We start from the raw sequence: 121,896 nt of genomic DNA, 5'->3' as shown, positions 1-121,896 counted from the left end.
CAGTCAAGAAACAACAGCACCGTTACATGTTACAAAGTCCTACAATGCTCTGTAGAAATAGTTGCATTGTTCTTCATTAAAACTCGTGTAAATTGAAACCCGGAATGCAAATGAAGCCAGCATTCCTGGTCAGTAACAGTCCTACTACTTTCAAGTAGCCACACCGAGACTGAACATCGGAACAAATGAAACCGGAGGGTAACAAAAGCACAAATTAAACTGAGATCACCTACTGTCTAGGGATAATGAAGGAACAACTGGCGAACACTTTCTCTGGATAGGTTCTAACAGCTGGGTTCAAAGGCATCGACAACCCTGGTGGAATACAGCAGCAAACCCACGGCTGGGTCTTGTAGCAGCGATTGTAGGTGGAATGTAGATTGTCAGAAATCAGCTAAATTCACCTTCTCTCCTAAGTAATGCACCCTTAAGGACTATTTACAGAAACGTAGAAAACTTTGTTGTTAAGATAACTGACTGCCTTTGTAGGGAAGGTGAAAGAAATCCTTTTTCTGCTGTTTGCTCCTCATTTTTTAAGCCACTTGGGCACTTTTTAAAGCCACAGCGGCCAAAACTGTAAGTTGTTGGAAGACCGAGTCACCAGCCTTGTTTTCGCAGGTCCGTACAGACACTCACACTCACAGCGACCGGCTACAACTGCACTGGCAACAGGACACGACAGAAGGATGCTTCACACCACAGACCACGCACACCTACAGCACGCCGCGTCTCGCTCGGGGTGCTCCCGTCCCGCTGCGGCTTCCTCCGCCCCTGCCTCTGCCCGTGGCCGCCTCCGAGAGTCCCTGGGGTATTGCTCGAGGATGTGAGCCGGCCGCGGCGCCGAGCAGCGTTAGCTTTTGCAGCTGGCGCCGTTCACGGGGACCTTGGGCACGGCAGGAAAAGCCTCGAGGTCCTCGGCCGCAGCGGTGGCCTCGGGGACGGCGCTCCCTGGCCCCTGGGGCAGGTGCGTGCCTCGTGGGCCACCCCGGCTGCGCCCGCTCCTGGAGCAGTCGTGGTGCCCGTGGTTGCCCAAGCGGCTGGAAGCCACCACGGCTTTCATGGCAGCCTGTTGGCAAAGGCACAGCAATTGTTAGAGGGGTACAGGTATGCCATTTGCTCCCCCGAGCCAGCAGTGTACCGAGCATTTATTTGCCATGGGATTCCCAAACCCCAGCGGCAGCAGCCCACCCTCAGTGGCCACAAGGTTTGGAGGAGAGCAGGAGACATCCTGGAGCTTAACGGGGCTTTTTCGTGTTACCTTCAGTTTCCTCCTGGCGTTAAATTCCTGCAGTTTCTTCTGCGTGCTATCCATGTGAGCAAATTTAGCGGCCTTCCCAGTGACCCAGGGGTGCTCCAGAGCTTGGTAGACGGTCAGTCTCTTCTGGGGGTCCAAGACGATCAATTTTCTAACCTGCAGCCAATTTCAGGCACACAAAAAAGCGTCATTTGTCAGTGGCCCTGCACCTGCCACCCCGTGTAATGTTTCTAAAGCTGCTTAGAGCTTTCTCGCCTCCTTGATGGGATTTGGCACTGAGAGGCTCTGGCTCCAAAGGCTTCTCATTTGCAAGGAGCACGGACACGTGGGGGTAGGAGTTTTTCTGAATCATGTCCAGAGACAGAAAGCATTTAAGACGCTGCTGTTCTGTTTGGCGAACTCGTGGTTTTGTTATTTTTACAAACGAAGGATTGATCTGAAGGCTTCACGTCTGGCAACCCTGAGCCCTGCTGCGCGGCGCCGAACGCCAGCGCCGGGTCACTCACCAGGTCCTTGGCGTTGAGGGAAACCTCGTCCCACCACGGGGACACGAACTCGTAGTCGCAGGTGAGGATGCGGCTGTACATGTACTGGTCCCCCCGCGGGTCGAAGAAGGGCTCAAACCCGCAGAGCCTGGGAGCAGGAGGCCGAAGAACCCCGCTGGCCCCAGCCCGTGCCGGCCACCCGCGCACAGAGGGTAGGGGGGCGAGGGGCGTCGGGTGCTCGCCCACCCGCGGGGCTACTCACAGGATGTATGTGATGACACCCACGGACCACATATCCACTTCTGGGCCGTACGGGCAGCCGTGGAGGATTTCAGGGGCTGAAAGCAGAGTTTGGGGTCAAAACTGCACCGCGCTCTGTGCAGCCTCAGGCAGGGCGCAGCATCCTCGGGTCCCCCCCGTCTCCAGCATACGAAGCTCCTGAAACCCTGCTGAGGAAAACTGCTGTCCAGGAATTAAATTGGAGGCTAATGGAAAATGTGATTTGCTGGCGATGCAGCAGGACCATGCACAAGACCGATAACAATGACTGGCGACCGGAGCAGAGCCGCGCAGCTCACAGCGGGGCCGGTGACCCACGGCCAGCAGGACTCTGCTGTCACCTGGCTCTGCCCTTGCAATCCCCAATTTTGGGCTCTTTGCAAGGCAGAGGGTGAGCACGACTGCAGGGCAGGAGCCCCCAAGAGCTTCCCTGTTCTTTGCCACCGCGTCCCCGCTGCTCACCGCAGTACCCCGGCGTCCCGCAGACGGTTTTCATGGTGTCCTGTTCATCCACGATCTTGGAGAGCCCAAAGTCACCTGTGGGGACACACGGAGGGGAGAGGCACTGCCAGGAACCCCTCTGGTGCCAGCAAATGGCTCCCAAGGCCCCCGGGCCGTGCTGGGGGGTGCCACCAGGCCGGGAACGCTTTGGGCTGCAGCACCAGCAGTGGCTGCCCGGCAAACCCACCGATTTTCAGGGGAGCGTCGGGGGAAAGGTCTGCGTAGAGCAGGTTCTCTGGCTTCAGGTCACGGTGGACGACTCCGTTTTCATGCAAATACTACGGAGAGAGAAAGCAGGGATGCAGAAAGGAAGGGGAGGGGGCAGATGGACCTTGGGGAGGTGTCCGGGGCTCGCAGGACCCGGTACAGGGGCACAGCCCCGCACGACACCAACGCTGTCTTTGGGACCCCCCCCTTCGTCCTGCCAAAACGTCTGCCAGGCGCTTCAGCGGGGCAGAGGAAGGACATTTTCCTTGCCAAGTTTCCATTTTCAAGCCCTCCGTTGCCATGGAAACCCCATTTCCAGCCGACCCCTGCCGTGGCGCGGCGGTGACCTTCCCGCGACGCCCCCGCTGCAGCCTCCCTTCCTCGCCCCCTCCTCAAGCCTGGGGCAGGGGGGGGTCCGGCTGGCACGGGGGGGACACGGGGACGTTACCGACACGGCCTCCAGGATCTGCTTGACCACGTGCGCCGCATCCCGCTCGCTGTAGAAGCCCCTCTCCACGATCCTGTGGGCACACGGAGGGGTCACCATGCGCCCTCGCCCCCCAGCCCGCGGGGACGTGCTTCGGCCCCGCTCCATCCTCATCCTCCGTGGGGGCCGAGGTTCGCGGGTGCCCTACCTGTCAAAGAGCTCTCCTCCCGTCACCAGCTCCAGCACCAGCGCGATCTCGGAGGGCGTCTCGAAGATCTCCTTCAGCTTGATCTGCAAGGCACGACCGCGGGTCTCAGCGGCGGCCGCCCCACTCAGGGGGCGCCGTCAGCAGGCCCCAAAAACCCCGTTTGCTCCCACATCGGGTGAAATCCTTCCGGAGCCACAGACGGCAGAGATTCGCTGTGTGCAGAGCAGACTGTGGGGCTGTAACAGGTTTATTGGTGCTGGAACAGGTCCGCAGCCAGCACATTTCCCTCCTTCCCTTTTTATTTGTTTGAACTCGATTTTTTTTTTTTTTTTGGTTAAACTGTTTGGAAGAGCCTCGCTCACTTAATCAAGCATTAAAGACGAGGCTGGGAATGAGGAGAGGCTGGCATGCCTTGCGTTTATCCTCTTTATGTCTTCAAGCTCATTAACTGGAAGAGGAGCTCGCCGGAGCCCACGAGAGCTCTTTGATTTCGCAGCCGTGCCAGCACCGCGCTGGCACCTCCGGGGCCCCGGGGCCAAATCCAGCCCTGGGAGCAGCACCGGGGCCCAGCCCCATGCAGGCACGGGGGAAGAGGCCCTGGGATGGTTCTGCGGCTGAAGAAGCATGAAAGAAACTGCCTTTTTCTTCCGATTTTAGTTGCAGATACCACGCAACGCCTGCCCAAGTGCTTTGTGCCAGTGCAGCAAATCTGGAATTAACAGGTCTCTCTTAAAAAATACGTCAAAAATGCAATTTTATTTTATTTTTAATGGAAAACAGAGAATTTCATGCTTCTTAAGACTTTTGTGACACTGTGAATTTCATGGGGCTTTAATCATTACCTTCACAGGCTGGGTGACGAGCCGTGATACCCTGCAGGGCGAGAGACACTATGTGGCAGCTTATTGCATTATAATAATACACAGAAGCACTATAATTTTCCTATTAACTTCAAAAGTTTACAATCCTATGATCATCTGCTGTTGAGGTTGGTGCTGAACGATAGCACACGGGCGGAAGGCACCGCTGTAAATAAGGGCGTGCAGCAGCTCTCCCTCCAAAATCACTTGAACCTGCGAGCGAGCAGAACCCCACCAAAACCCAGCAAGGGCCAGGCAGGAATTTGCGCCCCTCAGACCAATTTTTGGGATGTTTTTGGCTTCCCTTGGCTCTCCCTCTCACAGCAGCGTTTGGAGTGATGGCAGGCAGGGCTCCCCACTGGCTTTTCTCCATCAGATGGGGAGAAGTGAGGAGTTCTTGCTCCGAGGAGCAGGGTGGGACGCAGCCGTGCCAAAGGGCATGAGCTGGAACCACCAGACCCTCTCGGCTCGGTGCCGTTTCCTGGCCCCCCCAGCCACAAAAATCCACCTGGGGGGGCCTCCATCCTGTGGGAACCACACCTCCGCAGCGCCAGCACAGCGAGGGTAGGCTGCCAGGTGGATTGCCACGTTATTTTTTTAACGCTGCTCATCTCCAAGATGCTTCTGCAATTTGGCAGTGGAACTAAGCCGCTGCAAACAAGGAGGAGGGAGCTGGTGAGGAGCCCGGGAGCCCCCGCGATGACAGGGGGGCTACACAACACCCCCGGCCCTGCTGACACCTTGGGGAATTAGCTCTGCTGCCGGGCGTTGCGAATTGCGCCGGGCCAGCCGCCGTTATCCCCCCAGCGCCGTGCCGGAGACACGCGGCTGGCCGCGCCAGGGCGCAGAGCCTGGAGCCGCGGCCCCGTCCTCGCCTTTTATCTCCCCTTGCAGGATTCATTACAGGCGGGCGATTCGCTTTGGTATTCATTTGATCTCCTCGATGGAAATTGCCTACCAAATGGAAATCTCAGGTCAGCGGGGAGGGGGGGCGGGAGGGGCTGCCCCTCGATGGCGGAGCTGGGAAGCTCAAAGGCGCCGCCAGGGCCAAGGTGAGCCCTGTGTGCACCCCTGGCTTCAAAATTCAAAGGGAAAGGAGGAGATTGGCACCGAGCGGGGTGCCATGGGGCATGGAGAGGACCTGGGCACAGGGTTGTGGGGTGGTGGGTTCATCTGGCACCGCAGCAGGACAAAGACATCGCCACCCTGCCCTTGGCACCCAGGGCTGGGACCCCTGCGGGCAGGGAGCTGTGCCATGGCGCTGTACTCACGATGTTGGGGTGCGAGAGGCGCAGCAGGACCCCGATCTCCGTCCTCACGATCTTTTTGTCGATCTGGAAAGCAGAGCCCGCACAGGCATGTCACCTCCACTGCCGGGGCCACCGCGCGGCTCCCCCCGGGGCCATTCCCACCGCAGCAGCGGAACACATCCAAAATGCTCCAAAAACGGAGCCTGCCACGCTCCCAGCCCAAACCCCAGGCCCCAGCAGCCGATGTCCCCGTGCCCATCCCCGTCCCGGTGCCCCGCGTGCTTTTGGAGCGGATCAGAGCCCTGTCACCCCTGCGTCCCCGCGGGCACTCACCGTCTTCTTCAGTATTTTGGCAGCATACGGGGCGCCCGTGCCCTTCTCCTCGCAGCTGTACACCACGGAGGTGGCTCCCCTGGCAGGGCAGAGGGCAGGTGAGGCGGCCTGGGTGCAGCAGGGACTGGGGGGTCCCACTTGTCCCCCAGCCATGTCACAAAATCCTGTCCTTTGCCAGCACCAGGAGCTGAGCTCGCTCCCCCCCGCATCAATTCCAGCTTTCCCGGTAAAGCCGTTTTAATTAAAACTGAATCCTAAAGGCGGTTTAAAGCCTTAAGCGGCTTTTGGGGCAGGAAGGAGCTTCCCTTTCCCTGCTCGCAGCCACAAGGACAACCTCGGCGGGGACCCAGCGGTGCTGGCGGGGCCCCCCCGTCCCTGCCGCATCCCCATGGTGCCTGCACGGCCACAAAACCTCCCCGCCAAGCGAAACCGCTCCAAGTTACAAAGGAGAAATCGTTCCCATCCCAGTCCCCAGCTGTGCCACTCAGCTGCCCGTAATTTTTAGATCTGGTTAATAATGTTTTCTAACCACTGGACAGTGAAATCAACCCATTTCTTCAGGCCATTACGGGGCTAGTTTGCAATTTCATCTTTGATGCCTGGCTCCTCGGAGCAGATTAATTCTCACCCCCCGAGTAATCGACCACATTTTATTGCTCTTTGGCTTCGCCGCCTTCTGGGACCAAGTTCACGTTCTGGCTCGAGGCACACGCCGGCCCTGCCTGCCCACAGCGAGCACCAAGCCGGCAAAGGTCAAAGCCCCAAAGCCACATTTTTTCTGCACCAAAACGTCCCTCGGGAACACGACGACCCCGCGGCCTGGCCGCGAGCGACCCTTCGCTGTAACACCACGCGCCGCTGCTGCCGCCGGGCTCCCTGGGGGCTCTCAGGAAAGCCAGCGATTTGCTCGAAAAACGAGAGCGGATTTTGCAGCTCCTGGGGCCGAGCTCGGGAATCGCATCCCCATGACAACGGCGGTGCTGGGTACCGGGGGGCACGGGGGGGCTCAGCCTGCGGCACCCCCCCGGAGCGAGGCGAACCGGGCAGCCCCAGCCCCTGGGCGCTTCCGAAGCGCTTTTCTTCCTTTTGCACAATGTTTCCTACGATGTTTTGTTTGTGGAAACAAAACACTTGGGAAACAAGCAACAGCTCCAGCTCGGAGTTGGGGGGGGGGGGGTGGCATCACGTCCCCCCCCCACTTCTCCGGCTCTGTGAGACGGGCGGGTGGCTTTGGGCTGAACCCGAGGCACCAGCACCGCTGCTGTGACCGCAACGCGAGTGCCCTTCCCCCGGGGGAAAAAAGCAGCAAGCACCCCCCCAGCCCCACACAACCCTCCTGTGGCTTCCAAGCCCGCCGGGTGCCTGCACAGCACAGCAGCCCCTTGCCCCACGGATGTGTTTGCTGTCCCGATTTCACCACCAGCCGCTCAGCACCCGAGCCCCAGCCCCGCTCCCCTTCGCCCCAGACCCCGCGCCCCCTCGCCGCTCAGCCTGCGCCGCCTGCACGGGGGATTTCAGCCCAATTCCTGCTGCCCTCAGCATCGTTTTAAGCCCAGCAGCCGGGGAGGTGCTCGGCTTTGCTCCGCCGATAAAGCTCAGCCTGCGAACCCCCTGCGCTCCCCATTATGGCTGCAGCCACCCCCAGCCCGCCCGGCTGCTGCTGCTCCAGGCCTCGAGTAAACACCCGCAATCAACCCTGACTGCGGCAGCAGATAATTGTATTTGCTTTGCAGATGAACTGGAAAATGTGGAAACAATGGGATTTGCCAGGAGCCTGCACCCGCTGCTGGCGCGTTTAGAGCTGGATGCTGAATTGCCCGGTGGGCGGATGGAGGGGCCGGGGGCTTGGGATAGCCCCTGTCCCCCCGCCCTACGTCCGGCTGTGCAGGTTAAGCACTGCTGAGCCCCGGTGTTAATGAGAAGCCTGCAACACCTGCTTTAATCAAAACTGCTCCTTTTCAGCCTCAAAGGCTCCTCCGCCAACAGAAACCCCGAGGGGCTCTCGGGTGGGTGCTGGCTGCCCCCGGTTGCTTTCCCTCCTGCTGGGGGCTCATCCACCCAGCCCTGCCGGACCCCCCTTTAAGCAGCGGGGAAGCAGAGGAGCTCGGGCTCTGTCTGACGAGCAGCAGCTCCCCGGCTCGGCAGCCGTGTGGTCTGGTCCGCAGCGCCGTGACGAGCCAGCCCTTTGCTCCGGAAGATAAATGTGGGTGGTTCAAGGGGCAGGAGTCGGTGGGAAGAGAACGGGGCCAGCGTCCGTGGCCATGTCCTGGGGTCCCCGGCCCCTTCCCAGAGCGGGAGGGCGTCTCAGCACCAGCGCTGCCACTCTCCTCCACCACCCTCACGGTGTGGGGCAGTGGACGGGAGCAGGATGTGGCCCAGACCCACGCGACGTCCTGCTCCTGCAGCCAACTCGTGCTTTGCATCCCAGCCTGGCCTGATCCTGACCTGCTGTGAGCTTTTCCAGCGCCCCTGCAGTGGAGAAAACCCCTCTGGAGCCGGGTCTGGGCATCACCAGACTGCATCGTGGCCACTGGGCACCCCGAGCAGGAGGGGAGGATGGCACCACCTCTCCTGGCAGCACCGGGAGATGGCACACAGCGCCCCCGGGACCTGGCAAACCAGCCCTGGCACCAAGCCTGAGCGTCGCCTGCCCGATGATCCACATCAGGGCCTCTAAGGGATAAATCAAAGGAACCTCCACCAAAACGCCCACGTTCACCGAGGTGGCTTCACATGGAGCCTCTGCGGGGCTTTCTGACCCCGGGTGGGACAGATCCAGACCTGAGCGTTATCCATGCAATAACCCCATAAGGGATTTATCTCAGACACGTCCCTTCCCTGGGGCTCAGGATATTTGGTTTTCGCAGGAGGGACACGCCACGGTCCCAGGCTCATCGGAGCCCCAAACCTCAAAGTCAGAGGAGAGGCCGCAGACAAACTCTGCACCCAGGGGACGAGACGCACAGCGCACGGGAACCCAGGCCCCAGCCTGCAAGCCCTCAGCGAGTGCTCCCAAAATCACCGCTGCAGCATCACGACGGACCCTGAACCCCAGTTCACGTGCGAGGACAGGGTCCCCCTCCATCCATACCCCCTCCATCCATCCGTCCCCCCTCCATCCCACAGCCCCCCTGCATGCACCCACGCCTCCCTGTCCTCCAGCAGGATGCGCTCCCACACAAGGAGGATTCCTGCCCCCCCCCCCCCCCCCCGACCCCCCCGGTACCGTCCCAGCTCGGGGCCCACGACGTAGAAGTCCTCCAGCGTGGTCTCGCGGTGGGAGCCGTCGATCCAGTACTCGCTGCCCATCTTGGAGGAGGGCATGGTGGGGCCTGGGGGGCGATCTCCCACCAGCTGCTTGGCAGAGAAGACCCGAGCATCGCCGCGGCCCCCCCTGCTGCGCCCCCCACGCGTGCAGATGGCCCAGCGGCGAGCGCTCCTTGGGATTATCGAGCGCGACGGAGTCGTAGGCACAAATCCCCTTCCCACCAGGCACGTAAGCTGCCTCTTCCGGGATTATACCCCCCCCCACCAGCCCCCACCACCATTGCTTCTCACACCAGGCCCCCGCATCCCCCTTTTACCACCCCATCCCCATCTTTCGGGGGCTGTCTCTGCTTTTTGGAGCCCGGCAGGCCGGATCCTGCACCCGCAGGCCAGGCTGTGCCCTGCATACAGGCACCCTGATCTGCACCCTGGTTCCTGCAGCCCCCTCAAAACACCAACACTCCCCCCCACACCCCACGCAGCCCCGTAATTAATATTTGGGCCGCCCCCGGGGGCCGACACGTACCGTTAGCTGCGGCGTGGCTGCGCAGCGGGGCCGTGATCCCCTCGGCGCTCCCTCATCCCCGGCGCAGGGCGGCTGAGAGCAGGGTGGGTGCTGGGTGCGGTGGCTGCGCGCCCCCCCCCCCCCCCCCCCCACGCCTGGGTGCTGGCTGCTCCTGCTGCTCCTCTCCGGGGGGGGGTAGGGGAAGGTTTTACAGCCCTGGGATGCGGGGATGGAGGGATTCGGGGATGGAGGGATGCAGGGATGGAGGGATGCAGGGATAAATGCAGGGATATGGATGGATGGAGGGATATGGAGGGATGCAGGGAGGGACGCAGGGATATGGAGGGATGGAGGGATGTGGAGGGACGCAGGGATGCTGGTACCCAAGGATAGGGGACCAGGGGGATGCAGGATTATGGGGTCCCGGGGACGCAGGCAGGGCCGTGGCTGCGGGGGCAGAGGGAGGTGGGATCGCGGGGCTGCGGCGCACCGGGACCCTCCCCGGCAGCATCCCCGCCCGGCTCGGCCGTGCCACCCCACGGCACGGCGCCGCCACTGCACCGCCAGCCCCGCGGCCCCCCCGGGGGCTCCGGCCGCTCCCCATCACCCGTGGCCCCCACCCAGCCCCGTGCTTGCCGTGGGACCAGCGGGACCACTCCCTCCCCCCCCCCCCCCGCGGGACCCCCTCCCCGTGCCCGGTGCTGTCCCCGGGGGGCGCAGCCGGCGCCCTGAGGCAGGATGCGGCCCCACCGCCTGCCCCGGAGCGCAGCGGGGCCACGCAGCGGGACCGGGGCTCGGTTTGGGGCCGGGGCCGGTCCGGCCCCTCTCGGGGAGCCCCACAGCTCCCGGGGCCCGATCCTGCCCCGGTCCCGGCGGAGCGGCGCTGCCCGGTGCGGCCGCACGGTGCCGCCGTCGGCCACCGGATGGGAACGGGGAGGGGGAGAGACGGGGAAATAGGGGCGGGAAGGGATTGGGATTGAGATTGGGATTAAGGGGATAGGAAAGGGGATGTGGGAGGAGGATGGGGAGGTGCTGGGGGTGATTGGGGGCAGGATTTGGGGAGGGGGAGTGGGGTTGCAACAAGGCATGGAGTGGGGTTGTTGTGGGACTGGGGTGGGATCGGGGACGGGAAGGGGGATAGGAAGGGATAGCGATAGGAGGGGATGGGGCCGGGAGTAAACTGGGAACAGGGAAAGGATTGGGGTGGGATTGGGGCTGGGGCTGGAAGGGGCCAGGACCCACGGCTGGGGCCATCGCGCTGCCGGGCACCCCGGAGGGCGCAGGCTTTGTGTCTCCCGCACCGAAGGGAGCTGAGCAGGAGGTCGCTCTTGTAGGTACAAGGGAAGGAAATGAGTCCTGGGCCGAGAGCACGGCCGCGGGTCGTGCCACGCGCTGGGACAGTGACACCAGCCCCGTTGCCAAACATGCGAGCGGCACGCGTGGGGATTTCCCTGACACGCTCCAATCCCTCCCCTCGTTAGTGGCTGCACTCACCGCAGGGCAGTGGGGGGCACCTCAGCGAGCCCCCGGTGCCACGTTTTTGTCTTTTACCATAAAATAAGGAAATAGGGAGAGTGTCCTGGGGCCGGCAGAGCCCCGGGGATGATGCTCAGCCCCACCACAGCTCGGCCCGGAGCCCCCACGAAAGGACCCGCCGCAGAGGTCTCGTGGCACGAAATGTTCTCCTTGTAATGGGCTCCCTGAGTATTTATCGGAATATTTTATCATATCTAAGGGAGGCAAGCTCGGCCCTGCTTGATCTAATCTGGTTGCAACTCTCGTTTGAAAGGGATATTCTTAAAGGGAGTGACCTGCTAAGTGAATAAATTGACTCTGCCTCCATTTATCCCCGTCCTGCCTGCGCTCTATTATGTTGCAGTGATAAGGGTGGACTGGAAGAGGCTGGTTGGCATAATTAATATTTATCACTTCACCTAGAACAAGCACAATCCCCCTGTTTATCCACAGTCCCAAAAGGAGCAGTGGGCTGTGTCTGGAGACCAGGGGCAGCCCCTTCCCTTTTTAAACCCCTTGACACCTCGGTTATTGAGGGGGCTGCGAGCCTGCCTGTCCCGCCCCATCCCCTGCGTCCCCCCTACTTGGGCGATGGGTGCGGGCAAGTGGCCACTGCCAGCGGGCTTGGGGGCCGGGCATCCCCCAAGGAGACCCTGCAGCATGGGGCCGCATCCAGCCTGGGCAGTGGGATGGAGATGAGTGCTACGGGGGCTGCTCTCAGCACACCCCATTCCCAGCCCCAACGCCCCCCCGGGGCACAAACCCAGCCCAAGCCCGTGGGAAAGGGCCGGATCCTGCCCTGGCACTGGGCAAGGCGCCACAGGAGCCAGCCCATCCTCACAGCACGGGGAGACGGGGCTGGAGGGAGCCTCCAGCCTTTTGTCTCCGGCAGAGGAATTAATTATTTTGTTCTCTCATTACGCTGGAATAAAACCCATTTTAGAGTAGCATAAATTTTGGTGCCTGAAACCACTTTTTTTTTTTTTTTTTTTTTTAACTTCCTGGGAAACATTTCTCTCCTTCCCTCGCCCTTTTCCAAATCATCTCTGTCTAATTGCGCAGCCATCGGCGTTTCAGATGAACTGCAAGATGGAGGGGGATCGACCAGGGTGCTGCTTGGGGCATGGATCCGGCCCTGGATGGGGTCAAGACTGAAGAGGGGACCCCGAGGTCAGCCCCAGACCCCGCAGCCCCGCACGAAACCAGCGCTGGCAGCACGGCAGCGGCACCCCCGAGAGCGGCCGGCCGCCTCCTCCTGCTGCCGAGCGATGCTCAATTGTTTGGAACATGAACTGGAAATTAATACATATGGTTAACGTCCCCCCGGCACCCCCACCCCTCCCCAGCGCCGCGCGCCTCGTTAATTGAACGGCACCAAGCAAATGAGGTCAGAGCTCACTTAAGCCAGCCAAGGACACAGAAACACACCGACAGCGAGACACAGGCCCGTCTACCTAGTGATGCTTAGCATTCCTGCCAGGAACCGCTCATTAAAAACCTAAAAGACGGCTTTAAGCATCCCATTAGAGGCTCTCGAGGCCTGTAGCAGAGGCTGGTGGTTAGAGGCCGGGTGCGGGCGGCGGGGATCGGAGCAGATCGGAGCACACCGGGGGCATGCGGCGCATCCATCACCAGCAGCTCAGGACCGCGGCGCTTTGGGGGGCAGCGGGCTGGGGCCCCCCAACTGTGCCCGGAGACAGGGAAGGGAGGCTGCGGGCAGCCTGGCCACATCCTCATCCCCCCACCCCATCGCATCCCTCGTGCTCTGCTCTCTCTTTGGGTGCCAGGGCCTCAGGAGCAACTCCCACGCCGTGCCTCAGTTTCCCCAAATCCCTCAGGGCAGCACAGCACCACGCACGCTGAATGCCCCCATTTTCAGGGCATCCCCAGGGGTGCTCTCAGCCCCATTTCAGGCACCATTTCCCATGTCCCTGCCTGCACTCCTGCTGCCCCCCACCCTGTCCCCCCCCGCCAACCCCAGGTGCCAGGGCAGAGCCCCCCGCACCTCCCGCAGCCAGCTCGGGCTCCCCACCTTCACCTCCTCAAACAAAGGAAGCATTTCCTCCACCCCACCTCATCCTCCCACTCCTCCGCTTCCTCTTTGGTTCCTTTTTCTCTTTTTATTTTTTTCCCTCAAAAAATGAGTTGTCTTCCCACAGATGTGACTAAAAGCACTCTGGAAATGTCAGCCACGGCTGGAAAGGGACCCAGATAACATTTAGCTTTAGGTAAGAGAGTAGATTTTCTCTGCACTAATTCATATTTATAAGCTCTCCTGTTCCCAGGGAGAGCGCGGCACTGATAGCACTTGCTGATTGCTAGTGAGCAGTGCAGGGAATTGTTTTCATATCTGAGATTAAAGAGTGGTTTCTGCTCCCAGTGGCACCTGTGTATTTACGCTGGTCATTCTCAATTCATCCTTATAAGATTAAGACTGGAAATGGGAAATGGTTATAGAGTGCCGAGGCTGCGGAGAGGCCAGGGGACGCCGGTGGGGACTGGGCAGGTGCTTGGTGGCCCCCGATGCACAAAAAAAACCAACGGAGGCCCCGAGAGCCCAGCTCCATTGCAGGGGCCCCACAGCAGCTCCGGGGCTTCCCATGGGAGACGGCGTCCAGAGCCGGGACCGCAGCAGCGAGCACGGACACGGGCGGACAACGGATGCCAGAGCGCGCCAGGACAGACGCACGCCTGTGATAGATTAGGTGAAAGATTTATTGCTATTATTATTTTTCAGCGCATCCCGGGGCTTGTGTCAGCTGATTAAAAGCAAACAAGTAAAGCCCTTCTTCGCCGTGGCAGATCAAGGATTTGGGAACTTTTGGAGCTTTAGTTGGCTTGCTTTTTGTTGTTTTGTGGTTTTTTTTTTTTTTTTTTTTTTTTTTGGGAAATCATGTTTGTGAACGGGCTGAGCAGCTCCAGAGAGAATTGCAGCATAAACATGGGGGGAAAAAAGGGAAAAAATATATACTGTGGTGGGGATTTTAGGGCCTGGAATTAGGGGAGGAAGGGGGGAAAAAAAAATGGGGAGGAGGCGGAGGGAGGGGTGTGCGGGGTGGAAAGGGAAAAAGGCAAAAGGAGAAACAAGACAATGGCAGAAGGCACCCCGGGGACTTCCTGAGAGGTTTTAGAAATTCAAAATACGCCTTAGAGCCTCAAAGCTGTGTCAGTCACAGCCCCGGCGCAGGGATCACTAAGGCTGCGGCCAAACAATACCAGATTGTCTGAGGAAGGTGGGAAAATAGGGGGTCTCAGCGGCTCCCGCTCACACCAGCGGTTCCGCTAGTCAAGCACGCGTTCCACATGAATCAATTCTGGACAGTGCCTCGGCATAATCCCCTCCAGCCTCGCTATGACAACTTGAAGGAGAATTCGGCGGCTGAGTGACAGCAGACGGAGAACTGACAAGGCAGAGGCCACAGGACTTTCCTCCCCTTCCCCTTCCCCCTCCTCCTTTCGCCCTCTTTCCCCCCCTCTCTTTTCCCCCCTCCCCGGTAACTTTTTCGGTGACCGCTCGCTCGTGCGCGCTGCCGGCGACACTTTGCTGCCCTCCTGCAGCTGCCCCCAAATCCTGCCCCCAAATCCTGCCTCCTGGGGTCTCCCCAGCCCGGGGATGCTCTGGAGGGGGGGGGGGGGGTGTCCCATAAAGAAGTTCCCAGCTGCCCCCCTGCAGCCCAGCCCCAAGGGCAAGGGGGAGAGGGGAGGTTGGGCAGCAGGGAGGAGCTGAGCCTGAGCAGAGATTTCCCCCAAAGAGCCCAACGGGAACTTTTTGGGAAGGAGCAGGGGGACAGCAGCGTGCCCATGGCAGGCATGGGGTGGGGGGGCTGGGGGCTGCCTGGCTCCAGCTGGGATCCCCCAGCAGCATCGCCCCCTCCCAGCAGCATCGCCCCCTAACAGCTCTGGAGGAAGAGGAGGGCGCGAGGTGCCAGTGCCTCACCTGAGCATCCCGCACATGGCCCAGGAGCACCAACAAAGGCCACACACCTTCCTCCATGGGGTGCTGCAGGGCCCCCTCCAGCCCTGCCCTTAATGCTTTAATAACCCTGGCTCGTTATCAGGGAGGGCATGGTGGGAGGTGGGGCTCTTTTAATTAGTCCTTCGCAGCTGGCACCATCCACGTGTGCCTGCCTTCGAGGGGCTCTGACAGCCCCTGGGTCCGGGATGGGGATGGGGATGGGGATGGGGATGGGGATGGGATGGGATGGGATGGGATGGGATGGGATGGGGAAGGCAGATCGCTGCCAGTTGTGCCGGGGATGTGATCACCAGAGCCGGACTGGTTTGGGGGAGCTTGGCTACAGATGGGACCTTGGGGCAGTGAGCTGCTTTGAGGTCGTACTCAGAGACTTGAAGAGGCTTCTCCAGCCCTGCAGCTTTCAGATCCCGTAATCACTTCCCTGCACGTGCTGCCGCTTGCCCCTGCCCTCCTTGCCCAAGCAGGCCATCTGCCTCGTTAGGTAACCCGCGTGTATTATTAATAATCATATCAAGAATAAAGAGTGGTTTTGTCGTCTCTGGATCCTGTTCCTTTCTTGGGCTCCCCTGTACCAGTTCCACATGCCTGCTCTGGGAGGCAAGAGGTATAAAGGAAACTAATTAAAAATTGCCAGTGTCTTATGTTGGAGCATTTGGGTGCGTTCAGTAGTGAAAGACAAGCGTCGTGTTGCAAGGAAATCAATTTTACAGTTACAGGAGCAGAATAAATAGAGGTGGTGCATTAAGGCAAGAGGACGGAAAGGGGCTCCAAGGATGCTGGTGCAGGGACACGGCCACTGTTGGGACAAGCCACCCTGGGGACACTGCTCCTCGTCACACGTGGGGCTGGGGTGTGGGACGAGGAGGGTGGCGGGTCCCCTCGTGCCGTGGCTGTCCCCTGCTGGTGCTCCCGGCCCTGTCCCCGCAGCCCCTGCCCTGGCCGCCCTCCCCTGGCAGCAGGCTGAGCCCAGATCGCTGCGTTTTCACCCAAAGCAGCCCCGCACAGCAGGCTGAGTGCTGCACACCGTCCCGGCCAGCCTCACAGGAAAGCAAATGTTGGTCCCCAAAAGCCCCCGCTCGCGCTGCGAGCATCGCTCCCATTAGGGATCCATTATCCATCCCCGCCACACGACTCCCTCTCTGTCTTTTATTTATGTCTCCTCTCCCTCTGCGGGCATGCAGCTAAAATCTATTGGTTTCGCGCACAATTTCATTGTCTTTTTGGGGTCAGGGAAATGGTAAACAAGCCAATTATCCTTGACGGAGGGGGTGAAACGCTCGTCACCCCGCACAGCTATCTGCACCCAGCCAGTGGGTTTCGCCCGGCGCTCGAGGAAGTTCTCGGCTGCCTGGAGACGGGAGCGCGGCAGTCGTGGGGGCGGGCGGGCAAAAGCAAAATGACTTTTGTGCTAAACCACGCTGCTGGCAGGCAGGTAGCGGCTCCGGGTCTGGGGGGGACCGTGCCAGGCCCCTTTTACCCCCCTGGGGTCTCTGCGCTGCTGGCGGAGCCGTCACCGGGACCCCCCCAGCCGGCTCCCCCGTCCGCCCCGCGCTGGCCACGCCGCCGCCCCCCCCAGCTCTGCAGGATTTTCCTTTCTTCGCCCGTCACACCAGGACAGTTCCGATCCCTAATCCTCAAATTGTCCCTTGCCGGTTTTACATACAGCTCTAAGCTCCTCATAATAGATTTATTTCGGAAAAAAAAAAAAAAAGAAAAAAAATGGGAAGGAAATAAAAACCCCTCTGTGGGTTATTATAGGATATTTTTGTTTTAATTGAAAACTATTCTGAGCATGGCGGGCTGGATCCTCACTGGTGTAACCCAGCACTGCTCATGAGCATCCTGCAGCCTCCCTGAGCGGGAGCTCAGCACCCTGAGAACCAGCCAGGATTTGGGGGGACAGCAGCAGGAGCTGTGGCCGAGGGAGGCCTGGAGGGTGCTGAGCGAGAGGCGCAGCCTCTGCAGGGGCTGCTGGCGAGGCCGACCGCTAATTGCGGTGATCACTTTTCCGCTGAGTGGCGGCCAGAGCCCGGCCAGCTCAGCCTGGATTGTCTCGTTGCTCTGCACCTGATTGAAAATCGATGCGGAAGAAAATTGAAAAATACATATTTGGGGGGACAGCGAGAGGGATGGAGGGCACCAGGTGAGGCCGGGGCCGTCGGCAGCTCGCTGCGCACACCCGGCGGGCAAATAAATCATCCCGGTATTGCCGCCGCACGCCGGGAGAAGTTCCCTGGAAAAGAGGAGCCAGAAGCAGAACGGGAGCCGGGATTGATCGGCTGATTATAAAAGGCAGGATGAGTGCTATCGAGCTTCGCTTTCCCTTCATTAGGATCCATGCCACTCATTTTCCTAATAACCCACCTTGAAAGCTTTTAAGCACTTACAGCCCTGCTGAAGGCAGGAGCGTTTGCTAAAGGGTCTGCTGCCTTTCCCCAATCATCTCCTGATTAAATCAGGGCTCTCCGGGCTCGCAGCCACTGCAGGATGCTCGCTGCCCCCCCCTCGGCACCCCTGTGCCCTGGCTCTGTCCTGCAGAAACGCCTGCGTGGGGTCAGGGTCTGGTGGAAACGTGGGGGAGAAGCCGCTTCCTGCAGCTGTACAAAAGCTCCAGCGTGTTGGGGCCATGGCTTTCCACAGCTGCTCCTCCTGGCCTCGTGGCTGTGCTTTGTCTTCCTCCTGCCTTGGTGCAGCGAGGAAGGGCAGAGGGCAGGCACAGGAGTGCTTCACAGCACTGCTGCTCCTGCAGTGTGCGTGATGCAACACGTGCATGCATCAGTGCGTGCTGCAACGTGTGTGTGTGCGTTCTGCAATGCGTGTGTGCGTTCTGCAACAGTGTGTGCATGCACGTTAAGAGCAGCCTGCAATACATGCACACCTGTGCATGCTGCAATATACGTGTGTGCGCACAGGGGATGATGGCACCAGCACCCACGTGCCACGAGGGGACCCAGGATGCCGTAGTGGGAAGCGCCGTGGGGTGCCTGGAGGTGGGGTGACACTGGGAGCCCCTCGGGGTGCCTGGCACGCCCCAGCCAGCAGCGGCTGCAGCGGCCCCAGCCCCAGGATGCTCCATGGTCCCGCCTGGCCAGGGCAGAGGGGAAAGGCTGTGTCATTAAACAAACTTAATTAAGTTGCTGAGATGGTTTCTTGGAGTTTGCTCATCCACATTTTTTTTGGTGAGAAGTTGCCTTGCAACTCTGCGGTCTGGGGAGAGAGGAGGTCTCTGGGTGAATTAGCATTTATATAGCTGTGCCTTGCATTTCAAAACCCCCTTTATCTCTATTAGCACCTAATAAAGACAGAGCTTTGCTCTAATTCATAATTATAGCACTGGATGGAAATATTTGTGTTTCTATTCCCTGGGACTTTGCCTCAAAACCCCTCAGCCAATCTGGAGCGAAACATCACCAGGCTCCCCTCTGCACCCTGCACCGGAGCCGTCCCAAAGCACGGGGACCACGACTGTTTGCACGAGGGCTCCATTGCACGAGGGGCATTTGCACAAGGGCTCTGGGCTGAGCCCCCCATTACTTTTGCTCCTCAGCACCACGGGGGAGCTGGATCTGGCCAGAGCAGGTGGCAGCAGGGCCAGCACCCGCCACGCCACTGCTACGGCTCTGCCTCTGCCGTGCAAAAAAAAAAAAAAAAAAAAACACAAAAAAACACACACACACACCTCGTTGTGAATTCACGGCACTCCCCAGCACAAATGGGTTTAAACTACCTTAAGTGTTTCAGCAGGGAACTGGCGCTGGCGGTGTAACACTGTATTACCGCAGCATTAGGAGTGAAGTATTGATCCTAATCCCCTGGTTCAAAAATAGGATTATCAGAAGGGGAGGGGAGGCAGGGGGCGGCTGGGGAGGATGCCCTGTCCCCATCCCCATCTCCCCCTGTCCCCATCCCCTGGTCCCTGTGGTGGAGGAAGGTGCCGGTGTGCTGCGGGGTCCTGCCCGGCTGCGTTCCCCGGGGCTGGCACCTGCCCCCAAAGGGCCCAAGAAGGGGCTGGAGTGGGGTTTGGGTAGGTGCAGGCCATGGCAGGGGGAATTTCTCCTCCTGCAACCAGCCCTGCGTCCCCTCGTGGCGGTGCCCATGGCACTGGCCGCTCCGTTTGGCTGTCTCCAGACGCACGTTTCCATTACGCGGCCTCTGCAAAGCCATCTCCCCCGATCGATACCGGCGCCTTCATCCCCCATTGATTGATTGACCGGTAGAGCCCAGGCGCTCCAGGCTCTCCGGAGCTCTCCCAGGCACAGGGGAGCTTTGCTGGATTCCTGCTGCCGTGGCCCCTCATGGCTCTGCCTTTCCCGTGGCTGCCCCGTGGAGGGGAGCAGGCTCCCGGCGAGGCCGGCAGCGCCAGCACGGGGCCAAGCGGGGCCGGGGCTGCCCCAGGAGCTGCCCCCCGGGGTCCCGGCCGATGGCATCGGGCACTGGGGTGTGTGGGGGGGACAGGGGTTCACCCAGCTCCACTGCTGTGCATCATAGCGCATGCAGCACCGGGCTGGGCAGCTGCATTTATTGTGGATTAAGGCACACGGTGGAGGCTGCGTGGATTTGGGCTCCTCCGTGCCAGGAAATCGGGAAGGGGGCTGCGAAGGCGGCTGCATCTGGCACCTCGCTCGGCCCAGCCCCGTGGCTTTGTCCCTCGTCCCAGCAGCAGCCCCTGCCCGCCGGCTCCCAGCACCGCTCACGTTTCCCTCCTAATCTCCTCTTTTTCCTTCTTAATCCCCTCTCTCCTCCCGGGCTGGTTCTCCCTCTCCTCTCTCTCCTCCTCTTCTCCCTTCCCTCTCTTCCCGCCCGCCCCCCTCCCCGCAAGCCAAATTACCCTTAATGATATGCTGAAGGCCATGACACCCATGTTGTCTCTTTGTCATCCTTCGCGGTGCAGCGTGAAAAGATAATACAAAATGCGGCACTTATCTACAATTGAGAGCCAAGACAACTTGCTAATCCCTTAATAACGCACCGGCGAGGGCCTCATTGGCTGGCGGCGCGCGGGGCTCCCGCGGCTGCATGCAAAATCGCCGCTGCCGCTGCCAAGGTCTGGGCTGCGCGCCGTGCACCGTGCACCATACGTGCCATCAGCTGGGGCGCAGCTGCCCCATGGGAACCGGGCTGCTCCGGGCCGCAGCCAGCAGCCAAATGAGCCCAAAGCGAGGAGCGGGAGCGGCAGGGAGATGGGGAGCATCCAGCGGAGGTGTGGGGGAGAAAGGAGAGGGCCCAAGGTTAAAAGGGACATATCCCTGCGGGATGCATCCTGACTCTGCTGGTGCCTGTGTGAAACGCCATCCCTGATGGGCGCAGTCAGCCTGGCCCTGCTGCCAAGGGAGCAGGGCATGGTCTTGCTTGCTTTGTGCTGAGGTGCTGCGCTGGGTACCCTGGAGGGTTTTGCAGATTGTGTTCATCCTTTTGGGGGACCGGCCAGTGCTGGGGGATGACCATGGCTGCACCTGAGTGTCATGGCCTGGGAGCATCACTGCACCTGCAGCATTGCTGCACCAGAGCATCACTGCGCCCAGGGCACCTTTACACCCACAGCACCTCTGCACCCAGAGCACTGCTGCACCCAGGAGCGGGGATGCCAGGGCGCAGCGATCCCGGGGCGCAGCAATCCCGGTGTCCCTCTGCCCCGCGCTCTGTGACGGACAGAAATTGCCACTTAATTTCCGGCTTCCTTTCCCCTTCCCCACCCCCGCTGTGATTTACTTCTCCCCGGAGGAGCCCAAAAGCTGTAAACACACTTTTATTTGTCAGTTGTATCCCTGCAGCCGGCAAGGCTGTTGAAAAGGTAATATATGATTTCAGTCCTCTTTGCTTGATGATGTCGGGATTAGGAGCCCTACATATTTTATAGAAACCTCTACATGATCTTCCTTTATAAATCATTTAAATAGGAGTGTCTTTTCTTGGTGTGTGATATAAAATATTTACTGGAGTGGATGAAGGCTATTCATCCGTGTTTACCCTCCTGCTTACCAGACCGGCTACATTTACAAACAGCTCAGCCTGGCGCAGCCCTTCGCTGCCGCCTGCAAGGACCTGGTTAAATGCGGGGCTCGCGTGCTCCCAGTCCTGGGTGCACTGCAAAAGTCAGCACAGGAGCCTGGGGGGGGCAATGTATCCCCCCCAGCTCTGCTTTGCTGCAAAAGGAATGGTTTTGGTGCAGCAGCTCAGCACACACTGGTCCAGGAGCTGAGTGCCAGGGTACCCGCAGTCACATCGCCCTCTGCACAGCCGGCTCCTGCCTGCAAAAACTGGGCTGTGCCCGCAGCTCCCGGCCCCGCAGCGTCCTCCTGAGCGAGCGAGGCGCTTCCCCGGCCATTAGCATTCATTGCAATTCTTTTCATTTGTTACCTGGCAGGGAAATGAAAACACGTTGTTCCCCCCAGCGGGGTGTTCCCCATGGCGAGCCCCAACTTTTCAATCATTTCTTGGCACCGCCGTGGCAGAGAGCGGCCCCCCCGTCCCCCAGGCAGGAGACATTGCTATTAAAAGGCTCGCCCAGGGGCATGTATTTTACATAAGACGCCGTGTACATGCTGTGCAACATTCAGGAGGATCATGCTGGAGCAATTGGTCCGGATATAATGCCGGTTACCTTGCGAGATAGGAGCGCGCAGAGGGGAGCGGATGCTCGCTCTGTGCCACAGGGAAGCGACCCCCCCCCCCACAGGCCCTTGGGGCTCGGAAGGGGCAGAATCACAGCCGACAGTGGGATGGGGACAAAGGGGCAGGAGGGTCCCAACTGCTGTCCCCTGGGGTGGCATCGCCGCTGTCCCCTGCCCGCAAGGTGCGAGAGCTCCCCTCCCTGCTCGCGACGCCGGGGCAGGGGAATTAACAGCTCAAGAACTGAACTAAATGTCTAGCGGCCTGAAAAGTTTCATTTCCTGCTAGCAAGGGCCCTGCAGAACGGCATGTAAAGGAGGCTGTGCTATCTGTACACAATTACACACCCGGCTGGCTTATTTCATGGAAATCAATGGCCGCAGAGGGACAGCCCGTCGGGGGCTCTGCAGTGCAGCGCGCCGGCGGCCCCCCCGATGCGTGCCGTGTCCTCGCCGCGCCGCTGTGCATCGCCCCCATGCCCAGCACAGCCCCGCATACAGATCAGCTGGGGATCAAAGGTGCTGGCGCTGCCTGGTGAGCAGGGACAGGAGCAGGCAGTTGTTATTTCCTCCAACCTGCATCCTGCTGCTACATCCCAGCAAACTCGCCGCTTCCCTCTCCCGTGCTATTTTCATAAATCATCCCCCCGAGCTGGTGTTTTCCTGGGTGCCCAGCAGCCGGCAGCTTGTTACACGGACGTTTCTGGTTGTATCACTTGTACCTATCAAGAGATAAGGCTGGGGAGAGGAGCGGAGGGAGGGGAGGCAGGGAATAAAGTGCAGAAGTGACAGGCAGGTTACAGAAAACAAGGAGTGGGGACATAGCAGGGCCTGGGAGGTGCTGGTGAGTGCAGGGCACTGCGGGTCACCGCGGTCCCCTGCTCGGGATGGGACCGGGGGACACCGAGGTGAGCCCCACAGTCCTGCTGCAGCTGGGAGCTCGTAGCCTGGAGGGGACGCGTGACACGTTTTGGTGGGGAATTAAAACACCGGAAAGGCTGGGGAATCACGCAGTGCCTGCAGTTATTTTTAGCTGGGGTGCTCCCGGCGCAGGGCTCGCAGGAGCTGGAAGCCTCTGCCTCGAGCAGCCCCGGGGGAGCGCTCAGCCCCAGTCAGCCTTGGGCCATGAGCGTTCCCCTCCAGGCACGGGGCCGGCTCCTCGGTGGCGTAAATCAGAGAAACCCCACGGCATGGCACAGCAGGGCCAGGCGCTGCCCCAGAGGAGGCTCCAGCCTCCAGCTGTATTTCACCTTCAGGCTGTTAGAGCTGGAGCAAGGAGAGAAGGAAAGGGAGAGGCTCCAGAAGCGGCATGGTGCTGGCCGGATCCTGATCCCCACCGAGGTGTAAGTCTGGCCGATAACACAGGGGCAAGGGGGGGCACCCCCAGATCCCACACCACCTGTGGCCGTAACCCATCGGTACCTCACACCTTTATGGGATTAAAAGAAAAAAAATCATTACAGCTGAGATGTTGAAATTTGTCTGCTCGCCTCGGAGAGGTGCATGCGGTGAGCCCGGCAGGTGCTGGCCCCGCAGTGCTGCCATGGGGTCCTGAGCCGGAGTCGCTGGGGATTGAAGGCACCTGGGGAAAGAGGAGCTGGGGACCGGCTTCGTCCCCACGCGCTTCCCTCGTCCCTCCCCGGCACCTGGAGGAGAACACGGCCCCGGCCCCCTGTGGGCACACCGAGCGCTGTGGTCCTGATTAATTGGCACAGCCACATCCCAGAGTAAATCATCCCTCGCCGCGGTGTGGAGGCGAGGCCGCGCATCTGTCAGCCTGGAAACCTGAGCAGGAAGCCTCAGGGCTGCAAAGCTGGAAAGGGGCTGGAAAAGCCTGGAGGGGTCTGAGCAGCGCCCGGGGCAGCGGGGAGCTCGCTGCTCCCTGCAGGAAGGCAGCCCCAAACGGGCCCAAAGCCATGCTTCGAGCTGGGGATTTTGCTCACACAAGCATGGGACGTGCTGCTCCAGGGCTGCAGGACAGGGGTGGCACCACCCCGCGTGCCACCGCCAGCCGGTCCCTGCCCGCAGCTTCAATTACGAGAGCGGCAACGAAGTAAAATTGGTGCTAGAGGAGCCTCAGGCCCGTAAAAAACCCATTTCAGACACCACCAGCCATACGTGACACTCGGGGGGGGGGGTCTCTTGCAGCTGGGTGCGGGGGCTGCCACCCCCCTGGCCAGCATTAATCCTGCACAACAAAGCCAAGTCCTCGCTGCTGGCCTGGACACTGCGCTCCAGCCTGCTCCGACGGGGCTCAGCCCAGCGCTGCCGCCAGAGCCTCTGCCCCATCCTAACCCTGCTGGGCTCCAAGCACTGCCCGGGCTCCAGCTAACCCAGGCTGCACCCAGGAACAAGGCTATTTTGGGGTCCTGGGGGTGCAACCAGGTGGGATCAGCCCTGGGGCTGCAGGGACCTGCAGCGGGTTGGGAGACCCGGCTGGGGTGCAGAGCGGCCCCCCGAGAAGCCCCACCATGAGCGGGCATGCGGGGGCCGTGTCCGTTCCCTTCCCGCATGCTGCCACGGCTAGCACGGAGAGGAGATTTAAGACGTGTTTCATTTCTGCAGGTCAGCGTGCGGAGGAATTCTTTGTTTCCCAATAGTGCCAGACACTTCAAATAAGGAAAGAGAAACACGAAAACAGGGTCTGGTTCTTAACAGCCCATCTGCTTCAGCTGGTTATTCCCCACCTGGCGTGTAGCAGCCTCCAGCTTTTAAGGACGCAGCAGCTTCCCCACGCAGCTCTGACGCCTCACAAGAGGCAGCGATGCTCGGGAAGGGGATGCGAGGCTGGGACCTGGGAGAGCAGAGAGAAGGTGCTCCCAGGTCCTACAGATGGGCGAAGCCACCACATCCCCACCAGCCAAGTCACTCACCTTGTGTGTCCCCGCTCCCTTTTGCCCAAGAGACCCCAGACCCTTGGGGGACCCAACAGGGATGGTACTGGGGGTCTCCAACTGCCTGCAGAGCACTCACTGCCCCAAATCCAGGATGAGGGCCCCGTTGTGGGCATCAGAGCCAGCCCCCAACTCCAGCCCCAGGCTCTCAGCCACCCACCAGCCCGTGACCCATCCATGGCCCTGGGTTAAATATAACCCAAACTAGGCTGGTGGCCAGTGCTCACAAGGCTGCCTGGAGCAGGACGCTGGGGGCTCTCCATCAATGTGGGTCCTTAAATCAAAGCTCGATGCCACTGCCAAAGAGACAGGCGGGCTGATCAAAATGAGCCCTTTCAGGCCTTAAAAATCCATGACTCCATTAATTAATTACTAACGATGATCCGTCTCAGCCTTGCGCCTGCCAGCTTGCTATTTTTAACTCCGTATTTCCAACCCCACGTGTTAAAAAAATCATGAGTCAGGCCTCAAAAAAAAAACTTACGGTGTTGGGCTGAAAACCTCCCTTTTTCCCCACGTCCCTGCCGGGCTCTTTCTCCAGCACTTTGCGGTTTCCCTGCCTGGCGCAGGGTTTGCCAGGCCGAGGAGAGGAGCGGTGCGGGCCTCGCATCCCCGTCGGTCGGTGCTGGTGTCGCTCCCCGCGCCTGGCACACAGATGGCCCTTATTAAAAAGCAAAATGAGTCTTTCACCCTCTTGTGGCAAACTTCAGAGCCTCGGATCAGCTGCACGAGCCTGAATTAATTAACAGCGGATTGTTCCTATTCTGCTAATTATGCTGAAATATGCATTAAACGCTGGAAATTAACATGGGCCGCACAAAAAAGTTATTTAGGGCTGCGACAAACAAGCGTGGGCGGGCACCCGGTGCAAGCGCTGCTCTGCCAGGGGAGGTGGCTCACGGTGGGAGCTCTCATGGGGTTAGGAAAATGCCCCCAAGGACGCGTGTGATGCCCCTCGGAGCACCCTGCCCCAGGTTTGGTGGCCCCTGGGGAATCGCCAGGCACTGGCCCAATGCAGCACAAGGGGAAACTGAGGCAGCGGCGGGCGAGCGCCTGGGGAGACGCCGGAGCGCCACGTCCCAGCCTGCAGCGCCCACCCACTGGGCTGCATTGCCTCCAATCATTAAGTACTATCAACAATCGCATATTAATTAATTTAATATCCATTATTATTCATTAACACAGTAATTAAATCCTTCCCGTAATTAACGCACCACCCAGCAGAGCGGTCTGGCGGCACGGCCCCCTTGCACCGGTGGAGAGGGCGGCGCGGGGAGCGGGGAAGGAGCCGAGCGTGGCCGCCCCGCTGCACCCCAGTGCCTCCCAGTGCTGCTGGTGGCCGGACCGGTGGCGCATTTTGGATCGGAGCCCAGCGGCGGCGGGAGGGAAAGGCACTTCTCGAAAGCAAGGGCCCCACATGACATTTATTTTTATTTTATTATAAAAAAATACAGAATCCAAATTAGGTGGTGATCCGGTTACCATCAGCACAACGTCGAGGACGAAAGCGGCGTGGCTAAGGACGAAGCTAGGCGGGACGGAGACCAACACGCAAAACCAGCGCCGACAACGGGCTGCTCCCAAGGGAAAAACCGACCCAAGCAACCCCCCCCCAGCCCTCACCCAACCCTCGCCTCTGCTCAGAGCTCCCTGCAAGTGTTGCTGCCTCACTTTGCTTTTAACTCTCTCACAGTCGCTGTACACAATATAGATATTTATATATATAATCTATATATATATAAAACACAGACCGAAGGCCAGGTTTTGCCGTCGCCACTCCCCTGCGAGCCCGGCGGTGCTGGAGCGGTGCCTGGGCACGGCCCCCGGCCCCCCCTCACCCCCGGGGTACCGGTGCCAGGAGAACCACGATGCTTTCGCTCGCCTTCGAGAACCACGACCTGGTCAAGACACAGGGGGACGGGGGGGACGGGGGGGGGGCAACAGGACGGGAGGGGCGGTGGTGGGGAATGTGTTTTTTTTTTTATCGTCGTTTTGTAATTTTATTCTTTTTTTTTTTTTTTTGGATGGTTGAGATGAGCTTATTGCGAGATTTCAGCGTCCTAGTCTAAAAAATAAAAATAATCAAATAAAAATAAAATAAACCCTTCCATAAAATTCATTCTCAACAATACATAAAAAAACGCTCACAGTATAGCGCCTGCCGGCTGTATTTACAGAGCGGAGCGGCCCCCGGGCCCCCGCAGAGAAAAGAGACGGGGCTGGAAAAGGTCCGTGGAAAGGGCTCGGCGCAGGCAGAGCCGGCGTCCTGGGGCCACCGCCCCCGGCGTGAGCCCCCCGGGGGGGGGACACAGTCCTGGATTTAAGGCGAGGAGGGGCCGGGCCCCTCTCTGGTTCATCTCCCACCCCCTGCGCTTTGGGGCCGATGGGGTTTTTCCATGGTTTCCTTTTGGATGCGAAGAAAGAAGAGGAGAAGAAGCCAAAGCCCGGCGCAGCCGTGGCCCCGGTGCCAGCCCCCCGCAGAGCAGGGGGGACAATCATAGGGGGGGCCCCATCCGCCCCCCACGGCTGATGCTGGGGACGAGCCCGTGGGGCCACGAGCAGCTGGGAGGTGGCGAGGAGGATGGGGTGCAGACCCAAAAAGCTGCTCCATCCTGGCGGTGGGGGGGAATCCAGCCCCCGGGGGGGCACAGGCAGTGCTTGGGCTGACACAGAGGGAATGCAGCACCGGGGGGGGGAGCAGTCGGCCCTGCTCCAGCCCCAGATCCAGCTGAGCACCTGGGGGGGCTCCTGGTGCCATCCAGAACCCCCAGGGCTCCCCGTGGGTGCTGCCACTTCGCTGCTGGCGGAGCTGCCCTGTGGGGACGGAGGTGACATCCACAGTGCGAGCCATGGGGAGGGGTCACCCCAGGGGGCTCGTAGCTCGGGGACCCCCCCAGAAGCCTCGTGTCCGTCCGGGTCCCCCATCCCCGTGCGCTGCGACGTCCTGCTGCAAGAGGGGCGGCCGGGCTGGGAAGGAGTCCATGCCATCGGCACCGTGGCGGTGTCCATCTCACCGGGCGAAGGCAGTGTGCCATGCCGCAGCCATCACGGCCCCGGAGAGGGGCTCAGCGCCCAGCGCCCCCCCGTGCGGTTCAGTCTGACACAGGGAAGCCTGGACTGAAAACGGAGCCAACAAAAATAAAAATCTTTAAAAAAAAAAAAAAATCGAAAATAATAAAAAAATCAGGACTCTATATTTGGTCTAGAAATGTAAAAAGCAACATCCTACGGGGGAGCCGGAGCCGAGCGAGCTGCAGGGAAGGGAGCCCTCGAGGCGCGCGGGCAGGATCCGTCCCGGTTCCACCGCCGCTGGTGCGGGACTGCTCCCCTGGCGCGCTGCACTGGTGCGGGGGGCTCCGGGGGGCTCCTGGCCGGCAGCACAGCCCCGCTCCGTCCCGCACCTCGCCCCGCGGCGCTAGGAGGCCAGCAGCGTCCAGAAGACCGGCACCACCACGAGCGCGGCGTGCGGCACCCTGAGGCTGCAGCACGAGTTGTTGCTGGTGAAGATGGGCTCCGGGGACTCGTAGAGGGAATCGTCTGCGGGAGAGAGGAGAAGGGAGGCATGAGACGGCTGAGCCCACCCCGGGGCACGGCGGGCAAGGGGAGGGGGTGATGCTCAGCACCCCACTGGGTTTGGGGACCCCAGGGTGGCGTCAGGCAGCGCCTGGGCCCCGTCCCCTGCCCAGCCTCCCCGACTGCTTGGATGCCAGCAGGGCTGGATCCGGCCCAGCTGCGTGACACCAGCCCAGCAATCCGGCACCGCGCCGGGTGGCAAAGCGGCGCGTGGCCAGAAATAAGTTAAATTATGGCTAACGCTGTTAGCGCACTCCCCGGGCTCTGCTCTCTCGTGTTTATCACCGGATTAAGGATTTTTTACAGACCCAGAGCCAGGAAAAGCAGTGCCTGCCCCTGCCCCATCCTCCTGCCCCCATCCTTCAGGGTCCTCATGTGGGGTCACCCAGGACCCGTCTCACCCAGAGCCGGGTGCTTGCAGATGCAAACGTCCCAGGGTCCAGAGTGGATTCCCCGGGGGCCCCGTGTTTCCCCCCCCCCCCCGAGCAGTGCCTGTGCCACGGCTGCACAAAGGCAGCCCTTCTCTGCAAGGCACCCCCATAATAAAATCCCGATATTATTAAAATACTAAAAAAATTATATCAGGAGAGATTTTTTCCCCCATTATGCCCTAGTCCCGAACAAAACAGAATGATTTTTTACAGATGGTTTCATTATATTGGGTTTTATTTTAAAGCCATGCAAATAAAAAAAAAAAAGACATCCTTTTAAATGGTGACATTTCGCAGGCACTCAGCCCTTCCCCAGGGAGAGCTGCTGCCATTTGCTAATTACACGTTAACAGGAGAAGAAAATTATTAATTTGTTTTTTTAAATGGCTGAGTTATTTGATTCTGAAAAGTAGCCACTGTGCAGAGATTATTATTTTTTTTTCCCCTTTCTGAAACCCAGCGGCAGGCGGCAGCCGCCCAGGCGAGGCGCTCGCCCTGCGCCAGCCATGGCTCCGGGCACGGACCCTACAGAGGAGCTTTTTGGGCAGGATGGGGGCACCCCCAAGCCCCAGGACACCAGCAGGGTTTGCCCCCCCGGTGCTCGCAGCCTCCTGCACCTCGGTGACACACAAGCGCCACCCTGGGGACACCGGGGGACACCCGGGACCTGGCGTACCGTGGGGATTAGATGCAACCACAGCACTTGGCACAAGGTCTGCGTTTTCCCAAAGCTCAGGGGCTCCTGCCCCAAACCTCCCCTCCCTCTAAAGCCATATTTATGCAGCCAAGTCCCACAGAAACCAGAGGTCCCCCGTCACCCACCAGTGGCTGAAAGCAGCAGCCCCCCGGGGGCCAGCAGCCCACCCCGCAGGGCACCTGCGCCCCACAGCCCCCGCCCCACGGCCCCGTGGCGCTCACTTACTCGTCGGCCGAACGTAAACCTTCAGCTTGAGGCAGGGCCTGTCCACCATGTTCGGGGGAGAAGCAGCTGCAGAGAAGCAGGAAGGGGAGAGAGAAGCAGCCCCGTTAGCAAGGCATCAGCTCAGACCCCATAGCCCCCAGTGGGGATGAGCAGAGCCCCCTCGGGACAGGAGCCCCCTCGGGACAGGGACCCCCTCGGGGCAGGGACCCTTTATAGTGGGAGGGCTGGGGCTGGCCCTGCCCTGCTCCAGGGCAGCCCAGTGAAGGGCCTTTACTGGTCCCAGTACAGCTGGCAGCGATCAGCAGCAAATATTCGGGCTGCCTCCAGCAGCTCCGTGGGCTCTCGGCTAACACGTGGGATTAAACGCCTTGCAGAACACGAGGGCAGGGATGGGAAGAGCGGAGGAAGGGGCGAGGGTTCGGTGTCGGTGTCACCACCATCACCACTGGGGAAGCCCCGGGTTTCACGGTGGCACCCCGGGGTGCTGGCGGCGATGCTCTGCCTGCACCCACAGCCCCAAGCCCCCGGGATGGGGACAGGGAAGGGAATGGGGACAGGGCTCCACGTCTGCAATGCCCAGCCCCACGGCATGGGGCGATTCTGGCTGATGTGTGCCACAGGAGCCCTCTGCCCAAAGCCTGATCCCCGCTGGTGGCTCTCCAGTGGCCTCTGTCCTGTTCCCCGTGCCACCAAGGAGGGCGAGAGCGAGAGCAGGTCTGCGTGGCTCTCCCTCGCAGGCAAAATGAGGCTAAAGGCAGAGCAAAACTAATACTCCATGGGAGAGACAAAGGGAGTAATTGCAATAATTATCTTGGTGAAAGTCCCCTCGCAATATTAGAAAATGTGATTTTTATATATGTGTTTTTATAGGAATTTAATTTTCTTTCTTTTTTTTTTTTTTTGAATTAAAGAAGGGAAGAGCGCATTACTCTCAATAAAGTTTAATTTGAGCTGGAAGAAGGGGGAATTGGGATGTGGCTCGTGCGAGAGCCGGCAGCAAGAGGCCACCCTGCCTGGCACGCGCGGCTCCGGGCCACCAGCACCCCTTCCCCGCCAGCTGTCGGGGGGGACACGGCAGGCTCTGGGGACCCCAGAATGAGCAGCGACACCGGGACTACGTCCCCAGTGATGGAGCAGGGTCCGGGCAGCGGGTGCCGGAGCACCCATTACTTCTTATCCCCTCCTTTTCCTCCCTCGTGCAGCGCCCTGTTAGGGAACACGACTGCCAAAATTCGGGAAGGTCACGGCGCAGGTGCCTGGCACTGTGCACGGAGCCTGTGGTGCCCATCCCCGTCCCCAGGGCCAGCGCACGACCTTGGCCCAGCGCGGGAGCGTGGCCCCGTCCCCGTGCCCGCGAGGTTAATGGCATTCCAATCCGCGGGCGCGAGGAGGAGGTAATTTCTTTTCTTTCATGTCTGCTAAATACGGTTCCTCAAAGAGGCATAATTTCTAATGTTCCGCATGACATGAATCCTAACCGGTTTAGCAATGATCAGCTTCACCATTTACTCCTGTGTAATCTCTCCCTAACGACATTAAAAATAAAAAAAAAATAAAAAAATAAAATAAAACGGGGTGGGGGGGGGAAGAGAGAGTTGTAGCTGCCGTTATTTCACGAGTGACATTTTACAGGGGGAGAGAACAAGGGGGGGAAATGGTAATTTAATATAGATAAAAGGAACAAATTAAGTGGGCTGAAAACAGATGCTTTAGGAAAAAGGGGGAGAAATAATAAGGGAGATAAGCAGGCCGGGCAGCTCCTGAGCGAGGAGAGAGGCGTCCCTGCCTCCCTGTGACACCAGCGGGTGCTCGGGGGTCACTGTTTCTAATTTATTTTTACTTTTTTACCCTTTATTGATCACAAGGCTCCCAGCGCCCGATCCGAGCCCATTAGCTTATTTTCCCGAGGCTGGAGCAGCTCTCTTCCTCATCCTCATCCTCCTCCTCTTTCTCATCCTCCTCTACCGCCACCTCAGAGCCTGGCTGCTCTGGGAATTAAAAAGGGGCCCAATCCTGCCACATGCCCAGGTTTGGGGGCTTTGTAGCGTTTTGGACAGCCAGTGTGGCCGCTGCTCCCCTTCGCTCAGGGGAACTGGGGCAGATTTGGGGGGCAGTGTTCAACCCCCCCGCCAGCCCCCCACTCACAGATGTAGTAGTACTCGTGGCCGGGCCGGAACTCGAAGCCCAGCGAGAAGGGGGTGAAGAGCTGGAACTTCTCGGAAAACTTGAGGGGCCCGTTGGGGGAGTCGGGGCGGTTGCACTCCCAGCGCTTGAAGCCCTTCTGCCGGTGGTCGCAGGACGCGTGCCCCTCGTAGTTGACCATGTAGAGGACGTAGCGCTCCATGCGCTCGGCGGGCAGCGGCTCCTCGTAGTGCGGGCAGTAGATGTCCAGGTAGTCGTTGATGCTCACCTCCACCGTGTAGTCCCCGCGGTGGAACCTGCGGCACAGCCGGCGTCAGCACCCTGCACCCCCCCCCCCCCCCCCCCCTCAAGGGGCCTGATCCTGCCCGGCCCCGCACCCCCCCATCACCCCAGCCCCCCCCCGCCCAGGATCAACCTCAGGAGATTAAACCCGGCGCCTCGGTGTTGTGGGATTAATAAACGGGCGACACTCGGTACTGAGGAGCAAAAAAAATCATTATTCACCACGATAAGCATCAGCCCTTTTGGTATTAGTGCCGATGCGTGCCGCAATCCCGTTGTAATTTGCGTTTTTGGCACTGATTAACGGAGAGATTAAGGGATTAGCGGATCCGGGAGAGGTCCCTGTGCACGGTGGCTCCCACCCCACAGCAGCACCCGGTCCCTGCCCCCAGCACCCTGGCCCCCCTCCAGCCCAACCCCGCACCCCCCCCAACCAACCTGGTGCTTCTCCTTTTTTCCCCCCCCTTGTGATGACTTTTCTCTGCTAATTAACTTGAGGCTCCTGCAGCACCGCTCCCCCCAACACCACGACGTGTCCCGTATGTGTCCCACGTTGTGCCCCCACCCCGCTCCAATCCTGCCCACAGCCACCCCCTGGTGCTCCCCGACACCGCCCGAGCACCCGGGCTGAGGCTGGCTCAAACTCATCACACGGATGTCCTGAACGCACCGACGACGCTGCACGCCCCAGCAGGGACAGAGGCAGCCCCCAAAGCACCACCGGTGCCCAAAAAGGCACCCCAAAAGTGGCAGGGGGGGCCAGGACGGGGGCTCAGGTCCTTGAGCCTTGCCAAAGGAGCCGGGCGGTGGCGCGGAGCCGCCATCCAGCTCATTACCTGCCTCATAAGCACTCTGATCACACAGGGACAGGCGCTAATTAAGGAGAAGGGCTTTGCTCGCTCTCCTTCCCTCTCCTTTTCCGAGTCGGTTGTGCCAACCCTGCCCCTGGCAAGGTAACATTTTAAAATGTAAAATTAATACAAAGGGCTGCGATTTACTGGGAAACAATTTCAAACACATACAAAACAATAAAAAAAAATAAAAAGCTCTTCTCTCTTCCTTTTATTTAAAAAAAAATTATTTATTTTAATGATTGTTATTAAAGCCCAAGCTAAGGCGATTGTAACAGAAGGGCCCACGCTTATCAGGGGAATAATAATAATAATTATATTTTTGGGAAAAAAAATCAACCAACTCCAAGGGCTTTTGCCGGACTGACAAATTGCTGAATTAAAGCTGATTAGCTGTGATAAATGGCACGGACGGGGCCGGGCGCTCCCGGGGCCAGGGGAGGGCTCTGCCTTTGTTGGGGGGGGGGGGGGGGAGCAGAGAGCAGCCCTGGCACGGTGCCCCCTCAGCCCCCGTCCCACCACCCCAGGGGGTCTCTTGGGTTGGGGACAAGCACGGGACACTGCAGGTGTGTGGGAGGGAGGGGGCAGCAGCAGTGCGACCCAGGCTCCCCAGCCTGATGGCCCCTGATGTCCCCATCCCCACCGTCCCCCCCCAGCCATAAGTCTGCTCAGCCTGGCGCTTTTAGGGCCATAGGCATGAAGTCACACTTTGTAAAGCTAAGGAAATAATATTTTATGGAGAGGGCGATGGAACGTGGGGAGAAGGTGGTGAGATGCAGGGACAGAGGGATGTGACATGGGGACAGGGCGATGGCACATGGGGACAGGCTGCCTGCACAGCTTGGGCTCTCCCTCCTTGGTGATGCTGCGCCCCGTCCCTGTCCCCGTCCCCACAGCTGCGGGTGGCAGACGTGCCACTGACGAGCAGGGCTCGGGGTGGCACAGGCAGCGACAGGCCCCTGGGGACCCTGTGGGGAGGCACGGGGGGCGCTGGGGCATGCTCCGGTGTGGGGACGGTGCTGGGGACAGGGCGGGCAGGGCACGTCCCCATCCATCCCCACGCACCCCAGGCTCTGGGTGACTTTGTCTCGGACCCGTCCTGGCTTTTCATTGCCGGCAAAGTTTTATTGGTGCCTCTGACCCCCCCCGTGCTGCTTCCCCACCCCGTAAATCCCGGGCGCGCTCCCAGGCTGGGGTCTGCTCGCGGGAGCTCCCGCGGAGCCAGACACGGAGCGGCGCGCACGCACGGAGCCGTCTGTTAATTTGTTATCGTTTAAGTCATTCGGTCCGCGAAATGTCAACAGCATTTTAAAAACCCGCCACCTGGAAAGCGCGCTGTCGCCCCGTGTAATACCCGCAGCAGGGCTGCCAGGCCGCGCTAATTAAAATGAGTGGGATTTGAACTGTCTAAACGAGGCACATCGCTAATTCGTCTGCTTCAAAATGTATTAAAAAAAAAACCCGCAGATCTCAGCTGGGCTGGGGACGGGCTGAGCCGGGCAGTTTCGGCACGTTCCCTGGCAAGCACCGCACTCCCTGGTGAGCTGTGCGCGCTTGGTCTGGCACCCGCTCGTGGTGCTGAGCCGCCAGGGTACGGTGCTGAGCTGCCATGGGCCGGCTGCGAGGTAAAATGTTAGAAAAAATAAAAATAAAGGTAAAACGGTGAAATGCTGCAGCCCGGTGGGACGGAATGCGATGGCTCCCTGGGGAGTTTTGGGGCACGGGCATCCCGTCCGCACCGGGGCTGCTGAGGTCACGCCGAATGAAAACCTCCCCCGTGAGCGCATCCTGCCATAATCCTGGGAATTTTGGACATGGCATTCACCCAGCCCCTCTGCACAACGCGGGGACCCCGCGTCCCGCTGTGGCCAGAGCTGCGGGAAGCTGCACCACGTCCCCGTGCTCAGCACCCACCCGCACCAGGGGCTGGCACCGTCTGTGGGATCTGTGCCTCCAGAGCTGCTCGCATCCGGCACGGGCCCCGCACAATGTGTAGGATTTCACCATTTACCGGGTGCCTGCGTTGGTGCTGGGGCCGTGGGGGCCCGGAGCTCGCCCAGCGCCCAAGGGTTAACGCGGGAGCCTCGCTTCTCCCTGACAGAGATGAATGGAGCGGCCTCGGCGCTCACCCCGGTGGGATGCTGCGCTTGACAATCGACTCCAGGCGGCTTTCAGCTCTGTCAGCTACCATTAGGGCTGGGATCCCGGCTAATTGGGTGCTTCATTAGGGGCATTCGTTACCGTTAGCGCTGCCTGACAGCCCTGCAGCTTTGCGGGGCAGGGGACGGGGCTGCCCCGGTCCCACAGCCCCCAGCCCGAGGGACCCTTCCCCAGGGGCTCCGTGCATGGGGGCGGCTGCGGGGGGCACCAGGGGAGTACCCGGGGTGCCCCAGCGCCCACCCAGTGCCACCCCCCTGCCCTCGCTCCCCACTCGCGTCCCCTGGCCGTTAATTGAGAACTTTCCCGGCCCTCACATGCCTGCCCCTTTTGCATGACAAGAGCGGAAATCCATTGGAGTGAAATTGCCTAGAATAAAACATCGGGAACCAAGCGGCCCCGCTGCCCCCCGCCGGGTCCCCGTGCGGTGCCGGCCAGGGACAGGACGGCACTGGGGGCTGTGGGGGCGCCTTCCCCTGGTTCTCCCTCTCAGACATTCACTGGGGAGGAGAAAAAGCCTTCCAAGAGCCAAGTCGATGACAAAGCTGCTTTTGGGAGACGTCACGCCAACCCTCGCTCTCTACTTTTCTTTTTTTAAGGCTTTTTCTGCAACCCGATGGAACCTGGGGGTGGCTGCGCCCCGGCCAAATCCTGCACCTGAGCCCAGTGACCCTGTGGCTGCCGGGGCCAAGTCCAGGCAGGGCTCTTCCAGGAGGCACCCCTGGCTCCCCCCAGCCCTGAGGTGCCACCCTGGGGTGAAGCCGGGGCTGGGCAGGGACCCGCAGGTCCCCTCCACGCACAGGGTGGCACCGGCATGGCCATGCTGAGGATTTTGCTCCAGCAGGGCCAGCCCCGTCCTGCCACGGCTCTCGGCACCCCACCTGCGAGCCATTTCTTCTGGCAGGGAGGTTGAATCCTTCCCGTCCCTATTTGCCGAGGCAGCACACGCGCTCTCTGGCTTGCTCTCATTTTGTTGTTTGTTTTTTTTTTAAATCTCATCTAAATTCACATCCCGGTGACCCTCGGAGGACGGTGGACGCGCCCCTCACTTGCCTGCCCCACAAAACCCTACAGAAGCGCCCAACACAAAGCTTTGCCGTGGTTCAGCCGTGCCCAGCGGGCAGTGGTGCTGGGCACCGCAGCACCCAGACCCCATCCCGAGCCCCCCCCGCAGCCCCTGCCTCAGTTTCCCCTCCAGGCAGCAGCAGCCCCCCCTAAAAGCCCCAAAGGAGCGCGGCAGCCTTGTGCACCGACAAAGGGCATTTGTCTCGTGGTCTGGTTACACCCTGCAAGCCCAGCCAGTGTCCCAAGGGTTAAATAATTCAGATTTTTCTTTCCCGAACAGCTTGAAAAGAGATATGATTGCGCTCACTGAAATACGTTGGGGGGGGGGGGGGGGGGAGATATTATGGATGGAAAAGAGCTATTTAAGCTGAAGAACAGTGTTGGCACATAAACAAATGGGTATAAACTGGCCATGAATAAATTGAGGCTGGAAATTAGAAGGTTTGCAACCATCAGAGGAGCAAGGGGCTGGAACGGGCTCCAGCAGCCGGGCGGGAGGCGACGCGGGGCTCGAGCACAGGGCTGTGGGGGCTGGCGCCAGGGGTCCCCAGCTCCCGGGGGTCCTATGGCCCCAGGGCAGCCGGTCACAGAAAATTCTCTCTTCCACCTTCATCTGCTGAAATTCTCCGTCACTCAAATAGTCACAGCGTGATCAGGAGTAATAAGCCTCTTACAGAGCAAAATAAAGCCGAGCAGCCCTCCCCCCCCCCCCCCCCAAAAAAAAAAACAGCCCCAGCCCTGCCTGGCGCGCTCTCGCCGTCTTTTTTTTTTTAGCACAACCTGATGAAAATGCAAAGCGGCCACCAGCAGCCACCCTCGCCGCCGCCAGCCCCTCTCCCCCCACCAGGGGGGGAAACACAATGAACGAAACACAGCAAAATGCAGTAAAACGGAGCAAAAAGGCAGCCCCCCATCCCACGGGGCCGGCGGGGAATTACTCCCGCGGAAGGAGGCGCGGGCGCGTGACTCCTTTCCGCAGCGCTCCGGCTCTTTTCCATTAATCCTGGTGCTCTGCTGGTTGCTGGCACGTCCGTGGCCGGCAATGGACTTCACGCCGGGAGCGTTTAAGCTAGTTTTCCCGTCTGTTTCTTTTTTTCTCCTTGGGCAGCCTGCATTACAACGCCGCGGAGCGGAGCGGCGTCCTGCGTGAAGCCAGACTCAGCGCCCGCATGCGGTGCGGTGCCCGGAGCTGGGGGGGGCACAGGGGACTTGGGCTGCACGTTTGCAAAAGAGCCCGGCGTGCAGATGAAGCCCCAGCTAGTGCCTGGCACGGTGCTCACCATGCAGGGCGGGACGAGGAGCTGGGAGCAGCTTTTGGGGTCCCACCGCCTATGCCGGGGACTCGACAGGTGGATGGAGCCGGAGCCCACAGCACCAAAACACCTGCACCCATCTACTCTTCGCCATCCCACCCCAACACCCCATTGGCTCCCACCCGGTCCCGTGGAGCCAGTATTTATTATAAGCACGCTGGTGACATGTTTGCATGGCCAGAGAGCCAGGGGAGAGCAGCTGCTCTTCCACCTGGGAAAGTTTCTCCAATTCCCCTCTGTTCCCACAATCACCTCCCCATGCCCCGCTGCAATGCGCTGCAGAAATGTGACGACCACACCAACACAACGCCCCCAACCTGGCCGAGCCCTGATGATGGCCAGAACAAGACATGGGGCAGGGTTACGGAGCCGCCCTGCCCTCAGCTCTCCCAGCCGTGCCAAGCAGAGGCGACGAGCCCTCGGCCCCGGCAGGGACGTGCAGCGCCATGCACGCTCCGGCAGCGCGGCGCGGCTCCGGCTGCAGCTCACGGTGCGCCTGTAATGTGGTCTTGAGGGACCCGCCGTACACACACCACGTAAATTATTTAATTTCTCCAAACTGCTGCACCTTTATAAATCATTAAAAGCTCCTTTTGATCTGTGTTAATGAGGTTTCCTGAGTGTGGTGGCTGGAAACGCACTTCAGCGTCAGATAGCGAATCGGCTAATTAAAAAAATAAAGACGGAGCACGCGGGAGCACGGGGAGCGGCAGGAGGGACAGGGACTGGCACCTGTGGGACACGAGGGCTCCCGGATGGCTCCGCAGGGACAGGCAGGTGGTTTGGAGACGCCTGTTATGGTTTTCCCCTTTTCAGTTATTTTTGGGGACGGGAGGACCCGCACTCAGCTCTCCCCACTCACTGGCCGAGTGCCTCCAATGATGAGCCGCAGGGGCAAGGCGGCAGCAAGCAGCATCCAGCAGGAACAACCCTTAAAACGGGGATGGCAGAGGAGGGATTTGGGTTCATTTTCTATTTTCCAGGCGTCTGAGCCCTGTGCCTGTTAGTCACTGCTCCGCTCGGCCAGCTGGGCTGCCAGTGCTGCCCTGTGCCTGCTGCCCGCCCAGGGACGGATTTTCCAGGATGGATTTGTTACACCAGAAAAAAATCCAGGATGGATTTTTTTTACACCTAAGCAGTAAAACTGTGAGCTCTGGCCCTCAGCTCTCTGGTCTCAGAGCACGTTGGGTGTGGGCAGGTCCCAGCTGCAGCCACCTCGCCCAGAAACCCCCCTGCTCGCTAACACCAAGGCCCCACACCATGCGTCACCGGCTGCCCCCTCTCTTTGGGGTCTTTGCACCCCCCCCCCCACATCCACATGTTGGGGTCCCCCATGGGGCAGATGTGCAGGGACGTGGTGACCACTTCGTGTGCGTCCGTGGCTGGGGACTTTGGGTGCCACTGGCTTGTCCCAGCCTGCAGGGCACCGGCCCTGCATAGGGTTGCCCTTTTCCTTGCAGCTGACGGCAGCAAGTCACAGCCATGGCACGTCAGAGCATGGGCCCTGCTTTTTGGGGGGACCACGGGACACGTAGAGCCCCCTGGAGCCGTGCAGAGCCGGGGCCAGGGGGAACTGGTGGGACAGGCGATGAGAAACTGGCGGAGCCGGCATCAAGCGTCACTTCGCCAGCCCTGACAGCTTTAATATCAATATTTATCTCAACTACAAAACTCCGATCCCAGCTACATATTCAGCAGCTCGATTACAGTTATCTGGACTGACGGTGACGGCTCCCATCGACGGGAGGTTACTTTGGGCTTAATGCCGTTTGACAGCCCCGCCGCAGCCTGCGGCCGCGCCGCATGGCAGGGGCTGTGCGCCCGGCTCAGCTCCGCGGGGCCGGGGAAACCCTGGTGTGGCCACAGCCTTTGGCCACCAGCACCCTGCCCTCAATCACCTGCTCCTGCCAAGCTCAATCGCGGTCACCAGTTTTGGCTCCTGGGTCAGCCTCTGTCCTCCACGTGTCCCCCCCAGCCCTGTCCAGCAGTGGGGCAGCACCGGTGGATTCATCGTTAGTGCATTTTTCCCACCCAGCACCCAACAGCACAGAGGTTTGCTGCCAACGCTCCCGGGCTCCTTGCTGCTGGATGCAACGTGGGGGCGATGCTGGCAGGAGGCTCGGGTGGCAGCACCCATACAAATCCTGTTGCTCCTGCCCAGGGGTCCCAAAGCACCACGAGAGCCAGCTCTCCGCGCTCTTCTTCATCCCTGCAGACCCCAGCCCCGCGCCCGCAGCAGGCGCTGCTTGGCGGCACCCGTGGGAGCTCCCCAGGCCAGCAGCCGGGGCTACCCGCGGCGCCAACCCCAACCACGTTTCTTGCAAGATTGGCTTTTTTTACAACTTTTTGCATAAGACGCGAAAGCGCCCAGCCCCTGCACCGACACAATGGGGTTATGGCGAGCGGGGCCCGGGCAGGGAGCAGCCCCCGGCAGCCCGGGGAGGGCAGCGCATTGTGGGTAATGATATGCAAATCGCCATGCAGCACCGCCGCCGTGATTGCTTTCCCCCGCCACAGGGAACCGCTTCCAGCTCTCCCCGCAACGCCTGCGGGGAAACCTGTGCCCGAGGCCGGGGCGATGCGGGCAGCCGACGTCCCCGGGTGCTCGAGGTCCCAGTTTGGGGCTGGCCAAGGGCCTCCATCGCCGGGGAGCCTCCCAGGCTGGTGCAGCCTCGCCCTCCAGAGGCTCACTCATCTTGATTTAAAGATATTTCCCTTTCCTTTTTTCAAATGTAAATGACAGCCAGAGAAACGCGCGGCGGCGATTAGACACAGGAGAGTGGAGGTAACCTCGTCCGGGCTCGCCCGCGCTCCCACAGGAGACAACTGCTCTGTTACCTGGGGCAACGGTGGAAAAATTATGGCTGGCATCTAAATTGCCATCATTATGCTCCAGAGCCAACACTCCCCATTTACACTTTATTGTCATCTTTTGCTTTAGGGAGATGCTAAGATATTACAGGACCCGGTGACAGAGTGGGATGAGATGGGATGCATGAATAGATAGACATATAGATAAATGGGTACACCCGCAGCTATTATTTCAGCCTGTTTGCAGATCTAGAAAAAGAGCAGCACTCCACCCTCCCGCAGGCGAAGGGAAGACTTTATAATGGGGAAAAAAAACAAAATTTGTTTAAATGCAGGCGCGAGCCCGCCGAATCCGCAGCGTGCGGCGGCCGAGCGCCCTGGACACGCGGCGCATTGGAGAGGTTTCCATCAACAGGTAGCAAAAACGCAGCAGTGCAGAAGGGCATGTGCTGCCCCGGGGATGCACCCGCAGCACCATGAGCTGGGGCAGGATCTGGCCCATGAGGCTGGACCTCAGGGAGCGTGGTCCTGCAGCCCCCAACCCGCAGGGCTCTGGGCACAGACACGGGACCGTCAGAACTGGGCATCCTCCCGCAGTTTGGTCCCTTTCACCCCGAGAAGCAGCACTCGGCCCTTCTCACATCTCGAACGCTCTCAAGACGACGCACTTATCCTGTAAGACGTGCCCTCAACCACACACATTAATTTGGAGGCAGAGCCACGCCAGACGACTTGAGTATGAGGAGCCACAGAGCGCCGCGGGTGCCAGAACTTCTCAGGGGCTTCCATGCACAAACTGCCCCCATGGGCAGCCGGCACCGGGCTGGGGCTGACGTCCCATTGCAGGGCTGCCCTCGGGCGAACTCACGGGCACCCTAAAACCAGGCTGCTCTTCCTCCCAATGATGCATGTGAAGGGAGCAGAGGGATGATGCAGCTGGTTTGGCTCCAGCAGAAGGAGCTGGGACTGAGCTGCCTAAGGGTCAACGCAGTGTCGTGATGCTACACGATTAATGTAACGGTGTGAATTTTAATTCATTTCTCTAAGGACCTGAGAGGGTCTTGGGTGAAGAGTGCTGGGGAAGCAAAGTGGGAGAAGAGATGAGAAAACCCCTCATGCCAGACCTTCTGCCCCGACCACGAACTTGCCTTGTTTTCCACTCCGGCATCGCTGCTGGCGTGCCAGGGAGCGCAGACCCTCAGCACCCATGGGTGCCCCTGCCACAGAGCAGGGACACACTGGAGCCAGAGCCTGGCTCCTCTGCTCCCTGCATTGGCATCTGCCCAAAGCAGCACGAGTTTTGCAAAGTTACACTAAGAAACAGAAAAGCAGCAGGAAAAGGTGAATTTGGGCATTGTTCCTCCCACACCACGCAGGGAACAGGGCTACGAGTGGGCAGGGTGAAGAAACTCAGTCTTTCGGTATTTTCGAGGAAAAAAAACAAATGAAAAAAGCAAGCCAGTCCAAAAACCAAGCAGCCCAGGTCCCGGGCTGTATTTCAGCCCCGCAGAAACGTGAACCTGCTCCGGCTTTCTCCTGCCCCCCCAAAAACCCACCAGAACCCTTTGGGAAACAGAAGCAGGAGCTTTTAGCACATCCTGGTCCGGGACCAAACCCGACCAGACGGCGCAGACCTCTTAACACGGGCGCTGATTAGATTGTAGCCGGGCACTGCCGCGATGACAAAGTACAGTAGGAAATAACGAGACGGACGGACGGGGAGATAGAGAGATACACACGGCTGATTGATTGATACAGGCACAGACAAGACAGGTTTTCCTCTGGCTCACAAGGTTACTCACTTTCCTGGAGAAAAAAAAAAAGCAGGCGTCAATGGGAAATACGGGGTTTTGGCACAGAAATTCCCCATTTTCCTCATGCCAGAGCCGTGCCTCAGCAGCCCCCCAGGCCACGCGCCCCGCAGCCCCTTTTGGGGTGTGCGTCCCCTCCCCTAATCACGGCTCCCTGAATCTGTACCAGCTGCTGCAATTCACACCACTCACCCCTCATTAACATGGCTGCTCGTTAGCACAGCACTGAGACTAATCAATACTGCCATTAACGGACTATCCTGAATTAATGCATTTTAACCTGGCGGGCCTTTGGATATTGGTCATCTTCCCACTTAACCTGGCAGCAGCAGCTCCCCCTGCCCTCCCCACCAGGCTTGCCGCAGCTGATGCAGGTCTGGGGGCTGCAAGCACCCTTGGGTCACCTCCCCAGCACCCCTGGGGGGACACGGACATGGCCAGGCTGATGTCACTGCCCCGTGGCTCTCTCGTGTTGTCCCATGCCACCAAGCGAGGCCACCGCCTGCGTCCCCCCCTCAATGCAGAGGGTCTCGGACCTGCACCCACGGCCCCGTCCCGTGGCTCAGGGCCCCCTGGGGTGGCTCAGAGCCCCCAGGGCCAGCCCACGGCCCCTGACCCCTGCGTGGCCGTGCCCCGGGCAGCAGGAACAGAGCCGCTGTCCCCCGGGCGCCCCCCGGCCACCCTCCCCTGCTGCCTCTCAGCGCCTCTGGCTAAACAGAGATCAGAAATGTTAGATCTTTCTTAACATCTCCTGCCAGCACTGTCAGTGGCCCTCTCCAGAGTACCAGGGCCCTCTGTTATGTAAACACAGCACATTTTCTGTCAAAGATTTAAAAAAAAAAAAGGCTCATTTGCACATAAAAGCAGCCTCTGCACTAGTTACGGGCACTGTGGCATGTAAGGAAGGCTGTAGGTTAAACTCGGTAATAAGCCAGGCGGCACAGATCCCCCCCCGCCACCCCTCCTGCAGCCGGACTCTGCCGGGACCAGGCAGCGGGGTCTGGCCAAGGCAGGACCCCAAGGGACAAAATGCAGGGGAAAGCCCCGACACCCCCTGCAGTGTGCTGGGGGCACCCTTGGGTGCTCCTCATCCATGTAGCAGCACCGACCCCATCTCCTCCGCTCTGCGTCGTGGCCGGGCGACATCTCCCAGTGCCGGCCCTGCTGGCGGTGGTGACGCTGCCGTCTCCCCTCGGGGCTGGGGGCTCCGGGGGTCCCCGACCACGCTGACCCCTCGCCCTCAACCACAGCCCGCTCCGGGAGCGCCCGAGCCCGGCCGGCTGCGGGGCTGGCGGCAGACATCTGCATGTGCCGTCGGGGTCCGCGCAAATTTAATCAGATCAGAAATTCATTGTCGGAGAGACGGCGGCTGGAAAATGTAACGGTAATTGCGTTAGCGCCGTCAATTGTGCGTCCTCGTCTCCCGCTGCCGTTCCTGGAGAGACGCGGGGGCACCGCGGGGTGGGCACGGGATGGGGCGGGCAGCAGTGCCGGGATCCCAAAACCCAGGGGTGCTGGGGGGAGGACGGGAGAGGAGCTGAGGGTCTCGGTGGGAGCAGGGGAAGGGCCAGGGGAGGGCGAGCGGAGCACGGCAAGAGCCGGCGGCCAGATGGCTCAGGACACGGCCGAGCCGCCGCAGCAGAAGGTGTTTACGGTGCTGGCTGACAGCAAAGGTGAGCAGGGCACCGGGCTCCGGCGGGGAGGCAAGGAGAGGAGACGAGGCTGCTGCGCTTGGCAGGTCCCCGCCGTGCCCAGACCGTGCGCACCCCTACCCCAGCACCCTGCGCCCCCACCCCAGCACCCCTGCACCTCCCACCCTGCACACTCCCAGCCCCACGCACACCCAGCCTGACACGCGTGCCCCCACACACACCCATCCTGCTCACTCCCCCCAGCACCGTGCACGAGTCCCGCCGCGCGTCGCTCCCCGCAGACACACGTGCCGCCCCGTGCACGAGGCCACGCGTGCTCATACGTGCTCAGGCTGCTCACGCTGAGCGCCCTAATTAACATGGCTGATAAGGGGCGCGGGGCGGGAGCTGCTGGGGGTTATCTGCTGCAGGCAGCCGGACCCCCCGCCGCCCGCGCCGGGCCCCGCTGGGCATCCAGACAAAGGCCCCCGTTTGGGGGTCTCCAAAAGGGGATGGGGTGCACGGCCCCCATGCTCCACCTGCGGCTCACCCGCTCCAGGCTGGCCTCGTTAGCGCTGCCAAGCCACAGCACACGGCAAGTTCGGGGCCTGGCACGCTGGGGGCAGCTCTCCGACCACCCGGCTGCAGGAGCCAGCGGGGAGGTGACCGCTGCCTTGGCCCCTCTGGGGCTCTTTGCAGCAGCAGCTTTTGTTTGCCTGGTCCTGGAGCCAGGGGCAAGGCTTGACCTGCTGCAGCCTCTGTGCCTCAGTTTCCCCGTCCTGAGGCAGAGCTGCCCACCTCGCTTCATTTAAGGCACACCAATTAACACGGCTCAACGCCAGCACCCCGCCAGCCGCCTCCTCCATCCCCCTTTGGCTCACGGCTCCGATAACTCCGGGTCGGGTCTCCGTCCGCGGGGACACCGCGGGAGGTGCCCGGTCATGGCCTCCGGCCTCGCCTCCTTTCACTCCCCATCACTTCGGCTGTCGGATGCTCTGCTTTCAGGCGGCATCGCCGTCGCGGCCGGGGGAGCCTGTGGGGCGGCGTGTTTCAGGGGTGACTTTTTAACCTTGCGACGCTTCCATTCGAAGGAGATTTCACGCGCGCAGTGGGAGCGGTTTCCCAGCACGTTGCCGACGAGCGTGGCCACTCTCACGTGACGGGCAGGAGCTGGGGACAGGGCAGGAGCTGGGGACAGCGGCAGCTCCGGCACAGCCCCGCAGTGACGCCGCCGATGCTGACAAGCCACCAGCGGGACGCCGCACAGGGACAGGAGGACACAGAGATGGACAGGGGGACACGGACAGGACGGACGCTGCTTGCCCTCCAGCCTCTTTCCTGGCCTCTCTGCCCCAGCCCCTTGGCCCTGTCTGGTCCTCACGCACCCTGTGCCACCCCGGTGCCCCTGTCCCTGCAGCCAGGGGACGCCAGACGGGATCCAGACCCGCGGTGACCCCCAATCAAAAGGACGACGTGGGACATTTCTCCCCAGCCCTGACGGTGATGGGCTGCAGAGCCAGCGGAGCCGTAATTTATCACGCCAGCCCCTGACAGCTCCCTTTGACGGGGTCCCCGGGGGGGCCGAGCAATGCCTTTTGTCTGCCCAACAATTAATTATTTCCTGGCTAATGATGAACTCTGACTTGCAAAGCAGGTAGCGGCTGTGTGCAGGAATGACACCCGCTTCCACCGCTCCTGCCGCTCGCCACAGACCCCAACACCTCCACCACGGGTGGGGGGCACGGGGAGGGCTGGTCTTGCGGCACGGGGAGGGCTGTTCTTGCACCACGGCCACCCCGGCACCCCACTGTCCTGAACTGGGGACGCTGTCCCCACAAAGGGTGCCCCAAATTGGACAACCCCATAAATGAGACCGAAGGAGCTGGCTCTGAAGGCACATGGCGAAGGGCACAACCGTGCCAGGCGTGCCGGGGAGAGGGCGCAGGCGTCGTCCCACGCGAGCTCGCGGGGCGGGTGCAGCTGCGGCAGCAGATGTTTGCCGCGCCGGCGGAGAGCACTTCCAGCACCAGGCGCTCCGACCGCAGGCCCCGGGCACTCAGCGCCGAGGAGCTGATAACTGGATGATAGGTCTGTGTTAATGGAGAAAATCCATTTAGGTTCACTCGATACTCTCCCCACAGGCTTTCATTACACCTCAGGGGTCCGCGGCGCACCGTGCCCTGATGCAGGCAGGCCGCAAGCCCCGCGCAGATCTCCGCCATTTATCGGCCTCTGCAGAGGCTCTGGGGGAAGCTGCGGTGGTTTCGGCCCTGCGCTTGTGGCCGGAGGGGCCAAGAGCAGCGCTGTGCCAAACCCGTGCCAAACCTGTGCCAAACCCGTGCCACCCTGCACGAGCGCTGGAGCAGCGCGGAGCCGCCCGCCTGGGTGCCACGGGGCCAGATCCTGCCCCGCAGCGGGGCGCAGGGGAGGGCGGCGCGCTGGGGCCAGCCCCCGCCACGGAAACCGCTGCGGAGCCACGAAGAAAAGTAAAATAATTATCGGGAGCTCCCAGGCCGGGCTCCCCGCCTCGTGCGCTCTGTTTAAGGCTAGTTAATAGCTAGTGTTCTCTGGTTAGGCCTGAATGACATTTCCAGAGTTATAATAACTGAGCTATTACTTGCCGTATTGATGCATTCCCCCTGCCGGCAGCCTGCTCATCCCGCGCCGCGCGGAGCAGCCGCCGAAAGCTCCTTTAGTCAATAGCACTTCTATTTTTCATTACTCCCTGGAAATGTGGCTCTTGGAAGCTCATCCGTCATTCAATTACGCCCTGGTTCAGTCCTATCATACACGTGTCATAAAGTTCCTCAGATCTGAACTGCTGTTAATTTTCTGCACCGTCCCGAGGGGATGCCCGGGACGTGCCTGGAAAGGAAGCAGCGCGCCGAGGGCATGCCGGGTACGGGGCGGCCGGGGCTGGGGGGGGCTCTGCCCGCCTGCGAGCAAGGGGCGAGGGGCTGGGGAGCCGCCCCCTCCCCGCACGACCTTGGCAGCGCAGGCAATCTCTTCCTCCGGCTGGTTTATTCTTTTATCAGGTGTTGGTTTAACGGTGAGAGCTCCCCCCACTTCCCCTTCCCCTTTAATCCTATCGGCATCTGTGTTCGGCACGTCCGTACACAGGATAATCACCTGCCTGGCAGATTTGTCACTTCACCAGATGTAATCGGGGAACTTTTTTTTTTTTTTTTTTTTTTCTTTAAACCCTCCTTATTTTCTGTTTCTTGGAAGCCGCAGCTCCCGGGCAGAGGCTGCTGCTGCGGGCGGTGCCTGCTCGGGGCCGTTCCGCTCCTCACCCACGGCCTCGTTCTCCTCGGCTTTGTTCTCCGGCTGCGTTTGGACCCGACGAACCGCAGCAGGTTGCAGGGCAGCTTGGGCAGATTTTGGAGCCAGTCTCCATCTTCCAGACCTCCGGGGCCCACGGGCACACATCTTGGGGCACAAACCCACACAACAGACCTGTGAGCTGGGGAAGAGGCTGGGGACGCTTTGGACGTGGGTCCTGGGCAGAGCTCCCCGTGCCCATCACACGCAGGGAAACCAAGGCACCAGTGACGATGACCTCAAAAAACCCAGAGGACCAAGAGGTGGCGTTGGTCCCTCTCCCCACTGCACAGACCCGGGGGTTCTCCTCCGCTTCCAGGTGCTCCTGACCCTGGAGCTGAGCCGCTCTGTCCCCGGGTCCCCGCCGCCTCCAAGGTGCAGCGCAGGGGGCAGCGACTGTGCCAAAACCCGGCTCCTCCGCACGCCCCCGACCCACAGGGGGCATCCCCAGGGTTGTCATCCCCACGCCAGGACGAGCACTGGGCACATGCCGAGTGCTTGTGAACGCCTCACATCACCTGGCAGCCCCCAGGAAGCCGCCGGTGCCTCCGGCCTCGCTGCCTCCCGTCCCACTGACCCAGATCCATCCGTCCGCCAAACCAAGCCCAAGGGGCATTACAAACATTATCGACCTGTGGGGCTGACCCCAGCACCACGGGGCTCCCGTGACCGCCGCCAGCCCCTTTCCTCCTGGGGGATGTAAGGTGGGAAAAGCCCAGCTGCCGAACAGGGAAACTGAGGCACGGGGGACCCCGCGTGCACTTGGGGTGAGGGGCAGGCGCCCCTCGCCCCCACTGCGGGGTGGGGACGAGCTGCTGGGATGTCCCCGTGCCTGCAGGACCACAGGGAGCAGGGAGCTGCCCCATCCCCTCAGGGTGACCCCCCCAGGCAGTGCCAGGATCCCCTTGGCTTCTGGGGGTGGGCGCCCCTCCCTGCTCCCCCCCAGCCATCCCAGCCCCGGACCTCCATCCCCTTCCATCTCACCAACGAGACTCACGCTTCGCTCTGGGGCACGGCTAATGACTGGCCTAATTGATCCCTGACGAGGCTCAGCTCCTCGCCGGGAGATCGATGCTGGAAGCCACTCAGGGCTCTGCGAAAAGCCATTCCTCACCCCCTCCCCGCCGGCCAGCACCGCCCCCGGCCGCACGGCAGCGCCCATCGATCAGGGGCAGGATCGATGCGATGGAAACCACGGGTGGGAGGAAGGTGGCCGGCCTGCCGAGGGGGGCCACAGACCCCCGGCAGCCTTCTCTGTGCTCGGTGCAGCTCCGAAGCCCCGCGGAGGGGCTGGGCACAAGCTGGGACCCCCCATCCCCAGCAGGACATGCCTGTGCCACCACCGCCCGCAGAGGCTGCGGCTGTGCCAGGCCATGGCATGCACACGATGCCCAAAATGCGCTGGGTCCCCCCAAAAACACGAGGTGTGAGCACTGTGCATGGCTGCAGCAAGACACAGCGCATCCCAAACCACCCCCAGGGGCACCCTGCAGCGTGCCCTGACCCACGGACACGGGGACAGACGGACAGGAGGGCAGGGACAGACAGATGGGAGGGCAGGGACGGACGCGGGGCTTGCCTCATGCAGCGGTGGCGGGGGACACGGACGGCTTTGCAAACGCGCAGCTCCCCGGATGGGTTTTACCTGTCCCCCCCAAATCACTGGGGGGCCACGGGAACGCCCCACATCCAGGTGATGGTGGCAACACCAAGGGGTGCTCTCCCCGGCACCTTTGCCACGCGAGGCTGGAGGGTGCCTGGCCCCCCCGGCGGGGTCAGGGCAAGCCCCCGCACCGTGGGGGGGCCGGCAGCGGGGTCGCGGGGCCGCAGCAGCGCTCTGATCTCCGCCCGGCGCCCCCCCGCACGCTTTCTTCCTTCCCCTCGTGTCTCCCTGGCCAAATTTGACCTAATTTGCCGTGAGCCGCCGGGGTCTCCACTTCACAGGGCACCAAGCCCCCCGCCCCTCCCCGCTCCTTTCACTTGGGTTTAAGCCTTTTCGCTTTGTCCATTCACTCAAAGCCTAATCAGATTAAAGCCTTTCCAAAGGTGCCCCCCTCCCTCCCTCCCTCTTTCTCACCCTCTCGCCCCGTTTCTTCCCCTGCCGCAGGTTTCGGCACCAACCTGCCCGGGGACCTTCCCTCCCCGTCCCCTGCCCAGTGGCACTGGGGCAGCGCACCGTGCACCCTCCAGGGAACCCCTTCCCTTCCTCAGAGATGCTTCACGTTTTGAGTCAGGCTCACCCAAAACAGAAGGAATTTGGTAAAAAGGCTGCGTTTCTCCCTTCCTTCCCGCCCAGGGGGGGTTTGCAGCAGGCAGCAGCACTCGCTTGCCCTTGACCATGCTTGGCGGAGCCATGGCAGCGATGGATAGTGCCGAGACCCCGACCTTGGCACAGCCCCGAGATGCCCTGGGGACGGCCAGGACCCCACACACAAACCCTGGCCCCAGCGGGACGCCCCAGGAGCGCTGAGCCCTGGTCCCCACGCTCCCCACAGCACCAGCAGCATCCCTCAACGTGGGCAGCTCTGGAAAGGGGGCAACTCCCACCAGAAACTTTCTGGCCTTGCCCCACGTGCTCCGGCCCTCCCGAGCCCCAAAATCACCAAATGCCCCCGCCAAACCTGAAAAATTGATTTCAATTCATTTTGGCCCAGCTCTGCACACAAATGCATTCGACACGGGCACTCTCCCCCGGCCAGGATTGTATGCAAAGGCAGTTAGGGGTCAATGAATAATTCATACTCCGCTGTCTTTCAGAATTATACTGTGGAAAAATAAATCTGAGACTATATAAAAAAAAAAAAAAGAGAGAGAGAGAAAAAGAAAAAAGAGGCCAGGGGCTGGGGATGCGGGGAGGCCGAGCTCGCCCCCTTCGCCCAAACTCCAGCGTGGGGATGAAAGCGCCCCGCGGCCACGGCTCCTCTTCCATTGAGCAGCTCGACATTCAGGTCCGCGCGGAAACCACCTTAAATCCTTCCTGTGCTTTGTTCTGGTCGCCTTTTCACCGGGGTCTTAAGGAACCGGGGAGAGGGACGCGGAGGGGGGGGGGGGGGGGTGAGCAGGGACTTCAGGGGGGTCCCTTTGAAGAAGCCCACTCATCCGTTCGGCTGCTCGAGTTCAAGGGGGCGGCGTGCTGGGGCGAGCGGAGGGGCTGGGGGGCAGCGGGGCCATGTCCGCGGCCAGCCAGGCGCCCGGCCCCGAGCCCACCTCCCTGGGGACCCCGGGGGCACCGCGCTCAGCCGCGGCCACCCCACGTCCCGCTGAGAATGGGGAGAAGAGGGAGGCTCTGCCCCGTCCCACCGGGGCCCTGTGGGGTCGGGGTGGGCAGGGGGTGCACGCACCCTGCTGCCCACCCACCCACGCCCCGAGCCGCCCGCGTCCCCCCTCCACGGCCCCGCGTCGGCCGCGGCTCCCCCCGGCATGCGGGTGCCACGTGCTTGCGGCACGATCTGCTAACAGGGAGGAAAGGAAGCGGGAGTCACTTTAATTTGGCTATTTAAAAATAAAGAAATAACACAGGCTTTGAAAGCCTGGAGGGGTCCCAGCGGAGAGACCTCCATCTCCCCCTTCAAAGGCCGCCTCTGCTTTCTTCCACCCGTTAGCAGCACACAAAGGTGCACGAGCACTTTCGTCTCTGCGGAAAGACCTTTTTAATTGGTTCCAGGCAGAAGGTTAAAATCTCTCCCCTTCCCTGCACGCTTTTCTAAGAGGGGGAGAAAAAATAAAATAAAATAATAAAAAAAAGAAAGCGGGGGGGGGTAAGGAGGAAGGGAACAGGGCTTACAAAAGGCAGCTCTGCCCTGGGAGGGGGACCCGGGCTGGGCTGCACCCGGGGCCAGTGTCCCCTGCGCAGGGCCCAGGGCAGCGGAGGGGATGGAAGGGACACGGGACGAGGCGATGCTCGCAGGGGAAGGGAGGTGCTGGCACGGGGACGTGGCGCTGGCTGCTCCTGCAGCGAGGCGGATCGCTGGGGCTCCTGCAGGAATCGCCACCAAGCGGGTGGGGACGTGCTTCCCACGCTCGGGGTCCCCTCGGGGAGCAGGGATCGGGTACCCGGGTGCTTCATTGCTCCTGGGGCCTCTGGGGGTATTTCTGGCAGCAGCCAGGGACCAGCCTCGTGCCGCAGGGCACGCGCAGCCCCATCCCCGCGGAGGGGTCCCCACGGCGCCGTCCCCATCCCCACACCCAACACCCGAACCCTCGCCGGTCTCCGTCCCTATCCCCACCCCAGCAGCGCCGCTGTCCTCCCGGCACTTGGATTTCCTTTCACGGAAGGGGGAGCTGAGAAAACGCATCAATTATTGAGCCGGGGCGCCGCGAGCCCGACGCGTCCCCCTTGCTAATGCCGCTCAGGTAGACCCGCGCGGAGCTGCAGTCAGACACCTCCTAACACGATTAGCTGCAGGGCTCTTCCAGCGCGCTTCAAGGTCAATTTTTCTGAGGCTGACAAAAGGCACGGGTGGGTGGAGGCCGCCCCCGCCACGGCCCGGGACGGCACGGCCAGCCCCGGCCACAGGGAGCACGGGTGTGGGATGGGGACGCGCGGGTCCCGCCACAGCGAGGCGATGCCCGAGGCTCCGGTGCTGCCCTGCCCAGCTCCTCGGCTGTGCACGGAGCAGCAATTGGATCCATATGTTCCCCAAAAAGCGGAAACCGCTTCCCCCTCCAGCCCTCCCGGCCCGGAAACTGCTCGGCCCCTTCCAGCGCCCCGGAGCGGCTGGGACGGAGCCAGGAGCGCGGGTGAGCTCCGTGCCGGTGCGCGGGGATTTACCCGGTACAGGGGGATTTACCCCATGTGCAGGGATTTACCCCGTGTGTCGGGCTGACTCCCGGGCCCAAGGGCTCGGGACTTGCAGCACTTGGGGTCTAAATGGAAATGGGGACAGGCAGCCAGGGCTCCACCTGGTTTAAGGGATTTATCCTCGGCAGGTTGCCGGCTCCAGGAGAGGCAGGTCCCTGCCCCACAGCCTTGCTCCCCACGCGAGAGGTTTTGAGGTTTATTTTATGCATTTGCTAAGCAGAGGTAAGGGCTGGGCTCCATCATTCCCGGCACGCCTCGCTCAGAGCTCCAGCTGAAGGCAAACGGCCCGACTAAGAGCACCCGGCTGGCCCCTTCGCCCCAAATCCCAACCCTCAGCCTGTCCGGGTCCTCCCCATCCTCCCCGACCCCAACCTCATCCATCCTGCCCTGGGAAGAGCCAGAGCCAACATAGCCTTGGCCACCCAAAAACACCAGTTCCTGGTGCCTGCAGCACGAGCATCCTCTGCCAGGTGGCAGAAGCGGCTCAGGGCTCCCAGCAGCTCGATGGGGCACGAAGGCGGCACCCCAAAATCCCGAGAGGCCCCCGACCCCGCACAACACGCACCCTGTTTTGGGGAGGGTGCCCCAGGGAAGCACGGCCCCACATGGGGCAGGAGCACGGTTCTGGTCCCCCCAGCCGCCGGGCGCACGCAGCAGGGACGGCCCCAAGAAAACCTCTGAAACCCGCTCGGAGAGGCAGAACCCGAATTCACCCACCCTCACGTTATTTAAAGCCCATCTCAGCTTCCGAGTCCTGCAATGATGCGAGAATCTCAATTACCATTAAAAGAATGCATTTCTGCTCCTTGCGTTACGGAGAAAAGCTTGAAAACAAACCCCTGGGGATTAAACAACTCGGGAAAGAAGAAAAATTAAAAATTCATGTAATTTATATTATTTAAAACCTGGCAGTTGGCAAACCAGGCTCCCGACTGGGGGAGACCTTGAGGAAGGCAGGGGACGAACGGGGCCGGCACCCACAGCCCCAGCCCGGCAGCGCCGGTGCCACCGCTCCGTCACCCCGCGCCGCTCTGATGGCGGGACCTGGGTTTGGATGGGGTTTGAACACCTCTGAGCTCGTGGGACGCAGCGCGCTGTGGAAGGACAGCGTGGTATTTTTATTGTTGTGTTAGTTCCCGCTTAATTGCTGGGATGTTGTTACCTGCACAGAGCGCGGTACGGGCGGCGGGGACGCCGTTCTCAGTCCGTCCTGCCCGCAGCACCGGGTGTGAGAGCAGCACCATGGGGCTCCGAGCAGGATTTGGTGCTCAGCAGGGACAGGAGAGCATCGCCCGGTGCTGGGGCATCCCGCTTGTCCCCCCCCAAGCCCTGCAGCTCCTTCTCCTCCTGCTCGCTCCGCTGCATGTAGCTGCGCGCCCGGCTGGTGCCAGCGCTGATGCGGGAGCCGGGAGCACGGTGATCCCGCACCGAGACCTCCGAGGGACGGCGCAGGGACGCCCGACACCCCCCGAGCCCCGGAGCCGAGCTAACCCTGGGCTTCCCAACATCCAAACCAGCTCTGCTCTCTCAGCACGGTCCCCAGGCTCTGGGGAAGCCCCGACCTCTGCCCTCGCTGGCCCGCAGCCATCCAAAACACCGTGGGGCCAACAAGCACGACGCGCACCACGGGTGTCCGCAAGGAGCTGGGGGTCGCTCGGCTCTGCCGGGGCGTCCCCACTGCCTCGCCATGCCGGGGTGACCTGCGCCGCGTTCCTCCTGCGGCGATGGGGCTGGCAAAGGAAAACCCAGAAACACAAACCCTGCACGAGCCCGTCGGAGGGACGAGGCGCTGAGCCGAGGCGGCGGCGGGGAAGCAGCAGTGCCTTCGGCACCAGTTCATTGCTCTCCCCATGCCACGCTGGGCACAGCCCAGTCATTGCCCCGAACCTTCCCCGGGTCCTGTTGGTGGCCGTGGAGCCGCCGTCCCTGCACCAAGCCCTGCGCTCCCAGCGCTGGGGCAGGAGGGAGGCAGGAGAGCGGCGCGGAGCAGCCCCGCCGCTGAGAAATCACCTCGGAGGAAACCAAAGTCGCCAGTCAGCGATCTGAGTAATGGCAAGCGGGAATTAAGATACCAGAAAATACCCCGGCGTGCCTGCCAGCAGCTTCCCAGGCAGGTGTGTTTGCTACAACTTGTTTTCACGGGGAAAGCCGCGTTCGTGTCTCTGCAGCGCTGACAACTTGCTCAGCGCTCCGGCGCGCGCCGCTCCCACACCGGGACGCGTCCGGACCCCGCCGGCCCCGCTCCCAGCCCTGAGGGACGCGGCTGGAGCCCGGGGCATGGGACGTGCCCGGCGCGGATCCCATGCACGCCAGAGGTGGGGAGCGGAGCTGCGAGCAGGTCGAGCACGCCAGGGCTGAGGGATGCACGAGGTGCCCGAGCAGGCTGGGCAGGGACGGGCAGCAGCGCAGAGAGGTGGCAGCAGCAGAAATCCCAGCATCGCGACCACTCCCAGCGGGGGAAAGGCGAGAAGAGAAGGACGGGGAGCAGGGCTGTGCCCCCAGTTGTAGGCACTAGCTCTCCTCCTGCCACCAGTAGCCTCCCAGTTCAGCACTGGGGAGGTGCCGGCAGCTCCCGCGGCGGTGGGCGACGTCCCGGCGTTATAGGGTCAGGCAGAGAGGCAGCATCGCCGAGATATTTCGGTGGCGTTTTACCATAGGAAAAATTAGAGTCACAATATTAATTAATCCTCAAAGCACTTTACGAACATTAACTAATTAAGCCTCCCAACCCCTCTGCGAGGTGGGAAAGGTATCGTTGTCCTCGTTTTACAGCTGCAGAAGATGAAGCGCGCCGAGGTGACGTGACTCGCCCAAGGTCACCGCGAGATGGGCAAAGGTGGGGACGGGACCCCGAGATCTCCCCGCGCCCCCTGCTCCTGCCCGCAAGATCAGGACGGGACCCAGCCGTCCCGAGGGGTTCCCCCCTCCAAATTTCTGTGTCTGAAAAGGGAGAAAAACGAAGCAGGCGGTGGAAGAAGTCACATTAAGGACAAAGGAGGTGCCCTGCGACAGCGGGAGCTATGCGTTGTGGGGTGCCGATGAAGCCCCCCCCCGAGATGGGGACCCTCTCCAGCCAAGATGGGGACCTGAGGCTCGGCACGGGAGCCACCAGCTCACGGGCACGGTGCCGACAGGGACAGCCCGACGCCGGGACGCCGAGCATGCTGAACCCACCCTGCTGCCGGCACGGGCACAGCACCTCGCCCCAACACCGCTGGGCTGTGCCTAAAAGCACCCGGGGGACAGCACCCCGAGGGGACTCATCCTGGGGGACACGGGGATGAACGCAGCCTTCCAAAACCCTGCAAAGCAGCAGCCCGGCTCGCGGCCCCGTCCCTCACCCCAAGAGCTGGTGTGCGCCACGCCACCCCGAGCGTGCCCCACGGGGGGCCCTGGTCCCCACCCAGGGCAAACACTGAGTCACGGGCAGGGACCTGCGCCGCCCCACAGCCGCCCGCACCCACGGACGCCGGCAGAGCCGCCGGTCCCAGCACGCAGTCCCTGGGGAGCCGGTGGATGTGGGGCTGCACGGGGAGGGGGCAGAGATAAAACAGAAAACGCCGAGGGGGTTTTATCGAAAGCAAAAACGACCCCGCGCATTTTAAAAGCGATTAGAGGCCCGGCTGGGTTATCAACCGGTGTCTCAATCACGCAGCATCGATCCAGATAATAGCAGGCAATTGTTCAGACACAATATCATAAAGTCTCCTTAACTACAGCCATAAAGCTTCCCCCGCCTGCAGCACTCCCGGGCGCTCCCTGCGCCGTGCCGGGGCCGGCCGAGCCTCGTCCCACCGAGCCCCGCGGGCACGTGCTCGGCCCTGCCGCGGCCCCTCGGATGCTCGGCGCACGGAGCTGCCTCTTTCACGCCTCCGCTCCACACATCCCTCCCCTTGGCCAGCGCCACCAAGCCGGTCCCCTTGTCCCCATCCCACCTCTGGTCACCGCTGAGCGGCACGGATGTCTGCGTGCCCCACCACCACCACGGTGCCTGCATGGGGTCCGAGCTGCGCCCAGCCCCTCACCTGCTTGGTGGGGTCCGCATTGGGGTAGGAACCCCCCGATTTGGGGCTCGGGCACCCCCTCACCTCCCCGTACATCGCAGCCCGTCCCGCTGCAGGAGCAGGAGGGGATGCCGAGCTCCCACGGCCCCCCCTCACCACCCCTCCTGGCGAGCGGCAGCGCTGGGTTAGGGCAGTTCAAAGCCGGCTGCTGAGATTCACCGTTTCAAGTTTTAATCCGTCGGATTTACGGCAGTTAGGAGAAAACGCGTGGTGATAGCCCCGGCCCCGCTCCAAGCGCCGTGCCCCTTCGCTCCGCCACAGCCGTGGGACGCCGAGAACTGGGGCTGCCGAGCTCCTCCGTGCCCTGCGAGGCACAGGGGGGCTTCTGCAAGGGGCTCCCCCCCCTCCAAACCCCAGGCACAAGGGTGGCCCCGCACCCTGGCTCCCAGCTGCCCATCACCGGCTCTTCTTTTCAGCCGGAGGTCGGCAGGATTTCGGTCCCCGGTAAGCTCCGGGGACACCTTCGGCAGTCCCTGGCCGTGTCGAGGAACACCGCTTCCGCGCCCGCCGCTTAATGAGCACAAAATATTTCCATGTTGCAATTACTTGGTTCATTTGTGCTGCTGCGGGCAGCGCTTGCTCTGGGAAAATCCCCCTGGAGCTGCTGCAGAGCCCATGGGGAGGGGGGGGTCCCCAGCCAGGTCCCCCAGGGCTGATCCACCCCACGGCAGGTCCCGGCCCCGTCACGCGCACCCCACGGCGCCGCCGCTGCCCCATTGCCACCGGTCCCGGGGCCATCAGCACGTTCCACGGGCTGGATTCCCACGTCCCCAGCACGACACCGACACCGCTGCGGCAGGAACACGAGCCATTCCGGGGAGTTGCACCACAGGACGTGGCGAAGCTCCCGAGCACCAGGCTCCTCGAGCATCCTCACGCCCAGATAAGGACAGAAGACGCCTTTTGGGCTGGGGGGGACTCACCCCCCCCCCCCCCCCCCCCCCCCAGGTTTCGCTCTGCTGATTCACACCAGCGGCGGGGGGAAATCGTTTGGGAGCTAAACCTGGCGCCACGCCAGAGCATCGGCATCACGACGGCATCCAGCAGGAAAATCCCCAGCGGGAGGGTGGAGGCGCGCAGGACCTCGCTCCGGCCCTGCCCAGCTCCCCCCAGGCCCGATCCCCATCCCTGTCCCCCCCGCCCCGGGCAGGTACTGGGGGAGGATTTACAGCCAGGAGACCTCTCCCTTAGCCAGCACCACTGCTGCAGTGCCATCATTATAAAAACATTAAAACAGGTCGGTCACCAGCAACAGAGTTCATCTCGCTGCAGCTACACCTGGGCCCATAAATCCTCCCTTTACAAGCCAGCCCGGGTGCGATGATTTATAAGGTGAAACGAATATTAAAATGTTTAAGGGGAAAAAAAAAAAACAACAACCCAGATGGCCTCCCCTCCGCATCCCACTGGAGCCAGGATTCGGTAACGGGATGCAGGGGTCCCGGGGACCCTTCCCAGCTCGGGGCTCACCCTGCCAGGGCTGCGCACCCGTGCCGAAGCCGAACCCTGGAGCTGACGAACGCGCCTGTCCTTGCCTCCGAGCCCCCAGCAGGGATGTGCGGGCACCCCCGGCTGTGCCCAGCACCACGGGGGGCTGCTCCCCGTCCTCGTGTCTGGCACGGCCCCGTCCCAGAAGCCGGGGTGTGGAGCAGGAGGGTGCACGGCACGACATGGCGCGGTACAGCGCCTGCACCGCCACATCCCTCTCCGCCTCTCCGTGCACTCCGCAGATATTAATTGCTTAATTTAGCCTCTGGCAACGATCCTCACCTTAACGGCGGAGAAACTGAGGCTGGGAGGGGAGAGGCAACCCGTCTCTGCGTAGCGAGCTGGAAATAGGCTCCAGCGCTCAAACTCCCAGCTCATTGTCTTAATCGTGTGAGTACCCCTCCACCTCATCCAAATGCCTTTCATTTCGAAAGACAACGTTCTGATTTATCATTATTAATCAGCTTTGAAATATTTGCTGGAGTCCAGATTTCTGCTGACGTCTGCCCATGGGGGCTCGGCCACCTCCACCCGCTGCTGCCCAGCACCGGCACGGCCGCAGGGCCTGGCGCTGGAGAGCACCGCTAACGAGCCCAGGCAGAAAACGAGCGGACGCGGGGCTGTGCCCACCCCAAGCAGGACCCCGGGTGCTCGGGGACTTGAGCGCCCCGAGGAACCAGTGCAGGTGTGGAGAGCTGGGTGAAGGTGAGGGGAATTCTGTAAACGCGACGAAAGGAGACAGGGGTTTTAGGAGCAGGGCGCACGCCGCATTGCGCGCACTGTGCCACGCTCCCACAGCAGAGGATGACCCCCGTGCCCTGCTCCCAAGGCTCATTTCAGCCTTACATTTGCGCCTCATACAGCAGGGATAAGGGGGCCGCGTGGATGGCATGGGGGGGCCCCAATAACTTGTGGCACCCAAGCTCTGTGCATCTGCCTGGATCCAACCAAACCAAGCCCCCAAGCCCCAAGCCAACGCCACAAAGACGCCGCCGGGCAGGGGCTCCCAGCTCCCAGCTCAGGGGGGTGGAAACCGCTCCGGGCAAAGGATTTGGGAGCCCAAATCGGGCTGGAGCGGGGCCTGGGTAAAGGAAGAGCAGAGGCTGGGCACCGCCAGCGGCCAAAGCACCCCGCACCTCCCTGCTCCAGGGAGGATGAGAGCCCCCAAACCAAAACCAGGGACCCTGGGAGCCGGGGGGGTCACCCCCTGGGGGGAGAGCAAACGGGGAGAAGGGAGCGCAGCGGCACGGGCTCGGCGCCTCTTGTTGTGTTTCTTAGAGGAAGGAAAATGGTGGAAGCGCGCAGGGAAGAGGAGCTGGGATGGAAACCAAAGGAGAAAGCTGCGGGGTACGAGGGGTACGGGGAGAGGCGTTTCCAGCCCCCCCGTTAGGTTCACACCCAGACAGCAAACCCCAGGAGGGAAACCCCAGCGAGAGCAGCCCTGCAACACCTGGGGGTCCCTGCGCAGCACCGCAGCCACCCCGGGGGGAAGCAGAGACCGCCGAGCCAGCACCCGGCCCCCCCCGGGACAAGAACAGGTCTGAGATTTGTAGAAATCACCTTCCCGGAGGGCTCCGGCACGGGCGGCTCCGGTGTGGTGTCCAGCAAATTGCCTTGATAAAAATAAAACAGAATTCGGAGGAGAAATGCGAGAGGAAATATCGGTTAGCGAAAAGACCGGGGAACGTTTGTGCGATGGGGAACAGGGGAATTGAAACTAGGAGGCCCTGCCATAGGGAGGGCGGGTATTCTTTGTGCGAAGGGCAGAGGAGGCGGATAAAGGGTTCTTTGAATTTTAGAGCAAGGGAAAAATAACTTTTTTTTTTTTTTTTTTTTTTTTAGCAAACATCCAGGTATCCTTTTAACGAACAACTTCTATTTTCACAGACAGCCAAAATGAGAGCAGCGCATCCCGGCGCTCAGCGCTCCGCACCACGCACAGCCACCCCGCGCCAACGGGGGCACAAACGGACGGGCTACAGGGACAGACGGACGTGCAGTGGGACAGGGCACAAACCACAGCATCTCGTGCCCCAAAACCATTTCCCTCCCAGCCCCTCGCTGCAACGGGTGGGTGCCCGCAGCCCCGCCGGCCCCCAGGGCTCTGCCCTGGGTTTTTCCACTCCATTTCCTTCCCATGGCCGCGGGAGATAAATCCCTCTGCCGAGGCAGGCGGCCGGAACGGCAAATCCAGCGGTGCCAAGTTTAATAAGAAACCCTGATCTAGAAAGCAGATAATAATTGGGATTATCGAGCTGCTGGGAAGCAGCTTCCCCGGCACCGGGCGGCCCCTGGCAGCCGGGGGGCACACTCCCGACCGCGGTGACACCCCTGGGGCCACTGCTGGAGCAGGGAGTGGAGGGGCAGCGTTCACTGATTTATTCAAAAAAAAAAAATAAAAATAAAAATAAAACCCCACCCTTTCTGGATGCAGCAGGCAGCCGGCACATGCAGCACGAGGGACTGGGTGCCCCCACGTCACCTGGCTCCCCCCGCCTCCCGAATCGAGGCCGGCACCGTCCCCTTCCCCGCTCCCCCCAGCGCCGAGCTCAGCTGCCGAAATAATCCCGTTGCGGTGGGATTTTGCGCGGGCCGCTGGGTTCAGGAGCTTTTTTTCCTCAGTGGAAACAGGATTGGTAAAAGGAAGAATTGGGATTTTTTCGAGTTCTCTGCAGGGTCAGGCTTGGCTGATTTTATTTTACTGCAAATATAAATAGGGCTTTTTAAATAAATAAAAAAAAAAAATCAAGGCAGACTAAATAAAAAGCCACTAGAAAACACAGCAAGAAATCCTTCTGGAGGACAGGGAGAAATATCTGTAGCGGGGCTGAGTGCTCAGAAATATTTGTATTTGCTGTCTAAACACTTTATCTGTTTCCTAGCACATGGGAGAGTTTTGCTCTCCGTGTAATGCTAAAGAAAAAATAAACCGATACAAATAATTTCTCCTCTTCCACAGGAGAAAAAAAAAAAAAAAGAAAAAAATCCAACAAAACTTGGTTTGAGACGTATCATGGGAAACGGCAAATATTTCCACTGAAATTCGGCTGAGCGACGTGCTAACAAAATAGACGGAGGAGACGGCTGAGATGCAGCGGGAGGAGGACCAGACCCGGCGGTCTAATGGGGCTTTTTTAGCCCCTTCGCCATTCGCTCGCCTCCTGCCAGCCCCACGGCACGGAGGATCTGAAATAAAGTTTAATTCCTGCGGAGATGTCAGGGTTGTGTGGAGATGAAGCCTAAATAAGAGCACGTTCCTGTATTCCAATAGGAAGTATTGAGCGAGGGGCTTAAACCCGACGGACCCCGGGGACGCGGTGGAAATGCCGGCAGCGCGCGCCGGGATTCCTGCGGAGGTGCGGGGCTCGCTGCTGCGTTTGGGCAGAGGAGTGGCTCCAAGGGGTCCAAGCGTGAGCCCTGCAGCCCCTCGTGCACGCGCCTCTGCACCAACGTGCACGTGGGGGCTGCGGGAAGAGAGGGAGAGCCCCACGAACACAAAGCGAGGCCGGGGGGAACCAAGAGAGGCAGGACAACGGCGAGGGCGCCCATGGCCACGTCCCGCGGCCGTGCTCGCTGCCTCCTGCTCTCACTGCGGGGCTTGGAAAGCGGGCCCGGGAGGAGGAACAAAATTCAAAGGGTAGGAAGAAAACACACAAAAATAGCCTCGATCTCCGTTTCTCTTAGCGCCCCTTGTCCCTCCATTAATGACCTGGAGGAAAACATCAAATGGATCCAAGCAGGGCTCGGAAGTGAGACCTCGGCTCTCGCCGGCTCCAATGCTGGTTGGCTTCGTTGGAGGCAGTGACAGCCACGCTCTGGGGCATTTAAATCACTCCTGGGATCGATGTGGCCACATCACCAGTGGTTTGTTGTGCCACACCGAGCCCCAAAGGGGTCCAGCACCTCCGTGTGTCCCCCATTAGGTGGCCGCAGGTGGTGGCAGGATCAGGACATTGCTGCCACGGAGCAGCAGCCGGGTGCTTCTCATGGGCGCAAGGGCCCGGGCAGTCGTCCCCCATCTTCGTTATTATTCTAGCGAGCGCCTTTCCCTCCTTTGTTTCATCTCCCCCTGTTGTGGTCGCTTTGACTGCCCCGTCCCCCTCTGAAGTTCGGGATCCTCCCACCCACGCCCGCTCCCAGCGCGGGGCGGCACAAAGCCCGGCTTCAATCGGCGCGGGGCGGAGGCGGGCGCCCCCCGGTTCCTCTGCAGACCCTTTTTTCCCCCATTTTGCCTGCAGTGCCTTTGCCAGTCGGCACATGGAGCAGCCGTGTGAGCCACCATGGCCCCGCATGACTCCGGAGCAGGGCCAGGATCCAGCAAACACGGACCAAGGGCGCTGGGAACGAGCAGCGCGCGGCCTCTGCCCCGCACAAACCGTTGGCCTTGAGGTCAGGTCCCACCAAGGGACGGGACCATGGAGGAAGAGCCAGTTTAGCCAAAGCAAAGCAGAATTTGCCCCACCAAGGCCGCACACGATGCGTAATCTTGGAGGAACTGTGTTTTTAGTGACCATGGCCAAAAGGAAAGATGCGCCCTACGTGTCTTTGTGCGAGTTCTGGCATTGCAAGGCTGCTCGCTCATCTTTCCACCTGCAATCCCTAAATCCGGGGCTCGGCATGGGACCCTCTGCAAAGCCCTTCCCTTTGGTGCCTGCAGACCTGAGCCAGCAGCAATCCCCAGCCCCAATATCCCACTGCTGCATCCCCACACACCGCAGAGCCGGACCCCAGGGCAGCCCCATGCGGCAGGGAGCAGCAAGGCCCCCAGCCCCACACCTTATCCCAAGCCCCCAGCCCCACACCTTCTCCCAGGCACCTTGGCAGGCAGCGTGCCTGAAAAGCAGCCCACCGCACACCCTCCGCTCCCCTTGGCTTTTGAGTAAGGAGCCTCATTAAGAGGTAATTAGCTCTCGAACAATGGGAAGCTATTTAGCAGCCCAGCCACAGCAGCATCAACAACCAAAGGGGGAGAGAAGGGAGGAGAAATAAATAACCCACGGCGATGCGACCGCCCAGGAGCCAGCGGGACCCGCGGGGCCCAGCACCCTGCCCGGCCCCGTTGGCACCAGCCCCATCCTCGGCATTTTCCTTGCAGGTTCCTGCTGGGGACAACCCAGCCCCAGCACATTGCAGGGGTTGGACGAGCCCAAAACACGACACGGCACGGCACGCATCCAGCCCAGGAACGTGGTGGGGACCCCAATCCCAGGAGGGTGATGGCAGAAAAGGGTTTTCTGGGCTGCCCGCTGCTGGGAAAGGTGCAGGCCAAAAGCATGCACACCTTGACCCAACAACAAAACACAAGCCCTGATTTTGGAGTCACCGTTTCAGAGATGCCTCCTCAATGATTTTGGCCATGACAGAGCATCAGCCTGCCTACACCAGCACTTTTTGGGTGCCGGACAGCAGCGCGGTCGTCCCCTGCATGGAGGTGACCCCGTGGCCAGGTTTATCCAGCACAGGGCTGGGCTTGGCCCCGGCCCCGTAATCATGCTCCGAGTGCATGGAAATGGCAGAACTGGGAGCACGTCGGTCTCAGATGGGCCGTGGAGGAGGAAAAAAAAAAAAAATTACCTCCTCTTCGGGGCTGCAGGTTACAACGCTGTCATCTGATGGCCTTCCCTACACCCCATTAAACCCAACAAGGCAGGGCAAAATCTCTGCCCCGACAGGGAAAAGCGCCTGGGATAAAAAAAGGAAGCCTCTAAAACCGTGATTAATATCTAGCACAAAAGAACCAAAATTTCCACCACCAGAAATGAGGAGCTATTTAAGGAACAATTGCAGCAATTTTGCAGACAACCCGGCAGATGAACCTTGTCAAATTTATGCACGTATTGACACAGATAGCCCCAGCCACCGCCACGTGGGTCAGCCGCGCACACGGGCGTACGCACCGAGACGGACAGACAGCTGGGCGAGATGCTACCTGGCACTGGGATCCGTGTTCCGAGAGACGTAAAACCCCAACTATTTATAGCCCTCAGCCTGCAGGTAGAGCAGCGGGCGCGTGCCACGTGCAGATGGCTACGGGCGCGCTGCTGCCCACGCAGGGGGACGCCGGGTGGGTGGCCGCGGGTGTTTGTGCACGGGGATTATTTGTGTGTGTGCACAAAATACACGCACCCGAGAGCACTTTTAAAGCTCCACAGCGGTATCCGAGGGCGTCTCTCTCCCCCTCGCCCTCTGCAGGGCCCCCTGCCCAACCTTTGTGCCCCCGGGACCAGCACGAGTTCGGGTGGCGCGGGGCCGACCTGCGGCTCCCGGCCCCAGCCTCGCATTAGGATGCGGCGCGTGGCCGGCATCTGGATACCAAAGGGGCAACCAGTAGGGAATGTAATTGCAGTCCCTGGGAAGGGACAGGGAGAGACGGAGACAGGCGGGGAGAGAAAATCTTGTCACAGGCGCTGGACCTGGTTGTATCTGCTCTCTATTAACCGCGCCGCTACAGCCCTTGGCTGGTGAAGAATAGCTAACACGGCTTAACGGTCTGGAAAAAGAGGGGTGGGAAGGGCTGCGAATGATCGCAGCACAAAGGGAAAACGATACAAATGAAAACTCAAAAAGAACTAATTGCACAGGATGGCCGAGGTGGCCGAGCAGCGGCAGCTCCCACCCCAAGCTCCCCTCACCACCCCCGGGAGCTGCCCTGGCCCCACTGGGATAGGGGACCCCGAGTGCCGGGGCTCAGGCCAAGAGCCAGGAGCTCCGTGGTGGTGTCGGTGCAAACCCCCAGCTTATGGGCTCCGGGGAGCACCACGGGATGGCCCCAAAGGTTTGTGCCCAACCCGGGCAGCCCTGGACAGGAACAGAGCCTTGGAAAGGAGCCCAGGGCACAGCAGGCACCCGGCCCTCCCCGATGCAGATACACGAGCGGGTGCGTGGTGCCGAGCACCGAACCCTCCTGCTGTAGCATCCAATTCCCCCTGGAAAAACCACCGTGGGTTTTCCTCGAACGAGGAGCCTGCTGCCATCACCATCACTGCAGCCCCACGCGCCGGGCGAGTTTGTTCAGGCTGGGGCTGGGAAATCGCCACTGAGCACAGGCGGGCACGGCCCCGGCACAGCCCCGACAGCCACGCACCGGGCTCCAGGACAATGCAGCAGCCGGCCGGCACGCCACGGGCTCTGCCCGCGTGCCACCAGCTGCCTTCGGAGGCAGAAAGATGGGAAGAAGCACACACAAAAGCTCCGTCGCCCCGACTCCCCCCGCGCCACAGCTCAGGTCCCTTGCCCGCTCCCGCAGGACGCACAAAGGGAGCCCCCAAAAGTCTCCTCGTGTCCCCCCCCCCAGAGAATGTCCCCGCTCGAAAACGTTTGCCTGGTGTCCCCAGCCCTGGCCTGGGGAGCGCAGAACAGCGGAACAGAAACCCCAGCTGTGCTCACAACACCAAGAAAAAAAAAAAAAAGAAATAGAAAATAAGCTTTCCAAGGCACAGAAATGACTTCACAGTTAAATATAGGCCATGGGTAAAATCTAGACCATTTACAGCATTTGTATCTGTACTGTAAATAGAGAGAGAAAAATACCTAACACTTTGCACATTTCTCTCTCTACAGACACAGAAATACGCGGCTGCATATGGGGGAATTGCGTTTGGCTGCAGGAAAACCATCATTCCGGAATTACTATAACCTGCCCATTACGGAGCTGCAGGTGGAGCGGGGAATGAGAACAAATCCCAAATTCTAAGTCTTTCCTTTTCTAAGTCTTCCCTTCGCCTCCGGGAGGTTTCCAACCACAGCCCCACGGCCAGAATTCTGGACGGGTCCCGGAGCCGTCGTGGCACGGTGGCGATCCTTCCCAAAACCTTTCGTACCCCTCGGTGCTGAGATTTCCTCAAGCCCCAATTTTTCCCGGTACGGCTCGGTGCAAGGCGACCAAGAGGCACGCCACGATGTCCATCACGGCACGGGGCTCGCTGAGGCGCTGGGGGTCCCGCACCAGCGCTGGCAGCGGCCGGAGACCCCGACGCAGCTGCAGTGCCGCCGTCTGAGAGCGGTGCTGTGCCGGGATCCCCGCCTCGACGACCCCTCTGCTCCCCGGCCCCGTGCCAGCAAAACCACCCCAGGGACGGCACCAGCTGGGGTTGTGGCGAGCCCCGGACACAGCCCCATGTGGGGTGAAGAGGTGCTGGTGCATCGGTCCGCACACACCCCGCCAAACCCCCCCGTTACATGCAGATACTGAGGCTCCGTGGTGCATAACGACACACTCTCCCTCCTTCGGCTACGTCCTGGACAGCCAAAGCCATGCAACCTTTCCCAAACGTGTGTTTGCAAAATCATTAAAAAAATAATCTCTAAATCCATAGCGAGCAGCTAAATATCCCCACAGAAGAGGCAAATTGCAGCATCTCGATGTAACACTTATTTTTAATTTAGGCCCAATTATGAAATATAGAATTATTCTAATCTGGGCAAATTGTATTGACCATGAGATTTATTACTATCTTTTATAGAATATAGATTGCAATATAAAACAGAAGAAAAACATTTATTGCCAGATCAGGTATGCAGGTTCAAACAAGCAGAGAGCATTTCCTTCTATTTTTTTTTGGTCTTCTTTACATCCCTTCCGATTTCCCTCTTATTAAACGAGATGGTGGGGAAAAAAAAAATAAGAAGGAAACCAAGAGACCAGAAAAGGCACACGCGGATTATTCCTCGTTTTTAAGAATGAAACGGTCTTCTAGCAACTCCGGAGACAAACCGAACCACTGCGAAGCTCCAAAAGAAAAATAAGCAGGAAACTCAGCGGCAATTCCTGCAACGTCTAACGATTGCCCTGGATTCCCGAGCCCCTAACACGCACGCGGGGAGCCCCGCTGCAACACGGGGCGCTGCCATGCTGGGAAATGTGGGTCACGGCGCAGACCCGGGCGCTGCCTGCTGAAACCCACGAGCCATTGTCTGCTCCCTCCTTGCATCGATTCCTACTTCCTTCGCCCTATTTTTTTTTTTTTCCATCCCCCCTTGAAAACATTTCCTCCACCAGCAGCAGAACCGACAGCCGTAGCTCACCGCCGCCCGGTCCAGGGGAGCGCGTCCCCGCGGTGCCCAGCCCGGTGCTGCGGGACGGTGCCGAGGCACGGGGCAGGAGGCAGCGGGATGACCGCTGGCAAGCGGCTCGGCGCCGTTTTTGGCACTGCCGTAGGAACCCACGGGCATGGGCCCTGACCTCGGGGTGATGCCCGCCCCATCTCCAGCAAGGGCGATGCCCAAGTGCGATGGGTGGCAGCAGGCGCAACGACCCCGTCCCATCCCAGCGGGGCCCTCGCACGTTGGGCGTTTTGGAGAACAAAAGGAAAGAACCCAAACTGCGACGCCGCGGAGGAGCAGCCACTGTAACCAAAAACTTTGCAATGGGAATGAAAAAAAAAAAAAAAAAAGAAGAGAAAAAAAAAAGAAAAAACCCTCCCTCTTACAACCCCCCACAAAAATGCGAGGGAGATAATAAAATCCATATGCAACGCGGCCGGCCCGTGGAGAAGGCCCCGCCGCGCACAAAGGCGCCCGCCGGGCGTCCCGGCTGTCGGGGTGCGGGCAGAGGCGCGAGGCCACGGCGTCACGGGCGGCTGAGCCCCACCGGGGGCACGCAAAGCCGGGGCCGAGATGCTGCTGGAGGAAGGGGGGGGTCCCCAACGCCCCCGTCCCACCCGTGCCATGCAGACGGGGCCGTGCGGTGAGCCCTGCACCACCCATCCTGACACCTCCTGCGGCACCGAAACACCGCCGGGAACTTGGATGGAGAGCTGGGGTCGTGCCGGAGGAGCCCGATCTCCCCTCTGATGCTCCAAGAGGGGAAAATCCTCCCGGCCTCACCGGCAGCGCGGTGCCACCCGTTGGGACGGGACGGGCAAGGAGACGCCTGCTTCACCCCATTGGCACCGATCTGGGGCACCCAACGGGGCTGGCAGCCACCTGTCGGGGACATGAGCGAGGTGACCCCGCACTCACAGCGATGCCTGGGGGGGTTTCGGGGGCCCGGCTTAACTTTTATTAATTGGGGGAAGAACGGGCGGCTTTGGTGGCAGTGATTTATTTTTGCTTTTACGGGAGCCTGCACGAATTGGCCCCTTCGAAGCCCGGCTCGGACCCGTGTGGAGCAAGGGGTGGGGGCCCGGTGATCCCGGCCGCCCGGGCAGGGCTCCCTGAGGGCTCTGGGGCAATTTTGGGGTTCTCAGAATTACAGACAAAGAAACGCAGCAGAAACCAAACTCTCCGAAAACAGGAAAAACCCAACGCTGGCGAAAATAAGAAAAGCACCACCGTAATGCAAAGGGAAAAAAGGGGAACCGAGCCGCCGGGAGCAGCCCGGCCGCCTCCGCCCTCCCTCCGCGGGCTGGGGGCTGCGGCTCCCCGGTTCCGACGGGGTCCCCCCGGTGTCCCCCCCCCCCCGGTACCCCCCTCCCGGCCGCCCCCCCCGGCCACCCCCGCCGCTTTGTTGCGCTCGGCGGCTGCTGGCAAACTTCGGGAGGGTCCCGGGAGGGCACCGGGAGCTCGGCGGGCACGGGGGGCAAGCCACAAAACACCATTTTTTCCTAACCCCCCCACCTTTTTTTTTTTTTTTAAACAAAACCCGCGAGCCCCGGGGTGTGTGTGTGGGGGGGGGGGGGGGGGGGAAGCGGCCCCGCTCTCTCACCTGGGGTTGCTGCGGTTCCAGTACACGGCGTAGCGGTCCGACACCACCTTCCCGGGGTCGTCGGTCCACACGCAGACGCCGACGAGGGCGGCGAGCAGCGCGGCCGCCTCCCAGCGCGGCGGCATCGTCCCGGCGGGCGGCGGGCGCGGCTCCGGCCGGTCACGGGGGGGCGGCGGCGGCGGCGGAGGCGGCGGAGCCCAGGGGCCGGCCGGGGGCTGCGGGCGGGCGGCGGGGGGCGGCGGGCGGGCGGGCGGCCCTCACCATCGCCCGCGGCCCCGGGCGCCGTCAGCGGGGAAAGTTGGGGGCGGCCGCGGCGCGGCGGGGCCGGGGCGGCGGCATCCCGCGGTGCTCCCCCCCCCGCCTCAACCCCAAACCCCACCACCACCGGGGGGGCACCGGGACGGTGCCGCGGGGCCCCGGGAGATGCCGCTGCCGCCGCCGCCGCCGGCACCCCCCCCGGTGCCCGGCCCGAACTTCGGGTCCCCGGGGCGGCCCCGCACCTGTGGAGCGGCGGCGGGGATGGGGAGGGACCGGGGGGAGGAAGAAGAGGAGGAGGAGGAGGAGGAGGAGGAAGGGGAGGGAAGGGGGGGGGGGGCGCGGGGGGCCCGGCGCGGCCCACGGGGGCTCCTCCGCCGCCGCCGCCCGCCGCCGCGCTGCCCGGGAGCCCCGGCGAGACAAAGGCCGGGCCGGGCGGGCCGCTGCTCCCCGAGCGCCTTCAGTGCCGCCGCGCCATGCTGCGCCGCCGCCCCGCCCCGCCCGCGGCCACGCCCCCACCGGGAGGCACGCCCCGGGGGCCACGCCCCCTACCGGGAGCCACTCCCCGGCCCCGCCCCGCCCCGCGCCGCCGCCGCTCCCCCTCCCTCCCCACCCGCCCCCTCCCACCGTTGTCGCCACCGGCGGCCGCGGCGCGCGCCCGGCCCCGTGCCGGGGGGGGGGGAGGCAAGGGGGGAGGGGGGGCGCAGGGGGGCTTTGCAAAGGGGAGGTTGGGGGGTGCATTGCACATTGGGGTGCATTGCAAAGGGGGGGGTGCATTGCACGTGGGGGTGCATTGCACATTGGGGGGTGCATTGCACATGGGGGCGCATTGCAAATTGGGGTGCATTGCACATAGGGGGTGCATTGCAAAGGAGGGTGCATTGCAATTTGGGAGTGCATTGCACATGGGGGTGCATTGCACATGGGGGTGCATTGCACGTGGAGGTGCATTGCACGTGGGAGGGGTGCATTGCACATTGGGGGGTGCATTGCACATGGGGGCGCATTGCACGTGGGGGCGCATTGCAAATTGGGGTGCATTGCACGTGGAGGTGCATTGCAAAGGGGGGGATGCATTGCAGTTTGGGGGACCCGGGGGGGACCTGCGTGGGGCTCGGGGATGCATTGCAAAGGGGGCTCCTAGGGGGGCTAACACCAACGGGACCAGCGTCGGGGCACATCCGCGCATCCCATCCCGCTGCCTGCCCAGCCTCGTGCTTCGGCATCCTGCTGCCCCCCCCATCACCTCCCACCGCCCCCTGCACGCCCATCTGCACGCGGCGCATTCGGGGTTTGGGGTTTGTGGGCTCCGAAGGAGGGGAAGAGGCCCGCTGTCAGCCACGCCAATAAAGCACGGCCCGCCGTCGTTATTTAGCAAACCTCTTTGGAAAAACTCAATGGGCTGCGGAGTGTTGCGCCCCCCCCCCCCCCAAAAAAAAAAAAAAGTAAACCATATCAAGGCAGGATTGTTTGGGATGACGCTGGCGGTGCTTCCTCCCGCACGGGAACTCCTCATCCTCTGCCACCAAGGTTGTCCTCGCCCCGGCTGCGCCCATCAGGACATTTCTCCATCAAGCCCCGACAACCAATCTTTCTCCCTGTCAGCGCGAAGCTATCATAAAGCTGTCTGCTTGTCTATCAGCTTTATTTGTTTTCATTTATCAAGCCAAGCCACTAAAAGCCTCTCCAGGGCGCTGGCAGCCCAGCCGCAGCCCCTCCCCATGTGTGGCTGCAGGGGAAGCATGAGCAGACCCTAGCCCAGCAGCACAGACCCCCAAAGGGGCATCCCAAAGGGACCTGGAGTGATTTTGGGGTCTGGAGCTCCCGACACTGGACCACGCGGACTCTGGCAGCGTGGTGCTGAGATGGGCTCTGACACCCCTGGGCTCCGAGGTCTGGCGAGGGGAGGGTGATTCTTCTTCTCCTCCCCAGAAACACAGGGCAAGGCGCAGGGCCGGGTTCCCACCACGCTGCCAGGCTCCTGGTTTTGCTTTTTTCAGCCTCATTTAGGCTGCTCGGGCACCTGTAGCTTCGAATGCTGGTGGTGGCAGCGCTGGGGACATCGTTCCAGCACCAGACCGGGCCAGAGAGCACGAGCTGAGTGCCCAGCACTGCGGCCGAGCCGGTGCAAGCTCCAAGGGCTGGGGTTTGGTTTTGGCTTCCAGCCGGCCCGAAGGAGGGCAGGGGGCACGGGGTGGTGGCAAACCTCACCGCGGGGTCTCACGTGCCTTCTGCAGGGCATCAGGCATGCAGGCTTTTCAAAGAAAAGGTCGCTAGAATATTTTAACACAATTAAAAAGTCTTTTTTTTTTTTTTTTTTTTTTTACAAAGCCTCGTTCTTGGAAATCGCTAAGCAGATTTGGCTGAAATCGCAAGAAAAGAATAACCTCGACTGAAAAATTCAGCCCGAGCCGTAGAGCTGTGAGCAGCTCAAACGCCGAGCGCTCGATAACAGGCTCTGCTCCAGCCTAAAGCATCTCGGGCACGGTTCGCGGGGAGTGGCCGTGCCTTTTATTAGGCAGAGCTGCAGAAAGCAGAGGAGCTTCCCGGCACGGGCGGCGTTATCCAGGGCTCTGCACAGGGCTCGGTTTTCCTGCCCTGGGGGCTCCTGGACCAAGAAACGTTCCCGGCACCGGCTCCGGAGAGCACCCATGGGTGCATGGCATGGCCGGGGCCAGCACCCGGGGTCCAGAGCCCGGGGTGAGGCCCCAGCGGAGGCCGCCCAGTGGAGGCTGCGAGAGGACGTCTGAGGGGCTTCGGATTGGGCCCTTGTGGAGGGAAATACCTTAAAGTCATAATTACCAAATTAATCAGGCTCCGCCGTATCCCTCGAGACTAATCAATCCCGTAGTTATTTTGTGGACAGAGAAATGGAAACAACACAAAGCCCCCGGCGCTGCCTTCAGCGGCGGCTGTTGATTTTTGGCCTCGGTTTGGGGTGCGGCAGACACCCAAGCGCTCGCCATCGACACCTCCGAGGCCGGTCTGAAACACACGGGATACAAAGAGCGCGGCCCAGAGCCACGGGGAGCAGCCCCGGTGGGCTGGGGGCAGCCCTGGGCCGTCCCCCCGCTTCCCCCGGTGCTGCACGGGGCTTTTCTCTGCCCCCCCAGGAGGCGCATGGCGAGCTGCCGGCTCACACTTGGGCAAGAAACCCAGCTCAGCCCAGTTTTCCCAGTACAGCCGAGCACAGCAGCTCCTGCCAGAGCCGCGGGAAGTCAGGGATCAAATTCGCTGGGAAATGGCCGGTAAGGGGAGAAGCGCGGCGAGCGGCCCCGTTAATCCTGGCTCCCCGGCGTAGGCGCGTGCTGGCTCTGCGGCGAGGTCCTGGTTTGGTTCCTACACGCCCCTGCCAGGCGCGGAGCCCAGCGCCAGCTCCGCGTGTAACGACTTTTTCTCCCCCAGTCCTTGGTAATTGGAAGGAAAACACTTTCTACGGTTTCTCTTGCTTTCTTTCGAGCAGCACCGGGTTGTTTTTCTTACCAAACAAAAACAACTATTTGCCTTAATTATTGCAAATCCACATGTTTCCAGCCCCCAGCTACTCTAGGGGGGCGAGGCTGGTTGCAGGGAGGTATAATTTACACCCATCTTCTATAGCTTTAATTGCACCAGCCCAGAAATTATGGAAAATATTTGCTACCGAAAGCAAAAAAAAAAAAAAAAAAAAAAACAACACAACCTTCCTGCTTTAAAGGTAAAGAGTCGCAGCAGAAAGGCTCGCGAGGAGCGCGGCTCCAGCGCCAGCAGAGCCGAAGTGAGCCTGCCTGCTCGTTACCAGGGCTGGTTATAATTTAGCTGCAACAGGAAAAGGGGCCCAGCCACGGCCCCGGGAGCTTTCGGGGCCTGGATGCGTGCCCGCGCGCAGCCGCAGTGCGCGGTGGGATCCCAGCTGCTGCAGGCTCTGCCCCTGCCGCGGGGTCGTGCCAGCGCCTGGCAGCCCCGGTAGAGCCCCCCCAAGGTGCCAAGAGGCTGGGAAGGGGGTGGCGGGGGGGGGGGGTGCTGAGCAGGTTTGCTGTTTAAGTGAAGACACATGTGAGAAATTAAGGGCTAATTTACAACCGGTCCCAGGCAGCCACTGGAGGGGAGGGGGAGGATGCAGAGGGAGAAGGAAACAAATCCATTAAGTGACCCAAATGTCAGAAACCCCAAAGTAATGAACAGCCACGAGTGCATCACTGCCGGCTCATTAGCGTCTGCTGTCAGCTTGGGCCTCTCTGCTCCCCTGAGCCGCGCCGGCACTGACGGCAACGCTCCGGCAGCCCTGCCCGCGCCGGGTCTGGGCTGGCACCGCGCCACCGCCCTCTGCTCCGGGCACGAGGCGCGCGGCCGAGCGGCGAGGGCAATTAGCCACCGCAGCGAGCCGCCCAGGTCTCCCCGCGCCGCCGGAGCAAAGCGCCGCGATGCCGAGCCGGGACACAGAGCCTGCGTGCCCGGGTTTGTCCTGGGGCACCCGTTAGTGCGTGGGTCGAGGTGCCCCGGGGGGATCTCACAGGACCACAGCTCCGGGCACGTGGCTGCTCTGCGGGGCAGATGGGGTCAGCAGGGAGCAGAGGTGTTTGCACAAAGTACTGCCCATGGGGAGCCGGCGATGCCAGCACTGCAGGGCGGTGGGCTATCGGTCGACACGGCCAGGCTGAGGCACAGCTTGAACGCCCCGGAGCCCCCGCAGGCTCACCAAGCGCTCAGTTTATTCAGGAAATCACTTCCAAGTAAGCAGGGGTGGCAGTGCAAAACACTACAAAATAACCCAAACGCAGGCTGCGCCTCTGAGCCCGGAGCTATTGCGTGAATCCGCCCTGGGAGTGCTCTCTTTCCTCCAGAGGAAAGGGGGGGACACCCCAGCACATGGCTCAGGCACGGAAACGCAGAGGAGAAGACACCCAGCACTTCCACGCCCAAATCCACCCACGGCCACGCTTCTCCCGGGCGTGCTGGGCGCTGCCTCCCTGCGGGCTCCACGCGGAACCAGGCACGTTTCGCTGCCTCATCCCACACTTGTTAAAACGCCCGGCCCCGAAATCCAGCTGCATGTGAAGCCACCCCCGGCTGCCGAGCCGTCATCCCACGCCAGGCCCGTGCTGGCACGAACGAGGGCGGCTCCCGGCGGCTCCGGGGGTGCGGTGCCAATTTGCGCCCACCGCGGCCGCGGCCCCCTGCGAGAGCTGAGGCTCGGCTGCCGGAGACGAGCGTCCTCGCACCTCTCGCAGCAGCCATCCTCAAAGCAATTTGCAAACATTAATTAAACCACAGCCCCTTCACCGAGGGGGGTGGGAAACAACTGCAGAATGGCACCTGGATGCGAATGCAGCTGGCGCCTCTGAAAGCGGCCCTGCAGAAACCCCCCCCCCGCTGCAGCAGGGGAAACTGAGGCACCTGGGGACGTATCTCCAGGTGCCACGGGGGGACCCTGGCAGGAGGAGGCAGCAGGGCCCAGCAGATCGGGTTTGTGGCTCGGTGCTGCTCAGACCAGGAGCTCCTCAGGGCTGCAGCAGTGTCCCTCATGTCTCTGCCTAGTGGTGGGAGCCGGACCCCAGGGCTCAGCTCTGAGCATGGTGCCCTCCCTGCCACGGTCACCCTGTCCTGCTAGCAGCCGTGGAAGGGTGGCAGGACTGACTTTAGGAGCCCTGCATGGGGGGGAGCACAGGCTGGGGCAGCTCTGCTCTGCCCTGAGCACCACATCCCCTTGCAGAGCATTGACCCCGTGCCAAGCAGAGAGATTTCCCCTCCTTATCAGGGCCCCAGCCCGCAGGCAGGGTGGGAGCAGCACCTCCTGGCTGAACGTCCCCCGCAGCGAAGGTGGGAATCAGGGCGTAGGGGCCACAGGACAGCGAGGCCGAGCACCCCACGCCCTCTTCCCAGAGCCCAGGAGCTGTTCAAGCCTCCATCAGCGCCCAGCCAAGGTGTCCGAAGCGCCCAAAGTGGGCGCTGCAGAAAAGGACGCGGCTTCAGGACAAACCTCTGGCTGCTGATGCAGGCCCAGCTCCACATGTGCACACCGGCAGCAAAACCCTCCCCGGTCTCCCCCAGGAATCCTTGCTGCAGCAGCAGCCAGCACCGGGGCCCCCGGCCTTGGGAACGAACCCAGCGCGGGCTGAGCTGGCTCCGAGCCGGCCCCGCACGCGGAGCAGCCACCACAGCCTGCCGAGGGCCCGGCGGGGGCACGGACAGACGGCAGCCGCTCCCCGCGGCGGGCGAGCGGCGCGCAGACGGACGGGTGACCCCGCCTGCACGCCGCGGAGCAAGGAACAGCTTGCACGGATCAGACCTGACGGCGCAGCAACTGCGCCCTGTTAGCGAGCAGCGATGTCTGGCGGCAGCACCGCCGCCCCTCCCGGCTCTCCGCTGCCAAACCGCCGAGGGCCCTGCACAAGAGCTTGTGGCAGAGCGTGATGCAGCGGGACGCCAGATTTGTCCAGCACCGATGCTGTAGGTTTGGTGCCAACACAGGCGCAAAGCAGCCTGCGTCCCGTTTTGCCACCACGGTCATTATTTGCCGAGCCCCGCACCGAGCTGGATGCGTGCTGCGGTGCGAGGGTGGCCGCAGCCGGCACCGAGCCCGGCCGGGCGCAGCGGGGATGTGCGAGAGATGCCCGGGGTAAAATCCCCCACGGACGACCCCCAAACCGGCCTCTTTTCACCCCAAACTCGGGCCACGGCCGGAGCAGCCCCGGGGGCTGCGGCGGCGCCCAGGCAGCGATTGCTGGTCCAATACCCCCCCCTAGTGCCTGCGCCCCTCGGCTGCGGCTGGGGGCGGCTCCTGGGGACACCCCGCGCCGCCCCCATCCCTGCCCCGCCCGGCCTGGCCCCGTTTCCTTTCTGTCCTTGGGGAAAATTCAATCACCTGGGGGAGCACCGCGAATCCCCCCAGCTCTCCATCCATCCGTCCCTGCAGGGGGGCTGCGATGGCTGTGCAAAAAGCCTGGGGGGCGCAGGGGTCCGCAGCCCTTAACCCGGCTCCCCACCAGGGATGGCAGCGGGGTGCTGACAGCGGGGTGCTGGCACCCGTCTGCTCCCAGGAGCCTGTAACAAGCAGTGCCACAAGGACATCGCGCAGCCACAACAGCCAGTGGGCACTGGAGCTCACCCACCCGGTCCCCAAGCCCCCCAACCCATGCACCAAAGCAGCTCAGGTGCGAGGCCATGGGGATGTCCCCAGCGCCCCTGCCCAGCACCTGCAGCAAAGGGAGCGATGCTTTGCACCTGAAGCCGTTGCCCCGCTGCAGCCCAGCCCCGAGAGCACAGGGCTGGGGGCTGAGGCTGCTGCCCGGCCCCGTTCCCACCGGGGGCACGGAGCCGCCCCACAGCGCCTCGGGAGCTCTTGAATATGGAAAGCGCAGGGGAAAAGCGTTTTCTGTTCGGCCCGAACCCACCCAAGTGGAATGGGAAGGGGAGGAGGGGAGGGCAGCCCAAAGAGTTAATCCACTTTGAATTGCAGCGCGGCTGCAGCCGAGGCGCAGACACATCAGGGCTGACAGCTTGACAGAGACGGATTGGCAGCTCCCGAGGTGAAACATCCCGGCCCCAGACACGGAGCCGTATTAAAGCCCGGCTTGGAGGGGGCAGATTTCATTACTTCATTGCCCACATCAGAAAAATAAATAAAATAACTAAAGGGGAGAGGGAAGGGAGGGCAGGGAGCTGGAACGGGCCCCAGCGGGACACAGCTCCGGGGCTGCGTGCCGGCCCCGTGGGCTCCCCAGGCGTGGGTGGGAAAGCGGCTGCTCCCCCTGAGCACGGACCTGGCCCCAACCAGGGCATCTTCTCAGCTGCCCCACGTGGATGGTTGAAGGCCAAGGCTGCTGCCAGCTCCCAGCACCCATCAGGATGTGGGGATGTACCTTTGCTCCCATCCCGAGGGATGGGATCCCTGAGGAGCTGCCGAAATCCGCAAAAATAAATAAATAAAAAAAACAGGGCGAACAGGAGTGGACGCTCCAGAGTGACCTCCTGCACAGGGCTGCGCATCCGGGCACCAGGGCACCCACGGCCCCATCTGAGAGCAAAAACCCTTCCTTTTGTAGAAATCGTATTTTTCAGGAAGGAACAAGTCAGGAACACGAGGCCGGCTCTGCCCTCCCAGGGCCGCCTGCCTGTCAGCAGGCTGGAATCACTGAGCTACAACTGATGTCTCTGAGGGATGATAGGGCAGCGACCTTAATATTTTCTGCAGCAAGCACTCCTGTAAGCTACCTTTGTGCTGGAATGATAGGAATTCATTACAGACCACCCCCTGCAGCGCGGCTCGCTCCCCAGGGAGGAATCTGCAAGCTCTCTCCAAGCCTAAATGGGATTAGGTTATCTGGAGGCGCTGAAACCGGAGCTGCAACAAACCTGGGAAGCCCCAGCGCATCCAGCTCAGCACCGCTGGTTCTCGCCAGGATCCATGGGGCCAGGCAGTGCCTACAGGGCAGGGTTTCATCCTGTCCACAGCACCTTTGCACTCATGGGGGCCTCTCCAGGCATGGCCACTGAGCTGCCTGGGCAGGGGCAAGCCCTCCAGGTGAGGATCGGACACAGGAGGTGTGTAGTGAAGATGCTGGATCTCAGCGCATCTAATCTGCCCTTGCATTTTGGGCAAGCATCACTTCCATGGTCCAGCACCCCTAGCATGGTCACCCGAATAAACCTCGCCCTCATCCTGCCCCAAAAAGGCAGCGCAGGCTCCGCAGCAGCAGGACTGCAGGAGCTCAGCACCGCGTCCCTGCGGCTGGCGGAGCCGCTCCTGTGCTGAGGAAGGGCGACGTGCCACGAACTGCTGCAGGCCTGGCAATCCCCAGGCAACACCAGTAACAGCCCAAAACGCTTAGAACTCCACGTCTGATGCTTGCAAAACTACGCGTTCACTTGGGGAAGGAGCATCCTCGTGCTCTAGAAGGCAAACAGCTCCTGCAGCACCGCGGGGCCATCGTGCCCAGAGGTGTCCACATGGAGCCTGGGGAATCGCAGCCCCGGGGGCCTTGCAGAGCCTGGTGGGGCCCCCGAGCGCCCAGCACCCACACTCGGCGCGAGCAAAGCAGCTGCCTGGATTTGTTTTAAGCACTGCTGTGTTTGCAACCATTTTCTCCTCTCCCTACGGCTGCTGGATTCCCTCTCAATCATGTCAAACAAATCCAGAGAAAAACATGTTTGACTGCATCAAAGTTCAAACCTCCACCTGTCTGTGTCCCCAAGCAGAGGCCCTTTAATGCTGCAAAGATGTAAACTCCCCCAGGTCTTCATTATGTCTTACAGGCCCGATATTATATCAGATTATGGAATCATTAAACAAAAAATTGTACTCCTCTCTGTCCAGAGGGGCCTCTAGTTACCTTGTCTAAATATAACAGCATCATTTTTAACCAAGGAGCTGGTACAGTCCCTTGGGCCTTCATTATATTTCATGGGCCTGGACTGGAATCTCATCTCCTGCTCAGGTGCTGCCATGCTCATCCTGCGCTCGTGCCGAGGCCGAGCTGAGGTCTGCGGGCTCCTCGCGCGGCGCCAGACAGAGAAAAGGCTCCAGCGCCCGTTTTGGGGGGCGAGAGGAGCTGGTGGTGAGCTGCCGAGACGGGAGGAAAGCTGGAGAAGAAGCAAAGCAAGAGAGAAAAGCGATGTGGGGGGGGGCTGAAATCAGCCCTAGGTACGCACCCAATTATTTTAATTGCATGTAGGTGCTGTTTAGGGCTCACTCATGCATCGCACATCATTGTTTACTGCTCTGAGCAGAACCAATTATGTTTGAACACAGAGGGGCTGAGAGACAGCAAATAAACAAGCAGGCGCGTGGCGGGATCCACTGTACGTCGGTTTGCACCCGTCCGTCAGCGCCCAGCCAGGCATGGACCGGGGAAAGCGGGGGCGAAAGGGCAGCCCCCCCACCCTGCATCGCCCCCGGGATGGGGCTGGGGCAGGGGGAGCCCCGAGGGGCAGCGGAGAGAGGGGGCGAGAGAAAGCAGATCTGCTTGGGAACAGAGGGGAAACAAATAAAGACATAAAAATATAGTTTCTTGTGGGGTTTTGACATGAGTTGTCAGAGCTGGTGGTGCGTGTGCTCCTGTCTTTACAGTAAATAACTGTCAGCAATTAGAAAGTGTAGGTGTTTATGGAGGGAGCCAGGCGGCTCCGGGCGTCAATCACGGTGCCGCAGGGAGCAGCGGCCGCCAGCCCCGGCTCCGTGCAGGGGCAGAGCCACCCCCGGACCACGACGTGCCCAGGGCCACCACGGCGCTGCCGGCTCCCCAGAGCCACCCAGACGGTGGCAGGGATGCGCCAGCCCCCGTGGTGATGCCACTGACCAGTGCCACCGCAGCGGTGCCAGGGATGGGGACAGCACGCAGCGGCAGTGTTACGAGCGCTGGTTTTGAGGCTGGGCACACCGTGGGAAGAGGTCACCGAGCCCTGGTTGCCCTCACATGAGCTCTGCACCACGAGCCAGCCTGCCTCACCTCTCCCGTCCCACCGACAGTGGTGGATTCCAGGGAACCTGTTGTGGGGGGTCCCCGAAAAGCCCCCCTGACGGAAGCTGGGGCTGCTGGGGGCACGCAACGGGGGTCTGGCACCAGCTCCCCCAGCTCCGTGCCACCCCTTCCTTACGCATCTTCGGGAAAGGCAGCCATCAGGTGAGTGCACAGAGACACAGATGGACTCCCCAGAGGGGGTTTACAGCTGACACGGAGCTGACAGAAGGGGTTAGGGGGAACGTGCCAATTAACGGCCCCATTTCCCAGGTGGGAAGCCGGGGGCTGCAGCCCGGCCCTGCCCGCAGCCAGCACCGCGCCAGATGTCAGCGGCAGAGCCGCCGATTCTGCCCTGAGCCTCAGCCCTCCCGCCTGCAGACATCTCCATCTTCCGCCTCCTCTTCCTCCCCCCCCGCCCGCCAATAACTGCCTCCAGCTCCAAACCCGTGCCCTCCCGGAGCTCTCCCTTCCTCCTCCCGGTTCTCCCTCCGTTAAGAAAACCGTAAGGGCATTTTACCCTCGCGCTCCGCAGGTTCCGTGACACCGATAACCTCTGCTTTGTGCCTGGCAGCTCAGAAAAAAACGCTGCCTTGCAGCTTGGCAGCAGCCTGCCGCTGAGCCCGCCGGCCGTGGGGGCCGTGGCGCGGGGCCTTGATGCGCCAAACTTCACAGGCGGGCACGGCACGGCCCCGGCAGCGGGGCCGCGGGGGACGGGGGCGTGGGGGAGCCCCGCTGCCGTTCCTATGGTGACTGAGGATGCCGGTGTCGCAGCCCAAGGCGCTACTTTTGGTATTTCCAGATCAAACGGGCAGGGCAAGCGGCGCGGGGGAGAAACGCACAGAGCGCAGGCAATGCGATGACTTGAATTAACAACGCGGGAGCCGGTGACTCCCCGCGGCGCTGGTCGGGAGGAGGCACAAGCTTTGCCTGGTTAGGTTAAGAGCTGGGGTCTCTCTTTTTTTTTTTTCCCCTGCCCTTGTCCTCTTCCCTCGCTTTGGTGTCTGTCCGGGAAGCACGCATGCACTGGCATCATGCTGAGGACAGAGCCAGGACCCACAGCGGTCTGCGGGCACTTAGCCCATATGGGACATGCTGGGGATGCCGGCCCCATGGGACACACCAGAGACCAGAGCAGGGCTCAGGAGCACCAGGAAAACCCCAGGACCCAGCAGCCCCTGGCAGGGTCTATGGCACAGCCATGGCACACACCTCGCCCCACGGCACATGGGGAACATCTCCCCTCGTAACACATGCAGTGGCCGTAGGGCTGGGAGACCACAAGTGGAGCTCAGCTGCTCCCTGGGGGCTCAGCAGCAGCCGGGGGGACCCTCAGCACCAGCTGCCTCCACAAGGGCACGGACTGCGTATCTGCAGGGAGAGAAAGGCAGAAGATGACTTCTTCTTCCCCGCTTTGTCTCTCCTCACAGTCTCTTTTCTTCTCCGTCTCCATCAGCCTCCTTTTTCTCGCATGCTCTTTACGCTCTGGAGCACTCTGTGCTTTACTGGGGCATTAAGAGGCAGCAGCTCAGACTGTTTAGTGAAGCATTAAAGGGGCATGAAAACGCTCACATTGCATCTGAGCACTGAAAGCCCTGAAGCATCCCGAGTTAAAAAAAAAAAAAAAGCAACCTACCAATTCTGCAAAATAAGACATATTTCTGTGCACAGCAAACATGTGCAGCACCAGACAACATCCACACCTCGGACGCGGCCAGCGTTTCCGCTGGGCCATTAGGCGTTTATCAGCTCCTGAAGCCACCCCCTTCCCACGGACGGGTCACTCGGGAGCACTCGGGCCATTAGCGAGAGCAGCTGCCATCTGCCAAGACCCAGCCCCACATCAGGTTTCAGAGGAAATTGCCTGCCTGGAAGAGTTCATGCCCAAGACCAGAGCTTCACACAGTAACATGCGCATTAAAATCATCACAGCTTGTGCACAAAGAAAGGAATCCTTCCCTCGCTCTCTCTCCCTCCCAAAACTGACTGTAACCTGCAAGCCTCTCGGACACTGAGGGGGGATTTTTCCTCTGTGTTGACCCTGCCCGGTCTGACAAGGGGTCAGAAGAGCCCCGGCTGGTGCGGGGCAGGGAGAGCATCGCCCTCGGTCCCTCCTGCAGGCACCGGCACGTCCCTGAACCTGTTGGCAGCCCCTGAGCAGCTGTGGCACAAGAGCTGGAAACGAGCCCAAAAAGCAGCCAGTGTCTGACTGCTGTAGGCCAGTGGCACGGCTGGGGAAGGGGCTGCCCCACCCGGGTCCCTCCACGATGTTTTTTTTAATTTTGTCCTACTTTGTTCTTCTGGCTGCAGGGAAGTCCGATGCTCCCCAACTTGGCTGCTCTCCTCACCCCAGCAGCTCAATGAGGGACGGACGCGTGCGCCCCAGCTGCGGGGCTCTGCTGCTGCTTCGAAGGATGGGGACAGGAAGAAGGAAAGCAAGACTGCGGGGTGGTTCATGCAGCGAACCCACAAGAGCAGGGCAAGAACGAGAGGAGCCGGGGCTTTTGCTTTCAGACCCTGCCTGAGCTCAGAAACCAGCCCCAGGAGCCCCAGGCCCCTCTCCACGGACACCAACGGCTGCAGGGCTGGCGATGGCTTGGGACATCCCGGCACAGTCTCACCTGGGGCATCCCAACGATTGCAGGGCTTCGACATGAGAGAAGGGGTGATCTGGACACACAGAGGGAGCTGGGGGCCGCAGGGCATCCCCAGGACGCCTGGACACCGCCTGGGAGAACCCGGCCAGGACCAGGACCGTTGCTGCTCCCAGACCTCTTCCGCCCTCTCTTCTTCCCCTGGAATTCGCCTCCTTCTTTCGGGCACCTCCTGTTTCCATCACAGAAAGGGCTCTCTGTTCAGGTCTCCCCCCTCCCTCCTTTTCCAGCAATTGTTATGTTAAAATCCCCAGGACATGTTTCTGCAAAGAATTAAAAGAGGGTGAGGAAGAGATTGTTTTCGTCGGTGTCTCACTAAGTCTCTGACCTTGAGTGTGAATAGAAAACAAGAAAAAAGGGACTTTATGCTAATATCACTCACTAAGCACAAGGGGGAAAAATAATAACGGCAAATGAAGATTATGAATGCAAATCAACTTAATAAAGAGACAGGGTCTATGCAGGAGCCTTGTTTTGCTCTTGTACAGAAGACTTGCATTGTCTGGTTGTGCTGCACCCCAGGTCTAATCACTACAAATTATATCAAGATAGAAAAAGAAAAGAACAGGAAAGGTTTAATTTCCCAATTATGACATTGTTCATTTCCCCTGCTCGCGGCTGCTCTTTTAAAGGGGCCTCTCTCGCCGGCCCTTGGCTGACAGCCTGCGGCTCACCTCCCTCCAGCCAGCCTCCAGTGCTGCTGGTCCTGAGCTCATGGCACCAGCCCCAAAGCCAAACCCCCAGCAGGTGAAAGCCACCACCCAGGGCAGGCCTGGGAGCCACAGGAACACCCCGCTCCCCAGCCAGCCCCTGTGGCAAGTGGCTGCCTCCTGCACATTTATTTCTTCCCCTTTTCCCTTCCCTCAGCCTCTTTCTCCTTCTGCCACACCACGGACGGGGACTGGCGCTCAGCATCCGTGCGCGGAGCATCCCCGTAACAAAGACCTGGTCCTGGCAGGGATCGTAGGCACTATCACAACACCAGCACAATAGCTCTAAAGCAGCCACAGCCCTGACAAAGAGCGCAGTCACGGCAGCCTTGTCCACATCCAGGTCAGGAGCAGCAGCAGGAGCCCACGGGCTGCTTTTGAACGCGTGTTTGTTTACAGGAGCTTGCAATGAAAATGGCTGGGGCTGGTCCTCGGTGTGGTGTTTCCAAGCTGTGAGAGTTCAGCCACCCCTTCCAACACCCCAAACACACCTTCACCAGGGGAAAAATGCTCCTAGACAGAGCTCTGCTTTGCAGGAGGCAGCAGCCGCTCCAAGCCTGGCATGCTAAGAGGGGTCAGCGCCTCACTTGAAAACACCGAGAGCCCCGAGGTGACCCAGGAGCTGCTCCCGTGCCTCCCGAGGGGCTGCTGAGCCAGCCCCAGGGCCATGCTCGTGGTGCTGGGGGTGCTGCTTTGCTGGAAGTTCGGAACCGCTTCCTCTCTCCCACAGGATTGAAACCAAGGCCAGCTTTACCTAAATGAGCCTTACGCTGGCCCAGGAGATGAAGTCAAGCCATGATTCAATATAAAAGCACTGCCCTGCTCGGCAGTTTGCTGTGCCAAAACTGAGAATTCATTTATGAATTGCAAAGGCCCCAGCACCCTGCTGCTCCCCAGGGAGCCAGCGCACCCCAACCTGAAGCATCCCCAGATCACCCCATGCCCCAGCTGCTCCCCAGGGTCAGGGCTCGTGCTGTTTCAGGTCGAGGCAAGGATTTTGCAGAAGATCTGGACGGGAACAAAGCTCCCAGAACCCCACCACCCAGCTCTGAAAACCGCTCCTCCGGCTGGGGGGCCGCACTCCTCCAGCGGTGCCACGGCAGCGCAAAGTGGAGCCGGCGTTATCTCCATCCCACAAACACCCCTGGCCCTCCCCTCCCAAACAACGCACACGAGAGAGTTTGGGCTGGGAACGCAGCTCTTTAATCTCCAGCAAGCCTTTGACAACCTGTCTCGTCCTGGCTTTTAGCTGTGCGAGAGCTGTTCGCTAATGGCGCATTAACCTTGGAGAGCTTCTGCAATTACTCCAACACTAATTCTGACAGTTTTTGGTGTATCTGTTTGTTCTTTTGACAGGCAAAAGGAATTTCTTTTTAAAAGCTGTTTGATACATTTGAGACCTTCTGTCCACATTTCCTTTTTTTCTGCTAGATGGGAAGGTGGGGGAGAAAGGGTAGAGGTAGGGAGATGCCGTCTTCCTACAGACACAGCAGCACAGGCACAAGCCAAGATGTTTCCTCCCTTCCAAACCCCCCTCCCACCCCTGCTTTAAGTCACAGAAGCGTTTGGTCTCTCCTGACCTCATTAGGGTAATTAGTAAACCTTTTGAAGCTGGGAGAATGGCTCTGAGCTGTGGGAAAGTGAGGAGAGCAAAGAGCCTCTGAAAGGAGGCGTGCGAGGATGGGGAAGGGGGGAGACAAAAACATCCTCGGCTCTGCAAGGGGTGACCTGGAGAAATGGAGGGGATGGAGCAGGGGGAGAGGGGTGCCAGAGCTTCTGCTCCCCCAGGCACCTCCTCGAGCTGCCCTAAGACCATCCAGGGCCTGGGCATCCCAAAGGCACACAGAAACGTGGTGGTGGGCCCAAGGATCTCGGTTCCCTTCCCTGATTTGCCACCGCTGCTGATTTGCCAAAGGGCAGCGAGGGTTCTCACTGTGCCTCAATCCTTCTTTCATTTAAAAAAGCCTCCCCATGTCATTTTCTACGTGGAAAGTATTTCTATGTATTAATATTTCTAAATATTTCTAATGTTTTCTACGTGGAAAACATGCTTTGGAGGGAAAGGGCTACCTCTGCCTGCCTGCACAACTCCCAGCAAAACCAGGCTACTCCCGGGGACTTCCCGTGCTCCCAGAGCCAGGTCCGCCCTCGCTGGGATCCTGGATCTGGAGCCTGACGAGGCAACGGGGACGTCCCTGCCAGGAGGACAAAAGTTATTGTGGTGCGAGCACCGCTCTCACTACCACGGCCTGGGCCTGCACACACATGCGCCAAAGGGGTGGGAGCCTTGATTAAGGACACAGCCCGCCCTGTAACCAACTCAGAAAATGTTTTTCGTGCACCTACCCAAGGCAGTTGAGGAGCCAAAATGATGACTGTGGAGAAGCTGAAGTTATAATGTGGATAAAAACCTCTGCTTCTGAAAGAAAAAAGCAGTATCTCAAACCTTTGCTATACATCACAAAGGGCACAAACCTAATACCTCTCTGCACTCTGTAGAAAGAGGGAGTTTGATGTGAGAGAAAAGCAGATTAAAATAACACTGGTGTAAAAAAAAGAGACCAGAATATGCCCCGGCAGCAGACAATGTGAACCAACCGATCCCAAGCTCCTGCTGAGCCTTCAGGTGCACACAATGGCATCCCCGTGCTGCCGGGTTTCGGCTCTTCTTGTTCCAGCTTTCCTCCTGCACGCAGAAACGAAACCCTTGCAGCCTTCAGGGGGATGCTCCGGTGCTCCAGAGCCTGGTGACAGCTCCTGCAGGGCCCGCTGGGGGCTGAGGGCACGAGCAAGCAGCAGGCAGGGGAGCCGAAATTGCCTCTGTTAGAAGAGTTGCCCCCAGCTTGGGTGTCCTTGGAGAAACCTCCGCTGTAAAACAATGCCAGAACAAAAACACTTCCCAGCCCTGCCTGGCTTTCCTGAGATGGAGCAGCACCTTGCCCCCCTGCAACAGCCTGACCCCCCTGGCTGCTTATTGATGGCATTAGTGCCCATCGGGTTTGTCACGACCAGGAATAGCACCGACACCACTTTTTGCCAGGGAGGGAGTAGCGTGCACTCAGCGCAGGCTGAGCGACGAAACAAGTAGGATTATTTTAAGTATGCGAGTTTTTTTTTTCTTTGAAAGAGCGAGAGTAATTAACCACCAGAACATATTAGCAGCATATCAGGGATGCAGTAAATGCTCCATCACTTAGCTGCCTCAGACGAAAGCTGGCACTATTTCTAAAAGAAACCCTCTGGTTTCAGCACGCAGAAAGAGATGAACCAGCCAGCGCTCCGTGGGAGGCTGCGGCATGATGAGCATAATGGTCTCTCCTAGCTGCAAAACCTGCACATCTCGACACTTCCATTTCCTGGCTCTTATTAGCCAGCAGACGGCCGGGTTGCTCTGATTGCAAAGAGAGCAAGCAGATCCCTCGGCGCCAACAACAACAGTTGCTGCGGCTCGCGGCGAGCCCCGAAGCGTGTCCAGCGTGGAAACACCGGGACCTCAGCAGCAGCTTCCAGCAGGCGAATAAGTTGGGAGGCATCAGCGAGAGCACGGCCCAGGCAAGTTTGGCGCCGTTTGGGTGCAATCTGCTGGCACTGGGAACGACACAAACCAGGCTGGGGAGCCAAAGGCGAGCGTGTGGTTCCTGGGAAGCGGGCGATGTGCTCCAACACGTCAGCCCCGACTTGTTTCTGTGCCTACACCCCTAGAAAGGGATGCTAATTAAAACTGCTGGCAGTCCCTGCAAGCACCCCGAAATGCTGGCAGCCCTGACACGGGCAGGGAGCTCTCTGAACCCATCACGAACCCTGCTGGAGCAGACGAGAGTCATACGGACCTGCAGGAATCCCGCAGCCCATGGAAGCACCTCCACCAACTCAGCCCCAGCACTTCTGTTTCCTCGTGGTTTCATCTCGGAGGTGCGCCGAAGTCTTATCCTCTCAACAGGTATTCCTGGACGTGGGCTCTAGCTAGTGCCTTTGATCTGGCAACGCAAAGAAGAAAATACTGAAGTGTTACATCTGAGGCATTCAGCTCAAATTTAATTTTAGGGACATCTTCTCCCTTCTACGCGTGCAGTCCCGCATTAGCATGCGCCAGAAGTACAGCATCCCCTTTAATGTTTACTCATCCTTAGATTGCAAAAATTTTTGTGTGAATTCCTTCTTCAATTAGTTCTGGTACTCCAAAAATAAAAAGTAAAAAATATTGTTCCGTTGCCAGTACAGTTATGATCACTTCTTTCCTTTATACTTTTATTCCCCAGAGTAACTTAAAAAGAAAATGCTTCTCCATCCTCCCCTGCAAAGCCCCCTTTAAAAAATTTTAAAACAAAACCAACCAACATTTCTGAAGGAAAGGCTTTTGTGGATGAAGTGCCACTTCCATTCACCTTTCCATCGCATAGGGGGAAAAAATAAAGATCAGAAGGAGGATTTAGACAAAAAGCCAACTAAGTAAAGCTAATTTTTTATACAGAAGAATCCTGCTAGTCGTATAGAGGGGCTTTGCTGAGTGGAGCAGAAAAGACATCAGCAGAGGAGGATCTGCAGCAGGTTTTCAAACACTTCCAGCTACCTTCACAATGTGCAGTCTGTATTCCAAAATAAATACAGAGGCAATTTTCAGAGCACCCACGGTGTGTTGCAGGGTAAGCCCCCTGCATTGCTCACAGCTTTTGGCCCATGCAAGCCCTCCACACCCTGCAGAAAGCTCCAGGGGGGCTTTCTGGGGCCGGACCCCCAAAAAACTCCTCCAGAAACTCACAGGGGTGGTGTCAGGAGCACAGGCCGAATGCATGGGGGGTGCAAGTTCCACCGCCAAGAAGGAAGCTCGGCTCCAAAGCCCTGCAGAGGTGCGGCAAGCGCAGTGGCAGCGGCTTGAGAAAAGGTCTGGGAGGGCTGCCCAGGACCGCCCTGCTCCCTCCCTGCTCGCTCCCCGTGGCTGCCCTGAGCTGCTCAGCACCGAGTCCCGCAGGCCCCACGCAGGTCACCGCTCCGAGCGCTTTCTGTGAGTCAGCCTTGAGGAACTCCCCTCTTTTTCTCCTTATTTCACAAAGGTGGCGTCTAAAGCACAGGTGAGCGTGCAAAGCCGCATGAACAGCGAGCAGAACAGGGCGCTCGGCCCACAACGCCCCCCATCCACAAAGGGGACTGGGCACCCGACACGCTCACAGTAACACCAGTGCCAGCTGGGACCAACCGAGGGACATCTCCCAGCACAGGTGGTTCCACCCATCACAGCCATTTCTTCGTGGCACTGGAGGAATCTACCTCATTGACAAAGGGCTCTGAAATCCCCACATGAAACACCCTGTACCCTTAGAGAAATCTTATGTCTTTCTTGTTTTCCTCCCCGGGTGGCCGGAGGGGCTCGCACCACTTCTTCTGCACAGCAAAGGGAAAACACACACGGACTACAGCCCAGACCTGCCCCGACAAACCCCAGCTTTATAAATGAGCCTTCATAAAGAAGCAGGCCTGTGCACAGATAACAAGAGAAGCTGCTCTTCTATGCCAGCGGAAAGCTAAGAGGTGTTCCCCCCGCGGGCTCCTGCTGCAGAGGTTATTTTGCACTCCGCAGGAGCACGGCTGCGAGGTACGGCGCTGCCGCAGCACACAGGCTAGTGAAATCAAAAGAGCTTACCAGCACTCAGCGCGCGGCCTGCAGTTCCCATTTCAAGGAAGGAGAATTTGCATCCAAAGCACCGAGAGCACTTTAACTTGGGTTTGAAATAAATTCACAGCAGATACACGCCGCCAGCCCGTGTCTGTGACCAGAATCCCAGCCAGCGCCTGCCTGGACTTCACCCCAGCCGCACAGAGCAGGGCCAGAACACGGTGAGGAGGACAAAGCATCTGCACCTGATACAGCGTGCACAGGCCCCAGCCATTAGTCCTATTAGTGCTAATTAGAGCTACCACCCCCCTCAGCCTGAAAACGAAGGAGCATTTTATTTGCCTCCCCTGGCAGCTCGCTCCTCCGCAGCACCCCACACAGTTTTAAGTCCACGTGGTTTTAAAGCCATGAAGCTGTCCTGCCCGAACTGCTGCCCTGATAAACGCTCTCCGTAAGTTCATTAAGCACTGCACTTAATATTGCACAGCACGCTTCCCAGGGAGAGCCACGTGCGTGCCAAAGGGCGCTGCTGCGGCACAAGTCCGTGCAACGCTCGCTGCAGGCGTTTGCAGGCGTGAAGTGGGGGAGCAGGCTTGGGGGGGGGGGGGGGGCTCTGGTCCTGCCGGGTGGGTGCCAAGCCTTGGACCAGCCCCGGACAGCTCCGCGCTCTGCACAGACAAGCCTCGCCCTGGCGGTACTGAGCAGGGCGCCTACGGCTTAATTCAACCAAATGAGGGCACCTTTAAGGTTTGGCTGTCCCAGAATCACAAACAGCCCTTGCAGACAAGTACTAACAGGGTGAAAACTGGCTGAGATAGAGGTGGGGGGAGAGCAGCACCCGGAGCTGGGAGAAGCCTTCTCCAGGCTAAGAGCTCCCGGAGCAGGGCCCCGCCACCCACTGCTGCCAGCAGGGGACTCGTCCCCCACGGGCGCTTGCATCAGGCCCCCAGGCAGCTCTCGAGGGAAGGTTTGCCTCTTGAAGGCATGGCGAGTTATCCTCAGCCTCACCACCTCTTGCCAGTGCCCCGTTAGCAGGATGCTCGGTCTGCGAGTGCCATCTACAGGGTTCCCCCGCTCACCAGCTTCTCCTTCAGCTCTGCCTGCCCGCTCGGCACACGGCGTGGCAGGAGCCTGTGGCAGTAACGAGTACGGTCAAACCACGGAGCAAACGAAAGCCCCTTCATCCCCTGGCTGTGCCACCCTCCAGGACCAGCATTAGGCCACCAGTGCCCTGTGCACAGCCAGGGAGGACACAGGGACTGTGGCCAAGAGCAGGCTGGCAGAGTGAGACACAGGAAACTCGGCTTCCCTTTTCTCCGGTGCCACTAATGTGCATGACCGAAATGTGCACGGCCACCCTCATTTGTAAGATGGATGGAAAGCAGATGTTAGTACCCAGGAACGCCCTTCATTTTGTTAAAAGTTTAATTGTTTGCACCGAGGAGCTAGGACAGCCCCCCCCCCCCCCCCCCCCCCGCCATCTCCCAAAGCAATAAACAAAACAAAACTTGGCTCTTCCAGCTGTGGAATCACCCCTCCAGGGATTCACTTAGCCTTCGGTACAAGAGAAGGGATTAAGGTAAGAATAGGGAGGAAGGAAAGGGAGGAAACTTGAGAAAGTGGAAACAAACCCTGAGATGATCAATGGAGGTGAGCCCTGGGCAAAAAGACAGAAGTGTAACAACACAAAAATAATGCACAAAAAAGGTGAGAGCGTAACTGTTACCAAGCAGAAAGCAAGGCGGTGCCTGGTTAGGGCAGCTGAGCAGGGAAAGGCTCCAGAAAGGCTCCATCCCATGGGCTCAGCAGCACGCCAGGCACGTGAGGCAGCCCCGCAGAATAATCCCAAACGCTGGCTGCCAGGCACGCTGCAACGGAGGAGTCGGGTGAAACAGAACGGTTTATTTCATTTGTTCCGAGATACAAAGGAGGGGGGACTGTAAACAAAAGGAAAGTAAAACAATCAATCAATACAGGACTGGTTGCTATTTAAAAATAAATCAACAATTCAAGCAGGAGGGTGAAAGACTAGCTCCTCATTTCTGAGAGCACAGACAACACAATGCACTCAAGTGCTGTTTTATTGACTTCTTGGCAATCTGCTCATACCACAGGTCCATCTCCCAGCACGTTAATGCTGTGGATCCCATTCCAGTCACATGTACGAATGAAACAAAACAGAAGAACGTTGTTAACAATAGAGACCCGATGCTCATATCGCTCTCAGTCAACCTCATTAACCTCAGCAGACGGTCCAGTCGATTTGCCTAGCAGTTCAACACCAACAGGAGAGGCTTCGATACAGTCCTCCGAGAAGATCAGAGAGGCAATTATGTAAACTTTAGAAATTAGGCTTTGGCTTAAACAACAGTGATTGTTTCGAGCAAACTCCACAGCAGTCACCTGTGAGACACGCAGGCCGGTGACCGCGCAGCATCGCAGGGCACTGCGCGCTCCACCCTTGGTCCTCGCCACCCTGCTCCCATCGGCTCCGACAGCCTTGGTCCCTTCGCTTTTTTTTTGGCACAGACTGGCAGGAGCTCTGCACAGACCAGCAGGAATGGACTGCCGGAGCCCACAGCACCTCCCACGAACATCCCAATTTGTTCCAGAGAAAGAAAGCGCAGCAGCAGCTGGCGAGGGATCAGCCTGCCCAGGGACAGGCGCACGCACGAGCACAGCGCCGCGCTGATGCCGCTCAGCTCCAGGACGGAGCCGCCTCACAGTGCACCTGGCTCAGCAGCACACGTGCGTCTGTTTGCATCTGTGTATTTAAACCTATTCTGAAAAACTACTACGAGTTCTAACCGCTGCAAAGGCTACCAACATGGATATCACACGTAGAGTAACTAAATCTGCAGCTGAATCAACTACTGAACTGCTCTCATATTAGGAAAACAAAACACAAGGCTTAAGAGCCACTGTTATTAGCAAGACCCCCCAAAGCCTGCACTGGCCACGTACCATGGGTGTGCTCTTCTACCTCTGTGACGAGTGGCTGCTGCAGTAGCTCCAGTTTATTTGTCCAGGAGAAGCAGAGATCAGTAAAGCTGTGCTGAGCTTTTGCTCGTACATACATAATCACACAGCTGAGCTGTGCTGACACATTTGTACTTGAAGGAGTCTCAGATCTGTAACTAGCATCTTTGTTTTCTCCTCTTATAAGATGCCTTTAACAATGATTTGGAGCTACTCCACATCAAACAGAGAGGGATTGTAAAGTCGTGGCCTGTGAGGAGCAACTCCAGGCTACAGACTGCTCCCGAGATGCAGGGTGGCTCAGCAGAAAGTGGAAATTGCCACCCATGGCCATGGACTGCAGCTCAAACTCGTCTCTAGCCAGAACAGCTTCAGATTAAAAGTGACAGCAATCTGACATCGCAGCTCCAGAATCACTTTTTCATTCTCCAGATGATGAAACTCTCTCCTTTAAAGAGGGCCAGCAGAAGGTCTTCTGAAAATATGTACGTGGTACATAAGTGTCTGGCCAGCACACCCTCTGGGCCTTCAACTTAATCATCACTTGCCTGTACAGCACAAGAATAGGGACCTCATTACACACTCTAGCTGCATCCCTCTGCATCTTTCCCTGCTCACATTCTAAATACCTACTACAGCAAAATCAAATTCTATCAAAATTATTTTCATGACAGGACCTACAGCTTGAGGTCCTCTCTTTGATCAAAATCATTCAAACTGTTAACATTAAAAAATCATTCCCTCCTGCAAGGAAAGGAAACTTATAAATTGCTAAACCCATCTGTCCAATGAAGAGCAGAGCCTAGAGAATGATCAAGTAAATCACCTCCGCTAAAGAAAGACCAATGAACGCGTCAGTCAAAACGCTGTGCCAGGGCATGTCAGCGGACTGAAAGAGTCAGGCTTACCTGGCTTGTGCACAATGCAACAGAGAAACAACTTTGTAAAGGGAATTGAAGAGCCAAAGAAAGTTATCAGCATGTTCATAGACCTGCCAGGCTGTAGAGGATCAAGGAAGCTACACTACTATGAATCAAACAAATCAGCTCTCTGATCACCCAAGGGGCAGCAACGGCCAGATCTAGCTATTACCGCTATCCTCACCGAGGAACGCAGCAAAGGCTTTCATCTCTGCATCAGCTAAACAAGCAGAAAGTACCTACAAGAGGCATGAAAGGATATAAATGATATGAAATTAGGGCACATCCAAGTGCGGTGTTCACATGACAGCATTACTAAAAATATATATATATTTAAAAATCTTTTGCCTGTGTGCAAGTCGGAGCTGCCAGCACCTAGGGTGACGTTTCTCCAGGAAACCTCTGAGAAAGGCTGCCCCTCGCACGGGTGAGCACCAGGACCACACCGCTCCATCAACCGCCTCACGAGGGATTTCGGTGCAGCAGCCAGACCCCAAGCTCCCAGGTAACCGCAGCAAAACCATTTGTCATTGCTACCTGATAAAGGTACCCTTCTGCCCCACTCTTTCTGTTAAGCATTGGTTTTGTCCCCTTATCTAGAGGATTTGCTAACCAAAAGAAAGGAGCCATTACTTCAGACATTCTCAATCTTCACCATAAAGGTAAAGTCCTTAGCCTTAAAGCTGCACCTCTTAGGGAGGAAAATCCCTGGCCCGCAGGGTAACTTCCCTTGGGTTCTCCTAACAAAGGCACTACCAATTTTGGGTGGAAGAAGGACTTAAGGATACAGGCCCAGAGTTTTCCAAGGAACGACCCTCCCTTCCTGGCTGAAACGTGCTGTGAACAGAAGCGCTTTGCAAGCAGTTTTCACCATTTTAGCAGTAGATCCACCTAACAAAGACATTCTAACACAGCCACCTTTGGTCCGACATTGTAAGAATTATGATACCGACACAATGCACAGGAATCCTCCAGTTTGTTGGGCTGACCTCAGACAGAGGCAGCAGCTCAAAATTCAGAAGCTTGGTAGATGTTACACATTTCTCCAGTGAAAGTACCATTGCAGCACCCTAGACTTGCAGCTGGGCAGAGCAGCCTGAACACTCAGCCCCACAGACTACACAGCCAGTAACTCCTGGAGAAACACTCCTTCGGGCCAAGTGGCACGTTTCATTTGTAAACATCTTTGCTCTGTAAACCCATGTAACGACCTGTACTATCAGGTGTAACAGCTAATGCTGCAACTACAGGAACGTCAGCGCATTTAACTCACAGCTCTTTCCCCATACTATTCTATCTGAACTAAGGAAACTATCCAGCTATCCATGCCCAACACTGGTATAAAAGACAACAAAAGCTCTCCCAACTCCACCATTAGATGCAGAGCTGATTACAGAGATGCTTACTAAAGAGGTCACCTGATATTGCGTGAAGGAAAGAGGATCAGCCTACAGAAGGAACCCACTTGCCTGATGCTTCAAGCTGACTGCCACAGTCAGGAGAGAGAGGGATATGAGCACCTTTCAAGTACCGATAGGCCAGCAGACACAGCTGCAGCACTTGAGTCCAGAGCCATTAGATTTCAAATGCTGAGGATTCATCCAGGAGCCACATTTTCCTTACTGTCTCCCTGTGCAGTTGGCAGCACTCAGTGTAGCATCCTTTAGCTTGCAGCTCCACCTTTCCCCAGAAACATGTATAAAGGAAACAGGTTTGGTCCCCTTTCCCCTGCCCCAGCTACCAAAGTGTGTGCTTTTAATAGTCATTATAAGCAATTATAAAAAAATAAAACTTGAGCATTGGTAAGGTGATTCCACTGGTGGACTTGCACCCCCGTGGGCAGTCTTTGCAGTTGGTGCCACTGGTCCCAAATCATCTGGAAAAAAAAAAAAAAAACACAACACCCAGCATCAGAGTGAGCACATACAACTTGACAGATCATTAGCAACCTCAAAACAGCCGGGGGAGCTGAGAGGCCAGAAGGAAGCCATGCCTAGCTTTAATAGAATATTCTCCAGAGAAATCAAACTCACATGACCCAGGGAATGAAAGCACACTGCTATGAAAGCAGGAATGGATGCCTCAACAGGACCATGAATTTAGCTGCGACTTGACTTGGGAGCAATTCGCCCGCTTGAGAAACAGACAGCTTTATTTCCAAGCCAGTGCAGGGAGCCTCAGACTGGGCCACGAGGGATGTCTGTCTGTCCCTCCTGCTGGCCTGCTGAGCACACAGCACAACGTGGTGCCCCAAACACCGACCGTCTGCAAGACCAGGACTGGTGCTCTTCAGGGTGCTGGTCAGGAGATGAAGAAAGGCAAAATAAAGTCCATGTGCTGACACAGAAAGACCACACGCAGCAGATTCATTTATGCAGAGCTGATTACACGATCTGTGCCAAAGCTTCCACCCCTTAGGAAAGGATTCTGTTAGTTTCTCGTGAGGAAAAGAGAAGCATAGGAAATACCCGCTTACCGCCTCAGATTCCGTGTTTCAAACACTGTGTCCTCGTCACTGTCGAGCGAAGCCATCTCTATGTTCTCATCGTAATTTGACAGAAGGCCATATTTCTTCCGCTGCGGCTTCTTCAACCTGAAATTAGTTTTGAGCTCTCTGGGTCCCTCTGATCTAGAGCTGAGGGCACACAGATGGCAGAGTGAGTGCTCCGTCACCTGCAGCACAACACGTTCACACAGAGACGGGGCCTTACAACTGCATGGGCGCAACAAACGGGACCGGGAGCCTTTTTATCATTTATTAATAGTGGCATGAATGTACAGGGCTGTTTCCCCTGCCGTAGTGAAATGCCTCCGCGCAGCTCCTGGCCTGGCGGAGGAAGGGGAGACAGGACAAATGGACACAACTTGGCCAGGGAGGGCAAACCGGGTACTGGGACAGGACAAACTGGGTACCGGGACGGGGCAAACCGGGTACTGGGACGGGGCCCGCACTCACCGGACTGCCCGCAGGAGGAAGTAGAATGCAGCCAGCGCAGACAGGGCGCTGAGCACGTACAGGGCCCGCTTCAGCACCGGCAGCCCCAACCCAGGCAGCGGCCCCAGCCCTGGCCGCGTCCCGTTACCGGCAGCCACCCGCGGCACCTCCGTGGCATTGAGCGGGGCCAGGGCGGTTGGAGTGGCAGCCCAGCTGCCTTGTAGCAGCAGCAGGAGGAGGATGAGGAGGAGGCAGCGGGGCTCCGGCCGCAGCATGGCCGGGCGGCTCGGAGTGGTGCTGCGGCGGGGCAGGCACAGGAAGGCGGCGGGCCTGTGCTGTGCAGTGCAGGCACCGTCCGGGCCCGGCGGAGCTGCATGCGGCGTTCCGGGGCAGCGCAGTTCCGCAGGGCCCTGGGTCAGTGTGAGGCTCCCTGCATGGGGCTGGGCTCAGCGGGGCGCTGCGGAGGCTGCCCTTCATGTCCCACTACCGCCACTGCGGCCCTCACAGCCTAAGACCCCCGCCACTGGCGCCATTTCCCCCTCAGAGCCACCCCAACCTCCTGAGGGCCGCCATTCCCCCCTCGCAGCACGACTCCTTCGCCCAGGGGTGCCGTTTCTGCTCAGAGCTGCCATTTCTCTTCACCACACAAACCCCAGTCTCAGGGTCTCTGCTCCACTTTCTCCCCTCACACAGTCAGGGCAGCCGCAGCCCCTCATGCCCTGCAGAACTGCGGATGAGGGCCCACAGGATACCACCGACCATCCCCTCGGCCTTGATGGGAGCCCTTGTCACCATCCTGGGGTGTTCACTTGGTGGGGAACAGTGAGCAACTCGCAGCAAACGCACGCAGCAAACCTTTCTTCCAAATTCCCTAGCTCTCACAGTGGTGAACATTTAAAACCACAGCACAAGAGCTCCAATGTCCCAGGTGGTTTACAAACCACCCTAAAGCATTGTCCTTTTGGGGAAAGGCCTGAGCTGTCTGGGCATATCAGACTTGTACAAAAATAACCAAACAATGTCAGCCTGGACGTGGGTCACCCCTCTCAGCTCACACCAGTAGGTGTCACAGCAGCCCCATGGCACCCAAGCACCGTCTGGAGGATCACAACTGCATTTTGCAACCAGCCCCTGCAGCTAGCTATCCCCAGGCACAGCCCAAACCCATCCCAGCAACAAATCATTAATGCAGCGCTTTAATTAGTGATGTCGAAATAACAACATCTCAAACTAGGCCTGTTTTTACACCTATAATTATTTTTGCTTGTGTTTAAGCATCTAGGCAACCTATATAGGAACATACGGTCTTTCAAATGTTTTGTAAGTATTTCCAGATTGAACTTGTTTAAAATTCACCTGACTGTATTATTTAAAATCAGCCAAAGTTTCTCACGCTCTCAGTCCTATATTTAATATCATCCTCCATTAACATACAAAGTGCAAATTAAAAATTACCAGATACAGCCCCCCAAAATGTATCAGCGGATTTAACTGGAAGCACTGCTCATTTAAATAATTGGAAAAAGGTTAAAAAAAAAGTAGATTTCAGGAAGTAGGCTTCATAATCATTCCCATTCTGCATGAACAGAACGCCCCCAGGGCTCTTGTAGACCCTTATCACTGCACAGGAAATTGTGATGGAAAATTGTGATGTCCGTAGTAGGGCAGCAAACCCTACACGCTGAATTCCCACTGAATTCCTTTGTGCCTGGGAGTCCCCAGCAAGAAAGAAGACTTCTTAATAAGAGCAGGTTTTTAAAACTAGAGTTACCCATTAATTTAGCTTATTTGTACCAGCTAAGTGTCTGGCCTCCATCACACCTGTCTGCTCTGCAGAGCTAATTCAAGCAACAACAGAAGGCAGACGCCTCGGTAGGTCCATGTACTGGCAAGCAGCTACAACCTTCCTTAATAGCCAGGCTTTACACTGTGGACTGGAGAACACACAATCAATCCTGCCCTTCAAATACCACGGCAGTAATTGTTACCAGGCTCAATACCCACAGCTGCATAATTTCTTCAGGCACTTAGGCTGTATGAGCAGACTTCTTTTTTTGCATAATACACTGCTTAAAAGACTATTCTTCAAGTGGGACTTAGCATAACCAACAGCCAGAGAAGCAGCTGTTAAAGATGGAGGGTCGGGGTGACAAAAGCAGGATAAATCAATCAAATTTGTTCTTTTAACACAAAGGTAGGCAGAACAGTAGCAAAGAGAACCAGAAACCCTCTTAGTGCTTTGTCCAGCTACCACATTGCAGTCTCCTGCCTCATTCTACGCAAAGCTGCCAGAGATGCATTCACAGCTGTCAGCCTTTCCATCAGTATAAATCCTCCTTATTGAGCTGCCACATTTTGAGGATTTAAGCAAGAATGAGACCTCATTTTTCATGAGAATCAGGCACCTGCATCAATTCAGTTTGAACCAATTGAGCGTGGTTACAGTGGCAGCGGGTCTCTTAGGAACGCAGCATTCATTTTGGAGCAGCAGCCCTGTGCCAGCCATCAGTCAGACCAGGGCAGGAGCGGAAAAAGTAATCTAAGCCGCTTCCGCTCTGCTGCGTAGCACGGCAAGACACAGGTCTAGCATTTCGAGGATGACAGCCTGAAGGGCAAAAACTTTTAAGGACAGTTTGGGTTATAGTGTGATTGATGTATCGGAAAACATCCTCCACTACTCAGGGAAGAAGAGTTTGTAACTTGAAGCATGCAAGAAATGAGTCAAGGACAACTGAAGGAATTCAGCAACCAGCACTCATCTGACTTCACAGACTTGGTAGTAAGTAGATAAAATTAACAGTTATTGCATGCATACAGGAGAGGAAGAAAAGGGCAGTTTGCTTTGATGCAAGTTAGAGAAACCCAAACTGCAGCACTTAACGAAATTGCAATACAGTACCTTAATTAAACGAACACAAGAGTTTTAACTCCTGCACTACTCTTGGCAAAAGACAATAGCCATTGCAAATAAAAGGCAACATCTGCTAATGTGAGTAGATGGCAGTACTTTTATCAGCCATTCTGTTCCACGGAGTCAAAGAAGTCCACACAAAATTGCAGATTCTCCAATCGGTGGCTTATGCACATTGGATCTGTGGCTGAATTTCCGATTCACAGACACTAGCAGGAATTGGTCTAATTACGTATCTCCTCTTTAGACACAGAGAAATGTTTTGGTACTGAAGTAGCTACATGCAGTATTTTAAAACTTGCCAGCTGTTACGAGTCAGATTTCTTATTGACACCCATCCAGGCAGCTCAATTTACCCTGTTCCATACTGGGCACTTTCCTGGCATTAGACTGGTGGAAGCACCTACTATTTGGTTATCTACAGAGCACAACTCCACTTCTGGAAAGATTGTGGAAATGTTATTGTGCTCTAAAAGCCTTTGGAAAGCATTTGCTATCATTTTCCCCCCACTTCCAAAAGGGGGCTGCTGTATTAATACCTTTTAAGGAATGACTCGGATCAGGTAACTTTGCACGATGTAATTACACCACCCTCAACTGGTACCTTTGTTTTTCTATCTTCCTCTATGTGATCCTAAAACCCAAAAGGTAAAGCTTTAGCTTTAAAGCTAAAACTCAAAAGCAGAGTTACAAATACCCACTTCATCAATATGGGAATCCTAAAGCAGCTTCACCTTGAATCAAGTACTCAAAGACCAAACAGCAGTTGCAGGCAGGTGAATCTCACATGCCATATGAGAACTGAAATGCGTGGAATTTTAAGAACATACAGCCACTTGTACAAGTAGCAGAAACATCACATTTCAATTTTTGTAAGCAAAATAGTTTTAATTGCACTAATGTGTATGGGAACAAATCATTCCTTATCCAAGCTCAAAATGGCTTTTAGCATTCAAGTGCTAATTAGACTTCTGCATTCGTTACCATTTCAAGCATTCCTCAACTGGCAGAAGCAGCCTCTCTTCTGCACACACAATATTCATCGTTTATGTAAATACTATCTGATAGCTCCCTTCAGATGTAGCCGCTTCACTACTGAAGTTTTTACAGATGCACTAACAATGTAATTAGGCCACTTAATTCAAGGTTACAACAATACAATTTAAATTCTTCCTCAAAGTTGACCTTACAGACAGGCTACCTTACCTACCCTCTGTCCACCTCCTCCCAACCCCCCCTGGACATTTTTTGTAGCTTTAGCTGGGCAATACACAACAAGTAACTAAATTTTTCTTGTATGCCTTGGCCACAAGCTAATATTCATCTTTTTTCCCCACAAAAGTACTACAAAGATTCATTTTTTTTCCACATTCCAGTATTTTATTCTAGCTCAATTGGCTTAAATCCTTGATCCATTGACCTACATAAAAATCAGTAACAACACCGCTTAAAGCTCTTCATCTCCACTCCAGTCTAAGGTTGTCCTTCTTGGTCTTCCCTGATGCAGTTCATTGCTGAAATAAAATTAAGACAGTGAATTTTAAAGGCAGGATCTATGTACATTTTCATCTTGAAGCTACTGAAGGCAGATTTTACCACTTAAAGAATGGTACTGTTAAAAAGTAACAGAGAAATCTTTTGGTTCAGGAAAAGCTCCTGGGATGAAGGTCAGACTGAAATGAGATGCTACCTGGCTGACAAACCCGCATCTTGGTCCTGCTTCCCTGGAAGGAACGCTCTCCTTGCTCAGAATCCCCACTCAGCATCCATGGTGGGCGTCCATCTTCTCTTCAGCCTGCCAAAGCAAAGGTGCATTAATAATAATATAAAGCAGAGACTTTACATCGCCACCCACCTCCCCCAACACAAGTCACATCATATACGAGGGTTTCACAAGCCATTCGCTGAACCCATCACATCACAGAAGCACAGTCTGGGAAAACTGTTCCAGGGCTGGCTGATGCCTTTGATATGCCAGCCAATGTATCATTTGATCCCTAAGCAGAGAGTTAACCACTTTGACATGGCTGCTTAGGAAGTGTGGGCTATGGGAAAAAGTTAATGGCAACAAGTAGGATGGCAAAGAAAGCTACAATTAAAGTGAGCAACTTAATGAAGTCTAGAAAGAGTCTCAATAGATGAACACATATCAAGTCAGGGAATTCGGTTTCCCATCTTGCTTCCATACCTACTAGCAAGACATGACTGCATGCCCAACTCTGATCTGTGGAACTGAAGTTGTGCCACAAGCCAAAGGTTGCATACGGCATGGGTTAAAATTTTTCCATCAGTTGACCAAAATTGTCAAAGGAATATTTCACAGGTACATTAGACTTTCAAATGAGCTCTCAACAAGAGGAAGGATGCGGACATGAGCAAAAGGAGTTACCTCGAATTACAGGACTATTTCCACATATGAACTAGCCAAGAGAGCAGCTTTCGTCTCAGAGGTTTCTGTTGGAGGCACAACACTTCTTTTCTCCAAGGACACTGCAGTTTCCATATGCTAGCAAAGAATTCTTAGAACTTGTAAGGCAATGACAAAGCTAGCTAATTACGGCAATTTACCTACCATTGAACACTCCATCAAGCTAGTAACTAGTCCAGTTACTAAAGGACTAATTCCTCACTACAGCTTTTCAATGCAGGGTATTTCAGTATTTTAAGGAAACATCAATTATCCTCACTAACACTGGCATTCCCTCAACTTCTGCTGACTTAGGCTTTGAGTACTAGAACATCCTGAGGTATATGCTTTCAGTCACCTGCCTCTACAGGCAAGTCTGACTATTCTTATGTGAAAGTATGTCGACAAATTCACATGGCAAGACCGGTTAAGATTAAATTCTAGCAACTGTTCAATACAGCTGGTTTGCTCTTGTACTATTCACTGCTTTTCTCCTCTCCTCTGGCATCCTCTACATAGACTGTTCTCCGTCTTCAAGGATTGTGTTGTGCAATGAAATGTAAATGTCAGGAGCAGAGTTCATTTCAGACGGTCTTTTAATAGGCTTCGTAAAGCCAAAGAAAACTGTATACAAGAATCCTTTACCACTTCAAATACAATATCAATGGAATATGCATATTTCTTCCAGTAAAAAAGGACAATATAAATAAACATTTTCAAGAACCTCTTTTATGGTAAGTTTGCAAGTCTACTTCTGGGTAATTTACATCATTACAACAGTAAAAATACCGTTATGCAGGTTGAACATACAAGCGAGTTTCTCTTTAGATATATCAAGGTGGTTTGCCTTCCAATTTGTACCCAGGCTGCATTCCTACCTTGCTACACTAAAGGAATGTTACAAAAGACGAAGGTAATGCACTTAAAAAAAAAAAAAAGAAAGTCCACAGCTTGTTCAGCTTCTAGTGAACATTGAATTAAAGGTCCTTTCTATCTCAAAAGAAACTGAATTGGGGCCCCAACTTTAAAAAAACGCCTTGGCTCATCATGAAGGATAAAATAAAATCTGAAGTGCTTTCAAAAAAGATTAAAAACACTTGAAAGCAGAGCTTTCTTAAAGAAAAGTCTAATTAGACCATCTTATATCAGAAGCTGTCAGGCTGTGTTTGACAAGATTAGAACTGATAATACTACAAAAGTGAAAATACAAGTAGATGTACTACACAATAACGATTTCAGCGAAGCTCCAAAAATCTTTATAAATACAGCCATTGGAAGGACGATCTTGAGTCAGGAAGGATTTTTACTCGTTGTGTGTAGCTGAGGACAAGAAGCAGGCACAATTGTAAAGGCACTGAAGCATAGACAAGTTCCAGCATTTTACTCCCTTGCATTATTCCAGAAGCTAGTGCGCTACAATGTAAGAGAATTCCCCCACCCTTGAATAAAGTTTGTTAGGGCTTCTGAGTTTTGGCTTAGTCTCAAGCTCGAAGAACGTATTTAAAAAAAACTTGCTTTGCCTTAGATCCAAGCACTCCTACACATGCATTACAAATTAGAAATTTAAATGGCACAACCACGTCCAAAGCCTGACAGATTGGTTCTTACGGGCAAGAACAGAAATAGTGGCACAGTCCAACTGAGCCTTACAGTATTTCCAGACTTCAGAACAGGGTCAGAAGATTTAAGAGAGTTCCTACAGCAACGTACGCATCATTCCCATTTGAACCAAGACTTACCGTAACTGTCATAGCTGTCTCTGTAGGATCCTCCTGAAGACCTGTCACCATAGCCACCTTGACTCCTGCTGTTAAAAAACGATCACTTGCTTTATACTTGTTCAACAGTTTCTGCAGCCTGTTGACATTTCCGGCTAACAGGCAATGGACATCAAGAGCTTTATTACAACGAGCCACAGTAGGAGTTGCGACAGCATTACCTGCTATTATAGTAGTCTCTGGAACCATTATATCCTCCACTTCTGGAGTCAAATCTGCTTCCGCCATAGCCTCTGTCTCCACCTCCTTGAACAGACACCAGGTTATGGTTTTTCTTTAGCATTCTGACAAATGTCATCATCATTTCAAGAAGTACAAGTCATTCATGCACACTCACCTCTGGAGAAGCCACGGCCCCGACCTCTGCCGCCCCGGAAAAAGCCTCTGCCCCCAGAAGAACCCCCTCTGTATCCACGAGATCTGTTCTCTGATGACTTTCCAGCTTGATCAACTCTGATCTGACGTCCATCTACAGACTAACAACCAGGAAAACACACAAGTCAGATTGCTATTTCACAGTTATACACCTTTACTTCTAGTTAAGCAGTACCAGAATTTGCTAGTTCTTATGAAGAATGGTTTTATTAAATGCCACAGATAAACCAACTATACAAGTAAACCAACTTTCAAACAGTTGTCAGTCTTTTTGTAACTTCATAGACAAAAAATACTGCAACACTACAAAACTTTAGTAACACACACTCTGCTGTTTTTTTTTCTATGTTTTGTTAGAACACTAGTATTTATCCATTTTTCCAAGCAGTATTGAACAGAACCACACCTTCCAAGCTTCAATTATGACCTTTCGAGGTAAAAAAGAAGTCAGTTCCAAGGCCTCCTTACCTTTCCATTCATGGCCATCATTGCATCTTTAGCATCGTCTATGTTTTCAAACGTAACAAAGCCAAAACCTCTGGATCTTTGAGTCTCTCTGTCTTTCACCACAACAACTACAAATAGGAAAAAAAGAAGCGCACATCAGCACCTGTGCAACCTATGGGACCGACCAGCCATCGCGGTACTCGGTGCTGCAGCCTTACCTTCAGAGATCTGTCCGTATTTAGAGAAGACCTGCTCCAACGACTGCTCATTGGTGTCAAAACTCAGCCCGCCGACAAAGAGCTTCCCCTCGTCTGATGCCATCACGACCTGCAAAGCCAACACACCGCGGTCAGCGCCGCACAGACACGCTTCCCCACCGCCTCAAGCGTTAACCTCGGCTCCCCACCAGCAGCCTGGCGCCCTTAACGGACCCAGCTCCCCCGAGTGACCGCTGCGGAGCCCGGAGGAGCCGCCGGGGCCGAGGCCTCCCGAGGGACCCGGGGCTGCCCCGCCAGGCCCTGAGGGCCCCGAGGCCCCGTCAGGCGCGGGGCCGCAGCGCGCATGCGCGCCGCCACAGGCCCCCCTCAGCGCCGACCCCCGCCCGGCCGCAGGACCCCCGCCCCTCCCTCCCGCCCCGCCCCCCCGCGCAGGCGCAGTGTGCCGCCCCTCCTCCCGCCCGCCGCCATTTTGCACGGCCGAGGCCCGTCGCCATTTTGTTTCCGAGGGCGCACCGCGGCCCTCCCCGCGTCCCTTCCCCCCCCCTCAGGGGCCCACCGAGACGGCTCCGCCCGGCTCCCGGATCGCGCGGAGGGAGCCCACACCGGGCCGGGAGCCCGGCTCCGGAGCCCCGTGCCCAGCCAGGCCCGCTCCGGCCACGCACCACCGCCGGCCTCGCCGCCCTGGCCCCCCAGGCCGGCCGCAGCCCGCCCACAGCGGCGGCGGGCGCTTACCGGTGCTGCGGAGCCGCAGAATCCACGCAGCGCCCCCAAAGCTTCAGCACGATGAGCGCCGAGGCTGGCGGGGCGTCGGCTTATAAAGCTTCGCGCGGGGCCACGCCCCCCTCATGCATATGCAGATCGAGCCGCCGCCGCAAGGCGGGGCGAGCGGCGCCGCCAAAGCGCCGCCGCCTGATTGGCTCGCGCCTCATTAATATTCATGAGGCCCCACCGCGCGGCGAGGGGAGGGGGGGACCGAAAACAAAACCGCTGCGTCCCCCCCCGCCCCCCGTCCTCCCACGTGGGGGTGGGGCGCGGATGCAGGCGCTGATTGGCCGGCAGCCCGGCGGCTGTCGGCCGGGGGAGCCCCTGTGAGAAGGAAGGAAGTGGAGGCAGCCGATTGGCCGCTGCGGCCCCCCGAAGCCCCGCCCCGCCCCGCCCATTGGCGGCCCGCACGCCGAGGGGGCGTGGCGGCGCTGCCCCAGTTTCGCGCCCTTCGCAGCAATGCGGCGGCCGCAGACAAAGGGGCCGCCTGAGGGGGCTGCCGCCATCTTGGGCCCGGCCCGGCCCCGGCCCCGGCCCCGGCCCCTCGCCCGTTCCCTCATTGTCAAGGCCGTCTCCGCGTGTCCCCGCCGCCCCTTCATCCCCGGTGCCCGGCGGTCGGCCTGTGGGGCGGGAGAGCCCCGTTACTGGTTCCAAAGCACACACATTTTAATTAAATAAAAATAAAAATCAAAAAGAAAAACTTCTCAGTTTTGCACTGAAGTGGTTAAGGGCCCAGACTGGGGGGTTCTAAGGTGAAAATATCTCTGTGTTAAAGGCTTCCCACAGGGCCCTGACTTCCGCATGGGACTGCATTGGTTTGAAAAGCGCTACCAATTTCCCAGCTTTTCCCCGCAAAGCTGCAGTTTCGCCTCAAAACCGCCACCGTGCATTGCGGAGGCCGCCACGTCCCTCCCCTGCAGCTCACAGTGCCCGGCCTCCCTCCTTCCCCCCAACACCGCCACGGCCACGGGCATCCTCGGCGCAGGGCAGCACGGGATCAGTGACACCGGGGGCGTTCGCCCCCTGGCACCGTCACCGATTTCCTACCTGAGCATGGAAACGGAAAGAGTCAAAAATAAACCACACCAAAATGCAAAGTTTTCTGCCCACCATGGTTCCGAAAAGCAGCGAGTGCCCGCTCCCTGCTCTCAGCGGGGCTGTTCCTCTCTGCTTTGTTATCACACCGACTGGGACCTGCAGTTTGTTTTGTACACAGCCGGGTGCAGTAATTACGAGATGCAGAGGAATCTCGGTATTGCTCTCTGCCCCAATCTCTGCTGCCGTACGCACTATTTTAGTTAGTTTAGTTGTTGCTGTTTCGTTCCTCCTCAGCAGCGGCACGCCGTCTGCGGGCTCGGTGCTGCGGCATTACAGCACCGGAGCTGTGCTGAGCTCAGCACCAGCAGGGACAGCACCACAGCTGGGGTGCTCAAAACATGTAAAAATACAACACTGATGAGACATCAATCTAGTAGTAGTAGCATTTTCTTACTGGCAAAACTGTGAAAAAACTAATTAACTTCCCAGTCCTGAGAGCAGAATACAAACATTAAGTAATTATAATAATATGCATCATATATACGATCTACTGGTAATGAAATGCACATGATACACTCTGCAGTAAAACGAGAAGAAAAGGTTCAACATTTGGAAAATATTAGAGCAATAGTTAAAACCGAGATGAAACTCTGAATAGTAAGATAAAGTAGTACAATATTTTGTGCAAATAAAAAGAGCGCTTCCCAATTTGAAGAGAGTCTGAGTTACTGAACAAGCCCAGGTTACCTTTCAATTCTGGCCAATTTTGCGTGGGGCTGCGTGGTTTTTGCCTGTGCACCAGCTGTGGCCCGGAGGAGCAAGGAGGGTGGGCTCGTGAGCCGCATGAGACCGCAAATTGATTTTTGCCCTTCAAGAGGGAAGATGACAGTGCAGCCCTGAGCTCACGTCCCCAGCATGGCATTCTGATTAAATTAGGGACACGTTAACATAAGCATTTCTGGTCCGTGATAAGGGCGGATAAAGTGACCTTGACACATGGAGCTGTTTCTCTGCACTGCTTCAGGGGTGTTTTAGTCCTAGCAGGACCAAAGGTTGTGGGGACGGCGTATGGGGATTGCAGCTCTCCCTGTGGGACCGGTGTATGGGGACTGCAGCTCTCCCCGGGGGACCGGTTTATGGGGATTGCAGCTCTCCCCAGCAGAGGCTGGATCTGTCCACAAAAAGCAGGGGGCATAATGCTTTGGGTGCACATCAATGCCCTTCCTTTGACACCGACAGAGTTGCTCTATTAACCAAGATCGCCCGTGCTGCCGCCCCAGTTCCGCTGCTCTCGGGAGGTTTCGCGTGCTCCAGATCTGCTCATTCCCCGTCTGACCCAGGGCGTTAGGCGCAGCGTCTGGCACTGCAGGCTGCAGGCAGCTGCCCCTGCTCCGAGCCAGCGGTCGTGCCCAGCACGACGGGCCCCAGGATGGATCCAGGACAGGGAAACCTCGACGCACACCGCAGGGCTACCTACAGCTGAAACCGACGCTGGGAGTAGTAGCTCAGTAAATACCTTGCCCGGCAGATTTCGCAGGTTGTTAGGGCAGTTAATTGGGCGTAACGCCTGCTTTGCCTCCCTGGAGCAAACCTCCCTGCAGCAGAGGCTGGCACCGGCCCTGCTCGATGGGACAACGAGGGAACGATGCAGAGAGGGAACGATGCAGCGAGGAAACCATGCAGCAAGGGAACCACGCAGCACTAACGTGTGCAGTGCTCTGCAGAAGGGCTGCACGCCTGAGCTGCCTGCACAGGCTCAGGCTCCTGCGCCCAAGCCCATTTTCCGTCGCCTTTGGGTGCCCAACGAGAAGGGACAGCGGTGCTCGTGGTGACCTAATATGGTGAAAGCGCCGTGGCTTCGTCAAGGACTCCAAATAGGCGGCTCGGACTACGTGCTCCTCAAAGCGGAGGCCGTGCCTTCACGTCTGTAGGCTGTGGTGTGCGATCATCGCTCAGTCATAAATCACAGGAGGCCGGAGGGACTGCGGGGATCAGCTCGGCTGTTGAATCATGCAACCCCGCTCCTGACAGATGTTTGTCTCACCCTTTTGTTGTTGTTGTTGTTAAAAAAAAAAAAAAAAAGCCTCCAGTGACAGAGATTATGGTACCAAACATGGTATAAATGATAATATTTATTTCCTGAAGGCAGCACACCAGCCCTCGGCGCCACGCTGAAATACGCGAGGTGGGCAGTGACGGAGCTATGCTGAATACCTGCCCTTCTGTCCTGCCTTCGCTGCAGCCTCCACATCCAGCCCAGGCCTTTCCCTGCCACCCTGGGAGCCTTGCCAGGGGTGCACCCCGCAGCCCTTCCTGCAGGCTGGGGGTCCCCACTGGAACTTTTTTGCAGGGGCTTTCCTCCAGGCCTCCAGGGCCAGTCTCACCCCGCAGCACCGAGCACTCCGGGGTCTGCCCAGAGCCACACGGCCCGAAGCGGGGAGCTCCAAACCTGAGCAGCCCCAAATTCCTCTGGGTGCCGTTGCCTCCAGCGAGGGCTGGGGAAAGCAGCTCCCAGGAGGGTGGGGAGGAGCACGGGGGCAGCGGGAGGACGTGGGCGAGCACCCCAGGGCTTTGGAGGAGCACCCACAGCCTGCTTTGGGGCTCCGGCTTACACAAGCTGTGCAATAGCAGGATGGGAGCGGGCACAAAACCGTCCATGTAGCCACGCTTCTGCACTCCGCCATCGTGTTCCTCCCCCGAGCCTAAGCAAAGCGCCGGGACCACCCTTCCTGCACGCAGCCGGGGGGTGCACGCCGCTACCGCAGCGCCCGCCAGCACAAACCGCCCGGCAGAGCCGCCTCCTCGCCCTTTGTTTCTGCCGGGATTGCAGGGAAAGAGGAACGGAGGCTGGCCCGAGCCAGGGGTCCCCTCGCCAAACCCTTCCTCCCGGCAGTGCCACGGAGCAGGGGCTTGCACGGCGGGGGGAGCACACAGAGCCCTGTCCCTACAGAGCCCCCGGCCCCTGCTGCCCCACGGCACTGTCAGTGGTCTCATCGCCAGCCTTGGACTCGGAAGCACAGAGCAGAATGCTGAGCTGGGGCTGAGCTCAGAACGGGCGGCCCCGAAACCCGCAGGAAAAAAAATATTCCCTCCTCTCTCACTGCTTTCCCTAAGGGAGTTGCTTATCCAGCTTTGCAGCTTGGAAAAAAAAAAAAAGAAAAAAAAAAAAAAGGCCCTGACGCAATCAGGCTGTTGCCATGGCAAGAAACGTTGCTGCTGCATTTCCCTCTGTGATTTACTGCGACTAGGACTTAGCAAGTTGTAGGACAAAGCAACAGCAAGCGACAGGATCGGCTCCCCAGCAAGGCTTGCAAAAGCTGCACGAAATCGGGGCCGGCACACATTGCCCTAAGGCAGGAGGGGGGGTGGGGGGGGGGGGGGGGGGGGGGGGGGGGGGTCACGGCAGCGTGGGGGACACCCAAACCTGAGCATTGGGAAATGAACACACTTCCCAACCGCCCCAGTGAGAGCTCAGCCTCTGCCATTCCCAGCTTTCTTCCCCCTCGTGCATTTCCAACCCTCCCTGGGCAGCGAGCGAGCAACCACCGCGATCCCAGTCCCAGTTCCCCATTGCGCAGCGGGCACGGTGCCATTGCCCTGGGGGGGAATGGGGGGGGGCACCCGCAGAGCAGACAAGGCCAGGCTGCACACAGGGATCCGCAGACCCCGTGCCGAGGGATCCAGCCCGAGAGCCCCTGCCCCCTGTGCCAGGCTGGCCCAGCACCTCAGGAGGAGGGAGAGATGCGGACCCCAGGAGCCCAGCCTCAGGACACAGCCTCTGCACAGTGTAGAAACACAGGGTCCCTGCACAAAGTTGAGAACCAACTGGACACCAGCGCTGCATCGCACCAAAAAGTCACCAAATCCCTTTTGGGGCGCACCGCAGCAGGCGCCGTGCCCTGCCTCCAAGGCGTGCTGCCGCTCACCCGCGCCAAGGACGCAGCCAGACTCTGCCCACCTGCAAAGTCGGGGCGATGCCCACGCGCCCCAGCCCACCTCCGTCCCAGGTGTGAATTTGGGGCATTTTGCGAACACTTCACACATTGCAGAGCGAACTGGCAGCGGGGTGTGACGCCGGCGCCGAGGCAGGGATTTGCACTGAGGTCGGAGCAGTCGTTTTTTTTTTTTTTTTTTTCCATCCTAGCTGCAAGGGCGGATCAGATCTCATGCCACCAGCAGCTCCGCGCTGCAGCGAGAGCAGCCTCGGCTCAGCTATCACCTCGGGGGCCACAAGGCTCAGCCCCTCCTAACTCTGTTATTGGGCTTTCAGAGGGCTGAGCCGCTCCGGCTCTTGTTCGCCTGCGCGGTGGCTGCAGGTTTGGGGTCCCTTTAGGGCCCTCGGGAACATCCGACAGCTCCAGGCTCCCCGCAGAGCCCATGCCTCCGCACCAGCCGTACTCTGCTTCCCTCCCAGGGCTGGTGAGAGCCTGGGGAGCCCCCCTGGGCCAAGGGCAGGCGCCCCTCGCTCCCCACAGCCCCGTCCCACCCCTGCATCCGCACTGGGAGCGCTTCCAGGGGCCCCTGTGCCAGCTGCGGCTCCTTCTGGCGTGGAAAAAGCAGCAGCAGCAGCGCGGTTCTCTCCCACCTTCGCTCCTGTCAGCCTACCAGCTGTATTAGGGACTCATCTCGGTTATATAAGCTCTCATTAATCATCATCCAAGAGTATTTGCAGCATAGTAGTTCTTAAGGTCAGGAGATGCTGCCTGAGGACACCACAAAAAACTTCCAGCAGGCAAACGCCGGGTGACCTTGCAGGACACAGGCGTGGAGATGCAGGGAGATTTTCATCTCGGTCTGTAGGAAGAAAAAAAACTGCCAGGGGCACCATTCCTCCACCCGGCAGGAGGTGAAACATGCACTGGGTGAGCCAGACGGGGTGCAAGAGGGAAACGGGGCTCTTCCACCCCAGCCTCTTCCTCACCGCCACTCACCCCGCGGGCTGGAGCAGGGCTGGAGCGGGGCGGGGGGCTCGCCCCCTCCTGCCCCCATGTACGGGGACCCTCAGTCTCCCTGCAGGAGGGCTCCAAGGCCCCGGCTTCCCCCTGCCTTCTTCTTGCTGACCACGAGGATGTGACCCGCGCTCCTATTCTGCGGCTGGTGAGGCTGAGGGTGCGTAAATCACCCGGAGACGTGCAGCCAAGCAGCCTCTCCCGAGCGGGTTTGGTGCTCCCGACTCGAGGCACAGCGACACAAACCAGGACTCCGCGGGGGCAGCCACAGCCCCAGAGCCCCCCAGAGCTGCGGCATCGCCCACCCAGCCAGCCCCGAGGCTCCCGCACCGCGCCGGGGAGCCCATCCTGCACCAGCCCCCTTCGGAGCCCCCCTGCGACGGCGCCGGGCTGTAACCCAACCTCTCCCCAGGCAGGAATGAGAACCGACAGCCGAGCGGATTCCTGGCTGTCTGGGTCACTTTCTCCCCGCGCTGCCTCTCGGCCCTGCCCGCAGCTCCTGCTCCTTTTTCCCCCTTTAAGGCAGGGAAACGGGTCGGGGAGGTTCCCCCACGCGGGGGGGGCAGGCAGAGGCAAGGTCCCTGCCTCGAGCAGCACCGCGCCTGCCCCGGAGAGCTGCGCCCTCGCAGGGGAGGGCCTGATCCTGGCACGCACCCAGTGGCGCGAGCCAGCGGGGCTGCACGAGGACGAGGGGAGCGGGGACCCCCGGCAGCCCCAATTTTTGGGGTCGCGCCGCCAGCCCGAGCATCCTTTGTCTCTGCGGCTGCCGCCCCGTCGCGCTGCGCCCTCCGCTCGTGCAGGGCCTGCGGGGGGGACCCTAAATCGGGAGGGCGCCGCTCCCCTGGCCGCACCGGGGGTAGGGCAGCGCCACGGGGGGCGTCCTCGGCCCCGGCGCCCCTCGCCCGCTCGTGCCCCTCGCCCCGCTGAGCCGTTACCTTGGTGCTAAAGCCTGCGCTTTGTGAAGCTGTCCTCCCGCAGCTGGCTCTTGGCAGGAGGGGAGGCTCCTTCAAAGAGCCAATTCACGGGGCCTCCCCGCCCTGCCTTCCCCCGCGGGCAAGGTGGGGGCTTTCTCACGAGGGGGGGGGGGAGAACGGGGCTGGGGCCCCGCAATGGGGCTGGGGGTGAACCTGGCCCCGGGGGCTGAGCTCATCCCAAAGGGGGCACCGAGCACCCGGCCGCCCGGCAGCATCCCACAGCATCCCACCGCGTCCTCCACAGGGCCACAGCCCCATCCCCGTGCCCCAGCAGCACCCTGCAGCCCCCCAGGGCCACCCCAAGCTGCCCCCCCCCCAGCAAACAAACCCAGGAGCCCCCCCGCGGCCCCGAGGAAGGAGACACCAGCAGCAGGCTCCCACCGTGGTGGGCCGAAGGGGGGCGAAGGGATGCAGCCCCCCCAGAGCTGAGCGCCCCCCAGGCACAAAGCCCTGCTCTGGGCTGGGAATCCTCCCCCCCCACCCCGAGCCCAACCCCGCTGCCGGAGCCCCGAAAGCCCCGAGAGCTCTGGGAAGCCTCTCTCAGCGCTGCCCCAGGATGCTGAGCTCCCCCAGCATCCCTGGGCAGGATGCGACCTGCCTCCCGCTGCTGGGGGCGAGCCGTGGGCCGGCACCAGCACCCCTGAGAGCAGCAGGACCCGAGGAAGCACCCAGGGCAGGACCCAGCCCCCCCCCCCCCCCCCGGGCCGCAGCCCCCTCCCCAGCTGCTTTTAAAGCCACCCAAACGCGCCCCAGTGATGCCGCTTAAATCCCCTCCCAGCTGCCGGGCATCCCGCTCCAGCTGGGCGGGGGGGGCGCGGGCAGGGGGGGGCCCCTCCGTGCCTGCAAGCATTCCTGCAGCTCACACCCGCCCCCCCTCGAAGCCCCCCCGGCTCCGTGCGTGCCGCGGGCCTGCCCCTATATGGCTCCGAGCGGGGCGCGGGGCTGGCGCTCAGCACCCCCTTGGCAGTGGCTGGGAAGGGGCGGGGGGGCCGGGGGGGGCCCGCTATTGTTCAGTGCAGGCGGCTCTGCAGACAAAGGGGGGGGCACAGGGGGCTCGGAGCATGCGGGGGGGGGGGGGCAGGCTGCGGCTGCTGGGATGGGGGGGACAGGCGGTGGGATCTCCGCCAGCCCCGGCAAATTGCAGGGGGCAGACGCAAAGCAGGCCCCCCCCCCCCCCCCCCAAGGGCTGAGGGGATGCACAGAGGCCTGGGATGGGGGGGGCACGGTGCTGGAGGGGGCATGGTGCTGGGAGGGGGGCATAGTGCTGAGGGGGGGGCACAGGCTTGGCCACAGTTTTGGCAAAGTTTTGGCAGCTCCATCCTGCAGCCGGGGCGCGCAGGACCTGGCACAGTCTGAGCCCCACGGACAGTGCCTGCTGGGGGGGCTGCTCGTCCTCTGCCCCCCCCCCCCCCCCGCCCTCCAGCCGGGGGGGGGGCCCTTTGGGCACCGGGAGATGCCCGGCAGCATCCGGAGCTGCAGCCACGGGCACGGCTCAGCAGCTCTGCCCGCAGCCGGAGGGGGCCCTGGGGACCGAGGGCACCCGCTGCTGCCCTTCCTCCACCCCCTCCTCCCCCCCCCCCCCCCCCCCCGGCCCCGGCACAGTTCATGTTTTGGAAAAAAAAAAAAAAAAAAAAAGAAGAAAAAAAAGAGCGAGATCCGGGAAGCGGGGGCGCGGTTCCTGTTTTAACGCCCACGGCTCCTGAGCTCGGCCCCCCCGCACCGCACGGGGCCCGCTGCGGGCAGGGCGCTGCTGGGGGGGGGGGGCTGGCAGCAGCGGGGGCACAGCCCTGCAGCAGGGCTCTGCACAGCTCCCGGCGCCCCCCCGAGCCCCCACCCTGAGGCGTCTGCCTGGGTGGGTGCTCGGGGGGGGGGGGGGGCGTGGGAGGGGGGGGCATGGGTGGGGGGGGCGTTCGCACGCGCTGCGCTGCGTGCGCCCGCTGCAGCTGGATGGCTCCCGTGTGTGCACCCAGCCCTGCCCCACGGCACCCACGCATGCACCCTGCCCCACGGCACCCGCGAGACGTGGCACGGCACGGCACGGCTGCGGCCCCTCGGCACGGCTCAGCCCCCCCCCCAGAAACGGAGGGGAGGAGAGCCCCCCCCCCCATATCAGCCCGTTCGAGGATGTCCCGTGTCCCTGCGTGGTGTCCCTGTCCCCACTCGTCCCCGCTGTCCCGCGGGAGCCTGCACCCATGGGTGTCCTGCGGAGCCGGAGGGTGCTGAGCACTGCCGTGGCGGTGGCAGCAGAGGGCAGCCACGCTACACGCACGGCACCGATCCTGCCCGCCCGGCGCTGCACGCGTGGCCCCGCAGCCCACGCGTGTGCCACGGCCACGCCGCGCTCAGCCGCCCCCCCCGGGCCACCCCTGCGTGTCCCCTCCGCTTCCCCACCCGGCTCCTGGGTGAGACCGGGGGCACCCCTTGCTCTGGGCTGCACATGGGGCTGACCCCAGCACCCCCCTGACACCCCCCAGCGCCCCCCAGCACCCCCCAGCACCCCCCAGCACCCCCGTCCCCGCCGCAGGGCGCCTCGGGGCGCAGCACAGCCTGGAGGTGGGCTCCGCACAACCCGAGCGCCGTGGCCGTGGGTGGCGTGGGAGGGGGTGTGAGCGCGGTGCGGGGGGGGGGGGGGGGCTGCGAGGCTGCAGGAGCCAGTCCCGAGCCCCCCCCCCCGCTGCAGCCCCCCCCCCCCCAGCCCTGCGCAGAGGGTGGTCGCGGTGCGAGCGCTGGGGGCCTGCAGCCGCCCGGCGGTGCTGCAGGCAGTGGGTGGTCCCGGGGCTTCCCCAGTGTGGGGTCCAGCTCCAGACACCCCCCCCCAAGTCCCCCTCGTGCAGCAGAGCCCAGCCTGAGCCCCCCCATGCCGACAGCCCCCCCCAGCCCCCCCAGCAGGCTCCATTCCCTGGGGGGGGGGGCTGCCTCCCCCCGCACGGTGCCGGTCACCAGCACCAAGCCAGCCCCTGGAGGCAGCCGGGAGGGTCCCAGCACCCGGCGTGGGACCACGCGGATGTGCACACCCACGTGGAGGTGCACACAGGAACACACGCGTGTGCACACGGACGTGGGAGCACACGCGCGGCCCTGCTCACACCCAGCTGGGCAGCGAGGCTGCAGCCAGGCGGACGAGGACGCGCAGGGGCACCCACGCGGGTGTGCAAGCACCCAGCCACACGCGTGTGACGGTGCCGGCCGTGCCGCCGTGCCGCGGCAGTGACGCTCTCCCTGTCCCCGAGTGACTGTCTGCTCCGGGATGAATCACTCGCCTGCGCTGTGCCTCAGTTTCCCCACAGGGGCCGGTGGCCCTGGGCTCTTCATGGTGCAGGAGAGGAGCCAGACGGCGCCGGGGGCCACGTCTGCGCGCTCTGCCCTGGGGCCGAGCTCCCGCAGCCCTGCACACCCAGGGCACACCACCCCGTGCACACCCAGTTCACGCCACCCCGTGCACACCCAGGCACACGTGCGCCGGGTCCCGCACGCTTGCACACAGCCGGACACGCGTGCACGGGGACAGCCCCCACCTCGGCTGCAGCCGTTGCACGCGCAGGCATGCGCCTGGTGCACACGCGCGTGCACCCGCTGCACCACCACCCACCCCCCCGTTGCGGCGCCCGGGCCCCTCGGCGGCGCTGCACCCACGCTGCGCCCGCTGCAGCCGTCGCCGTGGCAACGCTCCGGATTTATCAATGGAGACGATTTCGGGAACGCTCCCGGAGAGGCGGGAGGAGGAGGAGGAGTTGAGCTGGGACGTGGCGGGCGGCCGTGGGAGCTCACGAGGACGCTGCATGGAGCGTGCATGCCAAGGGCGCCGTGTGCACACGTGTGTGCAAGGGGAGCCTGGCCAGGCTGCGGGCGGGGGGCTCGGGGGGAGCATCCTTCCCCGGAGGAAGCCGCTCCCTGCCTGGCGGCGGGCAGCTTTTCCTGTTCCTGCAGGGAGGGGAGAGCCCGGCGGCGGGGGGCCGGGGCTGCTGCAGGAGCAGGGAGCAGGGCGCTGGGTCCTCTGCCTCGCCGGGGGGTGGAAAAAAAGGGGTGCACGAGGGGGAGGCCGGGGCTGCTGGGCCCTGTCTGGGGGGGGGGAAGTGCCGCCTGGTGCTCAGCACGCAGTGAGTCAGGACGCCGGGCTCTATTCTTGGCCTGCCACTGACTCAGCGCGTGGCCCCAGGCAAGGCACGCCGAGCCCCACGCTTCCACCGCGCTTCCCCTGCGCTTCCCCAGCGTGGTGGTGATGGGGAAGGGGTGCTGGGACCCGCAGGGCTGCAGCCCTGGGGTGCTGAGACCCCACCCCACGTGGGGCTGGCCCTCACAGCGGTCCCACCGCAGACCCCCAGCCCCAGCCCGGGGACACGGCCGGGACACGACCTGGTTTTCCTCCTTCCCCTTCTCCGTGGGGACCAAAGGCCCAGGGAGCTGCTGCATCAGCACAAGTCCCGGGGTCACTGGTGGCACGCGTGGGCACCCCCACCGCTCACGCATGGACCGGATCATCTCTGGCAGGAAAGCGCAGTCAGTCCGCACAGGGGTGGCCGTTACTTCGGGCATGAGGACCGAATTAATCCCTGCAGGAAGGCGGCATCACTTCGTGCATGAGCACCCAGTTACCCCTGCAGGAAGGCGGCATTACTTCGGGCGTGAGCACACCACGCGCGCATGCGTGAGCACACGAGCCACCTGCGCACGAGCACACAGTTAATTCACGTGCAGACGCGCACTCGGCACACGCATGACTGTGTGATTAGTGCACAGACGAGAGCCCAATTAATCCGTGCATGAACGCACAATTAGCTCACAGACGAACACCCGACTGCTCACGCATGAGCACCCAGTTTGTGCCCGCAGGAGCGCCCGGCTTCACGCCCTGTGCCACAGCAGGGACACCCACGAGACCACGGCCCCAGGAGGAGCCGGGCAGGAGCAGAGCGAGCACGGGGCAGCAGCGGGAAACCCAGCAGCAGCCGGGGCCCCCCCACGCTGCTGCCACCCCCCAGGAACGGGAGGGACCGAGTGTGACCCACCGTGAGGATGCAGGAAGCTGAGACAGGGACAAAGCCTGGGGAAAGGCAGGGAACAGGAGCTCACTGCGGCGTTCATTGTTTGTGTTTTCTCCTTCCCTGATCCCCAAATCAGTGCTGAGAAGTTTGAGTTAATTGGCAATAAATTAAATTAAGCACGAATTCCTGAGCAGAAACTGCTCTGCCAGCAGCACCTGGTGCCTTCGCGCCTCGGCTCGTGCCGCAGTGGCAGCCCCAGGTGGCCGCGTGTCACTGGGGCCCTGTGCCCCAGCCAGGACGGGGACGGGGATGGGGACAGGGCCGAGGCAGCGGGAAGGAAGCGAGGCCGGCGGGGGCCATTTCCCAGCTGCTCGCCCCAGGAAACAAAACCTCTGTGACCGCACGTGCAGGGCAGGCGGACGCGTTGCGTGCCCGAGTGCCTCTTCCTGAGCCTCCCCTGCACCCGCCGCTCCCTGGCACAGCGGGTGGGTGCCCCCCACCAGCACAGCCCCATGCACGGGGGGGGGCATGAGTAGGAATTATCCTGCCCACCCCCATGAAATGCACGAGCCCCGGCACCTCCTGCCCGTGCCCGCAGCCCCGCAGCGGGGCCGTGCCTCCAGCACCAGCGTCAAGAGTCCGCGGGGACGGGCACCGCTGCCCCCGTACCGCACCCGGCGGGGACGCTCCCCGCTGCTGCTTCCAGGAAGGGCTGAAGAGGAGGCGATGGGATCTCGGGTTCACACCAGCTCAGCACTTTCGCAGCCCTCCCCAGCCCCGTCACACCCGGCTCATCGCACGCCTGCTCACACACACACACACACAGACGCACGCACCCGCTGCCGGGCCCCCGGCCAAAGCCACAACACACACACAGCGAATAAAAGAGCGAAAAGGAGGGGGGGAAAAAAAAATCCAGTAAGTGAATGACCCTTTTTCCAGCCTCACCACAAAACATTCCTGACATTTTGGGCTGAGCCAGCGAGGGCGCGTGCATGTGCACGGGGCCGTGGTGTGTGCGTTCGGGGGCTCACTGGGGGTGCTGGTGGCGGCACAGCCCCCCGGGGCGAGGGACGTGGTGCCTGGTGCTGTGCCACTCGCAGCCCCCACCCAGCACCGGCCATGCCGCTGGCTCTGCCCGGCCACAGAATGATCCCGGAGAAGCTGCTTTGGGCTGAGAACCAACAAAACTCGGAGCAAGGATAAGCCGCAGGGGCCAGGGGCTCAAAGGCTGCCCCGCGGTGGGCGCAGGGCCGGGGGCAGCTTGGCCACCTCCCAGCTCACTGCCAGCCCGGCGCGGAGCCAAGCCGCAGGGTGTCCGGGCAGGCTGCGGCCACGGCGCTCGCGGCCGGTTGGGATTTACAGCCCAACGGCCCAGGGAGAGGCCGGCAGCCCCAGCCCAGGTGAGCTCGGACACGGGAAATCCCCAGCCGCTGGAGCCAGGCACCCACAGTTCCTGCTCCAGCCCAGCCCAGCTGCACGGGGAAGGCACGAAGGCACCTTTGTCCTAGGGCAAAACTCCGGGGTTTGGGGCTCCTGCCAGGGTCTAGTTGCCACCCAGCCCCCAGGACGGGTGCTTGGCCCCAGGCAGCATCCTGCCGGCCACGGGGCCTCCTGGCCGCACTCCTCCTCCCCATCTGCCGGCCCAGGAAAGATCTGCGCTGTGCCCGGAAACTTGCTGACTTCTGAAAAATGGGTATTGGAAATAAAACCTCATCCGAAGTCCTGGGGAAAGCGGGCTGGCGGCCGTGCCGCGGCCGTGCCGAGCGCAGGCGGCTGGCGGACGCGAGCAGCAGCCGTGCCGTTGCGCTCTAACGCTTTATTAATCACGGCCTGGATCAGCTATTCCATTATTTTGCCTGGGATCGATGCTGGGCTGGCAGCCCTATAATTAACTGACTCAGCCTGTTTACCCTTCACAAAATCCTGGCAAAGGGCTGCATTTTCCCTGCCCTGAAGTCCCCCGGTGCTGCGGCCGGCAGCCCGTGCAGCGCTCCACGCCGAGCTCCTCGGAGCTGCTTCGTGGCCAAACGGCTCCGGCAGCCACCGCTCGCTGTCCCCAGGCCCCTTGGTCCCTGGCAGCGGCTTCGCTGCCCCTTTGCTGCCGTTCAGCAGCGAGGTCAGATCCTCGACAGGTTGACCCCACACTGCTGTGGGGCCGTGACCTGCGGTGGGAGCTCGGGGTGCCCCGCGCCCATCCTGGCGCCAGCTCAGCGCGGCTGACGCAGAACCTCTTTCTCTCGAGGCTTTTTCCCGGGGCTGCTACCTGCGCGCGGTGCCGGGGGCGGATTTGCCGTTTTGCTCTCACACCTCCACCACTTTCCCCCGAACGCCAGCCCGGCCTCGCACCGCTGTAGCGCTGCCGCCGTGAAAGCTGAAAAATGTCCCCGTGCTCCGGGAGGTGACACACGTCTGAAACCAGAGCGGCTCCGGCCCCCGCTCAGGCTGCAGCTCCCCGTGCTCCCCGTCACGGCTGCCGGCGCTGCAGGGAGCTGCTGGGACAAGCGGCGCTGCAGGCGCCTGCACAACCCCAAAACGCAGCTGCTCCTCTGCGGCTGCTCCCAAAGCCGCGGCCGCTGGCACATTTTGGGGTCTGGGTGGCCGGGGCACACCAGAGGCTCCCCTGGGGCGAGCGAAGGAAGCGCAGCTTCACACCAGCTCGCTGTTTGTTTGTTTTACAGATGACTCATTCCTAAAGCGCTGCGTCCCCATGCCTCCCCACCTGCCTGCGGGTGACTCACTGCCAGCTCCGCGCTGCTCACCGCGACCCCCAGATGCCACCTGCAGTGACCCTGTCCCCAGGAAGGGACCGCGGCCACACGGGGACACGCGTGGGTCTGCTCGAGGAGGACAAATGCCGCAGCGCCCGGGCAGGAGCTCGCAGGGGGCAGAGTTAAGGAGATTCGGCCGAACGCAGCCGGAGGAGCCGCACCGGGGCACGAGCAGCGCTGCGCGGCCGTGGGCAGCGCGGGGCCGGGACAACCTGCGGGGCACGGGGCCAGGGAGAGCTCAGCAGAAGCAGTGCCGGAGGGCAGGGCCGGGGTGGCTGTCCCAGTCATTGCGAAAGCGATTCTGGCGAGCGGGGCCTGGGAACGGGCTGCGGCGCCAAGCGCCGAGGGGGCAGCGGCTCCACCTCGCTCTGACTCAGGGAGGCCGCCCCGTGCCACCGCGCAGCGCCCGGCCCGCACCGCCCCGCTGACCACCGGCGTGGGGCGGCCAGGCTCAGGCAGCCGGCCCCTGCCCGCTCCCCGTCCCTTCCCGATCCCATCAGGGAGGTGAGCGCAGAAGCGCAGGGCACCGGTGAGACCCCGTCTGCTCCGGCCGCGGTTGCTGGTGACCAGAGGCAGCGGCACGACCCCCTCTCCTCTCTGCAGCCACCAGCGCCCGCTCCCTGCCCGTGCCCAGGTGCTTCGCACCTCCTGCGGGACGCTGCGGCACCCCAGCCCCAAACTTGTGCCGGTGCAGTGGCCCCGGCACGGAGCCACGTGCCCGTGCTGCACCGGGAGCCCAGGGCAGCGCTCAGCACCGCTGCCCGGGGGCGGCACGCCGGTATGGGCCGGCGCTGCACAGCTGGCATCACCCGAAACACCCCGGGAAACGTGCCCGAGCCTGAAGCCGGTGCTCAGGCGTGAGTCAGGGCGTGCGCGGTGCCACCCCGAGCGCCCGGAGCTGCCTCCTCCCGCGCACCCGGCCTGGCAGGGCCGGAGCTACCCGAGCCCCCAGGGCCGCAGGGGACCCTGCAGGGGGGCAGCGGCCCGGGGCAGGGGGCCCGAACCCCAGCCCCGCTCCCCGCAGCCTGGTGCCCGGCTCCGCTGCAGCGCAGCCATGGGCTCCACGTGGCTGCGCGATGGCAGGGGCCGGCCGGGGGGTGGGGAGAGGCAGGAATCCAGGACTGAGTCACGGCTTCCTCTGTGCGCCGTGAGTCATCCCCGGCAGGCAGCGGGGAGACGCGGGGCCGGCGAGCAGAGCCCGCCGGGGAGAGGAGCGCGCACGGCTGCGTGCGAGGGCAACCCCTGGCATGTGCGTGTGCGCGGCCCCGCTGTGCCGCCTGCGCGTGCACCCGCGCCTTGACGTCAGCGTGCGGCCGCGGGCAGGCGCTGGGGGTGCGTGCGTGGCCCCCCCGGGTGCAGACAGGCCCGGGAGTGCAAGCAGGAGCTGGCACGTGTGTGTGCGCGCGCGCACACGTGTGCGCTCACCTGCCTGGGTCCTCAGCGTGCACGAACGCAAGGCGCAGGAGGAAGCTGCGTGTGCACGATGCACGTGAACGCAGCCGTTGCAAGCAGCCGCCGCGGCCCCCCGTGGGCACACAGCTCACCCGCCGTGCCCGTGCCTTGCACGCCGGCGGAGCCCACCTGCGGGGCTGGGGCGCGGTGCAGTGACCGCAGCACCCCCCCAGCACCCCATGGCCGCGGCTCCTCACTCCCGACGCCCTGGGAAGGCGGCCGGGAAGCTTCGCTCAGCTCCGGCTCACCCCGTGCGACGTGCCGCAGCCCTGACGCTTTCCATCGCCACGCACACAGCCCTGCACAACCGGTGCCGCCCCCCTCCGCCGAGCCCCCCCCCCCCCCCCCCCCAAAAAAAATCAGCACCCCGGTGGGTGCCCGTCCTCCCCACACAACCAGACCCAGCACCCCGCAGCCGGCTGCAGCGCAGACGCAGGATGCGGCCAATTCCTGCCCCCCCCAGCTGGCGGGTGCACAGCCTCAGCCCACCCTTATATGCGGGGGGGGCCGCCGGGGGGGGGGGGGGCACCCCCTTGCCGACGTGGCAGCTACCGGGGGCGGTTTGAGGTGGGGGGGTCAGGGGAGGAGCCCCCGCACCCTGCAAACAGCGGGGCGCCCCCCGGCGCTGCTCCCGCCAGCACAAAAACGCCCCCCCCCCCTCCCGCCCCCCCCCCGCGGGCACACGCGCCCCCCCCCCCCCCCCCCCCTCCGCCCGCCCGCCGTGCCCCGGGGGGGGCCTCGCCCCCTGCACCGAGGGGGGGCTTGGCTGGGGAGGAAGCCGGGACCCCCCCGAGGCTCCTCCCCCCCGCTCCCGGCCCCCCCCCCCCCCCCCCGCTGCTGGGGACTGGGGGGGGCGCTGCCCACGCGCGCGGGAGCCTGGGCGGTTGCCACGGCAACGGGCCTCCCTCGCGCCGCCGGGATGAATGGGCCGGGAGCGCGCGCGGCGGCTCAGTGAATGAATGAGCGCGCGGCGCCCAGCGGACGCCGGAAAACCCGGAGCGGAGCGCGGAGCCCGGAGCGGAGCCCGGCTCCCCGCCTGCCCGCCCCTGAGCCCCGCCCGGCGCCCGGCTGGGAACACCCGGCCTGGAGCGAGGGGGGGCCCGGACTGGAGCTGAGCCCCCGGCCCTGCTGCAGCCGGTGGGGGTCCCCCCTGCAGGCACGCACCACGCCGGGGCTTGCTCCCCCCGCACAGGGCCGGGGGGCAGCCCCCATTTCTGCACACTGGGTCCAGATTCAGGGCAGCCGTGCTGCCCCCCTTTCACTCCCATCAGACCCCTTACAACCACACAGACCCCTTACACCCACACCGGCCCCATTATGCCCCCATCAGAACCCTTACACCCACACCAGCCCCATTATGCCCCCATTAGACCCCTTACACCCGCATCAGACCCCTTTACAACCCACACCAGGCACCCCCAAGACATGCAGGAAGGATCCAGGGCCCCCCCAGCCCCAAGCTCCCCACCCCCCCCTGCAGCCCGAGTGCTGGCTGCCTTGGGGTGCTCCAAAGCCAGAGCCCCCCCCCCCATGCACCACCCAGCTTGTGGGTCACAGGGAGCCTGTCCTCCTGCCCTGCTGCAGGGTTGGGGCTGACAAGGGCTGGGGGCAGGTGGCAGGACCCTGGCCCCGCGCGTCACCTCCACGAGCCACCCCGGGGCTCGGCACGAAGCTGGGGTCAGGGCTGGGCAGGGTGCTGCCCCCCCAGCACCACCAACGGGACCCTGCACTGCCTGGGCACCAAGGGCACAGCGGGGGCTTCCTGGTCCTGCAGCACCCCAGCCCCATCCCACACCGGGGAGGGCACCCAGGGCCCCATCCTGGTCCTGGAGTGGCGCCAAGGCTCCCCGGTCCCCTCGCAGCTCGGGGTCGACGTGGGGCCCTGTGACGGGGGGCTGGGGGACCCTGCCGGCTCTGGGCAGGCCGTGGGGGGCACTGGGTTGGGTGGGGGGCTCCCTGGTGTGCCCTCACCCTCTTGGGTCCCTTCCTCACTGCCTGGCCCCCCCCCCCCCCCCCCCCGTGCTCGCTGCGCTCGCCCCGGTTCCCAGAAGGCAGGATGGAGGAGGGTGGCACCGCCTCATCTTCCAGCAGGGCCTGGGTCAGCCCCGGCTGTCCCAGTCCCCAGCACAGCCCGTCCCAGCACAGCCGGCGCAGGAAGCGGGCGTTGCGACACGCGGGCCGGTTCCCCACGCGGGGAGGGGGCATTCTGGGGCTGCCTGGGGGCTGAGTCACCCCCGGCCACCGCGGCCACGCACAGATTGAAAACGGAGAGGCGCCGCGGCCACGCACGCAGTGCTTGTGTGCAGGGCCACGGCGGGCACGCGCGGGTGGGAGCGTGCACACGCAGCCACACGCGGGACAACGCGGGACACGCAAACACGTGGGGACAATAGCAAGGCACATACGGTGACACGCAGCCGCGACCACGCAGAGACACGGCACAGCTCCTCGGGG

General features: G+C 60.2%; 4 protein-coding genes across 8 annotated transcripts; all 4 read right to left on the bottom strand.

Annotated features, from left to right (window-relative positions):
- Window positions 1-850: 850 nt before the first annotated feature.
- LOC118260861 (calcium/calmodulin-dependent protein kinase type IV-like) lies at window positions 851-9,129 on the bottom strand. Its single transcript, XM_050715602.1, has 11 exons — window positions 9,032-9,129; window positions 5,806-5,884; window positions 5,494-5,556; window positions 3,363-3,445; window positions 3,176-3,248; window positions 2,708-2,798; window positions 2,482-2,556; window positions 2,003-2,078; window positions 1,762-1,888; window positions 1,259-1,411; window positions 851-1,066 (listed from the first exon to the last, which is right to left on the bottom strand). Exons 1-11 carry the CDS (start codon window positions 9,127-9,129, stop codon window positions 851-853), a joined length of 1,134 nt encoding a protein of 377 aa, XP_050571559.1.
- A 17,463-nt stretch (window positions 9,130-26,592) lies between these two features.
- EFNA2 (ephrin A2) lies at window positions 26,593-68,003 on the bottom strand. The gene is made up of 4 exons (XM_035571412.1): window positions 67,879-68,003; window positions 31,642-31,934; window positions 29,497-29,562; window positions 26,593-28,107 (listed from the first exon to the last, which is right to left on the bottom strand). The coding sequence occupies exons 1-4, from the start codon at window positions 68,001-68,003 to the stop codon at window positions 27,986-27,988; spliced, it is 606 nt and encodes a 201-aa protein (XP_035427305.1). The 3' UTR covers window positions 26,593-27,985.
- A 21,423-nt stretch (window positions 68,004-89,426) lies between these two features.
- FAM174C (family with sequence similarity 174 member C) lies at window positions 89,427-94,757 on the bottom strand. 2 transcript variants are annotated; one of them, XM_035571399.1, is made up of 3 exons: window positions 94,400-94,757; window positions 93,920-94,078; window positions 89,427-93,319 (listed from the first exon to the last, which is right to left on the bottom strand). In XM_035571399.1, the coding sequence occupies exons 1-3, from the start codon at window positions 94,651-94,653 to the stop codon at window positions 93,316-93,318; spliced, it is 417 nt and encodes a 138-aa protein (XP_035427292.1). In that variant the 5' UTR covers window positions 94,654-94,757; the 3' UTR covers window positions 89,427-93,315. The 2 variants fall into 2 exon arrangements, with proteins under 2 accessions (XP_035427292.1, XP_035427293.1); XM_035571400.2 differs by having other exon boundaries at window positions 93,920-94,036; window positions 94,400-94,749.
- A 5,517-nt stretch (window positions 94,758-100,274) lies between these two features.
- On the bottom strand, window positions 100,275-103,348 carry CIRBP (cold inducible RNA binding protein). Of its 4 annotated transcripts, none has more exons than XM_035571393.2 (7): window positions 103,247-103,348; window positions 102,515-102,623; window positions 102,318-102,424; window positions 101,812-101,950; window positions 101,636-101,720; window positions 101,436-101,503; window positions 100,275-101,016 (listed from the first exon to the last, which is right to left on the bottom strand). In XM_035571393.2, the coding sequence occupies exons 2-7, from the start codon at window positions 102,615-102,617 to the stop codon at window positions 101,000-101,002; spliced, it is 519 nt and encodes a 172-aa protein (XP_035427286.1). In that variant the 5' UTR covers window positions 102,618-102,623; window positions 103,247-103,348; the 3' UTR covers window positions 100,275-100,999. The 4 variants fall into 4 exon arrangements, with proteins under 4 accessions (XP_035427286.1, XP_035427287.1, XP_035427282.1 ...); XM_035571394.2 differs by having other exon boundaries at window positions 101,436-101,500; XM_035571389.2 differs by having other exon boundaries at window positions 100,275-101,503.
- Between the last annotated feature and the right edge of the window lie 18,548 nt (window positions 103,349-121,896).

Source organism: Cygnus atratus, chromosome 26 (assembly GCF_013377495.2).
Source record: "Cygnus atratus isolate AKBS03 ecotype Queensland, Australia chromosome 26, CAtr_DNAZoo_HiC_assembly, whole genome shotgun sequence".
In the NCBI taxonomy this organism is placed as follows: Eukaryota; Metazoa; Chordata; class Aves; order Anseriformes; family Anatidae; genus Cygnus; species Cygnus atratus.
The sequence above is the reverse complement of the archived record's forward strand: the minus strand, read 5'-3'. Positions and strand labels throughout refer to the sequence as shown.

Coding starts and splice junctions, on each gene's coding strand:
- LOC118260861 (XM_050715602.1), bottom strand. CDS start 9,129: ATGCCCTCCTCCAAGATGGGCAGCGAGTACTGGATCGACGGCTCCCAC. Junction 2,079..2,481: donor CGGGACGCCGGGGTACTGCG/GTGAGCAGCGGG, acceptor CTCTGCTTTCAG/CCCCTGAAATCCTCCACGGC. Junction 1,889..2,002: donor GGTGTCATCACATACATCCT/GTGAGTAGCCCC, acceptor TCCTGCTCCCAG/GCTCTGCGGGTTTGAGCCCT.
- EFNA2 (XM_035571412.1), bottom strand. CDS start 68,003: ATGCCGCCGCGCTGGGAGGCGGCCGCGCTGCTCGCCGCCCTCGTCGGC. Junction 29,563..31,641: donor CCACGAGTACTACTACATCT/GTGAGTGGGGGG, acceptor GCTTCTCTGCAG/CTGCTTCTCCCCCGAACATG. Junction 28,108..29,496: donor GGTTTACGTTCGGCCGACGA/GTAAGTGAGCGC, acceptor TCTCTCCCGCAG/ACGATTCCCTCTACGAGTCC.
- CIRBP (XM_035571389.2), bottom strand. CDS start 102,617: ATGGCATCAGACGAGGGGAAGCTCTTTGTCGGCGGGCTGAGTTTTGAC. Junction 102,425..102,514: donor ATACGGACAGATCTCTGAAG/GTAAGGCTGCAG, acceptor TCCTATTTGTAG/TTGTTGTGGTGAAAGACAGA. Junction 101,951..102,317: donor TGATGGCCATGAATGGAAAG/GTAAGGAGGCCT, acceptor CCTGGTTGTTAG/TCTGTAGATGGACGTCAGAT.
- FAM174C (XM_035571399.1), bottom strand. CDS start 94,653: ATGCTGCGGCCGGAGCCCCGCTGCCTCCTCCTCATCCTCCTCCTGCTG. Junction 94,079..94,399: donor TTCCTCCTGCGGGCAGTCCG/GTGAGTGCGGGC, acceptor GTGTGCCCTCAG/CTCTAGATCAGAGGGACCCA.